At 41.4% G+C, this 127,201-nt stretch overlaps 1 protein-coding gene across 1 annotated transcript; it reads left to right on the top strand.

Annotated features, from left to right (window-relative positions):
• Positions 1 to 39,233: 39,233 nt before the first annotated feature.
• PPP3R1 (protein phosphatase 3 regulatory subunit B, alpha) lies at positions 39,234 to 122,719 on the top strand. The gene is made up of 6 exons (XM_062209561.1): positions 39,234 to 39,598; positions 85,688 to 85,727; positions 113,498 to 113,674; positions 115,278 to 115,337; positions 115,655 to 115,839; positions 122,182 to 122,719. Exons 1-6 carry the CDS (start codon positions 39,596 to 39,598, stop codon positions 122,227 to 122,229), a joined length of 513 nt encoding a protein of 170 aa, XP_062065545.1. The 5' UTR covers positions 39,234 to 39,595; the 3' UTR covers positions 122,230 to 122,719.
• The last annotated feature ends 4,482 nt before the right edge of the window (positions 122,720 to 127,201 follow it).

Raw genomic sequence — 127,201 nt, 5'->3', positions numbered from 1 at the left:
TGAAGTCAGATTAACTACTATGACAGCACTGGATAAAACGAATCACAGTTTTTCCTTAACAAACAGGCTATGCAATTCCTCACTTGCTAACAAATGAAAAATACAATGCTGTTTTTGGTCCTGGATGGACAGGCACGCTAGCCTCTGGCCACAGTGAATTTCTTATTCCCCTTCAGATGTTCCAGGCCTGCACAGCTTCCTTGCCACTGCACAGCCTGTTCCCTCTGCTGAGAATGCTCTGCTCTGTTTCCTACCTAGCAGTTGCCTCCCAGTGCCAGCTTAAATGTCACCTCCACCACGAAGTCCTTCCTAACTCCCCTCAAAAGTTGAGTCAAGTGACTTCGAAATATTGTTTATCAAACATTTTCTTTCATTAGCCCACTTCTTGTAAGGCTTCATCAGCCTTTCTCCATCTAACTTCTGCGTTTCTTAAGTTCTCTGGATGGCTTCCACATCTCACTGTCTCAGGGAAAATGAGCTGACTCAATAAAAAGGTGATGGGATTCTAGAAAGAGCTGGCTGGCTGGCTGGCTGGCTGCAACACCAGCCAGAAAGAAGTTTGGAATATATTAGCCCTTAGCAGGTTAGCTTGCCTTCTCCTTTAAAGGAGACGTAGGAAGAGAAAGAAAAAGTTTCTGTCATTGCTGCTGGTGCTGGCCTTCTCATGTTAGTGTCCTTAACGATGATGATGGTACGAAGGGCCAGCGTCCCTTGAAGAGGTTTATGAAGTCATTTGTTTACATCAGGCTGATCACTTGAGCTGCTCACCAAATGTTTCCAGTCCTCCCTCCTTAGGCACGTGATAGGACTGCACCTCCACGACCTGGGGTGGGGCCATGTGTGAGCATCTCTGGCCAATGGACTGAGAAGTGGCATCTGTCACCTCCAGGCTGAAATGGCTGACTGTGCAATACACTGCCAGGCTCGCTTTCTCATTGCCATGGCAACCAGCCACTTTCAGGAGGATCCGTGGCCCTGTGCCCTGGAGGGAAAATGTGGAGCAGAAGCCCAGCCAACTTTTGCTAGGCCTGTGGCATAAGTGCAAACTAAATTTTTCTCCCATCATAGAAAATGTTGAAATATACAGAAAAATTGAAGTACTCGTACCACATGTCTTCACATATCTATCACCTTAATTTCACAATCAGCATTTTGTTATATTTGCTTTATCACTATTTGTCCCTCTCAGCTGCATCAATCCATCTGTTGTTATTTGGACAAATGAGGCACTGCAGTATTGTACACTGTCACTAAGATTTGGGGTTTATTAATGACTGCAGCATAACCCTGCCTTTCCTGGTTGACTACACTGGGCAATCTGGACCGCTCCTCTCCTTTTCCCTGAAGTGAAACTACTCCATAAAGCAAAAAGTCATTGTTTTAACTTAGTTCTGAGAAACCATTTCCTGCCAGGGAAAGTTAAAAGCCACAGGCTTGATTAGAAGAAGGATTAAACCATCTTTTTATTCTCATGGTCTGAAAAAAGATAAACTCTGAGCTAGTTTTGGTGGGGTTCTATTTGGAAAGAGAGAGATGGATTACATGAAGGCAGGAAAGGTAACATTACCAATCTCTGAGCATCTGTTGGGTGGTGGACATTTTAAACATACCATCAAATCCTCCAAGCCACCCTATAAGTTATCTATGATTTTCATTGTTAAAATCAAACAAGTAAGCTCAGAGAGCAGAGGCTGCCTGTCCAGGTTCACATGGTTTGTATGAGTGGAAGAGGCAAAATGAAAACTCAAATCATTATGATTTCAACATGCATACCCTCCTCCTGCAGCCAATGGCAGCTCCAAGAGCTGACAGAGCCATCCTGAGAGATGCCATGGCCCAAGAGGTAAGAACAGTGACAGTGGCAACCTCCCTCCTTGCTTGAATCAGAAGTCAAAAACGTCAAAATTATTTGGAGAGAATATTTTTTAATGTCCTAAAAACCCACTATACACAGTAGCATCATGAATTTTCCAAAGTAAACTGCGAGCTTTTCCTTTATCAGAGTCACTCTGACAAAAACATATATTGTCAAATACTAAACCATTTTTCTGGTTCAAATCCCAGTTGAGGTCTTGATCTTTGCTGAGTTTATCCTTCAGATTGTGTTTTGGTGTGAAGTAGATAAATGTGTGTAGGGTACTTGGCTTCCTCCAATCTGGTGATTACACCTTGAAATGTGATTAATATGACCATACCAAGAGCTATTTTCAGAAGTTTCATAGCCACATTTTTATGATTCTGAATTCCTATTAGATATGCCCCCAAATAATAGGTTTGATGGATATAACTTTAAGGCATTAGGTTCCAGAGCATGTGTTTAGCTTGTTAGTTAAGATGCCAATCAGACAACTGTGCCCACATTAGAGTGCCTGGGTTTGATGCATGGCTCTGGCTCCTGTCTCAGTTCCCTGCCAAGACAGGCCCTGGAAGGCTGTAGTGATGGCTCAAGTAACAGGGTCCCTGCCACTCTAGTGGGAGCCCTGGATTGAGTACCTGCTCTTGGCTTATGCCCCGGCCCAGCCCTGGCCAGTGAATGGGAGCACGTGCACTCTCTCTCTTCCTCCCTGTCTCTCTGCCTCTTGAATAATTTTTTTTAAAAGATTTATTTATTTATTTACTTGAAAGTCAGAGTTACACACACACACACACACAGAGCGAGAGCGAGAGAGAGGTCTTCCATCCAATGGTTCACTTCAAAATTGGCCACAATGACTGGAGCTGCACCGATCTGAAGCCAGGAGCCAGGAGCTTCTTCCGGGTCTCCCACGCAGGTGTAGGGGCCCAAGGACTTGGGCCATCTTCTGCTGCTTTCACAGGCCATAGCAGAGAGCTGAATCTGAAATGGAGCAGCTGGGTCTTTTTTTTTTTTTTTTTTTTTTGGACAGGCAGAGTGGATAGTGAGAGAGAGAGACAGAGAGAAAGGTCTTCCTTTTGCCGTTGGTTCACCCTCCAATGGCCGCTGTGGCCGGCGCATCTCGCTGATCCGAAGCCAGGAGCCAGGCGCTTCTCCCGGTCTCCCATGCAGGTGCAGGGCCCAAGGACTTGGGCCATCCTCCACTGCCTTCCTGGGCCATAGCAGAGAGCTGGCCTGGAAGAGGGGCAACCGGGACAGAATCCGGCGCCCTGACCGGGACTAGAACCTGGTGTGCTGGCGCCACAAGGCGGAGGATTAACCTGTTAAGCCACGGCGCCGGCCATTGAACCAACGCCCATATGGGATGCCGGTGCTTCAGGCCAGGGCTTTAACCCACTGCGCCACAGCACCGCCCCCTTACATAAATATTTTAAAACATCGGACTGTCATTCAGGTCCCGGATCTTTCCTGAGCTAGCTCTTGCACAGCTGGGTAGGAGGGAGCAGCTTAGCCAAACCTGACAGAGAAGACAACCTAAGCACCAATTTAGGGCTGGTATTATGAGAATTTATCCTCACTCTATAGAAGTAATCCAACATTAAATGATAAATTCCTCCAGATAATTGCATACAGGCTATCTTTCTTACCTATGGAGTTTAACCTTTCCCTGGAGGTTTTTATGAAGTTAAGGCTTTCAAATAAAGCTTGCATTCACTCATGGGGGTAGCATGAGGAGTGATGGAACTCTTCTGTAACCTGGTAATGGCAAGGGTTGCGTAAATCTGAACAAGTAGTAAAGCTCATAGAGCTATACATGCACACGGAGCTACCTTTACTGTTGGTTTACTTAAAAACAAACAAACATGAAAACACCAGGCAAAGTGGCCCATGAGGCAAGGAATCAAGCTCCAAGGTTATCTTGGATAATCTACAAGATTATCTTGTAGGTACAACAAGCAAGTTAGATACAAGGCCAGTTAGGTACAAAGTGAGTGCAAACAGAAGAGCACCACTGCCAGCAGTGGAGAGCGGGCTCATGTGCTAGAGAACTCTCGACCCTGAAGCCCAAAGCAATAGGGTTTATAAAGGCAAAAACCACAAAATCGGGAGGAGAATACATGGTTGCTACGATCAGGGGGAACACATGGTTACTGGGGTCAAGCTAACCTAAAGCTTATGTGAAAGTAATAATATCAATTATTATCTTAACATTACCAGTTACTATCTTAATCTTTTTTTTTTCTTTTTTTGACAGGCAGAGTGGACAGTGAGAGAGATAGACAGAGAGAAAGGTCTTCCTTTTGCCATTGGTTCACCCTCCAATGGCCACCACGGCTGGCGTGCTGCGGCCGGCGCACCGCGCTGATCCGAAGCCAGGAGCCAGGTGCTTCTCCTGGTTTCCCATGGGGTGCAGGGCCCAAGGACCTGGGCCATCCTCCTCTGCACTCCCTGGCCACAGCAGAGAGCTGGCCTGGAAGAGGGGCAACCGGGACAGAATCCGGTGCCCTGACCGGGACTAGAACCCAGTGTGCCGGCGCCGCAAGGTGGAGGATTAGCCTATTGAACCGTGGTGCCGGCCTACTATCTTAGTCTTGGCATTAATCCAGGTATTGGCCTAAATCATATGCAGGACATGGACAAATTACAATCTTATCATTAACCCAGGTGTAGCCTGTTTTTAAGCTTGAGCAATTATGCTAGGGGGTTTCTATGCTTTGCCAAATGTGATGCAGGTTGCCAAGTGTGGTGCAGGGGACTGCTATTGTCTGAGTGCTTTAGATCACAGTTTCAGACCAGAATCTCATGGTGGGGGCGGGGTGGGGAGTGCTTTCTCAAGATGGAGTCTCAGGTGATCCAAAATGGAGTCCCTACTGTCAAAGTGTTACTTCAAGCTAACATAGTATCATGGAATATTCCCAGAGGGGCAGACTACTAAAGACACTCCCCAAAGGGGTAGCTGCCAGGTGGTCCCCTCCTCTTTCCTTCAGAGGGTCTGTTTTGAGTACTTGTGTATATTGCTTTGGCCGTGTAGGGTGCCTTTATCAACTCTGGAGTCAGGGAGCTGAAAACTTGGTATGCTGATGATTGAGAAGGCAGAACCTGGCAAATGTGGCGTGTGAGAAGTAGATACCCAAATCCAAAGCCGGGTTAACTCAATTGGGTTAACCTCACTGGATCTGAGGAATCAGAGTCTGCAGGAACATGCAAGATGAAGAGCCCATAGGGGCTCACCAGGAGGCAAGTTACAGGAATGAGGAGCCATGGTGAGGACAGGCATATACAGGTGGCTAAGGTTGGCACCCCTGAACCTCTGGGTGAGCCAGGTGGACATCTGCTGCCTAGAGGCTCAGCCTCCTGAACCACAGCCCAGTCTATGTTTACCACAGTGTCTGCAAAATCCCTTGGATTAATTACAGGGTGGCTTTGCTTTGGCTACTGTGGTCCTTGGCAGTTCTGCACTGTCTAGAACCTGTGAATCTTTTTGGAGTTTAACTATCTTGGGAGGAAAACTGTCTGAGCAGACTTGAAGGCAGGGGTGGAAGCCACCTGCTGAAGACAATAATGAGCATTTGGCAGGGTGGGTGGGGAAAATGAGACACAGCAGAGGGGAGAGGGCTGGGAAGAATCCCACTCTCTCCTGCCTGCATCTGGTGCCCCAGGAGCTGCTCTTGAGCAATGCCTCTCTAATGAGTTGGCGTGAACTTGTACTTGTTCTTCCCTCAGGGAAGGAGGGAAGACAGGCTTGAAGCTGCTAAAATGCTTGGAGAATCTCCAAAGAGAAGCTTGACACAAAAGCAACACACTAATGAAAACAGCTTGGGCCTGGCTAAATAGTGACTATTTTAACTAAACAAGCACATGGGAGTCGATGACAATTGTCCTGAAAAAGCAGCAGTACAGCCCTTGTACACAGAATTTGATGCTTTGGAGTCTTGTTGGTATTCACGTCACTGCGGTTTTCTCAGACCTAGGCTGGTATCTATTTATTCCCAGCAGTGCTGAGAACAACCACCTTCAGGGACTGCCTATGGATATAAACACCTTCTTCAGCCTATGCCACCTCCAAGAACAATGTTCTTTGCCTTGCAAAAATTATTTGCTGGTGTGTGTGTGGGGGAATTATTTGCTTAGCCTTATAGGGGAGGGCATCTCTCCAGCCATTGGAATGATCTGGAATGCCTGTGAAAAGGTAGATTCCTAAGCTCACCTAAATCAATGTCCCACAGAGAGTAAGTCCAGAGCATCTGCATGTTATGAAGCACTTTAGGTGATTTTTGTCCTAAAATTTAGAAAACACTGCCCTAGAGTTTATTCATTGCAGTCCTTTTTTATGTTCATGTATTCATCCAACAAACATTCTTGTGCCAAGTACTCTGGGTGCAGGAAATGGTAATGGGAGTGTAATGAAAAGTAATCAAAATGCCCATTGTCAAATAATGGTGACTAAATATAATAAACACTATACTAGAAGGGGACAGTGAAATATATGAAAGCATAGAGGAGGAACCTGTAGGAGTTGGAGGTAGCTTCATCTATGACATTTGAGCTGCCTCTTGGGGAATGAGTATAATCTAATCAGGATAAGACAGAAAGCATATTTCAGGGGTACACAAGGTACTGCAGGGCACTGGCCTACAAAGTCATGCCATCCACTCTGGAAGCCACGATTCTGTGTGGCTACAGCACTGGGAAGAGTGGAGAAGGAAACAGGCATGGGTTGGGGCCAGACTATGAAAAGCTTTGTACACACACACAGCGTAGGCTTAGCTCTACAGAAAGTGGGAACTAGAGGAATTTTTTAAGCACAGAAAGACAGAAGGATATTTGTGTTACAGAGAAATCTTCCTGGTGGTGGTTTGGAGGCAGGGAAATGGGTACAGAAGCTTCTGCGATGGTGAGAGGGAGGGGGCTGTATGCAGGTAAACGAGAAGTCTCTGTGGTGAAGTCCGTGACTGTGAGAAGACAAGAGAGAAGGGCAAGGCATGGATGCCGGCTATGGATTGCCAGCTTAGGCCACAGGAAGGGGAGGTAGGAGGACCATCGCTCAGGAGAGAGAACAATCAGGCAAAGTAAGTGATCATGGCTAGTCTGAGTCAAGAAGCTCACACAGAGGCAACATTTCCAACATTCACATAATCCTTCCAGCTCACAATTTGAAAGCAGATCTGATGCTTGAGCTTGCAAGCAAAGCCTAGTGCCCATCTACTGTGTTAGGAAACAGGTGTGAAGATATTTGTTGGGTGGAAAATATCATCCCATACCATGTAGTATTATTCCATTTATTTATTTATTTATTTATTTTTGGACAGGCAGAGTGGACAGTGAGAGAGACAGACAGAGCAGAGAGAAAGGTCTTTCTTTGCCGTTGGTTCACCCTCCAATGGTCGCCGCGGCCGGCATGTTGCGGCCAGCGCACCGCGCTGATCCTAAGGCTGGAGCCAGGTGCTTCTCCTGGTCTCCCATGGGGTGCAGGGCCCAAGCAGTTGGGCCATCCTCCACTGCACTCCCGGGCCACAGCAGAGAGCTGGCCTGGAAGAGGGGCAACCGGACAGAATCCGGCGCCCCGACTGGGACTAGAACCTGATGTGCCGGCGCCGCTAGGCGGAGGATTAACCTGTTGAGCCATGGCGCCGGCCCCATTTATCTTTTTAAAAACTAAGTGCAGAGAGAGAAGGAGAGAAAGACTGAGGTTTGAGGAAATTTGTAGGAAAGGCAGGGCCACTGCTAAGGAAGAAGAGTGGAATTGCGAGACTGAAACGGAGGGCTCTTGACAATTTTCTCCAAATTCTTATGTGTTTCTCAATTGTTAATGGTTGACATATTGCTTTTGTATTTTTTAAAGCAATTTTAAAAAGATGCTTACACATCTTCTTGGCTACCACTAGGTGGTACTAGCAGCAGGACAGATTGGATGGCCTGTAAGCCTCCTGCATTCATCCCTGACACCTGCACATGCATCTAACTTTAGACACCTGTGTGTGGGGCTAACTTCTTAACACGGAGAAAGCAAATGACTTTGCCAGTTATTCTTAGCATACATCGTCATGGTTTAGGAATCAAGGTCCCCAGGCATCTCTTTTCTTCCCCCATAGTTATGAGACACAGGATTTCCTATTGAATTAATAACAAAAAGTTTACAAGTAAAAAATGTTCTTCCTGCCTCAATCTGTCCTACACAGTTCAGTTCACATATATCCAGATTCATCTCAGACTTTCCCAAGCCAAATCTTCATCAGATGCATAATGATAACTGAACTCTTCTCTGGGTGGCCCTGTCACCTGAGCTTCCTCAATTCCAGTACCAGGCTTTCTTTTCCAATCATTTACCCTTAATTCTCTTTCATCACCTCTGTTACCATGAGCAGGAAGCAGATGTGTTACCCCTCATCCTTTTATACCTGTGCCCAAGTCTACCGCAAGGCATTATAATGTAGCATCTGTCATTTCACTTCTGGGGTATTCTTCCTTTCAAGCAGGAATTATCTCCTTCCAGATCATTGTGTGGTCTGAACTAGCTACTGTGTTGTCCCTTGCTCTAAAACAACACTTCATTCCAAAACCAAGTGCCTGGGGTTTCCAATCCTTAGTTAGCACAGCCTGGGAGGGATGAAGAGGAAACACTCACATGCTCTCTTCAGGACACTCACCAGGGCAGCCTCATAAGTTACTCAGTCCCCAAGGATGTGAAGACAGAAGGTATATAAAGGGACTGTGCTCTGGCTAAGGCATACTCCTGGTTGTAGTCCTCACTGAACATGCATGATTCATCACACTCTTCCCCACTACCCCTACACCCCCAGCAGGGGAAGTTTGCTGTGTAAATCTTTGGGTCAAATCGAAGAGCTTGACCAAGGTTAGAGAGTTGTACTTGACCCTCCCACCTGACCAATGGAGCTACCAATAAACACTAGGGAAGAGAGTCAAGAACACTCCATACAGAGGTTAGATATTAATGGATATTAGCCACTATCCATTAATAATCACAATAAAGACTACCGTTTATTTGAATTCTGGCTATATGTGTACATATATACACAACACATACACACACACTTTGTATATTTTATTTTACTTCTTCCATCACTCTGTAAAGTAACATCATTGTTCCCATTTTACAAATATGAAAACAGACTTGGAATTGGTCAAGTGACAGACACAGGTGCATCTATTTTTTAGTTTATATCTTCATTCCTGTCCTATTCTTAAGAAAGTTAAGGGCTCTGATGCTTCAGAGATTTCTTCACAGGCCATTTTACGCAATACCAAGGACCTGAATTTTTTCCTCCTCCCTGTCCCTTAATAAGACACAAGGTCAAGGCAAGAAAGTACAGGGAAACTACCCGTATGCTTTGTGCTGACGTTCAGACCCAGTTATGCATCTTTAAAAGCAACAGCTATGCTTTTTGATCTCGTTGCCTCCCGCAGCACCTCCCAGTCTTCCAGCCACAGCAGAGTCTCAATACTCTGCTACTGCAGTGACTGCTCACGTGTGGGGTGAAAAAGATTGATGATGGGATAAGTCAAAGATTGCATTTCTCTGGGAGTCAAAATTGTTTTTACCCTCTGTCTCTCCTTACCATGAACCCCTGAAAATTAAATGTCAATAGCTCTCCAAATTGACATATTACTTTATTAGGTGACTCTAACTTTATTAAATGAATCAAATTTTATTGTTTTAAGAAAAACTAATCAAGAGAGGCTGGCTGAAAGCAGTAAACAAGGAAAAATCTATCACAATCTTCTCTTTCCTCGGAATGCTGAGCTGGAACTCGTTTTTAAGATATCATTAGACAAGGACTTCTGTGACTTAAGAGCTTGATTTATAATCATCTTTTTGTTCCTTTTTTCCTTTTTTTTTTTCAAAGCAGTTTTATTTATTTTTCTTTGCTACCCCTGGATGAACCTGGCTCTGCTTCTCCAAATTCAATGATGTCAGGTCAGCAGGGAGCAAATTCGAGACTATACAATTCCCCAAAGTTATTAGTAAGGTAGATCTTTTTATCCCCATGGTCCAAGTTCAGCTCTAAAGGGTGTGTTTTCTTTCTGATATATGTGGTTATTGCCTATTAACAGTAATGGGTGTATGCATGAAGGTGCAGAAGATTCAATGCCCCTAATATCTGCCCAAGCATGAATGTTCGTTGGCACCATCCTCCCCTGTTAAGATAAATGTTGGTACCTGAATAAAATCCAAAACAGTGAAATGCCAACCCATTTTGCTTCTGCCTCTGTCATCTGAAGTATGTGGCTTTTTAAAATGGCTTCCTTTCTTCCAAGTTCGACGCCAGGCCTGGAAAGCCCTGGTAACAACTCTACGAGGCAGATGATGAGACATTTCTGAACAGTTTTTCTGTGCCTAAGCATCACACAACTTGTTTTGGGGGATGAGATATACCTGGTACTAATGTTCTAGTTTGAAATGCTAGCATCCTAGTCTCCAGTTGACTTGATCAGTATCAGAACTCTGATAGCATGAAATGAAAAACAGGTGTGAAAAAAGGAGGCCTGAAATATGAATAACAAAGTATTCAAGATGAGACAGCCAGTTCCGGAGGGCTGGCTGCACTCGCCTGTGAGGTGTGAACCAATGCCAAGTCAGCCAAAGAGAGAGGCAGCCTTGTTTGTGTAGCCCTTGATAGGCCCCAGAGGGACAAGAAACAGCTGAATTAAAAAGTCCTGCACATCTTCTCCTTAGGTCCTTTATTCCACGTAATGCATGACTTAGGAAATCTCCAAGATGTGATGATGGTCAGAACGCTAATCTGCCAAGTCTCTTAAGAGGTATTGTAACAGCTCTGATACTGTTAACAGAACTATCAGTAGCAGCAATGGCATTTAGCATATTTTTAAACTCACTAATTTTTCACAGGAAGTTCTGACATGTATAAACTTTCACTTTCTCTTGAAAAAGAAGTGGGGAATAATGTGATTAACAGTAAGATGAAGACTCCTTCATTTCTTTTGAAATTATTTCTAAGGACAAAACTCACCCCCACGAAACACAAAAAGTCAACTCATGGTTATCTTTCCAATACTATTGGCCTCAATTCCTGGCTCAGAAAAAAATATAAAGCAGTTCAACTGGTTTTGTCTTGTTTGCGAATCTAAAATTAAGATCTCAAGAGTTACTCAACTTTCACCCAGAAACAGGAAAGAATATGGTCTTTCAGAAATAGTCACAAGGACAATTTTCCAAATGTGTGGACTTTTTAAACTTGATAAATACCAATCTAAAAAAATGGATTTTTTTTAAAGTTCTTTAAAATGTCTTTCTCTAGTTGCAACTGGAAACTTTAGGACTTATTCTCATCTTTCAGTTACTGGCATGTCATAAGCTACTTTAGGGAATGACTACCTAAATTACTATATCCATAAATATTCTAGTGGAAAAACACTTACAAGGCTCATTTTCAGTACCTCAAAGTTGAAATCACCTCATGAAACCAGATTTGAATCTATTTTTCTCTGTTACAGTCAACCGTTTCAAGGTGTTATTTTAGACATCACAACTCCAAAAAAATATAGCTTATGTGGATGCTAAATAAGTCAATACTGCAGTTTATTATAGGGAAAAAAGCTGCCCAATGGTGATGAATTCCATTTTTCATACTCTCCAGTACAGACAGTCAAGTAGCCTCTAGCATTTATTATTGGCTAGAAAAAGTGACATTTTGGAAAATAAAACTTGGACAAATGTATGTTATGCTGGCTCTTGAGACATTTCATCTTTCTGTATTTGTTATATCATAAATCATATGCCAGCTGTCAACTCTAGTTTTTGAAGAAAAAAGCACTTGATGTTTACTTTCCAGACTTAACTGAGTTGAAGTCAACACAGCTAATTTGTGCTCATTTCTGGGGTTCTTCTAATTATAAATTACTTGATTCACTGAGTAAATGTGCTATGTAAGCTGAACGAAAGCTTGAGTAAGTAAAGTTGTCTGTACGCTATGCTTTCTAACACATGATGTTTTATACTGGTCAGTTGCTGAACTATGCTGTGGGGAGTACTGTGTTTCAGCCATTAAGTCTTTATTGAGCATCTAGGGTTGGCACCAGTGAAAAAATCACAAAATACCTTATAGGATATAAAAGTAAAGCCACAATAAACAAAAAATCACTTATCTTCTTTAGGGGAAATCCACTTTATTTTCTATGTTGCTTTCAGCATTCATTGTTCTTATTAAATTCCATTTTTAATCCCTCTATAAGAACAACTGGAAGTTTACCAAGTTTAGACTTAAAAGATTGAAATGTTGACATTACCAACAAATAATTTACATTTGCAGTCCTGGAAAAGAATAACTAACATGTTAGGGGCTCTCAGTGGTACACATAACCCACCTCTCCCTCCAAATATATGTTCTCTAAAGAGAAGTAAAAATGTTACACAGCTATTTAACTGCAAACAGACAGGGCTCAGATTCCAACCTCCTGAGTTCCATTTTCTGACTGAATAACTTCTGTCCCACCACCACCACCCCAGGGTGAGTTGTTGGGTCTCATGGATCTTAGACTCCATACCTATTAAAACAGGAGGAGAGGAAGGTGGCTTTTACCACAGGAGTGCTGGTAAATTAATTAGTATGTATTACTGTTCCATTAAAATCCTCAGGTGATATATAACTTACCATTTATAGGACATGGGATCTTTGCTTAAAATTTAAAAACAGTCCTTGGTTTTTCATCACAAACAAAAAATATAACAAATCTTTATACTTCAAACAGTAGGATTAATCCTAGGAACATTTTGGCTTTTCTAGGAACAATTATTTTCCTGGGGTGAAAATATTAGCATGTTTCAGAGCTTCTTTGCTCAGCTTTAGACCATGAATAGAGAAGCTTTTATTTGTAGTTGATATAAGCCAAAGGAAGAAAGTTTTACAAAAGTCATTTTAATAGCTTATTTTGTCATCTTTGGTGTTTCATTTATTTATTTTTGCTTATTTGAAAGGGAGAGAGCGAAATATTTCACCTTCTGGTTCACTTCCAAATGCCTGTAACATTCAGTACTGGGCTGGGCTATAGCCAGGAGGCTGGGACTCCATTTGAGTCTCCCAGGTGGGTATCAGAACCAAAGTATTTGAGGGGCCGGTGCCGTGGCTCACTTGGTTAATCCTCTGCCTGTGGCACCAGCATCCCATATGGGCGTGGGGTTATAGTCCCGGTTGCTCCTCTTCCAGTCCTGCTCTCTGCTGTGGCCCAGGAAGGCAGTGGAGGATGGCCCAAGTGCTTGGGCCCCTATACCCGCATGGGAGACCAGGAGGAAGCACCTGGCTCCTGGCTTCGGACTGGCACAGCACCGGCCGTAGTGGCCATTTGGGGAGTGAACCAACGGAAGGAAGACTTTTCTCTCTGTCTCTCTCTCTCCATCTATAACTCTACCTGTCAAAAAAAAAAAAAAAAAAAAAGAACCAAAGTATTTGAGAAATCATTTAGTGGTGCTTTAAACTACTCATGGTAAAGGGAAATCATTTCATCTTTTTATAACTGCTTAATTCTAGCATTTAGAAGCAACTGAAGAGGCCATGCGGTACATTTACCCCACCTACAGTAACAGTGCTGAGCACCTGCTCTGCAAAGCAGCATTCTCATTTCCTAGATGTGAAAACCAAGGCTCAGGGAACTTAAGAAACAGAGAATTAAACTCCACAGCCCATTCTCTTCCCAGCACGTCAGACACCTCCAAAGAGAAGTTACATTGAAACCTAACCTATATAGATAGGCATTTATTTTCTTCTTTCTGAATTTAAAAATCAAACCAATATATTCAATGGAACCTCCATGCTATCTCCAGAGGGCCCACAAGCACCCCAAAATCATCAGTAAAGTTATTCTGGGGGTGGGCATTGTAGTATTTGTTAAGACATCATGTAGGACAGTCATATCCCATACCAGAATGGCGAGTTTAAGTCCTAACTCCTCTGCTTCCAATACAATTTCCTGCTAACCTATCTGAGATTGCATCAGATGATGACAGACTAGGATGGAGTTCTGGGTTCCTGGCTTTGACCTGATCCAACTCTGGCTATTGTGAGCAGATGGGAAGTGAACCAGCAGATGGAAGATTTTCCTCACTCTGCCTTTTAAATAAACAAATCAATCTTGAAAGAAACAAGTTGGGGGGAAGGAAGGAAAAAGAGAAAGAGAGAGAGAGAGAGGAGAGAGAGAGATAGAGAGAGAGAGAGAGAAGGAAGGAAGGAAGGAAGGAAGGAAGGAAAGAAAGAAAGAAGGAGGGAAGGAAAGAAGAAAGTAAAAGGAAAGGAAAGGAAAGGAAAGGGAAAAGAAAAGAAAAGAAAAGAAAAGAAAAGAAAAGAAAAGAAAAGAAAAGAAAAGAAAAGAAAAGAAAAGAAAAGAAAAGAAAAGAAAAGAGGCCGGTGTGTGGTATAACAGGTTAAGCCACTGCCTGCAGTGCTGCCATCCCAAATGGGCACTGGTTTGAGTCTCGCTGCTCCTCTTCTGATCCAGCTCTCTGCTATGGCCTGGGAAATCAGTACAAGATGGCCTAAGTCCTTGGGCCCCTGCACTCATGTGGGAGACCCAGAAGAAGCTCCTGGCTTCAGACAGGCACAGCTCTGGCCATTGTGGCCAATTGGGGAGTGAACCAGCGAATGGAAGACCTCTCTCTCTCTCTGCTTCTGCCTCTTCTCCTCTCTCTGTGTAACTATGACTTTCAAATAAATAAATAAGAAAGGAAAGAAAGAAAAAAAGAAAGAAAGGAAGGAAGAAAAAAAGATTAATTCTAGGGCAAGCACTTGGTTTAGTGGCTAAGAGGCTGGTTGGGACACTGGCATCCCATATCAAAGTACCTGGGTTCTAGTTCTGGCTCCTCTCCTGATTCAGGCTTCCTGCCAGTGTGCAATGGGCAGCAGCAGGTGATGGCCCTAAGTATGTGCATCCCTTCCACTCAGTGTGGGAGTCCCAACTGAGTTCCTGGGTACATGGCTTCAGCCTGGCCTAGATCCAGCCATTGTGGCATTCAGACAGTGAACCAGCCATTGTGGACATTTGGACCCTTTTATAATTTTTATTAAAGACACAAAGGCTATATATATATATATATATATATATATATATATTTCTTAAAAACTGACTTATTCAGTTATAGTGATTTTTTATACCAAACTAAGATGGATGCTATATTGTCAGAGCCTTTTAAGCCTTGTATTGATGATTAAAATATTTACAGAAGTAAAGTACACTCATTTTTTGAAATTCATAAAATCCATACCATATTAATTTAATTAGGGGGCCAGCGCCATGGCGTAGCAGGTGAAGCTGCCACTTGCAGCATCCCATATGGGCACCAGTTTAAGTCCCAGTTGCTGTACTTCCAATCTGGCTCTCTGTTATGGCCTGGAAAATCAGTACAAGATGGCCCAAGTCCTTGGGCCCCTTCACCTGTGTGGGAGACCTGGACGAAGCTCCTGTCTTCAGATCAGCGCAGCTTTGGCAGTGGTGGCCATTTGGGGAGTGAACCAGTGGATGGAAGATTTCTCTCTCTCTGTCTCCGCCTCTGCCTCTTATAGCTCTTCCTTTCAAATAAATAAATAAATCTTTTAAAAAAATCTTGTAATAAGACAAGTACCTATTTCTGCCATTTCACATCTCAAAAAATTTGCTATATATAATACTATGTACTTGAGTGCTTTGAAAGGTTAAGCTCAATATTTAAATGATAATTTTAAATTGTATATGCCTTAGGGCAGTAGGCAAAAGAATACAAAAATAATATTAAAAATCTAAATGCAATTCTGTATATGCTTTTTTTAAAGATTTTTTTATTTATTTGAAAGGAAGAGTTACACAGAGAGAAAAGAAGAGGCAGAGAGAGAGAAAGAGAGAATCGATTTTTCATCGCTGGTTCACTCCTCAATTGGCCGCAATGGCTGGAGCTGTGCTGATCTGAAGCCAGGAGCCAGGAGCTTCTTTGGGGTCTCCCATGTGGGTGCAGGGGCCCAAGGACTTGGGCCATCTTCCACTGCTTTCCCAGGCCATAGCAGAGAGCTGGATCGGAAGTGGAGCAGCCAAACTCGAACTGGCACCCATACGAGATGCTGGCACTGCAGGCGGCAGCTTTACCCAGTACACCACAGTGCCAGCCCCTATGATTTTTTTAAGATTGTTTTACTTTATTTGAAAGGCAGAGTTACAGGGGCCAGCACCGTGGCTCACTTGGTTAATCTTCTGCCTGCAGCACTGGTATCCCCTATGTGCGTTGGTTTCTAGACCTGGTTGCTCCTCTTCCAGTCCAGCTCTCTGCTGTGGCCCAGGAACCAGTGCAGGATGGCCCAGGTGCTTGAGCCCCTGCATCCGCATAGGAGACCAGGAAGAAGCTCCTGGTTCCTGGCTTAGGATTGACAAAGCTCCGGCCGTAGCAGCCATTTGAGGGGTGAACCAACAGGAGGAAGACCTTTCTCTGTCTCTCTCTCTCACTGTCTAACTCTATCTGTCAAATAAAAATAATAATAATAATAGAAAGGCAGAGTTACATAGAAAGAAGAGTTAGACAGAGATCTTCCATCTGCTAGTTCACTCCCCAAATGGCTGCAATGACTGGGACAAGGCAAGGCTGAAGCCAGGAGCTTCATCCAGGTCTCCCACATGGTTGCAGGGGTCCAGGGACTTAGGCCACCTTCCGCTGCTTTTCCAGGCACAATTAGCAGGGAGCTGGATCAGAAGCAGAGCAGCTGGGACTCTAACCACGCCTACATGGGATGCTGGTGTCACAGGCGGCAGCCTTACCAACTCTACCACAGTGCTGGCCCCATGATCATTTTTTTCAGAGTGATTAGAACCCGTATATTGTATGGAGGTGTGTAAAATTTTGTTCATATGATTCACCTCCACATGAATTGTATATCTTCCTCTTTTTTTTTTTGGACAGGCAGAGTTAGACAGTGAGAGAGAGACACAGAGAGTTATACAGAGAGAGAGAGAGAGAGAGAGAGAGAGAGAGAGAGAGAAAGGTCTTCCTTCCGTTGGTTCACTCCCCTAATGGCTGCCACGGCCAGCGCTGCACCAATCCGAAGCCAGGAGCCAGGTGCTTCCTCCTGGTCTCCCAGGCAGGTGCAGGGACCGAAGCACTTGGGCCATCCTGCATTGCCTTCCCAGGCCACAGCAGAGAGAAGGACTGGAAAAGGAGCAACCGGGACAGAACCCGGCACCCCAACTGGGACTAGAACCCGAGGTGCCGGTGCTGCAGGCAGAGGATCAGCCAAGTGAGCCACAGCGCCGGCCTTGTATATCTTCTTTAGTGTGTATTATGGCCCTAGAACACGTAACTTACTGAAACATCCTCCCTGAGAATGGGTCTTTCATTAGGATTGACTGCACTACTCCAGTCTTGAGGCAGGCAGTCAGCTCAGCCCTACCTTTAATGGATAGAAGGACACAGGCCACTAAACATCCTGCTGTATGCTGACTCTAATTAAACCAGAAGAAACAAACAAACAAAAAACCAAAACAACAACAAAAAAACAACCCAGCATTCCCCACACACCTTTAAAGATTGACTGGCACTTTATCCCTGTCCTCAGTGTCTCCAGTGGCAGGTACAAGAGCCAAACAGCCCTCCAGGTACCACATCTCAGCCTCACAGCTCCTGCCATGGGGCTCTGGCGCCATTAGCGAAAAACACCCTGAGAAAGTTCCTCAAGGGACTGTGTTCAGTGCTTTTGTCTGCCTAGTGAAAAACATAACTCTTCTCCAACAATTCCCTTAGGATTTTCCCCTAGGGAGTAACATATACCACTAATGTGACCCAGCTGAAGAACGAGTAAGCTAGCAGAGAAAGAAAAACAATGTCCCACAAACTTATGAACCTTCCCACAATAGTTTAACTTGTAATTGTCAGAAGTTGATTAATGGTAAATTTTCAGAGTTGATTTCTATTCTTTTTTAAAATTTATTTTTATCTATTTGAAAGGCAGAGCAACAGAAAGAGAAAGAGAGATCTTTCAAAGGCCAATAACAGCTGGGACTGGGCCACGTCAAAGCCGGGAGCCAGGATGTCCAGCTGGGCCTCTCAGGTGGATGACAGAGACCAAGTACCTGAGCCATTTTTTGAACTTCCCAGGTGTGCATCAGCCAGAAGCTGGATCAGAAGCAGAGGAGGAACTCAAACCCAGGCACAGCTGTGTGGGTTGTGGGTGTGCCAGGTGGTGGCTTTAATGGCACCGCAACGCCTACCTCTGATTTCCATTCTTATTGTAGACTGAAATCTGTTTCCAAGTTTTCAGGAGAAAAAAAAATTTAAGAGCATTAAATATAAATGCAGGTATTAAAAAGATAATAAAAACTTTATTTAAGAAGCCCATTGGGTGGGGCCAGTGCTGTGGTGCATGGGTTAAAGCCCTGGCTTGCAGTGCCAGTATCCCATGTGCTCTACTTCCGATCCAGCTCTCTGCTGGGGCCTGGGAAAGCAGTGGAAGATGGCCCAAGTCCTTAGGCCCCTGCACTAGCATGGGAGACCTGGAGGAGGCTCCTGGCTCCTGGCTCACATAGGCTCAGATCCAGCCATTGTGGTCATGTGGGGAGTGAACCAGTGGATGGAAGAACTCTCTCTCTGTAACTCTTTCAAATAAATTAAAAAAAAAAAATTTTTTTTAAAGCCCATTGGGGGCCAGCACCACGGCTCAATAGGCTAATCCTCCACCTGCGGCGCCGGCACACCGGGTTCTATTTTCAGTCGGGGCGCCGGATTCTGTCCCGGTTGCTCCTCTTCCAGTCCAGCTCTCTGCTGTGGCCTGGGAGTGCAGTGGAGGATGGCCCAACTGCTTGGGCCCTGCACCCGCATGGGAGACCAGGAGGAAGCACCTGGCTCCTGGCTTCGGATCAGCGTGGTGTGCTGGCCGCAGCGCGCCAGCTGCAACAGCCATTGGGGAGTGAACCAATGGTAAAGGAAGACCTTTCTCTCTGTCTCTCTCACTGTCCACTCTGCCTGTCAAAAAATAAAAAAATTTAAAAAATTTAAAAAGCCCTTTGGGAATAACTTTTTATATATGAAATGTACTATTGTTCAACATAATGACTTTCAAAATCATTTTTTCAACTTTATTTTTTAAGATTTATTTGTTTATTTGAAAGGAAGAGACAGACAGAAACAGAGTGATCTTCCATCCTTTGGTTCATTCCCCAAATGGCCACAACTGTCAAGGCTGCACCAAGCTGAAGCTCCTGGCTGGGAACTCCATCTGGATCTCTGATGTGGGTGGCAGGAACTCAAGTACTTCAGCCATCATCTGCTGCTTTCCAGGCACGTCATCAGAAAGCTGGATGGGCCGGCGCCGTGCCTTAACAGGCTAATCCTCCACCTTGCGGTGCCGGCACACGGGGTTCTAGTCCTGGTTGGGGCACTGGACTCTATCCCGGTTGCCCCTCTTCCAGGCCAGCTCTCTGCTATGGCCCGGGAAGGCAGTGGAGGATGGCCCAAGTCCTTGGGCCCTGCACCCGCAAGGGAGACCAGGAGAAGCACCTGGCTCCTGGCTTCGGTTCAGCGAGATGTGCCGTCCGCAGCGGCCATTGGAGAGTGAACCAACGGCAAAAGGAAGACCTTTCTCTCTGTCTCTCTCTCTCACTATCCACTCTGCCTGTCAAAAAAAAAAAAAAAAAAAAAGCTGGATGGGAAGTGGAGTAGCCAGGACTGGAACCCACACCCCAATATGGAATGTGATGTCCCAAGCAGTGGCTTAACCCAGTGTGCCACACTACCACACCATAAATTCTGTTTTTAGAGCTAAACTAAAATTTTTATAGTTCCAGATCTAAAAAAAAATTTATATGGAAAAGTCTTTAAAGATCTTCATCTTATAAAAAATATATGGTCCCAGAACCAAGAATAAAAAAATAAAACCACCAATTAAAAAAGTTACAAGATTAGGGATGTAGAGGAATTAGAAATCATTCATAGATGTTTTTCCTACTAAATTAGATGAAGAAATTCTAGGTCAGCAGATAAAAAGCTATTTTAATTCCCTCCAGAAATGAATGTTGATACTTCCACAACTCCCAAGGTGAAAAAGTGTTTTGAGGTATCTGATATTAATAATTATGGCATATAATAATAAAGAACTGAGGATCATTATCTACATGGAAATACTATAATTTTAGCACAATAAAAATCAAAACTAAATTCACAAGGCAACTAAAAATAAGCAAGCATAAAGTCTGTGTGAACCTATTCAAGAGACAAAATCTTCTGACTAATTCAAAAATATCCATCTCCCCACTCCCTTACACACTCATTAGATTTCCTTAACTTATCTGGTTACATAACTGATGCTGTGACTTGTAAACAAACAGCTCCATTGCCTGACAGTTCTACATCTGTGGCTTTATACTGCTGCTTCCCTGTGAAGTTGAGCAGCATAATGATTTATTCTTTCCCCAAACCCTGCGTTCTTTCTCTCTCTCTCTCTCTTTCTCTCTCTCTCTCTCAGATCTCTCTCTCTCTCTCTAAGTAGGTTAAAAAAAAATCCAAGGGAACTAAATGTGAAAACAAACCCTGGTGCTAGAGAATTGAGGCCACCAATTTAAATACCCTAGGCACAAAAAATGTAAATCTGGGGCCTCAAAATCAGATGAACTCCCTGCAGGGATACTACTAATATATTTTTCAGCTTCCTTGGAACTCTTAACCATACGTTTTTGTGAAGGTAGCTTTGATTCTCCTGATTTCCCACGCATGGAACTCTCGCTGGTTTCAAAGAGAATTCTGCAAGCAAAGACACATGGGGGTGTAGTTTGGAAGGAAAGTGGGTACAGAAGGCAGAATGAGGTTAACATTTGAGTTTGTGCATAAATTCCAGTGCACCTTTTGCTGGCCTGTCCAAGTTACAACTGACTTCTAGCAAACTAGACACTTTCTGAATTGGTGGTTAAACCTAGTCAATTACCTAGAATTAAAATACATTTAATTCTACTATAGAGAAATGAGACTCCATATTGGCTGTTAGGCTGTGGATTTATTTCTGATAGCTGTACATTAAGTATAATTTATAACATGGGGTGTCATGCCATACATTTACTTGCATTTTGTGCAACTGATGGACTCTTCAAGAAGACTACTAGTACATATTAACTTAATGTAGGTAACTTCAACATAGAATAGATTAAGTATTTTGAGCTTCAAAAATATAGAAAACTATTTGGTCTTATATGAAGAAAGACAACAATGCCCTTAGATAACTTCAACAATAACATGGACCTTGAAGTAGCTCTATTTTGGGACTTGCTATTTTAGAGGGTCTTTGAAACTCTAAAAAATTAATTGTATTTATTTATTTGAGAGATAGAGAGACAGAATTTTCAGCTGCTGGGTGACCTCCCAAAGGCCTGCAACATCCAGAGCCAGGAACTCAATCCAGGTCTCATGTGGGTAGCAGAATCCAAGCACTTGAACCATAACCTCCTTCCTCCTGAGTGCACATAAGCAGAGAGATGAAACTGGAAGCTGAAGCCAGGACTCAAACCCAGGCACTCAGTGGAATGCAGGCAGGCTAATACCTAAGACAGTCTCCTATCTCGAGAAGACCACTATTTTAAAATATTTTCAAACCATTTTCTCTCCCATTTATCTCCCTCTTTCCCATTAATCCGGGCAAAATTGTAAATTCTTTCTATGCCAAAAAATCTTCTGGAACATTAGAGTCTAATCTATTAGGGTTGAAAAAGGATTGGGGACAGAGGGAAAACTTGGAAGTAGTCTATCAGTCACATCAGGACAGCAAAAAGGATTTTTTGAAATTTCTAAGGCTCCTTTGAACAATGCTGTCTTGGAAGGTTTTGTCTTAATCCAGGAATTTCAGTAATGTGTGATTAAGGGATATTTTATGATTCTTTTATAAAGAGTTTATGCTATCCCAACACACTTTAAAACTCATTTTATCTTGGTAATTTTTATATATACTATTGCATCTCTTGCCTTATTTTAGAAATTTATTTTCACACGTGTGTCTCCGGTGGATCCCAGTGATCGGGTTGGAATGAACGTGGCATGTTCCATTCTGTAGCCAGCAGACTAAAATGAAATGCTGAATACCAAAGAATCAGGAGGATTCTCTGTGTTCTCCCACAGGCTAATGCTGGGGCCTGCCTGGCTTTGCCCTGGCAGCTTCCTGAGGCCTGTCAGGGACAATAGAAACACAGACTTCTGAGGCTAAAGAAAGGATGCTGTGCCCTCACATGTTCTAAGTCCCACAATTTACACTTGAGAAAAATCTCAAAGGGATTGTGGTCTTAAGAAACTCATTTTCTATTTGCATTCCTTTCTGAAAAGTCATTTATAATTAAAGTTCACATTAACGATATGTATATCTCACCAATGGACTAAGATCCCCACCACCACCACTTTCATTGTGATTGCTCTGTCCACATGGAGGAGAAATTACGGGAAAGTTCTGGTTGCTCCCCTCAAAGGGCTGAGAATATGCAGAGGAAAACACAGAACAAAACTTAAAGACCTTCATCTGATAAACCAGCCTCCATGTGAGCAAAACATACTGATTTCAAGAATATATTTGCTAGGCTAGACATAGGAAGGCCTGGGTTTAACTGGCAGTTCTGGCTCTTGATTCCTTTCTTGCCAATACACACCTAGGAGGCAATGAGGATGTATTAAGTATCTGAGTTTCCACCTCCCATGTGGGTGGGAGACCTGGATTGTGTTCCTGGCCCCTGGCTCTGGCCCCAGCATGTGTCTCCAGCCTAGGCCTAGGTCCGGTCATTGCACGCATTTGGTGAGCGAACTAGCAGATGGGAACTGCCCCCCTCTCTGTATCTCTGGAACTTCTCAAATTTAAAAAAAAGCACTTTCTGCTTTGACAAGAAACCCTTCCATTGGGCCCCTCTTTTTTGTTTTATAGGTTTGCTCAATGATCAGCTAGTGATCTTAATTCAAACACATTTCAAAAAGCTGAAGAGGAGAACTCAGATTCAATGAATGAATGTTAAAATACCAAACCAAAATTTAAAAATGTTTAGGCCTGGTCTTCATCCAGCCTCTATGAGCATTTCTGAGAATGCTGGCCTTCACATAAACCTCAAATAGTGTTAACTCATGTTAATGCATTTTGAAATGACAGAATCAGCTAACCACATTGAGTTTGGTTTCATATATTCAGATTGATAGATCACTCCACCTTAATTACATAGCTGTCATCCTCCAACTATTGTGTTACTAAATCAAGTCACTAGGAGAAAGGAATCTATATGATGTTCTCTTCAATCCACATATAGGAACCATAGCACCACCAGCAAATATCTTTTGAAAAATTTAAGCCATTTAAAAATCTACATCTGGTAATTTAAAAAGATACAAATCTAAATAGAGATACATTTTTATGGTATCAGAACCTAGTGCTGCAATTCTGGATGTTCATTTTATGTTGTTTTCAAAATTATGTGATGGGAGCTGGCAATGTGCTGCAGTGGTTAAACTTCCGTCTGCAGTGCCAGCGTCCCATATGGGTACTGGTTTGAGTCCCTGTTGCTCCTCTTCCAATCCAGCTCCCTGTTAATGGCTCAAGAAAGCAGCAGAGGATGGCTCAAGTGCTTGGCTCCCTGCATCCACATGGGAGACCTGGATGAAGCACCTGGCTCCTGGCCTTTGCTTGGCTCAGCCCTAGCCATTGCAGCCATCTGGGGAGTGAACCAACAGATGTCTCTGCAGTTCTGACTTTCAAATAAATAAATCAATCTTCAAAAAAACAAGAAACGGTTCTTTGGGGGGAAAAAAACACAGCTAGTTGTTCAGCTTACAACACAAAACAACTACATAGTATGTTTCTTTTTCTCAAGACAATCAACCATACTCCAGCAACCAAAAGGACTATGCCTCCCCTTTCTTCACACAGATTTTGAAAAAGAATATCCAAAGGGGCCAGTGTTATGGTATAACAGATTAAGCTGCTGTATATAGTGCCAGCATTCCACATGGACACTGATTCGAGTCCTGGCTGCTCCACTTCCAGTCCAGCTCTCTGCTGATAGCCTGGGTAAAGCAGGGCCCCTGCACTCATATGGGAGACCCAGATGAAGCTCCTGGCTCCTGGCTTCAGCCTGGCCTAGTCCCGGCTGTTGTGGCCATTTGGGAAGTGAACCAGCAGATGGAAGATCTCTCTTTCTCTCTCTGTAACTCTGCCTTTCAAATAAATAAATAAATAAATATTTGAAAAATGTGGGGACCAGCACCGTAGCATAGCGGGTAAAGCTGCCACCTGCAGTGCTGGCATCCCACATGGGCACCGGTTCGAGTCCCAGGTGTTCCACATCCAATCTAGCTCTCTGCTATGGCCTAGGAAAGCCATGGAAGATGGCCCAACTCCTTGGGCCCCTGCACCCACATGGGAGACTCCAAAGAGGCTCCTGGCTCCTGGTTTCAGCCATTGCAGCCATCTAGGGAGTGAGCCAATGGATTGAAGACTCTCTCTCTCGCTCTCTCTCTCTCTTTGCCTCTGCCTCTCTGTAACTCTGCCTTTCAAATAAAAATAAATAAATCTTTTAAAAAAAAAAGTCATCAAGCCCTTAAAGAAGGACTTTCAAAAAAAGATTGAAAATAAACTTTTTGAATGACAACCAGTTAAAGAGCATGTCCTTTACAGGAAGGAGATATTCTCTTAGCTTCCTGTATCTGAAGGAGTGAAACAAAAATTACAGTATTAATAATAAAAAGTTTCACCTTTCAAAAATCACCTGGATCTTTTGCTGTATTCAATAATTATTTTTGTGAATAATGAATCATAATTAATACTTTTTTTTAAAAAAAAAGCCTCAATCTATAACAAGCCATCTTTCTACCCTACTCAGATGCTTTCATATAGCTTTTCTGGATTAAGAGAAGAATCTGTAAAAAAGTTATTAAAAAATTCTCTGCCTGGGGCTGGCATTGTGGCATAACAGGTCATGCAACCGCCTGCAACACCAGCATCCCAAATGGGCACTGGTTTGTGTCTCAGCTGTTCCACTTCTGCTCCAGCTCCCTGGTAATGCACCTGGGAAAGCAGTGGAGGATGGTCCAAGTCCTTGGGCCCCTGCACCCACATGGGAGGCCCAGAGGAAACTCCTGGCTCCTGGCTTTGGATCGGCACTGCTCCAGCTGTGGCAGCCATTTGAGGAGCGAACCAGTGATAGAAGACCTTTCTCTCTGTCTCTCCCTCTCTCAGTCTGCAACTGTATCTCTCAAATAAATCTTAAAGGAAAAAGGACTCAAAGATTGTATGATTCATGATTATAAAAAAATTGCCAAATTAGTGAAACTGGAGATTTGAGAAATACAAAGTAATTTTTAAAATACTTTTTTTTTTTTATTTACTTGAAAATTAGAATTCACAGAGAGAAGGGGAGGTTGAAAGAGAGGTCTTCCATCCGCTGGTTCACTCTTCAGTTGGCCACAATGGCCGGAGCTGCACCAATCCAAAGCCAGGAGCCAGAAGCTTCTTCTGGGTCTCCCACATGGGTTCAGGAGTCCAGGGACTTGGGCCGTCTTCTATTGCCTTCCCAGCCCATAGCAGAGAGCTGGACTGGAAGTGGAGCAGCCGAGACTCAAACCGGTGCCCATACAGGATGCTGGCACTGCAGGCAGCGGCTTTACCCACTATGCCACAGTGCCAGCCCCTAAAAATTAATTTGTAAAGGTAATTTCCTTTTTAGATTTTTGTTACTTTTAGATTTGTACTTCAATATCAAATTTCATTTAACCACAACCCCCAGCTATAAAATATAGTAACAAAACAGCATTATAGGGAATATTGTTCAAGCAATGAAACCATAAGCATGGTTCTGTTTTAATAAAAAGTAGATAGTTTAGGGGTGTGTGCAGCCCAGCAGTTAAGACACTTGCATTCCATATGGGAGTGCCTGGGTTTGACCCTTGCCTCAAGCTCCTAATACCAGCTTCTTGCTAACCAAGAATCCAGGAGACAGCAGTAATGGCTGAAGTAGTTGAGTTCTTGCCACACACACAGGAGACTTGGATGAAGTTCTTGGCTCTAGTTGTTTTGGCTTACTCTTGGCCATTGCAGGTATTTGGGGAGTGAATAAGCAGATGAAAGAACAAACTCTCTCTCTCCTAATATCTAAAATAATTTTTAAAAGACAGTTTAAAAATCCACTCTCTGTAAAGTGCAAAATATATTGGCTTCCTATGTATCCTGAAAATACAATTATTTACTGAATAAACAAATTGTAATTTTTAAAAAGCTTTATTGTTACATATTATAAATTGAGATGAGAAAAAATCCAGTGGTCCAATTTCCCTATTTAAACATGCAAAATATAGAGGCATTCATAACCATAAACTCATCTGCATTTTCTCATTTGAAATGTTTTGGGCTGTTATATAGAAATAGCAGAAATAAAATATATTTTTGAGATTTATTTATTTATTTAAAGGTAGAAACAGAGGCAGAGGCAGTGAGAAAGAGAGGTCTTCCATCCACTGGTTCACTCCTCAAATGGCCGCAATGGCCAGAGCTGGGCCGATCCGAAGCCAGGAGCCAGAAGCTTCTTCCAGGTCTCCCACATGGGTGCAGGGGCCCAAAGACTTGGGCCATCTTCTGCTTCTTTTCCAGGCCATAGCAGAGAACTGGATCGGAAGTCGAGCAGCAGGGACTTGAACCAGTGACCAAATGGATGCCAGCATTAAAGGGGGTGTCTACCCACTATGCCACAGTGCCAGCCCCCAAAATAAAATATTTTCTACTGTTTCCTAAATATCTACTCATTAGGTAACAAAATTTAACAATAAAGCTGGAACCAAGTCTCACTTCCTCTTCCGATGTACACTACTAATGTGCACTCTAGGAGTCAGCAGATGTTGGCTCAAGTACTTGGGTACCTGCCACCCACCTAGCAGACAGAGTTGGACTTCCAGGCTTTTAGCTTCAGCCTGGCCCAGCACTGGCTGTTGTAGGTATTTGGAAAGTGAACCAGCAGACAGAAAATCTCTCTCTTCCTATCTTTCTGATTTTCAAATAAAATGAAGACAAATAAATATATTTTAAGAATCCTCTTGCCTTGCCTAGGTTCTAAATGCTAATTTGAGGGCTTTTTATGATCCTATTAAAAGAAGCAAGGCAAGAAGAGAATAAGTGTGGTTTGGAAGGGGATGTGGGTGAAGAATTTTTTTTTTCTTTTAAGATTTATTTATTTATTGGAAAGTCAGAGTTGCAGAGAGAGAGAGAGAGAGAGAGAGAGGTCTTCCATCTACTGGTTCACTCCCCAGTTGGCTGCAATGCCCAGAGGAGTTGTGCCAATCCACAGCTAGGAGCCAGGAGCTTCTTCCAGGTCTCCCACATGGGTGCAGGATCCTTCTTCTGCTTTTCCAGGCCATAGCAGAGAGCTGGATCAGAAGAGGAGCAGCTGGGACTCAAACCTATGCCCATATGGGATACTTTACCTGCTATGCCACAGCACCAGCCCCGGGGGTGAAGAATTTCAAAGCTCAGAGCTTGAGATTAGTGGGGCAAAAAAGGAGAGGTAATTATCACAAAGAGTATAGCTGGAGCCTGAGTTTTTTTCTTTTTAAATTATTTTTCTTTTTTAAATTTGTACTTATTTACTTGCAAGAGAAAAACAGACAGACTGAAGAAGTCCCTATCCACTGGTTCACTCCCTAAATGCACACAATGGCACCTCTGAAGGTGTCAAAAACCCAGAACTCAGTTCAGGTCTCCCTCTCCCATGGGGGTGGCAAGAACCCAATTACTTGGGCCATCACCACTGCCTCCAAGAGTCTGTATCAGGAGGAAAGGTGGATTCAGGAGCTGGAAACAGAGTTCGGTGTTGAACCCAGAAACTCCAGTATGGGATATGGGTATCTTGACCAGCATGTTAATCATTAGGATAAGTGCCTGCACCTGGAGCCCGAGTTGCTGAGCGGACTTGGATGCAATTACCATGCTGGAGCTTCTACTGTTTCCTCATTCTTCTATTTTTCACAAAGCCTTTTTCCTGGAAAATTGTGCTTATAAAGATACTTATGCTGACACTGGGAAACGATGCAGGACCTGGCCGGCGCCGTGGCTCAATAGGCTAATCCTCCGCCTGTGGTGCTGGCACTCCAAGTTCTAGTCCCAGTCGGGGTGCCAGATCCTGTCCTGGTTGCCCCTCTTCCAGGCCAGCTCTCTGCTGTGGCCCGGGAGTGCAGTGGAGGATGGCCCAAGGACTTGAGCCCTGCACCCGCATGGGAGACCAGGAGAAGCACCTGGCTCCTGCCTTCGAATCAGCATGGTGTGATGGCTGCAGTGCGCTGGCCGCGGCGGCCATTGGAGGGTGAACCAATGGCAAAAGGAAGACCTTTCTCTGTCTCTCACTGTCCACTCTGCCTGTCAAAAAAAAAAAAAAAAAGATGCAGGATCTGGTAAGTAAATAACTGGATAGCAAAAGGAGGGATTCTTGTCACTTAGGTGGAGTGAGACACAATAATAGTGGTGTACTGGAACTGAAAATGGGCAGCAAGTTCACATGTAATGGGAAAAGACAATGGAGACTAAGCAGAATCACTATTCAGACATGTCAGCTTTTGTTACTACAGTGAAAGGTGTAGGAGAAGCTACTTTTGAAGGAATGTGGTTTATATTGGCTCAGGGTTTTGGAGGTTCACAGCCAAAGATAAGGCAGCCCCACTAGGTTTGGCATCTGGCAGAGTCCCAAGACAGCATGGAGTATTATTTGGCAAGAGGGCATGTGGAGCACAGGTGGAGAAAAGAGCATAGGTGAGCCAGGAAGCAGAGAGAATGGCTGGGCCTGAATCAGCCCTCTAGAGACAAGTACCTTCCAAGGCATTTGGGAGTAAAACTGTATGGCAGAGCACTCTCTCTCTGCTTTTCAGATAAAATGAAATAAATAAAAGAGTACATACATAAATAAAATTGCTAAGACATACATCTTTAAAAATAACAATTAAATTCTTAAATTTTAAAAAAGGATGTTTATTTTGGTGCAAAATTTATCTTGAAAGCCATGCACACTTTTTTCATAACATACATTCTCCATGAACTTTTTGAAGACCATGTACATGCATGGATTTCAAAATAGTTTGCACAGTAGACTTGTCTTTTAAGTCCATTTTCCACAGATATTTTTCAAGTACACCTGTATCTGTCTTCCCTCAGATTTGTCACTTGAGTGGTTAAGAGAACCCCATCTTGCCCCGCGCCACGGCTCACTTGGCTAATCCTCCACCTGTGGCTCCGGCACCCCGGGTTCTAGTCCCGGTTGGAGTGCCGGAATCTGTCCCAGTTGCTCCTCTTCCAGTCCAGCTCTCTGCTGTGGCTGGGGAGTTCAGTGGAGGATGGCCCAGGTCCTTGGGCCCTGCACCCACATGGAAGACCAGGAGGAGGCACCTGGCTCCTGGCTTCGGATCAGCGCAGCACGCCGGCCATAGCGGCCATTTGTGGGGTGAACCAACGGAAAAGGAAGACCTTTCTCTCTGTTTCTCTCTCACAGTCTAACTCTGCCTGTTTAAAAAAAAAAAAAAAAAAAAACAAACTCCATCTGGTTTTATGATAACTTGAAGATGTAAAATCACAGAACATATAGAATTTACTGAAGGAAACTTATTTTCCAAATGCTTTATTTTAAAAATATACACAAAAATATTTTCATAGAAATACAATCAACTTCTTAATTCTGATAACATTTACCCACATTGCAATTTCAAGCTGTGACCTTGAGAATTACAGCACTAGTATAATTTGCTACTTATTAATAACAAATTTTATTTACAGAATAAACTTTATCTTATGTAAGTTAATAAGTTATTTTCAAAAGAGCAGATTATTTTTAAAAACCTGCTGATTAACTTTTTTTTATTTTATTTTTTTTTTTTTTTGACAGGCAGAGTAGACAGTGAGAGAGAGAGGAGAGAAAGGTCTTCCTTTGCCGTTGGTTCACCCTCCAACGGCCGCCGCGCTGCGGCCGGCGTACTGCGCTGATCCGAAGGCAGGAGCCAGGTGCTTCTCCTGGTCTCCCATGGGGTGCAGGGCCCAAGCACTTGGGCCATCCTCCACTGCACTCCCGGGCCATAGCAGAGAGCTGGCCTGGAAGAGGGGCAACCGGGACAGAATCCGGTGCCCCGACCGGGACTAGAACCCGGTGTGCCGGCGCCGCAAGGCAGAGGATTAGCCTGTTGAGCCATGGCGCCGGCAGCTGATTAACTTTTGTGATGCAATAATGAGCAAGCAGGTAAGGCTCATTTATTTATCTATTTATTTATTAATTTTTTGACAGGCAGTGAGAGAGAGAGATACAGAGAGAAATGTCTTCCTTCCGTTGGTTCACCCCTCAAGTGGCCGCTGCGGCCGGACCACTCCGCCAATCCGAAGCCAGGAGCCAGGTGCTTCCTCCTGGTCTTCCATGTGGGTGCAGGGCCCAAGGACCCGGGCCATCCTCCACTGCACTCCCAGGCCACAGCAGAGAGCTGGACTGGAAGAGGAGCAACCGGGACAGAACTGGCACCCCAACTGGTACTAGAACCCGGTGTGCCGGCGCCGCAGGGGGAGGATTAGCCTAGTGAGCCATGGCGCTGGCCTACAAGGCTCATTTATTAAATCTCACAATTTACAAGATTTATTGTATATATTTCTATATTTCTTCAAAGTATGCCTTTTTGGTGACTCATATTTCCTGGAAGAAAAGCAATATAACAAATATGTTAGTGAATATTTTAAATTTGGTTCTAAAATGTTTGCCTTAAAAAACAAATTTCTTTGACAATTTAAAACTCACTTTTATTTATTTATTTGATAGATAAACAGCATGAGCCCTATAAACAGAGGGGGTACCTATCTGCTAGTTCACTCCCCAAATGCTCACAACAATCCTAGTTGCTGTAGGGCTGAAGAGGGAAGATGGAAACTCAATCCAGGCCTCCCAAATGGGTAGCAGAAACCCAGTTACTTGAGTCCTCACTGCTCTCTCCCAGGGTCTGCACTAGCAGGATGTTGGAAGTCAGGAGCCAGAACTGAGCATCATACCCAGGCACTCTGATGTGGGATGCAGGAGTCTATGTGCAAGCCTGCCCCTATATGACAAGTTTCATTCCTGCAAAAAGAATTGGTATAATCAGTGAATCCTTGTTTTGTAAAAGTTATTTCTGGCTTGGGATATTGAGCAAGGAAGTACCTATTAACACCAGGAAAACAATGAAAATTGACTACCTAGAATGGAAATGACTTATAAGTACACCTAATTATGATGTTACTTTCATTTCAGCAAATTGTTTCAAGGTATTCACAGAACAAAGACACAGAGAAACTATGTTTTAGTTACCCTGAGGTACAAATAATAGGCTTTCATCAGTTACTTTACTTAGGCTCTCATGGAAACAAAAAACAATATGATATAAAGATTTATGTAATTTTGAGAGTGGTAAATGTGCTTAGATATAGATAAAATGCAATGTTTGACACACATAGAATATTTCATTTTTAAAATTTTTATTTATTTGAAAACCAGAGAGGGCTGGTGCCACGGCTCACTAGGCTAATCCTCCCCCTGCGGCGCCGGCACACCGGGTTCTAGTCCTAGTTGGGGCACCAGATTCTGTCCTGGTTGCTCCTCTTCCAGTTCAGCTCTCTGCTGTGGCCTGGGAATGCAGTGGAGGATGGCCCGGGTCCTTGGGCCCTGCACCCGCATGGGAGACCAGGAGGAAGCACCTGGCTCCTGACTTCGGATTGGCGGAGTGGTCTGGCCGTAGCGGCCACTTGGGGGGTGAACCAATAGAAAAAGGAAGACCTCTCTCTGTTTCTCTCTCTCTCACTGCCTAACTCTGCCTGTAAAAAAACAAACAAACAAAAAAACACAAGAGAGACAGATCTTCCTCTCTCCCTCTCTGCTGGTTTACTCCTCAACTGCCTGCAACAGCTGTGGCTGAGCCAGGGCAAAGCCAGGAAACAGCAACACAATTCAGTTCTCCAACATGGGTGGCAGTGTCCCAAGTACTTGAGCCATCACTGGCTGCTTCCCAGGATGTACTTTACCAGGAAGCTAAAATCAAGAGGGGGTCTAGGGCTCAAACCCAGGCACTCTAATATGGGATACAGGTGCCCCAAGTGAAATCTTAACCATTGTGCCAAACACTCACCCTTAATATGTTTTATAACCATATGCACATGTAAACTATGTGTTCAATAGGTACAAATCATACCAAATTGATATACACAGTTGACCCTACATCATATGACATTACCAAAGAATATTATGTTGTTTTTCCCATGTCTGAAAATTTCATGTTTTAATTGTATAGGTAGTTCATTATGCCATTTTAATATTGTATTTGTATACATTAGTTGCCTCCTTGTTGAATAGTATACTTATTAATTATAACTTTTTATTTATAGAGAATAGGTTAATTAAAGCTGATTTAACACTGGCTACTTATACCATCTTCTATTGATTAGCTTATCCAATTAATCCAAAATTTCATTTTGACCTTAAAATAGGCAAAACTGTTTTGGCAATAATTTCTATGATGTCCAATATGGTAGCTAGTAGTTTTGCAGTTACTAAACACTTGAAATGTGGCAAACAAGATGGAAGACTGAATTTTGAATGAGTCTGATTTTAATTAATGTGAATTTAAATAGTTACAAGTGGCTAGAGGCTACCATACTGGGCAGCTTAGACTTAGATCGAATGACTCTCCAAAATACACACAAAAATGGATGAGAGCCAGAGGTGAGATTAAAACAAGTGTCTCTCTAGTCTTGAATAATTTCATGCATGATGCTAGGTAGATAGATATTTTTGAGTATTTAAATGTACTAGTGAGTCAACAATTACAGATTGGTCTTCTCTAGTGCCATAATTTTTTTTTCTTATATTAAAACCACACTTTTGTTATGTTTAGGTAAATATACTAAAGTACTCTTAGTAAACTTATAAGACTGAAACATAATTAAAGTCCATATAGCTAGGCTTTTTAACTTTTTTATTTATTCTTATTATTTGAGAGGCAGAGAGAGAGAGGGAGAGGGAGAAAAAGAAGGAGAGAGAGAGAGAGAGAGAGAGAGAGAGAGAGAGAGATTCATCTCCCATTCGCTGGGTCACTCCTTAATGCCTGAAATAGCCGGGACTGGGCCAGGCTGAAGCTGGGTATAGAAACTTAATCTGGGTCTCCCATCTGGGTAGCAGGAACCCAACTACGTGAGCCATCTCCACTGCCTCCTGCTCATTAGCAAAAAGCTAAAATTGGGAGCAGAGCCAGAACTTCAACCTGGTACTTGAACTCAGACACTATAATTATTGTACACAAACTACAATTATTGTACACAAGTGTCCCACACAGACTTAACAGCTAGTCCAAACTACCACCCCCAGGTTTTTCTTAATATTCATATATATGTATATATTCATATATATATATATATATATATATATATACATATATAGAGAGAGAGAGACACACACACACACAATAGAGCAAGATCGAGAATGAGATTTTTCTATCCACTGGTATCATGACCTAAATTACCACAATAGCCAGGGCTGAACCAAGCTGAAGCCAGGAGCCAGAAACTCCATCTGGGTTTCTGCATGTGGTTGGCAAGGACCCAACTACTTAAGCTATCATCTGCTGTCTCCTAGAGTGTGCATTAGCACAGAACTAGATTGGAAGTGGAGGTGAGACTTGACTCCAAGCCCTCTGACATGGGATATGGGGATCTCAAGACACGACTTAACTCTCTAGACCACAAATCTCACCCCTAAATATTCACTTTTATGGAAGAGAGGCCAAAGGAAAAATGAGATTCCTCATTTAGAGAACCAACTTCAAAATACAAGCTAGGAGACCTGAATGGATGTGCACAAATGTAAGCCAATTTCCTTTAGTCTTGGTCCTCTTTGACCACACTGATGGATCACCCTTTGATCTTGAATTCCTCTCTGCCAGTCACCAGGGCATCTTTGGTGGGTCTCCTCCCTTTCTGATAGTCTGTTAACTTTCCTATCACTTCTTTCTCCTCCCACCAATGATGTGCAGAGTGCATCTTTAGTCCTATTTTTGGTCTGGTTCTAGTTTCCCTGTGCTCTGACCTCTACATTCTGTTTCTTGGTTTCATCAGTTATCTTTATGCAGATAACTGTAGTGTACTTATATATGCGAAGATCATCAGCACACACAGAATTAAATTCACTATGTACAGCGTGTTAACAAATTGCCTTTAAAAATATTGTTTTTTTCTTCCCAACACAAAGTTTTAGGAATAAATCTCAGGAAGACTTTTTTTCCTTCTATTTTTGGTCCAGTACAAAATACAGTATCAACTTATGTAACCAATTCATCATAATTTTTTAAACTTTCTTAATTTAAAAATTGTCTTAATTTGTGCGTCATTTAAAAAGCACATATAAATGGTACCAGGTTTTGTTTTGAACAAATTCAATGTTATGATTCTCTTGTGGGATTTGGAAAAGTTGCATAAAGTCTATAATTTTAAAAGTAGTCATGTTTAAATAAATAAAATCCATCCGGTACTTGAGGTCTATTTTCTCTAAACTCCTTACTTTATAGATTTTTGAGTACTGTTTTCCACAACAGTGTTTTTGATAGGAAATACACAAAATTTCATCCATACTATAATTTAAGTAAGCTTTGGTAGAATGGTTATTTTATAGAGCCCTTTGTGAGATGGTTTCTACGGAGAAATGAGTCGCCAAGATAGAATTTAGAATCTTCAGCAGAAATTTTTGCTGCTTAGCAGGAGGAAAGGAATGGCCCCGCTCCCCTGCCACACCAGACGTTAGGGACAGCTTCCTCACCTGCACCCTGGGACAGGGAGCTAGCTTGCATATCTTCTTTCTCTTCACTTCGAAGAAGAGTTTCAGGAGGAAGGAGATCTAGTCCCCATTAACCCCAGGGCACAGTGAGAAGGGGATTTGTGGTGTGACACTAGGTGTCAAAAAGGTACAATGTATTTTTTTTTTTTTTTGACAGGCAGAGTAGACAGTGAGAGAGAGAGACAGAGAGAAAGGTCTTTCTTTTCCGTTGGTTCACTCCCCAATGGCGTTGTTTTACTCCCCAACGGCGCACCGTGCTGACCCGAAGCCAGGAGCCAGGTGCTTCTCCTGGTCTCTCTCCCATGTGGGTGCAGGGCCCAAGCACTTGGGCCATCCTCCACTGCACTCCCGGGCCACAGCAGAGAGCTCGACTGGAAGAGGAGCAACGGGGACAGAATCTGGCGCTCCGACCCGGACTAGGACCCGGTCTGCCGGCGCCGCAGGTGGAGGATTAGCCTAGTGAGCCGCAGCGCCAGCCAGTACAATGTATTCTTAAGCCTGGGATTCCTAAACTGGGACATATGTTTTATCTAGGATGAGACATTTTCTCTAAATCTGTGTTAACAATAAATGTGTACTAAGAAGGAACAGACATTACTTTCAAGTACATTTACTCTTTTTTTAGTTGACATTTTCTTATTTGGTATGTAAAGAGTTTAAAATCAAACATGGCTTCTAGTTGCCTAGTAAATATAATCATGAATTAAAGTGGATATTTGGGGAAATGGTGTACTGAAATACTTTAGTACCACTACTTTTGTAGCCCCAAAACATTACATATAAAAAAATGACAGTGAGTAGTCCTTAAAGAACAAGGAAGTTTTCTGGACATCACTGTGATCTTGAAGGTCTATGTCCTGGGACATTTCTAACATCTTAATGACAAGTGGAGGGACACAAAAGCCTGAGACTGCCTGCGGTCAAACACAGTTGTAAACATCACTCTCTCCAAACCTTCCCTTTCTCTCTCTGTCTCTGAGCCCTTCCTTTCCTCTACCATCAAGGGAAAATTTAAAGGTATCATTTTCAATCTGTCGTAAAGTTGATTCCCACTTCTCTATTCCTTTTTAAAAAACATTTTTAAACTTATTTAAAAGACAGAGATAGAGACAGAGCTCTCAGCTGCTGGTTCACTCCTCAAATGCTTGCAATGGCTGGGTTGGGCTGGGCCAGGCAGAAGCCAGAAGCCAGATATCAAACAGGTACTCCAATGTGAGACACAGGGGTCTTAACTGCTTGGCTAAATGCCCACTCCATCTATTCCTTTCTAACCTGCATTTCTAGCTTCTATTTGGGTGCTTCCATTGGGACAGCTAATGAGACATCAATTCAGACTTCGCATTTTTAAATCCAAACTCCTCTGTTTTCACTCAATAACCAAACTTCTGACTTCTCAATGGTATCACAGTATTTTCTGCTATCCAAACTAAAACTGGTCACCTTTTATTTCTGTTTCCCATATCCACTAAGTTGTATACTCAACTTTTTTGCTTTGTATTGTTCACATTCAGTATTTCTTTCATCTGTCATTGGTACCCCTCTATCACTTTAGGCCTTCCTTTTACTTCTGTTCTATCTTAATGGTCTCTGACATAATACTCTTTGTTACATTTTCTTTTTCTTTTCTTTTCTTTTCTTTTTTTTTTTTTGACAGGCAGAGTGGATAGTGTGAGAGAGAGACAGAGAGAAAGGTCTTCCTTTTTGCCGTTGATGCACCCTCCAAAGGCCGCTGCGGACGGCACATCTCGCTGATCCGAAGCCAGGAGCCAGGTGCTTCTTCTGGTCTGCCATGCGGGTGCAGGGCCCAAGGACTTGGGCCATCCTCCACTGCCTTCCCGGGCCATAGCAGAGAGCTGGCCTGGAAGAGGAGCAACTGGGACAGAATCCGGCGCCCTGACCGGGACTAGAACCCGGTGTGCCGGCACCGCTAGGCGGAGGATTAGCCTGTTGAGCCATGGCGCCGGCCTTCTTTGTTACATTTTCTAGAAAAAATAACCCACGGATATGTCTGCTGTATATTCATTTAGTTATTTAAAAATAGGTATGATTTCAGCAGGACTATTTGATACCTGTTCCCTCTTATACTAAGCTTTATACCAAAACTTAATGGAAAGTGACAAAAAGAAGGAAGATGAACTTAAACTTAAAAAGCAAAAATTGTGAAGTAGTAATACAGAATTCCCATTTAAAAAAAAAAAAAAAGAAAATGAAAGCTTTAAATTTTCCCTTGATGGTAGAGGAAAGGACGGGCTCAGAGACAGAGAGAGAAAGGAAAGGAAAGTTTGGAGAGAGTGATGTTTACTTTCTTGCCCTTTGGAGGCAAAATCTGGGTATTGAACGTGCATTCTGGATTACCTTTCTCATTGCATTCAGAACAGACCAGTTAGTTTTAGTGTCACAGAGGCAGCCTAAGACATATCTACATTTTATGCAGGATACCTAAGGTCAAAGAATGTTATGTGGTGAATTTTTGGGAGAGTTGCAAGATGGGGAAGATGGCCTTGTATGTCTTGCTTTGGCTATTAACAGAGAGTAAATCAACCTGGCACAGTTCCTGGCTTTCTGATTTCTTGATTTAGGCTCACAACAGATACCTGTTGAATGTTTATAGATATCTGTTAAAGGTTCTAGCCTAAATCATAACACAACTCATGTGTGACCCTCAGTCAAAATAATGCGATTTTCATTTAAACATCCAAAGGACACACGTAAATGCATTTCTCAGACTGCGAAGTGGATAGGAAAAAATGCCTTATATATGCTTTTTAAAAAAATGAGCATTTTGGCCAGCGCCGTGGCTTAACAGGCTAATCCTCCGCCTTGCGGCGCTGGCACCCCGGGTTCTAGTCCCGGTTGGGGCACCGGATTCTATCCCGGTTGCCCCTCTTCCAGGCCAGCTCTCTGCTATGGCCCAGGAAGGCAGTGGAGGATGGCCCAAGTGCTTGGGCCCTGCACCCGCATGGGAGACCAGGAGAAGCACCTGGCTCCTGGCTTCGGATCAGCGAGATGTGCCGTCCGCAGCGGCCATTGGAGGGTGAAACAACGGCAAAAGGAAGACCTTTCTCTCTGTCTCTCTCTCTCTCACTATCCACTCTGCCTATCCAAAAAAAAAAAAAAAAAAGAGCATTTTAATTTTATTATTAAAAAACTCATTAAAAATAATATACCTGGGAAAAATGTTACACACATTTAGCTCAGAAACCTTCCCCTAAATATTCCATAATATATTAATATCAAATAGTAACGTGGTGAAGGAACTCAGCTTAAACAGTGGAATAAACAATGTCACTTCTTGGTCTTTCTTGACACATTCACTGGGTAGCAGTTTATGCTTAAAATACTTTCCCTCATTAGTCGACTCAGAAACAAGGTAGCTCAGGGTGAGGGGAGGGAGGAGATGGGGCCACAGGATCTCACTAGGGTACAGCACTGAGCCTTAATAGAAAAGACACATGCTCAGCATGTGGAAAAACAATTAGTACAAAACAGAATAAAGTTCTCCTGTAAGGAGCATGAACAGACTGCCTTTAAAAACACCATGGCTTCTTACAATACGACGCTAAGGACTTATCAAAAGGAGTGAGCGCGGAGAAAAAGTTCTCTCCCTCTCTCTCTCTCTCTCACACACACACAGTCAACATCTCAAAAGGAACAACTGGTTAAAATAGTCGCAGGCTGTTTTTTCATCACACCTCTCCTGCCAGCTTGCTTTCTCTCTCGAACATAACTTTTCCGGACCGCACGTCTATTGCAGTCTGAGTTTGCTGGGGAGGTAATTGCCATCAGGGTGGCTACACTCCTAAAGGGGATGCGTGGGCAACGTCTCTTGCCTTATTTTTCCAAAATGAAACGCTGCAGCAGCCCGGCCAGGGGCAGCTCGCAGACTACGAGGAAAAGTACCGAGTTGGCCGGGACGGTCTTCGCGAGAGCGGGCTGCGGCCGGCTGCCCCGCCAGTCGGGCTCGGGACCGGTCTGGGGTCGCGGCACCGGTGACCACAGTCCGGGGGCGCCGTGCGGCTCTGAAGGGGGGTCCACGCCCGCACGCACACGCAAGGATGCCTTGCACTCCCTCTAGCCCCAGGGATTTCGGAGGCGGCGACTGGGCGGTCCCGACACCGCGAGGCCACTCCTCTGCTCCTCCTCCCCCACCAGGCCCCCGCTGCCAGCCCAAGTCCCCTCAGGGGGCTGCTCGCGCTCCCCGGGCGCTTCCGCCCTCCTGGGGGCACCCGCGCACTTCCTCCTTCCCCTCCATGCCAGGCCTTCCTCCCCGGCCGCCTACCAGCCACATGACAGGAAGGGCTCCGCCACGCGACGTCACCGCCGTCCGCGCCCCCGCCCCCGGCTTCTCTCCGCCCCGCACGCACGCAAGGGGGCGGCAGGCGGAGGCGCTCGGCGCTCCCCAACCAGCAGTCGCCAGAGCGCCCCGGCGGCCGCCGCTGAGGCGGCGCGCGGGTTCCCGGATGTACGGCGCTCGCGGAAGCCCCGCCCCGCCGCCGGCCCCGCGCGCGCGCGCCCCCGCCCTCCGCCCCGCGCGCGCCGCTGCGCTCGGCTCTCCCCTCCCTCTCCCGCCCTCCCCTTTTTTTCGTGCCTTGAGGTTGCGGGTCAGCGCGAGCCACTGCAGTGAGTCCGTCACGGCTCCGGAGCGAGCGCGAGGCAGCAGCCCCCGAGCCGCCTGGCCCTCTGGGTCCCGCTCGCCGTCCCTTCCTTCCTCCCCGCCTCTCGCCGCCTCTCCCGCGCTCTCTAAATCTCGATCTTAATTTCTTTCCCCCCCCTCAGCCCTGCCCGCTTCCTCGCGTGCCCAGTCACCCGGCCGGCGCGGGCCCCGCGGCGCCGCCTCCCCTCCCCCACCCGCACCCCCTCCCCGCGGGCGTCCCGAGGGCCGCCGCCGCTTCCTGCAAGGAGCTGGTCCGACCGCCGACACTCTTCCTCCAAGAGCGAGCCGCCGACCCGCCGAGCAAAATGGTGAGACCTTGGCCCCCCGTGCACGTCCCTCCCCCGCCCGCCGCCGCGGACGGGATCGCGATCGCGATCGGGATCGGGGGCGGGGGGCGAGCTCCGACGCCCCTCGTCGGCTGTCCCCGCTGGAACATTCCAGAGACCCGGGCCCGTGCGGCCGGCGGAGGCGGCGGGCCTGCCCGAGGCTGCAGCGGGGACCCCCGCGCCCGCCCCCGGCTCTCCGCCGGCGCCCCCCGCCGCCCCACCCCCGCGGCCGCCGGGAGTCGCCCGGGTCCCGACCCCCCGCCGCCCCCGCCCCGGCGCGGGTCCCCCGCAGCCCACGGTTCCCTCTCTGCGTGGAGCTCCCCCTTGCGCCCCCGGACTTACTCTGTTTCGCAAGTTGGAGGGTATTCCGCGAGCGGGTGGAAATCATAATAGGTGGCAAATGGCGCTTTATGTAAGACCCACTTTCTCTGCGGAGCTGCTCCTGCTCCCACTCACGCCCGGTTTGGGAGCCGAGAGCCTTGGCAGGAATCCTGCGCCTCTCCCGGCGCCGGTGGCTTCGCGGCTTGTTTGCAGCCACAGGGGGCTTTCTGTCGCCGCCGCTGCCCTCGGTGCACGGGCGAGCCCGAAAGGGCCAAGGTGGAGCCGCGAAAACACGGGCCAGCCCGGCCTCGGCGCGGCGGCGATGCTGGCTTTGGCATGCTTCCCTACCCGCGAGCGTTTCTCGGCCGCTTCGTGGCCTTCGTGCGGGTCTCTCCCGGGGTGGTTGTTTTTGAATCATGGCGATTTAAATTTGTCTTTCCTTACCCTCACATTAATCCCTAGGTAGAATTCGCTGCTGTAGTGTTTCAGGCCGACGCTAGGGGTGTGTCTCCCGCCTCTCTGGCTCTCGCCAAGAAATCTACGACGCCCTTTTAGCCGGCTACCTCGCCGGTGCGCTCGCTCCGGGCAGCCCGTGGCGTTTCTTCCTCTTTGTAACCGAGAATTGCATACGGGGGAGAGAAAACTCGCGGTGCTGTCCCCTGAATATCAGATATCCGAACGTGTGATTCGGTTGGTGCACTCTCAAAGTCTTGGAACAGCTGTCTGAAGATTTTTAGACAGTTTGACGCAGTTTCTTGCACCTTTTAATTGTATGGTGTTCCACCCTCTAGATGGGACTTAACTATTTCAGAATTTACCGGTGGCTTAGTGAAGAGAGGAATTCTATTGATTGCAATTGAAAATCAATCCGGTGGTGGTTATGAAAGAAGAGTTTGATACTAGAATATTTAAACCAACTTTTATTTAAAATATAGGACAAATGATTAAGTTTGTGGGCATAATGAGAATGCAGATTAAGAACATACTGAATCAGAGATTCGTGATTTTGGTGAGTACAGGATGTTTTTCCCTGCCAGCTCTGGTCTGGATACAGCTCAGACACAACTTAAGTCCTCAAATCCACGAAATTTAGGCTTCCCTGGACTGTGACAGAAAACAATTTATTAAGACCAGAGCCAGTCTTTTTGTTGGCATACTCTGGAAGTTAGGGACTTTTTTTTTTTTTTTTTTTCACTTTAGTTCTTTAACAGAACTTACTGCACACATTTTACTTGAACGTCAAGATCTAGGTGGTCTTTGTTGGTTGCAGTGAATGCTTTTACTTGGGATGCATTTTGAGTAACAGTGATCCAGCCTTTTTTTATATCTTATATGGCAAAATGAGCTGACTTCCAAACAGTTTTTTCTCTATTTGTGTACTCCCTTTCATATTTCTGAACAACAGACTATATTTGGGAAATCTTCCTTTGCTCTCAAATTTCTTACTTTTCTCATCATACTCATTGTTTCCGTATTTTAAAAAAAGATTTAAGATGTACCATATGATACTGTTTTCTTCCAGGTTATTATATTCCTCTTTCCAGTTCTCTGATTTATTCTTGGCATGTTTCTCTTCCATCCTTGCAATACTATTTCAGAACCTACATAATTCATGGTGACAGCAGCTTCTCAACTTCAAGATTATTTTGGTTTGAAAATATCAAGACCATACCCATAATTGAACTTTGCCATTTAGGATACTGATTAATTCAAATAAGTTAGATTTTGGAATGATGTGGTTAGTTTTTCCAGTTAATTAAATGTACAGTCCTAAAAATTTTCATTCCATTTGGGAAACCTTCATATTAACTTAGTATCATGAACATATTTACATTTTTGTCTGTAGACTTTGTAATATCAATTTATTAATATCACTGATTAATTCAAGTAAGGAGAAAGCAGGAGGGTTTGTAAGACATAATTGAGTTCCACAAGGAATTTATTTATTTATTTATTTATTTATTTATTTTTTTTTTGACAGGCAGAGTGGATAGAGAGAGAGAGACAGAGAGAAAGGTCTTCCTTTTGCCGTTGGTTCACCCTCCAATGGCCGCCGCGGTAGCGCGCTGCGGCCGGCGCACCGCGCTGTTCCGATGGCAGGAGCCAGGTGCTTCTCCTGGTCTCCCATGGGGTGCAGGACCCAAGTACTTGGGCCATCCTCCACTGCACTCCCTGGCCACAGCAGAGAGCTGGCCTGGAAGAGGGGCAACCGGGACAGGATCGGTGCCCCGACCGGGACTAGAACCCGGTGTGCCGGCGCCGCAAGGCGGAGGATTAGCCTGTTGAGCCACGGCGCCGGCCAGAATTTATTTATTTTTTTTTGGACAAGTACTTCAATAGTTGCTACCTTAAAAGTAGTTCTCATTTTCCTGTGTATTAAAATCTTTCCATCCCTTCACTCCAGTTTGAGTTTTAAACTGTGGAGCAACCAAGAGGAGGAAGATTATGTGTACATATATAAAAATCTGGCAGTTGTGAGCTTCTGGGAATCTCCCCTGAACCAGGATTTTGTTGGAGTAGATAATATGGCTTTTGTTCTGGATACTTATGCGAATATGAGGTAAAGGTAATTGCTCTTTAAGGCTACCTTAAAATTTATAAAGAGCCTTTTCATGTCTTTGCGCTTTTACCATTTTATTAAAGTTGACACCATCTGTATGATTTGTAACTAGTTAATGTAAAACAAATTTACTGTTATCTGTAATTCCACTCAGAATTGTAAACAGTACAGTTGTAATCTAGCACACTCGGTGACAAGACTACTTTTTTTTTTTTTTAAAGAAAAAATAAAAATCTTATGGCCAGCAGAATTAAAATTCATGTCAGTCATGTGAAGAAAATTTTTTCTACTCATTGTGAGGCATAAGGGATGAGAAAATTAGGATGGCTCAGGGTACAGGAAAGATGCAGGGTACTAGGTCAGTCAGTAGAGAGAGAGAAACAGACAGGTATGGAAGGATCAGGAGTTTATTATAGATAATAAGGCAGTGTAACGAAGTCAGTTTAGGCCAGATTAAGCAAGTGAAGCAGACCCTGGCCCTGGAGTTTGGGGCAAACAACAGGGATTCATTCACATCAACAAATTAACTTACAGATTTTGTCTGTTATTCACAGGGTACCCTGCTTTCTTTTCTTTTCTTTTCTTTTTTTTTTTTTTTTTAATTTATTTTATTTACTTGAAAGAGTTACAGAGAGAAGCAGAGAGAGAGAGAGAAAGGTCTTCAATCTGCCAGTTCACTCCCTGGTTGTCCACAACGACCAGAGCTGAGCTGATCTGAAGCCAGGAGCAAAGAGCTTCTTTTGGGTCTCCCCACACGGCTGCGGTGGCCCAAGGACTTAGGTCATCTTATGCTTTCCCAGGCCAGAGCAGAGAGCTGGATTGGAAGTGGAGCAGCTGGTATACCCATATGGGATGCAGGTGCTGCAGTCCAGGGCTTTAACCTGCGGCGCCATAGCGCTGCCCAAGTACCATGCTTTCTGTTGTGGAAGATCTTAAAATAATTAAGGTGGGTTTTCTGCCTTCACTTTATCAAAGAATGTAAGACAAATGCCAGTAGCTATGAAATAAGTTGGTACTGATGTGTTTCATGGATTGCATATACAAAGCCTGATGGAAATTAGGGAGGGAGGAAGGTAAGTGTCATGGGATTGGGAAAAGTTTTTTTTTTTTTTTTTTTTTGACAGGCAGAGTGGATAGTGAGAGAGAGAGACAGAGAGAAAGGTCTTCCTTTTTGCCATTGGTTCACCCTCCAATGGCCGCCGCGGCCGGCGCATCGTGCTGATCTGAAGCCAGGAGCCAGGTGCTTCTCCTGGTCTCCCATGCGGGTGCAGGGCCCAAGCACTTGGGCCATCCTCCACTGCCTTCCCGGGCCATAGCAGAGAGCTGGCCTGGAAGAGGGGCAACCGGGATAGAATCCGGCGCCCCGACCAGGACTAGAACCCAGTGTGCCGGCGCCACAAGGCGGAGGATTAGCCTGTTAAGCTACAGCGCCAGCCGGGAAAAGTTTTTTTTTTAAAGATTTATTTTTTTATTTATGTGAAAGTGAGGGAGACAGAGATCTTTCATCCACTGACTCACTCCCCAGATGGCTGGGCCTGGGCCAGACCGAGCATGGGTACAGAGTTCCAAGGACTTGGGCCATTTTCCACTGCTTTACTGGGACATAGCAGAGAGCTGGATTGGAAATGGAGCAACCAGTACTCCAATCTGCATCCATTTTGGGATGCTGGCACTGCAGGCTGAGGTTTAATCTATGCTACAGCGCCATCCTCTCTGGGAAAGGTTTTTATGAAAGAGGTAACAATTGAGCTGGGTCTAAACCAATTATTAGAATTGCAGTAGATGGAGTTGGAGCTATCCAGAGGAAGGCTTTAAATCTTTAAAGAAGAAAGAAACGATGTGGGGCCGGTGCTGTGGTACAGCGGGTTAACACCCTGGCCTGAATCGCCTGCATCCAATATGGGTGCCGGTTCTAGTCCTGGCTGCTCCTCTTCTGATCCAGCACTCTGCTGTGGCCTGGGAAGGCAGTGGAGGATGGCCCAAGTCCTTGGGCCCCTGCTTCTGTGAGGGAGACCCGGAGGAAGTTCCTGGCTCCTGGCTTCGGGTTGGCATAGCTCCAGCCGTTGCAGCCAACTGGGGAGTGAACCATCGGATGGAGGACCTCTCTCTCTCTCTCTCTCTCTGTAACTCTAACTTTCAAATAAATAAATAAATCTTTAAAAAAAAGCGAGAGAGACAATGTATAGTTGGACCACAGCATCTCAAAACTTGTTTCCTGGACCAGCAGTTTGAGTTCATCTGTAACCTAGCTGGGCACCATCCTGGAACAACTAAATCTAAAACTGGATATGAACCAAACAGGCTACAGTTTATAGGTCTTCTAGGGGATTATGATGTATGCTAAATTTTGAGAGCCATTGTTTCAAAAATAGCAAGGAATATATTTATTTAAATTTTAGTCAAGCGCCTGTTAATATACCTAGCACTAACTGTACAAAGAACTTAATATTGCCAAGGAACTTAATCAAGTGGGGTAAACAGCACAGTGATTATGCAGTTTGGTATGTACTATTAAACTAAACATGGGGTGTGTGGGAGCACATGGTAGGAAGAGGCTCAGTCCAGACTTAAGTGGGAATAGGGGGTGAATGTCACTCAGAGAAAGCTTCCTCGAAGAGATGGTGTCTGAGCTGAGTCTTAAAAGGAGAAGTGTTTAGCTTCAGGAGCTTATGCTCAAGTCATAGAGGCATGAGCTGTACAAGCCAGTCAAAGAACTAAAGTACGCTTTTTGTCTTACATGGTTTGATTTAGGATTTTTTGATTTTACAATGGTACAAAAATGATAAGCAATCAGTAGAAACCATACCGATGTACATTTGCCATTTGTTAATAGTGGTGGTGAGTACCTACACAACCATTCTGTTTTTCACTTTCAGTACAGTATTCAATAAGTTAAATGCATTTATTATAAAATAAACTTTATGTTAGATAATTTTACTTGACGATAGGCTAATGTAGGTGTCTGACCACGTTTAAGGTAGCTAGACTAAAAAGCTGTGATGAGTGGTAGGTTAGCTGTATTAAATACAATTACAATATTTTAAGCTGATGTGGCAATGTAGCTGCAAAGCTGGCATCCCATATTTGGAATGCTGGGTTGAGTCCCAGCCGCTCTGCTTCCCATCCAGCTTCCTGCTAATGTGCCAGAGAAGGCAGCAGCAGATGGCTCCTGCCGCCATGTAGAAAACCTGGATGGAGTTCCTGGCTTCAGCCAGGGCCAGTTCTGGATGTTGTGGCCATTTGGGGAGTAACCAGTGGGTGGAAGATCTCTCTCTCTCTTTCTGTCACTCTGCCTTTCAAATACATAAATCTTATTAAAAAGGTATTTTCTGGGCTGACGTTGTAGTATAGCAGGTTGAGCCTCTGCCTATGACACCTGGATCTCTTGTGGGTGCTGGTTCGAGTCCCACTGCTCCACTTCCAATGTGCTCCCTGCTGATGCACATGGGAAAGCAGCAGAGAATGCCCTGCCACCTGTGTGGGAGACCTGGTAAAAGCTCCAAGTTAGGGGCGCAGCCAGTTAACGCCCTGGCCTGAAGCACCTGCATCCCATATGAGCGCTGGTTCTAGTCCCAGCTGCTCCTCTTCTGATCCAGCTCTCTGCTGTGGCCTGGGATAGCAGTAGAAGATGGCCCAAGTCCTTGGGCCCCTGCACTCACTTGACAGACCCAGAAGAAGCTCCTGGCTCCTGGCTTAGGATCAGCGCAGCTCCGGCCATTGCGGCCATCTGGGGAATGACCCATCGGATGGAAGACCTCTCTCTCTCTCTGTCTCTACCTCTCTCTGTAACTCTTTCACATAAATAAAATAAATCTTTAAAAAAAAAAAAAAAAAGCTCCAAGCTCCTGGCTTCAACATGACCCAACCTGGCCCAGCACCAGCTGTTGTGGCCATTTTGGGGGTGAAAAGCAGATGCAATATATGTCCCTTTTTCTTTCTCTGCCTCTCCTCTGTAAATCTGCCTTTCAAATTCAAAAAAAGGGTAATTTCAACTTATAGTGGCGTTTTTGAGAATTCATCAAGGCTAAAGAGTTGTAGGGGTAGGGAAAGAGCATCAGATACATTTGAGGCTGTCATAGAGGGGCTTATATAAAATATGAAGGAGTTAAAATTGTTTCCCTAAGGCCGGCGCCGTGGCTCACTAGGCTAATCATCCGCCTGTGGCGCCGGCACTCCGGGTTCTAGTCCTGGTTGGGGTGCTGGATTCTGTCCCAGTTGCTCCTCTTCCAGTCCGGCGCTCTGCTGTGGCCCAGGAAGGCAGTGGAGGATGGCCCAGGTGCTTGGGCGCCTGCACCCGCCTGAGAGACCAGGAGGAAGTGCCTGGCTCCTGGCTTCTCTCTGTCTCTCTCTCTCACTAACTCTGCCTGTCAAAAAAAAAAAAAAAAAATTGTTTCCCTAAAAGCAGTGGGAAGCTATTGTTTTTTTAAAAAAATATTTATTTATTTGAGAGGCAGAGAAAGAACGTCTGCTCCTTCAGCTGCTGACTCATTTCCAAATGCCCTCAATGGCCTGGACTGGGTCAGCCAAATCCAAGAGCTGGGAACTCAGTTCAGGTCTCACACATGAGTGGCAGGAACTCAATTACTTGAGCCTTCACTACTGCCACCCAGGGTCTGCATTAGCAGGAAGCTGGAGTCAGGAGTCAGAGCCAGGTATTGGACGTAGAGTCACCAATATGGTGTGTGGGCATCTTAACTGACAGGCTGTGTGCTCATCTCAGAAAACTGTTTTTAAGCAGAATAATATTAAGAGTATTATCTCATTAACTTTTTAAAGATCAGTCTGATGACCTAGTGAATGTAGACATGAGGTTGCTTAAGAAATAAAGTAAGTCATGAGAAATAAGGACTGGAGGGGCTAGCATTGTAGCACAGCAGGTTAAGCTGCCACTTGTGGTGCTGACATCCAATATCAGAGTGCCAGTTCGAGTCCCAGCTGCTCCGCTTCAGTTCCAGCTCCTTGCTAATGTGTGTGCCTGGGCAGGCAGTGGAAGATGGCTTACATACTTGGGCCCCTGCCACCCACATGGGAGGCCAAGATGGAGCTCCTGTCTTTGGCCTGGCCCAGCCCTTGCCATTGCAGCTATTTGGAAAGTGAGCAAGCAGATGGAAGATCCCCCCCCCCCCCCCCGCCCCGTCACTATGCCTTTCAAAAACTAAGAGAAAAGAAATAAGGACTGGAAAAGAGTACCATATCAGTGTAGATGAAAAGGAAGGATCAGATATGAGAAAAAGTAGAAGAGAGGGCTTGGTGACTATTGTGGGCAAGAAAAGGTGTGAATCCTGCTTTGGTTTCTGGTTTTGGTGACTAGGTGGAAGATAATGCTAGCCACTCAGCAAACATTTACACACTTGGGTAAGCTTTGGACAATACTCCCTTTGTTTTATATATATATATTTATATATTTATATTTTTATATTTATATATGTTTGTATGTATATATGTATGTGTGTGTGTATATAAAACCCTGTTTGTTAGGGTGCCCACTTTGTTTCATCTCTGTAGTCTTCCTTTATCATTTGGAAATTAATTCTTGGAATGCTGTATTGCAAGATTTTAAGTTTAGTACGCTAGCATGATGTGAAATATTAACAGTGACTGTTGCATAGATATTGTGACCTAGGATATTTAGTAAAAAGGAATTTAAAAGCCTGGAGGTCGGAAGAGGCACCTATTTTTGAGCAGTGATTCTCAAAATTCAAATCCCGCACTAAGCAACGTCATCATCTGGGACCTTGTTAGAAGTGTATATTGTCCTAGGAAATACAGGAAAAAGGAAAAGGAAGTTTGGGGAAGTGATGAGTTTCTACTTTTGATATGTTAAATTTGAAGTAGCCGTGTGTTTGGGGGGGCATTTGGACATTGTGGTGCAGCAGATTAGGGCACTGCTTAGGATACCCACATCCTGCTTTGGAGTTCCTGACTGAGTCCCAGCTTTGCTTCTGGTCCAGCTTCCTATTAATGTATGCACTGGGAGGCAGCAGGTGATTCTGCTCTTCATGTGGGAGACCTAGGTGGAGTTCCAAGCTCCTGGGTTTGGTCTGGCTCAGCCCTGGCTGTTGCAGCCATTTGGGAAATGCACCAGCATATGGAAGAGTTTCCCCCATCACTCCCTCTCCCCCTTATTGCTCTGCCTTTCTAATATATAAATATAAATGAAGTGAAAAAAAGTCATAGGTTGTTATGACCAACAGGTAATTGGTTATCTAGAGCTCAGAAGAGATCTATAGGTAGGCCTTTGATCTAGCAGTTAAGGTACTGGTTAGGGTAACTTTTTTCCACATGGGGGTGCCTGGGCTCAAAATCCAGCTTCCGATTTCAGTTTCCTGCTAACTGGAACTGAGAGGATAGTAGTGATGGCTGAAGTGATTGGGTTCCTGCCACCCATGTGGGAGATCTAGATTGAATTCTAGGCTCCCAGCCTTAGCCCAGTCCAGCTCAGGCTGTTCAGGCATTTGGGAAGTGAATCAGAAGATGGGGTCCTACCTTTCTCCTTTTATGGCTCTGTTTCTCTGCCTCTCAAAACAGACAAAAAGAATAGAGGTCTGGCTTTTGCATTAAAGATTTAGGCATTGTCTGTATATCTGAATAAGCATGAAATTCCACAGAGAATATGAAATAAGAAACCAGGAGGGTGAACTCTTAACACTGTGTGTTAAGAGGCAGGTAGAGGGTGAGCTTGTGATGGTTGCCTGAGAATGAGTAGTCAGAGAGATAGTTGAGAAATGAGCTGAGTGAGGAGAGATTAAAATGAGTTACAAGGAGGAAGTTGGCAGTGAATAGATGCTGCAGAGATTAGGAAAGAACTTGAAAGTGTCCTTTGGAGGCATCATGAGAGTTCTGGTGACTTTGGCAGTAGTAATTCGCTGTAATGGTGGCCAGGGAAGTCATGATGTATTGAGTAGAGTAATACATGGGTAGCCAGACATTGAGCATACACTGTCCATTAAAGCTTTGAATAGAAGAAGAGAAGGGGGTCAGCACTGTAGTGTAGTGGGTAAAGCCGCCGCCTGCTGTGCCGGCATCCCATATGGGTGCTGGTTTGATCCCAGCAGTTCCACTTCCAATCCAGCTCTCTGCTATGGCCTGAGAAAGCAGTAGAGGATGGCCCAAGTCTTTGGGCCCCTGCACCAGCGTGGGAGACCCAGAGGAGCTCTTGGCTCCTGGCTCCTGGTTTCTGATCGGCACAGTTCTGACCATTGCAGCCAGTTGGGAAGTGAACCAGTAGTTGGATGGAAGACCTCCCCCTCCCCATAGCTCTTTCAAATAAATAAATCTTAAAAAGAGAGAAGATGAAAGCTAGAAAATTAAGGTTTTAGGAAGGATTTATTTTTGAGTCAAAGGAATAAGCTGGGACGAAGGAAAGCTGTGTTTTGAATCTTTTCAAAGGGAAAGAGTGAGATTATTGACAGTTTGATGTATCCAAGGAGGCAGAAGGGAATTAGACGGGAGGAAGGATTTTTGTCATTCTTTAAAAATGAAAGGGGAGGAAATAAAGATGAAAACACTTATAGGTCATATGGGAATTTGGGCTGGAAAGGAAGTCATGTGTTAAATTGCAAATGGCCTTAGCTTACTTCAGTTTGGTTTCATTGGGGACCATTGATTAATCTGGAAATAAGATGCTGGGTGACTTGGAAGAAGTTGAAATGTAGGTAGGAATGTTGCTTTGTGGCATTACAGGTATGAAGTCAAGCACAGAGTTGAAAAGAGTTGGAAACTGACTTCTTATGAGAAACAGAATCTTAAAAGAATTTCACAACCTGGTGATTGGCTAAAAAGATAGTTCTACGTTGTTTGTTTATTAAGAAGAATTTTTTTAAAAGATTTATTTATATGGAAGGCAGAGTTAGAAGGCAGGCAGAGAGAGAGAGAGAGAGCTTCCATCCACTTGTTCACTCTCCAAATGTCTGCAACAGCTGGGACTGGGCCAGGCCGAACTTGGGAGCTTTTTCCGGGTCTCCCATAAGACTTGGGCCATCTTCTGCTTTTTTTTCCTGAGGGCATTAGCAGAGAACTGGATTGGAAGTGGAGCAGCCAGGACTTGAATTGGCTTCTATATTGGGAATGCTGGCACTGCAGACAACAGTTTAACTTACTGTGCCACAAGCTTCCCTGGAGAAGAATTTTTTTTTTTTAAGTTATTTTTGTTTATTTGAAAGACAGATATTCCATCTGCAGGTTCAATCCCCAAATGGTTGCAACACAGCCAGGGTTCTCAGGCCAAAGCCAGAATCCTAGAACTCTATCCAGGTCTCACACATTCATGGCAAGGACTCAAGTATTTGAATCATGATCTGCTGCCTCCTACTGTGTGCATTAGCAGGAAGGTGGATCAGAAACTGAAAGAAAAAAAAAAGAAAAGAAGGAAAGAAGGGTGGGAGGGGGAAAAGGGAACGGAGGAAGTGAGAATCATTATATTCTTAGAATTATATCTACAAATCACATTTAATCTGTTAAAAAATAATCAAAATTTAAAACTATGGAAAAATAAAAGGGCCAGTGCTGTGGCTCAGTGGGTTAAGGCCCTGGCCTGCAGTGCCGTCATCCCATATGATTGCTGGTTCTAGTTCTGGCTGCTACACTTCCAGTCCAGCTCGCTGCTAATGCATCTGGGAAAGCAGTGAAGGATGGTCCAAGTGCTTGTGCTGCTGCATCTGTGTGTGGGAGACTTGGAAGAAACTCCAAGCTCCTAGCTTTGGCCTGGCCCAGCCCTGGTCATTTTGGCCATTAGGGGAGTGAACCAGTGGATAGAAGACCTCTCTGTGTCTCTACCTCACTCTGTAACTCTGCCTTTCAAATAAATAAAAACAAATCTTTAAAAAGAAGCAGCAGCATACCTAGGACTCAAAGCTGGGCACTTTGATAAGGGATACAGGTGTTCCAAGTAGTGACTTAACTGCTGTGCCACTTATTCCACCTCCCTGCTGTTATCACGTAAAGTTGGAAAGTAGGACTGAGTTGTTGGTTGAAAGAGGTGTTAGAAGAAGGTGAGTTTGATTGTTTTGTTTTGTTTTTAAGATTTATTTATTTATTTGAAAGGCAGAGTTACAGAGAGAGTTCTTCTACCCACTGGTTCACTTCCCAGATGGCCGCAACGGCCAGAGCTGCACAGATCTGAAGTGAGGAGTCAGGAGCCTCTTCCGGGTCTCCCACGTGGCTGCGGGGGCCCAAAGATTTGGGCCATTTTCTGCTGCTTTCCCAGGCCATAGCAGAGAGCTGGATGAGAAGTGGAGCAGCTGGGACTTGAACTGGTGCCTCTGGGATGCCAGCACTGCTGGTGGTGGCTTTACCTGCTACACCACAGCACCAAACCCACAGTTTGGTTTTAAGACCACTGTAGTTATTTAACAAAAAATTTTGATAATATATTTGGGAAAGAAGTAGAGTTATGATATTTGAGTCAAGTTGCTAGCTATGGGAGGGTTGTAAGGATGAGGATTGAGAAGAAACTGATTGGACACAGATATTTAGCTTAGTGTTTTAGACATCTGGTTCCCAATTGGAATACCTGGGTTTGATTTCTGACTCTGGCTTCTGACTAGCAGTGATGGCTCAAATATTTGTATTCCTGCTACCCTTGTCGGAGATTTCTATTGGGTTCCCTGTTCCTAAGTCTGGCTCTGGCTTGGATCAGCCCCAGGCATTGTAGGCATTTGGACAGTGAAATCAGCAAATGGGAGCCTCTCTTTGGTCCTTGTTTCTCTCTGCCTCTCAAATAAATAAAATTATACAAATAGGGGGACTGGGATTGTGGCACAGCTGGTAAAGCCACTGCTGACAGTGCCAGCATCCCATAAGGGCATTGGTTCCTGTCCTAGCTACTCTACTTCCTATCTAGCTTACCTGCTTATTGGCCTGAAAAAGCAGCAGAAGATGGCCCAAGTGTTTGGGCCCTGCCACCTACATGGGAGACCTGGATGAAGCTCCTGGCTTCAGCCTTGGCCATTATGGCCATCTTAGGAGTGACATGATGGAAGGAAGATCCTTCTGTCTTCAATTCTTACTTGCAAATAAGTAAATAAATCTTTAAAAAAAAGATAATAGTGGAATTGTTCATTTGAAAACTATTGGTAATCTTTTTTAAAAAAATTTATTTATTTATTTGAAAGAATTACACAGAGAGAGATGGAGAGGCAGAGAGAGAGGTCTTCTGTCCGCTGGGTCACTTCCCAATTGGCCGCAATGGCTGCAGCTGTGCTGATCCAAAGCCAGGAGCCAGGCTCCTCTTCTGGGTCTCCTACATGGGTGCAGGGGCCCAAGAACTTGGGCCATCTTCTACTGCTTTCCCAGGCCATAGCAGAGAGCTGGATCGGAAGAGGAGCAGCTGGGACTAGAACCGGCGCTCATATGGGATGCCAGCACTGCAGGCAGCGGCTTTACCCGCTATGCCACAGCACAGTCCCCTATTGATGATCTTTATGACAGTAACTCAGTTAACTTTTATGTGATAAAAATAAGATTGCAAGTAATGTTACTCTCAATGTCTTTGGCTTTTTATGGATATTTTCCAAATATTTGATATATAATAGATATTAAGCAGTGTTAAAGAAGGAATAGGTGAATGAATAAAGGAATAGGTTCCTGAGATATTGGAGGCAGTGTCCCTTTTTTTGAGACATTTATGAAAGAAGGTCAAAGGATAGTTAACTGTCAGTGATTTACTGTTCGAGTAAGTTCTTTTTGAGATGAGGTATGATATGGATACTGTTTAGAATTAGAAAAGAGAAACGTGAGAGGGAGCCGTAAGAAAGAATAATGAATGGAACGAACCTTATAAGAAATAGAAAAAGAGGATAAAAGGAAAGGAAGGGGAGAAAAAAGGAAAGGATGGGGAGATTAGATCATGGCCACAGATTTTTTTTCTTTCATGTTATTTATTTGATCAACTCAAAATGTAGAGAGAGAGAAGAGACAGACAGACAGACAGACACACCTTCCATTCACTGGTTCACTCTCCCATGTGGCTGCAACAGCCAGGGCTGGGCCATGCCAAAGCTAGGAGCCTGGAGCTCCATCCAAATCTCCCACTTGGTTGGCAGAGGCCCAAATACTTGAACCATCATTTGATGCCTCCCAGAATGCATTAGGAAGGAAATGGATGGGAAATGGAGTTGCTGTAACTTGAACAAGCACATTGATATGGGATACAGGCCTCCCAATTTCCCACATCCCCACAGGCATGTCTTAACTAATGTGGAGCTCATGCCAGGTGGCCTGAGTCATCTCAGAATGTTGGGATGGTTTAAGATGGGATTGAGGAGGCCGGCACCGCAGCTCAATAGGCTAATCCTCTGCCTTGCGGCGCCAGCACCCCGGGTTCTAGTCCCGGTTGGGGCTCTGGATTCTGTCCCGGTTGCCCCTCTTCCAGGCCAGCTCTCTGCTATGGCCCGGGAGTGCAGTGGAGGATGGCCCAAGTGCTTGGACCCTGCACCCCATGGGAGACCAGGAGAAACACCTGGCTCCTGCCTTCGGATCAGCGTAGTGCGCCGGCCGCAGCGCGCCGGCCTCTGTGGCCATTGGAGGGTGAACCAACGGCAAAAAGGAAGACCTTTCTCTCTGTCTCTCTCACTATCCACTCTGCCTGTCCAAAAAAAGAAAAAGAAAAAGAAAAAATGGGATTGAGGGTGAGGAGTCGCAATACATTTTTATGTAATCAACTTTGGGGAATCTGATAGTTAACTAGGTACTAAGCAAATATTACTAAATAGTAGATAGGACTAGACCTAGGAGAGGGCAACAGTAGACTAGTGACCTAGGAAGCAGAAGTTCTAACAGGAACAGAGCTTAATACGTTGCCAGTCTTTGCTCTAATAACTCAGAATTATTTGTGCTTCTGATCAAGTTACATAAGTCTAAAAAAAACCCTTTTCTGAGTTCATACTTTATGGAGGGGGAACATATAGTTAGAAGAATAATATTCTTTTAAAGATTTATTTATTTACTTGAAAGGGAGAGAAATAGAAGAGAGACAGAAAGATACTCCATTCACTGGTTCATTCCCCAAATGGCCTCAATGGCCAGGACTTGGTCCCAGCCAAAGCCAGGAGACAGAAACTCCATCCAGGTCTCCAATGTGTGTGGCAGGGGCCCAAGCATGTAGGCCATCTACTGATGCTTTCCAGGCACGTTAGCAGGGAGCTGGATCCATAGTGGAACAGCTGGGACTTGCTGTGCCACAATGCCGGCCCCTCCACTTTACGTTTTATTTTATTAAGTATTAACTGCAAAGATAATATAAAAGGAGAAAAATGACTACTGAAGTGTGGTCTATATTTTATTTCAAGCTTGCCAGATTAAAATTTCTTCTTTGGTAAAAAACTAGGCCTTTTCTCCAGTAGCTGTCATTCCCCCTTTCTTTCTTTCTTTCTTTCTTTCTTTCTTTCTTTTTTTTTTTTAAATTTTTTATTTATTTGAAAGGCAGAGTTGGGGGGGGGGGAGCGGAGGATCTTAAATCCGCTGATTCACTCCCCATTTGGCTGCAAATGGCTGGAGCTGCAACGATCCAAAACCAGGAGCCAGGAGCTTCTTCCGGGTCTCCTACACAGGTGTAGGGGCCCAAGGACCTGGGCCATCTTCTACTGCTTTCCCAGGCCATAGCAGAGAGCTGGATTGGAAGTGGAGCAGCCGGGACTCAACCGGCGCCCATATGGGATGCCAGCACTGCAGGCGGCAGCCTTACCTGCTAGAGAACAGTGTCGGCCCCCTCCCCCCTCTTACTTTCTGAATACTGTCTCCTTAGACTCCCATATTCTGAGTTGATAATATAATTATAGCTAACGTATAGGTCTGGCACAGGACCAAAATTTTGATAAATGTAGTGTGACTAATACATGTTTTTGAGCATATCTTTGGTTTTTGTAGTCTTGTACCATAAGTGTATTTAAAACATTTGAGGATTTCTATAGGAAATTCTTTAAAATGTAGCACTGATAATTCAGCAAGTCATAGATATTGAAGTTTCCTTCTTCAGAGAATTTAGCTTAGTTTTGCTGTTTTGTTTTTAAAGATTTTTGAGGGCCAACACTATGATGTAGTGGGTAAAGCTGATGTCTGCAGTGTGAGCATCCTATATGAGCGCCAGTTGGAGTCCTGGCTGCTTCACTTCTGATCTAGCTCCCTCATCATGAACCTAGGAAAGCAGCAGAGGATGATCCAAGTCCTTGGGCCCCTGCACCCATGTGAGAGACCCTGAAGAAGATCCTGGCTTCTGGCTTCTGATTGGCCCAGCTCTGGCCATTGCGGCCATTTGGGGAGTGAACCAGCAGATGGAAGATTTTTCTCTCTTTCTGCCTCTGCCTCTCTGTAACTCTGCCTTCCAAATAAAATAAACAGATCTTAAAGGGAAAAAAAAAAAAAAAAAAGATTTTGGGGCCGGTGCCATGGCTCACTTGGCTAGTCCTCTGCCTGCAGTGCCGGCATTCCATATGGGCACGAGGTTCTAGTCCTGGCTGCTCCTCTTCCAGTCCAGCTCTCTGCTGTAGCCTGGGAGGGCAGTGGAGGATGACCCAAGTGCTTGGGCTCCTGAACCCGCATGGGAGGCCAGGAGGAAGCGCCTGGCTCCTGGCTTTGGATCGGCGCAGTGCTGGCCATAGCAGCCATTTGAGGGGTGAGCCAACAGAAGGAAGATCTTTCTCTCTGTCTCTCTCTCTAACTCGGCCTGTCAAATTAAAAAAAAAAAAAAAAAAAAGATTTTGAAACCCATTTATAGTATTTTTATAACGAGCATTTTTACCGACCTTTTGAGTATCCTAATTGGTAGTCCAGTTGATATCCCAAGAAACATTTCTGCAAATAAGATTGAGATGCCACAGTGACTTGTTTTTCTGTAATGTCATTAAATTGACCTATGATTTGGCTATATCTCTTGTAAGCAATGCAGAATACTCATTTGTATGTTAGATATACATGGTGGTGCCCTTGTACCCACCGCACTTCTCCTCTCAGGACGAATCCACAGCAATAGATATACTTATTTGTATATTGGAATGCAGTTGTACTTTAAAACCTGGGTGCAACAGAATGAAGCATAGCAGTCTATAAAAAGGATCAAACATTTACACTTTGCCCTTATTAGAGCTATCTAATAAATAGTTAAATTTGCCCTTAATCTGTCTCATTTCAGGGATGGTTGTCTTCCCATTCTCCCAAGTATGTTGTCATCAAGTTCCTGATAAAGGCATGCAATAAGCTGGTACCCTCTAATGTTATTTGCTTGTAAGGCAATGTTTAATAAAAATTAGAATAAGTAAAGACTAGCTATATGAACACAAATATGTTTAAGCTCTAGCCTTCTGTCTGGCTGTCACTCTATCTTTACTGTCTTCTAGACTCTTCTAGATCTCTGCTCATTTTATTCTTGCTGTTTTTTTAATTCACTATGTTCTGTGGTGTCTAGCAGACACTGGCTATATGTGGTTGTTTAAATTTTAGTTAAAATTAAAGTGCAAATTCAGTTCCTCAGTCACTTTAGCTATGTTACAAGTGCTCGATACCTACATGTGGCGAGTGGTTATTAAGTCTTAGCTCGTTTTCTGCTGTTGAAACAGAATAAGTGAGACCAAATAATTTATAAAGGAAGATTTATTTCTTTGAATTCTGGAGCTGGGAAGTCGTTTCAAGGAGCTACATCTGGTAAGGGCCTCCTTGTGGCATCATAACCTAGCAGAAGGCACCATAAGGCTAGAGAGAAAAACCTCATCATGGAGACTCCCACCCAGCTTCAGATAAACATCAGCATGTGAATTTGAGGATTACGTTTCAATACATGAACCTTTCAGTGGATCAAATTCAACCCCATAGCATTCTGCCCTTTGCTCCCCAGAAGTTGCTCACATACAAAATACATTCATCCCACCCTAATACCAAAGTCATAACTAGTTCCAACATCAACTCAAGAGCCTTTTCTGAAGTCTTTTCTGAATGAGGTAGATACTGGCAAGATTCAAAACACAATTTATCTCAAAGCAAATTACTCTCCACCTATGAGCCTGTGAAATGAACAAGTTATGTGCTTTTGGAATACAATGGTGGAACAGACATAGAGCACACATCAAAAAGGAGAAATAGAAGAGTAAATGGTCCTAAGTAAGTCTAAAACAATATTACGGGTTTTTTTTTTTTTAAATGGTTTTATTATGTATTTGATAGACAGACTTATACAGAGAGAGAGATCATCCATCTGCTGGTTCACTCCCCAAAATGGCTGTAATGGCTAGGGTTGGGCGAGGCTGAAGTCAGGAGCCTGGAAGTCCATCCAGGTCTCCTACTTGGGTGACAGGGGCTGGAGCACTCAAGCCATCTTCTGTTGCTTTTCCAGGAGAATTAGCAGAGAGGTGGATAGGAGGAGGGAAGCTGGGATTCCAGCCGGCACCCGTATGGGATGCCAGCATTGCAGGCAGTGATTTAACCCACTGTGCCACAACATTAGCCTCCACAGTACGTTTTAAAGCTGGATAATAATCTTTTTTGTCCCTCAGATTGGGCACACTGGAGAGGCAGTTGGGGCCCCAAGGCCCTGTGGCTCAGCTCAGGCAACATTTCTCCCATGCTAGCATTGCATACCAACTCTATACTTCTGGGGTCTCTGAGGTGGCCTCACTGCTACAGCTCACTGTGCATTGCCTTAATGAGGACTCTGTAGTGGCTCCAACCCACATTTCCCCTTGACGTTGCCTTTGTAGGGACTTTTAGTGGTAGCTCTGCCCTTGTGACAAGTCTCTACCTGTTCCCCAGGGACCCTGCAGCATCCTTTGAAATCTAGGTAGAAATTAGGCCACTGCTTGGGATGCTGGCTTCTCTTTTCAGAACCATCCTGGCTGCGCAACTGTGATACAGCTTCTTGCTAATGTGTCTGGGAAGGCAGCAGAGGGTGCTCCTGTATTTCCTTGCATACAGTTAAAAGTAGTCACACAGCAGCATGAATGCTTTGCTGCTTAGATTTTTTTTTTTTCTAACCAGATTTTTTTTTTTTTTTTGACAAGCAGAGTGGATAGTGAGAGAGAGACAGAGAGAAAGGTCTTCCTTTTTGCCGTTGGTTCACCTTCCAATGGCCGCTGCATCTCGCTGATCCGAAGGCAGGAGCCAGGTGCTTCTCCTGGTCTCCCATGGGGTGCAGGGCCCAAGCACTTGGGCCATCCTCCACTGCCTTCCTGGGCCATAGCAGAGAGCTGGCCTGGAAGAGGGGCCACCGGGATAGAATCCGGCGCTCCAACCGGAACTAGAACCCTGTGTGCCGGTGCCGAAAGGCGGAGGATTAGCCTGTTAAGCCACAGCGCTGGCCTCTAACCAGATCTTAATTCATTGTTCTTAAGTTCTGCATTTCATGAAGTCCTAGGGCATGGGCACAGTTCCAACAACTACTGTATAGCAAGGAGGACTTTTCCTCAAGTTTGTTTGTTTGTTTGTTTCTTTCTTTCTTTCTTGAAAGATTTATTTATTTATTTATTTGAAAGAGTTACACAGAGAGGAGAGGCAGAGAGAGAGGTCTTCCCATCTGATGGGTCACTCTCCAATTGGCCGCAATGGCCAGAGCTGCGCCAACTGGAGCCAGGAGCTTCTTCTGGGTCTCCCATGTGGGTGTAGGGGCCCAGGAATTTGGGCCATCTTCTACTGCTTTCCCAGGCCATAGCAGAGAGCTGGATGGGAAGTAGAGCAGCCAAGTCTCAAACCAGCGCCTATATGGGATGCAGGCACTTCAGGCCAGGGCGTTAACCCACTGTGCCACAGCGCTGGCCCCTCTCAAGTTTCTAATACCTTGTTCCTTATTTCTGGCTGACTCCTCACCAAAGAGTTTTTACTGTCTATTTCTGCCAGCATTCTGGTCACTACCATTTAAGTAATCCCTCAGAAGTTCTAGACTTTCTCTGCAGCGCCTCAGAATCACCTTAAGTGCTCAGTTCACAGAAACAGGCTTTTTTCTAGTCCTTTCCATATTTTTCCAGCTTCTCTCCACCATTACCCAATTCCAAAGCTACTTCTACATTTTCAAGTATTTGTTAAGGAAACAACACTACTTCTTATACTAATTTCTGTTTTAGTATATTTGCTGCTGCTATAACAGAATATCACAGACTGGGTAATTTATAAGGAAGAGAGATTTATTTCTCATAATTCTGCAGGCTGGGTAGTTAAAAGCATGGCCCCAGCATCTGGTGACAGCCTTTGTGCTATGTCATTTAAAAAAAAAAAAAGTATTTGCTTCTTTGGTCCTCTTTTTTTATTTGAAGGAAGGGAGAGATAGAGGAGAGATACTCCATCCACTGGTTCACTCCCCACCTGAACCAAGCCTGGGCTGGTCCAGGCTGAAGCCAGGAACTGTATCCTAATCTCCCACATGGATGGCAGGGGCCCAAGTACCTGATGTATACTCCGCTGCCTTCCCGGGCATATCAGCAGGGAGCTGGATAGGAACTGGAGCAGCTGGGGACTTCGTATTAAAACCAGTATTCATGTAGGATGCTGGTGTTGCAGGTGGTGGCCTTGCGATGCTTCCCACAAGGCTCCCCATCCTCCAACTTTTTTTTTCTTTGTTTAAAGATTTATTTATTTGAAAGACACAGAGGGAGAGAGAGAAAAAACATTCTCATTCTTCTTGACTTTGTAATGTTGGATCTTGTTGGGGACTTGGAATTCTCTCCTTTTTTGTTTTCTGTGACCTTTTCTACTAGTTGCCATTCTGTCTCTCTGACTCAGTTTTAGACTTTTTGTTAGTCTCTCATCTGGGTTTGGTTCAAGGTCTTCTTAAATAAGATTATGTCACTATCCCATTTAAAAATCCCCTGTGTTACAAGAACTAAAATTCTTAACATCACCCCATATTCTTCATAGGTTTTACCTCAACTTGCTTCTTCTATCTCTTTCATATTTCCAGATGCTTTTTATACTCTAGCCACTCAAAACTTATATCATCTCTACAGTATTGTTTGCTATGTTTATTCTTCTGTTTGTTCCATCTTCGGAGACTATTACATATGCTATGTTTGGAATGTGTCAAAAGCCTCACTCTCAGTTAAGTGGCTGAACCTCCCAGACCCAATAGCAGGCCCAGTCATGTACCTTCTATGTCTGCATTATAGCACATAATCGATTAGTTTTATAGATATTTGATTGCTTTCTGTCTCCCTATAATTTAACATGAACTCTGCGAGTGACAGGGACTCAAGTACTTAAGCCATCATCTTTTGCCTCCCAGGGAGAGCATTAGTAGTAATGCTGGATTGGATGTGGGACTCCATCTCAGCTACTCCCAAATGGGCTGTGGGTGTCACAAGCAGTGCCCTATCCCTTGTGCCAAATGCCTGCCCCTCACATTGGACTATTTCTGTGGTCATACTAATGCTTTTCTCATTTTGCTTCTAGTTCCTAGTTCTTTATTCTGCCTTCCATATTGTCACCAACGTTTTTCTTCTGAAAAGGAAGTCAGTTGTCACTGCTTTCATTTAAAAGTCAATGCTACATCTTCTAGACTTAGAAATTTAAACTCCTTTGTATGGTATTCATGTCCCAACCCTTATTTCTAACCATCCTCATGCTTTAACCAAGTTTGTCTGCTTAGGTTCCATGAATGCCTCATCCCTTTTTCACTTGTTAATGCCTGTGTTTGTAATCCAACTTCTATCTGCAATATCCTTTCTCTTTAGCAAACTTTAAGATTCTGTGCTAGTGGTATCTTATGAAAACTTTGAATTCCCCTTAATGCCATGTGTAAGTTGCTTGACCCCATAGTGTATCCCACATCTTGTGTCTGTTTCTTTCATTTTTGTAAATCTAGTTCCCATTTGTATATCTCATGTAACGCAGAGATGCAGTGGAGCTAGCTAAGTTGTAGCTATCCTCTGTATCTGGCGAGAGCATTGCTGTTCCTGTGGATAAAAACTGCAAGTGTGTTAGGCACAATGGGGTGGCTACCAGAAAAGAAACTGCTATTGATTCTGCAAGTTTCAGGATTTCTTTTATATATCTGAGTAGAGAGATGTTATTTGTCAGGGTGTTACTCTTAACTTATAAATGGTAAGTAAACTTTCATAGTTAAGAATAACTCAAGATTAATGTGTATTTTTGTTTATTTAAGCTGATTATCCTAACTTTATGGTTTTGCTGTTTTGCAGATTCTAGAAAAGCTGATGAAGTGAGATTGCAGTCTAAATATTTGGTTTCATGTTTTAGCAAACATTTAATGTTCACCTACTGTACTATATATACAGTGTGAGGTACAAAGATGAAAGATATCTGGAAAGACTTGATGGCATAGATTGAGTCAGTAATGTGGAGGAGAATATTCAATATGATAGAAATAGTGCTTCAGTAGTGCCATTATGAGGTGCTAGATTTGCTCTGGCTACTTTGCTTGCCCAGTTTGAACTTAATGTGTAGCAGCTATTTGGGCATTTTATTATTATTATTATTTATTTTTTTTCTCAGGCAGAGTGGACAGTGAGAGAGAGAGGAAGGTCTTTCTTTTCCGTTGGTTCACCCTCCAAAGGTCACTACGGCCGGCGCACTGCGCTGATCCGAAGCCAGGAGCCAGGTGCTTCCTCCTGGTCTCCTAAGCGGGTGCAGGGCCCAAGCACTTGGGCCATCCTCCACTGCACTCCCGGGCCACAGCAGAGAGCTGGACTGGAAGAGGAGCAACCGGGACAGAATCCGGCGCCCCGACCGGGACTAGAACCCGGTGTGCCGGCGCCGCAGGCAGAGGATTAGCCTATTGAGCCATGGCGCCAGTTTATTATTCATTCTAGTCACATTATTCATTGTGTAATGTCAAGCAATTACTAACATACCAAAAGATACCATAATTGTTGACTGTTGATTATGTTGCTGTTTTCAGTGGATTTTATTTGATAAGACGTAGATATACATGATATAGTAGGACAGGCATGGAAGATAGATCTAGGAGCCTTTTGTAAGAGTACCCCAAATTTTTTTTCTGTGTATAAGATGGTTGATAAATTGCAAAATATTTAAAATTTTTTCTAGACTCAAACTACTGAAAACTAGTATGCGGTATTCCTGGCAGATCAGGGTTTTGTACTAAGTTCTAATTTCTTTGCTGCCCTTTGTCCAGTAATAAATTGGTTACCCAAGTGGGAAATGTATCAGAGTAATTTTGGCTTTAGATAACAGAATTCTCAGTTGAAGGTGGCTTAAACAATAAGGAGTTTATTATTTCACAGAATGAGAAATCTAGACCTAAGATTTAGAGCATTGGTTAAAAGATCATCAGTTGCATTAAGAACAAAAGTGTTTACTTTTAAGTCTCTGTAGGTGGGAAGAGGACTGCCACAGTTTCAGATACAAACATCTGACTGAAATAAGTGTCTCTTTATTAGGGAGGAAATTTTTTTCTTGTAAATCTCAGAGAAGGTTTTTTTGGTATTCTTTATGGAAGCTGCATACCAGAAAAAGACCAAATTCCTTACTGTGACAGTTAAGTTCTTGTAACTTGTCATTAGCTTACCTTACATCATCAAAGCTTAGTCCTTATCGTAGTAAAAACAATTTGATCAATATTTTATTTGATACTCTGAACACAGGTCACAGATTACTGATGGGATTATAGATAGTTAACAAACTATCTGGCTTCTGATCTTACACTGAACCTATTCTCTCACCAGTGTTTATAATTGCCTCATGTTAATAGCCTCACCAAAGTATTTTCTCTGCCTAGTTTACTGTAACCAAGAGTCTATTTCTTTTTTGAAGGATATCATCTTCCTTAGAGCCCTTTCTAGTAAATGAGGATTGTTCATTTTAGATTACAGGTGGGTGGAAGTTGTTGGCATTGTTTTGGATGGTGGGTTGGGAATTTTTTCTGCAAAGGGCCAGGAAGTATTTAAGGGTTTGTAGGCCCTTCAGTCTGTTGCAGTAATTCAGCTCCTGTTACTGTAGTGTGAAGCAGCTATAGATAATATATAGGCAAGTGAGCATGGTTATGTTCCAGTAAAACTGAATTTACAAACATAGGTGGTGGGTCATTTCTTATATATGACACCAAAAGCACAAGCAACAACAGAAAAAAGATAAATCAAACGTCATCAAAATCTGTGCTTCAGAGGACACCAAGATGAAAAGGCAAGCCACTAGAGAAATTTTTGGAGAATCATATGTCTGATAAGATTTCTACCGAGAATATATGAAGAATGCTTACAGCTCATTAATAAAAAGACAAATAATTTAAAAACAGACAAAAGATAAAGTGGCCATTTTAAAGAAGAAATGTTAAATGCAGAGTTAACCATATTGTGATCTAGTAATTCCATTCCAGGTGTGTGTGTATATATATATATATATCCCCAAAAAGTGAAATGTGAAATAAAACAAAAAACTTGCACATGAATGTACATAATAGCATTACCTGTAGTAGCCTAAAAATGGAAATAGTCAAAATAGTCCAGATGCCTGTGGACAGAGATTAATAAATAAAATGAGGTATGTCTGTATAATTATTATTTGGCAGTAAAAAGAAATGTGCTAATTCTTGCAAGAACATGGATTAACTTTAAATATATTCTGCTAAGTGCAAGGAGCTACTTAAAATACATAATCTACAATATTCAGAGTAGGCAAATATGTAGAACCAGAAAGTTAGATTCACTGTTTCCTAGGTAAGGAAGGGAGAGTTGACTGCCAGTGGATATAGCTTACTTCTTGAGGGTGATAAAAGTGCTCTAAATATAATTCTGGTAATGGTTGCAGAATTCTGTGGGTATACTAAAATAATTTATTTGTGTACCTTAGGTGGATGGATTGTATGTTATAGATTGTGTCTCAAACTTAGGGTAGTAATCTTGGTTTGGCCTGGGGCCAGTTTTACTGGAACATGACCATGTTCACTTGCGTATATATTATCTATAGCTGCTTCACACTACAGTAACAGGAGCTGAATTACTGCAACAGACTGAAGGGTTTACTGACCCTTAGGGTAGGTTAGTCTTTATTTTCCCTACAAGGGCATTTCCTTTTATTTGACTCTATCTTTCATTCATCTCATCTGATTTCTGTTCTTTAACCTCTTTTCAGATTTCCATTCAAAATTTCAGTATACCTGTCCCACATTTTCCCTCTAGATCTTTATGGACATCCTAATTTTGGTGTTCCTTGAACTCCATTTTACTGATCTGTGCTTTCTGTCTACCTTAACTTTTTCTTGTAATCAAGGTCAGTTTAGTTTATACCATCATCCAAATTGTCCAGCTGCTAAGAATCCCTCAGTTTTGAGAACTGCTTTCTCAATTATAGTTATTGAAAGGCAGTACCTGTAGATTTTTCTGTTTTGGGGGATGGATTATATGTGTTTTTCAGTTAAAAGTACAGTATCAAATTAGTACTGTAACACACAAGGAATTGTTGGGCAGTTTCTATGTGAAAAGAATCTGTTTTCCATCTTTTTACTTTTCCTCTTCTTAGCTGTCTCCACCTGTCTGACACCCTCTTATTGTCATGTTTCTGTGATTGTGTATACTGTGTTAGATATATGAATGACATTTAAAATTGCCATGCCAGAGTGGGTCACCAATAATAAGCCACTTGAAAATAAGTGTTCTGGGATGAGAAGAAAATGACTTTAGTAACTTACTGCTCTCTTGTATAATATAGAAAGGCTATGACTTTATAGTACACTGGTGAAAATACTACAGGAATTATATTAGCTTGAATTCAAATTTGGTCTTAACCACTACTACCTGTGTGACCCTTAATTAACCTCCCTGATAACTTTTTTTTTTTCCTGACATCTTCTTTTTACCCAGAGTTGTTTGGAGGACAAATGAGATAATGAATGTAAAGTCTAGCAGAATGTCCAATACATAAATGTCATTTCACTTTTTTTGCATCAAGTAAATGTTAACGTTCCTATTTTCCATCCATATGTATATACTTTAAAGGTTATGAATTAAGTTTTAAAGATTGCTTTCCAGATCCATTAGTTTTCTACCTTTGAAAGAGTCTTAAAATTTGACAAAGTGACATTTACTTTATGTTTAATTTGAACCAAAAGTAGTCATTGAAATTTAAATTAATACATCCGGAGGAGTCTGCAGGATTTTAGGAGTCTTAATTTGGAGAAAGGTAACTCCATTGTTAGAATAAAATCGATGAAAACACCCAACAGTTTTTGTTCATTTTTGTGAACTTAGGTTTTTGTTATCTTTTTTTTTTTTTTTTTTTTTAATTATTTGAAATTCAGAGTTACAGAGACATGAAGAAAGAGCCTCAGAGCGAGTGAGCTTCTATTCACTGGTTCACTCCTCAAATGGCCAGAATGGCTAGGCCTAGGCCAGACTGAAGCCAGGAGCTTAGAACTCTTATCTCAGTCTTCCATACAAGTCCCAAGGACTTGGACCATCTTTTTTCCTAGGCACATCAGCAGGGAGTTGAATTGGAAAGGGAGCAGCCAGGACTCAAATGACGATGGTATTACAGGTAATGGTTTAACTTGCGTCACAACACTGGCCCCATGAATTTATTCTTTTATCTCTGCTTTTGGCGTGAAGCTTCAAGAGCCGGGTTAGAGTCTCAAGTCTTGGCTGCTCCCCTTCCAATCTGGTTCCCTATAATGGCCTGGGAAGGGCAGTGGAGAATGGCTGGGGTGCTTGAGCCCCTGCCACCCATGTGGGAGACCATATAAAGCTCCTGGCTCTTGGCTTCGCCCTGGCCATTGGGACTGACTGGGGAGTGGGCCAGTGGGTGGGAGATTTCTCTGTGTGTGTCTCTCCCTCTAACTCTGACTTTCAAATAAATAAATAAGTAAATCTTTTTAAAAATTCTTAATTTTTACCAAAAACCCCTCTTCTTTAACAAAGCTTTAGCCATGTGTCTGTTGCTATTTGAAAGATATGTTATACCATTGGGAGTGAAATCTTATTCTTAAATTCATGGATTTACTTACCGGTTGTTTACAGTGTACTGAGTAATTTATAAAATACCATTTTTACCTTATTGAATATAATGTTAGTCCTTTTTAGAGTGTGCTTCAGTGGTGGGAGTCTCATTCCTGGCAAGATTGGAAGTTGGCATACAGAGGAAGGATTCATTTGCAAATGTACTGTGTTTGAAGTTCATCCATTAGTTGTTTAAAAGTGAATATGTTTTCCCAAAGAAACAACAAAAACATTGTATTTGTCAGTTTTTCATTACAACTAAAATACCTGGGGGAACTTCTAAGGAAGGGAAGGGAGGTTTATTTTGGCTCATAGTTTTGGAAGTTAATAGTCTAAGATTGGGTGGCCTCATTAGTTTGGTATCTGAGGAGGGTGATGGATGACTGAATGCATGCAGAGCTGGAAAACAGAAGGATAAAGAGCACAGTCATCATCTACCCACTGTGTTCTCTGTTCTCTGCCTATAATGACATCATGATTCCATCATAGGGCTCCATCCTAGCAACCTAATCCAGTCCAGTCACTTCAGATACCACAGTTGCACCAAGCCTGTCAGCTCCATCAGCCTGTGACTTTGGGGCGTAAGTGTCTGCATGGGTTGGGGAGCCAAATTCTTTTCAAACCATAGCAATGGGGTTTACTTAATAAAGATTTACAAAAGCATATATCAGTGATAATTCAAAAATATTGTGTCATGCTGAAGAATAACTAATGAACACATAAGAACTTTGCTATCATGGAGCTTGTAGTGTGGTAAGGTAGTCATAATGAGACACTGATGCTGTGTGTGGAAACATCTCTTTGCATTTAATATAGCTCTTAGTTCAGATAGAATCTTTTTTTGATCCATAGTCATAGTAATTGTGTAATTTTTCTCTGAGATGGAGACCCAGAATAAAATAGTCTCTCTTCATGTGGTTAGTGAAGAATGTACTTGTGATTTGCTTCTAATAGTAAATCAGTTCATTTTTAAAATTCCACCTCTGAAGGTTGTTTTAAAGATAGTTTTTTAGAGGTAGAGGTTTTTATGAGCAACCTGCATAGCCTAAACTTAATGATCAGATGAAAGTTATACCTTTATTTTAATATGACTTGTAGGAAATCTGAATCAACCCCCTAAAATTGGGCATCATTTTTTAAAAATCCCTTTTACTACTCTTAACCCTTTCATTTTTAAACTTTTCTCTGCTTGATTTATAGAACACCATTCTAATATAACAATAATAGAATTTAAGAATATGTATTCCATGATGATATGAGAAAACAAAATAATACAGATTATGATAGAGCCCTAATAGAATGTTAAAACCCGGGGCCGGTGCCATGGCTCACTTGGTTAATCCTCCACCTGCGGTGCCAGCATCCCATATGGGCGCCGGGTTCTAGTCCCAGTTGCTCATCTTCCAGTCCAGCCCTCTGCTGTAGCCCAGGAAGGCAGTGGAGGATGGCCTGAGTACTTGGGCGCCTGCACCCACGTGGGAGACCAGGAAGAAGCACCTGGCTCCTGGCTTCGGATAGGCATAGCTCTGGCTGTGGTGGCCATTTGGGGAGTGAACCAAAGGAAGGAAGACCTTTCTCTGTCTCTCTCTCACTGTCTATATCTGTCAAATAAAAATAAATAAATAATAATAAAAAAAGAATGTTAAAACCCTTACAATAGAACCATGTTCTGCTGATTCTCTTCCTGTAGTCATAAAAATAAATAATAGGATTTTTTTTAAGAATTCATTATATTATTTGAAAGGCACAAAGGTGGAGGGTTACCTATCTGATTCACTCCCCAGATATCTACAATAGCTGGGCCCAAGTTGGGAGCTGGGAACTCAAACAAGGTCTTCCATTGAGTGGCAGGAACCCAACTACCTGAGTCATCACTGCTGCTCTCAGGATCTAGATGCATGAGTAGAAAGCTGATTATCAGGAGCCAGAGCAGGGGTCGAACCTAAGCACTCTGATGTGAATGAAGGCTCTTAACCATTAGACTGAACATTTATCCCTTATTCTAATTCTTTCATTGTTGGTAGTCTAAATTTTGAGTCATTTCCATTTTATGAACTCTCCTTTGGGTGGAGAAAGCCATCATCTATACACTATCAATATTCTTTTTTTTTTTTTTAAGATTTATTTATTTATTTGAAAATCAGAGTAACATAGAGAGAGGAGAAGCAGAGAGAGAGCGAGAGAGAGATCTTTCATCCACTGGTTCACTCCCCAGCTGGCTGTGACGGCCGGAGCTGCGCCTATCCAAAGCCAGGAGCCAGGAGCTTCTTCCAGGTCTCTCATGTGGTTGCAGGGGCCCAAGGACTTGGGCCATCTTCTGTTTTCCCAGGCCATATGGATTGTAAGTGAAGCAGCCAGGACTAGAACTGGCACCCATATGGGATGCCGGCACTTCAGGCCAGGGCGTTAACCTGCTGGGCCACATGCTGGCCCCTACACTGATAATTTTCAAAGTTGTATCTCTAGCAATGATCTTCCTTGAGTCAGATTCTTTCAGTGCTTGCTGGATGTGTTTACCTGGATATGTCAACCCCTACAATTTCAACACTGAGAGGCCTAAGAATATGCAGTGATTATACTTGGTGCATTGTATTTGCGTATTTTTTTTTATTTGACAGAGTTAGTGAGAGAGAGAGAGAAAGACCTTCCTTCCATTGGTTCACCCCCCAAATGGCCGCTACGGCGGAACTACGCCGATCCGAAGCCAGGAGCCAGGTGCTTCCTCCTGGTCTCCCATGCGGGTTCAGGGCCATCCTCCACGGCCCTCCCGGGCCACAGCAGAGGGCTGGACTGTAAGAGAAGCAACCAGGACTAGAACTCAGCCCCTATATGGTAGGCTGGTGCTGCGGGCAGAGGATTAACCAAGTGAGCCATGGCGCTGGCCCTGTATATGCATATTTTTCCCTTTCCTCACTAAGTGGTTCTGTAAAAGGGTGTAACAGCCTCTTTACAGAAAAAATTAGTATTTCCAGAATATTAATAAAGGAACATAAACAGATGCAGATTTATATAGTAAAAGTTACACCCAAACTTAAGTGGCTTAGGGATTTATCATAGTACAAAATAAGAGATGAATAAATTAAACTACACTAAAATTAAGGTGTTTTCTCATCAAAAGATACCATTAACCATTCTCCACTAAAAGGAGCTAGGGTTCCTTGGAGTAGTGGATTCCAGGACTGGCGCAGGGGAAGTACACTGTATGCCTGGAATATCTTGTACCAGGAGGAATGGTGAGAAGGATACAGGAACCAGGAAGGGGAGGGATAACCACTAACCAGATGTAGGACAATTTAAGTATAAAATTAGATAATTACATTATTTGATTAAAATAATTGACAACAATAAGAATATATGAAAATGGAGAAATGGAAACTTTTCTTGATAGAGGAAGCCAAGTAATATTGAAATAATGCTGGAACTATAAAATAATCATGTAACAATTGTATCAGTTATCTCTTGCTCTGATAACAAGTTATTCCAAAGTGTAGTGGCAGAAAATAATGCACATTTATATCACAGTGTATGTGGGCTTAGGTTCCCTCCATGGTCTCTGAGAAACCTGAAATTAAGGAGTTGTACCACTGTCCAGGTCTTATCTGAGGTTTGCCTGGGTGAAGGATGCCCATGTACACCCATTCCCTGGTTTTAGGCAGCATGCAGTTCTTCAGAGGCTGTTGGATAGAAGCAACCTTCAATTTATCTTTTTCCAGAATATTACTTGAATAGTTATAAAACACCTCTTTTTACAGAATTGGTATAAAATAGCAGTTGATTTCTCTGTAATATCAGAATTATTTATACTTGAAGTCTTGGCTAAGTGGGGCTGAAATCAACAAAAGTTCTTGGACTGTTGGCTCAGAAATCATCCTAGGAAGCCTGCCCTGTTGATGCCTATCATGTTTAGCTTTTGTAAGTGTCCAAGTTCTTAAAATAAAAAATTCGCCTCCCTCCCTCTCTCCCTTTTTCTTTCTTTTTCTTTCTTTTTTTTTTTTAATTTATTTATTTATTTGAAGGGCAGAGTTATAGAGAGGCAGAGAGCGAGAGAGAACTCTTCCATCTGCTGGGTCACTCTCCAGACTGCCGCAAAGGCCAGAGGTGGGCCAATCTGAAGCCAGGAACCAGGAGCTTCCCTCAGGTTTCCTAAGTGGATGCAGGGGCCCAAGGGCTTGGGCCATCTGCTACTGCTTTCCTAGGCCGTAGCAGAGAGCTGGATCATTAGTGGAGCAGCTGAGACTGGAACCAGCACTCATGGGAATGCCAGCACTGCAGGCGGTTGCTTTACCAGATGTGCCACAGCACCGGCCCCACCTTTCTTTCTCTATTCATTCTTTTGAGACTTGAAGTGAACTTGGCAGTGCTCATTAAACACCTTCTAGCTCCTGTCATTTACGACTTCTTCAGCATTATTTAGTTCTGACTGCATTCATTCCAACTGGAACTGGCGAACTCCCCATGGTTCAGACCGCCACTGGCACCACCATATTGCCAGTGTCTTACAATAGGAATGCCTTCAAAATGAGCAAGCTGAGGAAACAATAGAATAGGACTCAAAGACATTGAATATATTGGACCATCTTTTTTCCTTCTCTTACTACATACCATTTGAATGACTACAGTGTTAAGTCTTAGTTCTTATGTCTTTAGGCAGAAGATTGTATCAGTTATTTTAAATGTTTTTCCCAGCCGACGCCGCGGCTCACTAGGATAATCCTCCGCCTTGCAGCCAGCACACCGGGTTCTAGTCCTGGTCGGGGCGCCGGTTCTGTCCCGGTTGCCCCTCTTCCAGGCCAGCTCTCTGCTGTGGCCAGGGAGTGCAGTGGAGGATGGCTCAAGTGCTTGGGCCCTGCACCCCATGGGAGACCAGGATAGGCACCTGGCTCCTGCCATCGGATCAGCGCGGTGCGCCAGCCGCGGCGGCCATTGGAGGGTGAACCAACGGCAAAGGAAGACCTTTCTCTCTGTCTCTCTCTCTCACTGTCCACTCTGCCAGTCAAAAAAAAAAAAAAGTTTTTCCCTGTCTTTGAAGCTCAGTCTTTAAGTGTGCTGTTGCCGCAAAAGGAAACACTTGGGTTGCATTAGTTGAATACTTGAAAACTGAAATTGATGAGATAACATTATGTAATGAATATTAGATTTTATTTCTGGATAAAGTTAGAAATGAAATAAAGATTTGCACTACTTGAAGGATGAAAATAATGATAGTGCTTATGAGCACTGTGAGCCCTTTTGTGCTTGAGGTATCCAAAATTCAAGTGTTTACTATTCTCCTGAAATCCTGCTCTTCTTTTTGTGCTTCATGCATTTACTCTCACTATTGATGTTATAGAACAGCAGGGTTAAAGTGTCATTCTATCTGTGCTCATCATGAATCCCATAGCTTTAGTTGAGAAAAAATTAGTCTCAAAAATACTCTTAGTGTCATTTTTTTGGGTTAATATTTTACCCATTAATGGTATTTTAGATACCTTTTTTAATAAGGTATCTATAAAAATTTAAAACATTACAGTTTGTATTTGAAACTAGTTAGTGAAAAGGAAAAAGAAACACCTAGCTTACTGAGACTGTAGATGTTCCATTAGTTAAATTTAAAAAATTTTAATAAAGGAACTTTCAGAGGTAGGTTGAGAACCGATGGTTTCCATTAAACTAGTTCCTGTGACGTGGAAGGGAACCCTGGGAACTGGTAGAGGGCATGTGAGGGCATTGACTTGCCATGGCTGTGGTTGTGGTGTGCTTGTACTTAAATACAGGTAGTGACACACTGACATTTTTCTTGACAATAATCTGGAATAGTGTCCTTCATTTATCTGTACTAACTATAAATTAATGGAATCTACAAAAAGAAACTTTGTACTGTCTTTGGGAGCTTTTTTACAGCTAGGTGAAGTTTCAATGATACAAAGTATTTGGATTTTAAAATTTGCTATTATAAGGAAGAAGACTTGGCATTATTCCATGCGCTTAAATGATAACTTGCTTATTGAATTTCAGAAGAAAAATATGAAATGAGTAATTGTCACTGTGTTAGCTATAATGTTAAATTGGCAAGTTGTAGTATAAAGCTTAAATCTGTGTTTCTCAAATGTGAACCGTGGTAGTCTAATGCTACATAGTAGTCTAATTTGCTGTAAGTGCTACAAATCGTCTCAACATTGAACATGTATTGACACCTCTTAAATGAATGCAACCTTTGATGTAGGTGTTTTGATACGCCTCAGAAAGTATCTGAGTGTCTGCAAATTTGTTAATCTGTTTGATAATGAAGATACTTCCTGTTCGTTTGTTGTTCCATATTTTCATGTTTAAATTTGAATTTTTACATTTTTGCTACTGTTAATTTTAGTACAACTTGTTCAGTGGTTAAAATGGGGTTGTTAGTGAAGAAACTTAAAAACAGCCTCACTCATGTAACTGCTTAAATAGAACTACATTTTGTATTCCATGTTCATACACTTTTAATGATCTGTATTTCTGTTTAAATAGAAGTGATGATGTTTAGGCTTTGTTTCTGTTTAATAAGGCTTTTTACTATTGACTAAATGAAGGAATGTATCTTTTTGAAGAGATTTACATTCTGTAAATAAAAATTGGTTGAAACAAAAAATAGATGCAAAAAAAAAAAGAATAAAACTTTCAGCAAAATAGAAATCAGCTTTTCATAACCTAATCATAAGTGATGCCCTTCAATGTTGTCATATTCTTTTGGTTTAAAATACATTACCAGGTGAGTGAGTGGCCCAGCTGTTAAAATGCCCATGTCCATGTTAGGATGCCTGGGTTTGATGCCTGCCTCCTGCTCCTGTTAATTCAGACTCTGGGAGGTGGTGGTGATGGTTCAAGTAATTGGCTCCTACCACACCACAGGGGAGACCTGGATTGAGTTCCTGGCTCCCAGCTTTGCCCTGCCTGGTCTATTGCAGATATTTGGGGGAATGAACTGCCAGATGGAAGCACTTTCTCTCTCTGCAAATGATAATATATTTTTTCATTTTCATTTTCTCCCTCCCTCCCCTCCATCGCCCTGTCTCTAATAAATAAAAAAATTTTAAGGTAATTATACAAGTGGGGGTGACTACACAGGCCATGATCATTATAGAGACCGGCTACCACAGCAGTCAACGTACTACAGTTGACGTAGGCAAGAATCATTAATGGATGCTAAAATATTGAGTAAGGTTTAAGGAGTAATGTGAATACTTACAAAGTCTGAAGATGTCTTCCCACAAAATATTTAGTAAATATCAAAGGTAAAATATACATATACAATGGAGAAAAATAACATTACACATTTTACTAACGGTACTAGAATGAAAGAAAGAATATATTTGCCTCCTGGTATCTAGGGAAAGCATATTCTGCCTAAGTATGAATCAAAACAGCGACACTGTACTGGGCTGTACTGGCAGTCATTGTATTCTTTATTACTGTGTAATTGCATGTTTTTGTTTTTGTTGTTGTGGTGGTTGTTTGTTTTTTAATCAGATGGGGCAGGCATCTAGTGCATCAGTTAAGATGCTTCTTGAGATGCCTACATCCTGGATTGGAGTACTTAGGTTTAAGTCTCAGCTCCAATCCTGACTCCAGCTTCCTGCTAATGCACACCTTGGCAAGCAGCAGGAGTTGGATTCCTTCCACCTCCTTGGGAGACTTAGATAGATTGAGTTCCGGGCTTCTGGCTTTTGCCTGGCCAACCCTGGTCTTTGCAGACATTTGGGGAGTAAACCAGTGGGAGATCTCTGGCTGTCTTTCCATGAGTCTCTACCTTTAAAAAACTATGTCAATATCACTTAAGAATAGTCTTGATAAAATAGTATTTTGTTAAATGCCAGCCATCAAATAATTATTTTTAATAGTTTATGTGATGATGTGTGTAAAGCACCATTTCTGCGTTTGCAGTTATGATAGTTATTTTAAGGAAAAACAAGCACTTAATGTGATTTGTGAGCTGAAGTAACTGCATTTTTCATTAAATACCAAAATTCAGTAACATTGAATTCAAAATTGAATGAATGACAGAATCTGGGTAATCAGACTTGAGTATTTGGCACACGTTTTCTCAAAATTTAACAGTGAGCTTGTGTCACTCAAGAAAAGCAACTGACATGTGGAACAAAGTAAAACCTTGCAAAGAAATAGATGATATAAAGGAAAACCAAAAGTAGTTTTAGAGTTGATACAATTGCCTGGTGAGTGGATTCAAGAGCGGAATAGAGCAGATGAAAGAATTAGTGAAGTAGCAAGTGGAAGATAAATTATCCAGTCTGAATAACAGCAAGAAATTATTCTGAAAAAAATGTAGAGCCTTAGAGAACTATGGGTTTTATTGAAAAAAAGTTGAACATTTGTGTCTTTGAATTTACAGAAGGAAAGCAAGAAAGGCAAGGTTGGAAAAGTACTCAAGGAAATAATGACTGAAAAATTTTCCAAATTTGGCAAAAAGCTGAGCAAAAATTTAACAGGATAAACTCAGAGAAATACAGACCAAGACACCTGAGAGTCAGATTTTAAAAATGAAAGACAAATTTTTAAATTAGCAACAGAGAAATGACACTATATAGGTGAGGAAAATGTTACAAATGATAGCAGATATGTCATCAGAAACCATAGAAGCTAGAAGGAAATGACACATTTTTCTCAAGTATTAAAAAAATTATCAAGCTAGAACCGTGTATCCAGAGAAAACATTCTGGAATGAAAGGGAAATCAAAACACTGCCAGATAAAGGAAATTTAAGGCTAAATGTCACCAGATTTCCAAAGAATGACTGACTACAGGAAGTTCTGAAACAAAGAGAGAGTGATAAAGTAAAAGCAGAACATCAGGAAGCAGGGAAGACCAATTCAAAGTGTAAAGCTGTGAGGAAATACAGTAGGTTTTCCTTCTCCTTTTGAATTTTCTAAATTAAGTTTGACAATTGAAGCAATTTCAACAGTGATGTGACTCAAACGATGGGGGGAGGCGGCAGTGTGGTACAGCAAGTTTAGCTGCCATCTGCAGCACCAGCATTCCATTTGGGTGCTGGTTTGAATCCCGGGTGCTCCACATCCTATCCAGCTCCCTGCTAATGTGCTGGGAAAACAGTGGAGGATGGCCCAAGTGCTTGGCTGCACCCACATGGGAGACCTGAGTGAAGCTCCTGGCTTCAGCCTGGTCCAGCCCTGGCTGTTGTAGGCATTTGGGGAGTGAACCAGCGGATAGAAGATCTCTCTCCATCTTTCCCTCTCTCGCTGTAACTCTTTCAAATAAGTAAGTTTTTTGTTTTGTTTTTTTAATAAGAGGAATTATTTAAGGCAGCCAAAAGCAAGGAAGGGTAAAATGATGATCCCGGTAGACTGAGAAGTTTGTGTATATAATGTAATGTTGTAGAGCAGCCTCTAAGAAATCTGTTCAACGAGATGCATGTAAAATAAATGTCAACAGGTCAAAATAGAGTTCTAAAAATGAGCAAGTAACCCACAGGGAGACAGGATAAAGAAAACAGAAATAAGAAAGAAAGCAAACAAAGCATAAAATGGCAAATTAATCCCTAACATAACAGTAATAACATTAAATGTAAATGGCTTTAAATATGCCAATTACAGTACAATCATGGGTATGATTGATTAAAAACATTGTGCAACCTATATCTGCAAGAAATTCAAGTATAACGATATAGGCAGGATGGGTCAAAGTAAAAAGAAGGAGAAAGATATATCATGCAGACATTAATCCAAAGCAGTAAATATGGCTGTATCAGATATAAGTGACCTCAAAAAGTATCAGTGACAGAGAATGGGCATAAAATAATAATAATAGAAGGGTCTCCACCAAGAAGATAACAATCTTAAACATGAATGCATCGGGGCCTGTGCTGTGGTGTAGCGGGTAAAACCGCCACCTGCAGTGCCGGCATCCCATATGGGCGCTGGTTTGAGTCACAGATGCTCCATTTCTGATCCAGCTCTCTGCAATAGCCTGGGAAAGCAGTAGAAGATGGCCGAAGTCCTTGGGCCCCTGCAACCACGTGGGAGATGCGGAAGAAGCTGCTGGCTCTTGGCTTTGGATAGCACAGCTCCGGCCATTGTGGCCAGTTGGGGAGTGAACCAGTGAATGGAAGACCTCTCTCTCTCTTTTCTGTGCGTCTCTTTCTCTCTCTTTGTAACTTTTTCAAGTAAATAAGTCTTTTTTTAAAAAAGTGAATGCATCAAAAAATAGAACTACAAAATATATAAAGCAAAAGCAATAGAACTGAATGAAGAAATAGACAAGTCCAAAATTATAATTGAGGACTTTAATACCTTCTCAACAAATGATAAACAACTAAGCAGGAAAATCAGCAAGGATCTAGAAGCACCAAACAGTGTAATCAACCATTAATATTTAATCCACATTTAGAGAACACTTCACTCAGTAGTAGGACATACCACCTTTTCAAGTGACCACACAGCATATTCCAAGATAAGCTATACCTTGGGCCATAAATATAAAACCTCCACAAATTTCAAAGAATTGAAATCATAAAATGTGTTTTCTTATCACAATGGGATCAAACTAGAAATTGGCATAATAAAAACATAACTTAAAATCTCTGTAAATATTTTGAAATTCTGAATAATCCATGGAACAAAGAGGAAGTTGAGGGCGATTTAAAAAAAAATAAACCTGATGAAAATAATACAGTGTCAACATTTGTGGGACATAGCTAAAGCAGTGTAGAGAGGAAAACTTAAGACGCTAAATGTGCACCTTGAGAAAGAAAAAAAGCCATCAAATCAGTAATTAATCTCCCATCTTAAGAATTTACCAAAAAGATAAGCAAAGTCTACCCAGATTATCAAGCAAAAGGAAGGAAAGAATAAAGAACAGAAATCAGTAAAATATAAAACAAAAACAATACAAAAAATCAGTGAAACATAGATCTGATTCTTCAAAAAGATCAATAAGACTGACAAGAAAGAATTATAATCTAACATATAAACAGGCTAACGAAGAAAAATCCCACAATTGCATTGATTGATAGAACAATTGATGTAATGCCCATTCATTATAAAACAAACAAAAATACCCAAACCAAATCAATAATAACAATCTTCAGAAAAATGGATATGGAACGGAATTTGTTTGGCTAAGGGTCATCTATAAAAATCTGACTGATGTCATAGTTGACGAAGCCTGAATCCTTTCCCCAGAAGACATCTTTCAGCATAGTGCTTGAAGTCTAGTCAGTGCAATAAGGTAAGGGAAGAATATAAAAGACATATGGAGACAATTGGGGCAGAAAAAAAGAAAAGCTGTCTGTGTTGCAGATGACATGATTATCTGCATAGAAACATCCAAAAACATCTTCCCAAAAAAAACCAAAAAACTAGAACAAATAAATGAGTTCAGGATCCAAGATAATATGAAAAAGTTCTGGTAGAGATGGTAGAAGACTGAGTAGTTCAGGTGTCCTTTCATAGGAGCTATATTTTAATTGTAAAACTGAATAATAGATATGATTGTCTCAGGCCCCATTATACAATATAATCCTTAAAATTGTTTACTGTGTGCTTTTAGATAGATGCAAACAAGTTACAGACTATAATTTCGAGAGTATTAATCTGGAAGTTTTTAGTTTTTTTTCTGCTAAAATTATTTTAATGGTACAGCTATGTCATTGACTTCTGTCAGACAGCTAGTCATTATTTAACAGTGATATACGAGAGTTCTTCAAAACAGTTCATGGGTAATGCATATTATGAAACAATCATGTATATCCTTAAATATTTTTGTACCAAAATAAACTTATCTTTCAATTCCATTTTTCCACAAGTTTTTTGTAGTACCCATGTATTATTTTAGTGAACATTCCTGCCATGTGATAGCATCACAGTTTTATGGAGGGTCACAAAGTTTTGGTGCTGATTTGTTGCTATAGATTTAGGTCATATTGTTAGATTGATATTATTAACAACTTGTACTTGTGAGATCTATTGCTTTTTCCCTTCTTACATGGAGTATTGTACAAGCCCATAAAAGAAAGTGGTAAAACACTAAAGTTACTCTATTTGGGAAACTTCCTGTCTTTGGATCAACAGGAGGCTTTAAAGATTTTCTTTGATTTTTCACTGTTTTCTCCAATACTTCATTTCTCTCATCCTTTTCCCCCTTTCTTGTTAGATCCTGTACTTAAATGTCTGTGATCACTATTAGTAGTCAAAGATTTTGGCTAGAAGGACCTTTTGAAGTCAGCTATTCTAACTTGTTTCCTCCATGAAGAAGTCATTATTAGAGGGGTACTTTTGGATGCACAGCTTTTTAGAGACAGACTGGAAGTTTCTGACATTGGTTTGCTTTTTATTTCTTGTTTCTGTCTTTGGATCTTATCACTGCCCTTCCCTCAAATGTACACATCCATTTTCTCACCTTGCTTTCTAAGAATAAGGAATATCTGTCCTAAAACAAATACTAAGATGGTTATTGATTTTACCTTAGGGAAAACTGATTTCATATAATCATTATATTAATTCTGGAAAGATGGCAGGCTTTCAATAGATGCTTAAGATTGTTGCCTTAAATAACTTTTACTTCAAGCCATGTTATTTAGCATTTATTTTAAACATTTACTTTATTATGATGAAAAATTTTATGAAAGAATCAGTAGGAATTAGGAAAATAATATCAAAGTTTTCTAGCAAAGAATTGAAGAAAATATTTTTTAAATTTCTTTATTTCATTTTGTTTGGAGTTACTTTGATCTTAAAGTGTTAACATTTGTGAGAATAAAAATAAATTTTGTAGATGCAGTCTGTAAAGTTTAGGATATTCTCAAAGGATATGCTGTCAGAATATTTAGACATTTATCTTTATCTAGTGAACTTAAGGGGTGACAACATGGCCTTATTTGGTTATAGGCTCTTCTTGTGAACTATAAATATTACTTCTGTATTCACGTACTGCTTGCTTATTTAAAATTTATCTAGATCTACATACTTAATAGCTACTCATTACCAGAAGGAAGAATCAAGGACGGTGAAAATCTGAAGTGCTTTAATAACTGGACTTTTAAGAATTTATTGAGTCTTCTAATGCTTCATCTAACCAAATTCTTTAACTCACTGATGCTTAAAATGCAGCATTAAATTCCAGATTTTTACGAAGTACCTATAAAATTCTTCCTTAAAATTAAGACAATCTTAAACCTAATAAGGGATATCAAAAGATAATGATAGGTGTGGCCTTCATGGAATTTAAAATTTGAGGAGACTAAGGAATGAAAGAATTATAAACATCAAGATAACTATAAAACATAATTGTGGTTTCTTGTGATACTGAAAAGTTAATATGGAAAGCATGTTATTTTACTATCCCTGCTAATGTTTTTTTTTATTTTATTTATTATTTTTTTTGACAGGCAGAGTAGACAGTGAGAGACAGTGAGAGAAAGATCTTCCTTTGCTGTTGGTTCACCCTCCAATGGCCGCTGTGGCCAGCGCGCTGCAGCTAGCGCATCGCGCTGATCTGAAGCCAGGAGCCAGGTGCTTCTGGTCTCCCATGCGGGTGCAGGGCCCAAGAACTTGGGCCATCCTCCACTGCACTCCCAGGGCACAGCAGAGAGCTGGACTGGAAGAGGAGCAACCAGGACAGAATCCGGTGCCCCGACTGGGACTAGAACCCGGTGTGCCGGCGCCGCAGGTGGAGGATTAGCCTATTGAGTCACGGCGCCGGCCCCTGCTTATGTATCTTATAAAACAATCCATATAGTTATTGAATTTTGAATAATCACGGAACTGCATTGACACTGTTTTAACAAAAGTGTTGATTCTTTCTTAACTAGCTACTTTATGTGTTACAAAGCAATTCCATTATACTTAAAACTGAGGTCTTTGTTACTGAGTTTTAAAAATCTGCTTTATTGGGTTAATTTACATTTAAAGTGTTCAGTTAATACAATATAGCTTGACAAAAGTGTATAGTTTTGTAAGCACCGCCACAGTCCAAGTACAGGACGTGTATGCATTCATCTCCCCTCTGCAACCTCCGAAATTTCAATCCCCTACAGTTTGCCTTCCTAGCATTTATAAATTAAAACATACAGCATATCGTCTTTTGTGTCTGTCATCTTTCACTTAGCATATTGCTTTTGAGATTTGTTCATGTTGTGTATATCAGTAGTTTTTTCCTATTTATTGCTGAATGGTACTTCACTGTCTGGTTACCACACAGTTTGTTTATCCAGTCACTGATTGAGGATATTTAGGATATTTCCAGATTTGGCTATTATTAAAAAGCTGATACGAACACATGTGGACAAAATCTTTGTATGTACATGTTTTCATTTCTGAATGCTACATTTAACTTTATTAAGAATCTGCCAAACTGTTAACTCAAATGGCTGTTCAGTTTTGAGTTTCTGCTGGCAATGTGTGAAAATTTCAGTTGCTCCAATTCCTCACCATCACGTGTTGTGTCATTAATTGTTACTTTTAGCCACCTATTCTACATGCCAGAGTATTAGCTTTTCGATTGCTATGTAACAAATTACTATAAACTTAATTTTCATAGCACCCATTTATTTTTAATTTTGTGCCTCAGATTTCACCGCAGCATGATTGAGTTTTCAGTGTTATCACAAGGCTGGAATCAAGATGCCACTTAGATTTACTTGCACTCAGGAGGTTCTGGGGAAGAGTCTGCATCTATTTCAGATCATTGGCAGAATTCAGCTGCTTGCTGTTGTAGGATTGAGGTCTCTGTTTCCTACTCCTACTTTTGTTTAATACCTGGTGATCCCACCATCTATCTTGTATTGAATTCCTCATGCTTTGAATCTCTGGTTTTCCTCTACCTACGCCAAGGAAAAGGTTCTTCCAACTGGATCAAGTCCATCTCTGTCAAGTTCCACAATATTTTCATGACTCCAGGAGGAAAGCCTATAGCCATTATTCAGCTGTTTCTCATTGTGTCCTTACTGCAGCGCCTGGCAACCACCAGCCTTCTTCTATCTTTATGGATTTATCTTATCAGGATATTTTATATAAATAGAATCACATGTCACATGTGGGGGAGCGTCTTAGCACAGAGTTTTTGAGTTTCATCTATATTGTAGCACCCTGTTGTTTTTTATTGGGTTTCATACATTATTTTATGCTATTAGGTTAGATTTTAATTCCTTAAAAGAGCATTAGGGTTTACTTTGAACACACTTGTTAACTTGGAGTTGATTTGATTTTTTTGAGGCTTGCTTCCAGTCTTTATAAGCAAGGTCCAGAGCAGCCTTTAATACATGGCTCTTATGAGGACTCTGCCCCAGTGTACAGTGTATTATTTAAAGATTCCTTCACTCTGGCTATGGGATCATGAATTATTCCAAGCTCTGTGCAAGCCCCAGAAGTTGTCCACCTGCTACTAGTTCTTTGCCTAACTGTGGGAAGTTTTCTTTCAAACTTAGAACTAGAGGACACTTTCCTTCAGGTATCTGTGTGTGCACTCTCTGGAGTACTCTTTCCCACAGATCTAACTTCCTTGGCCTCCGGAACTACACGCATTTCTGACTTTTCAATTTGTCAGCTCCCTGGGAGTTCTGTATGTGTTCTCTCTTCCTATGCTGCTTGGACGCTTTCTTCACACAGTAAGCTGGAACAATCCTAAGGTTCATCTCTTGTTTCCCTATCAAGTGATCACAGGTAATTTCTGAAAACTATTGTTTCATGCAGTTTTTCTGAGTTTTTAGTTTTTTAATACTGATAGTGCGGTTCACATGGCCTTATTCTTTGATAAGCAGAAAGTACAGATTTTGAAAAATCAGTACAATATAAGGACAGTCTGTTTTGAACTTAAAGCAAGTGGATTTATTTAAGGACCTAGTGATTGTCAAGTAATCTAGCCAATGATTTGGTTATATGGTGCATTTTTTGAATTCTGCAGACTTTCTTATATGAGTTGAAAACATGTTAGCTTTAGAATTTTAAAAAATTTTGGGCTGGCGCCGTGGCTCACTAGGCTAATCCTCCGCCTGCAGCGCTGGCACCCCGGGTTCTAGTCCCGGTTGGGGTGCCAGATTCTGTCTGGTTGCTCCTCTTCCAGTCCAGCTCTCTGCTGTGGCCTGGGAGTGCAGTGGAGGATGGCCCAAGTGCTTGGGCCCTGCACCCACATGGGAGACCAGGAGGAAGCATCTGGCTCCTGGCTTCAGATCAGATCAGCGCAGCGCACCGGCTGTAGCAGCCACTTGGGGGTTGAACCAACGGAAGGAAGACCTTTCTCTCTCTTTCTCTATCTCTCTCACTAACTCTGCCTGTCCAAAAAAAAAAAAAAAAAAAAGAATTTAAAAAATGTTTAAATACAATTTTATGGCTTTATAGAGATTCTCTTAGTAAATCCCAGTGTATTATTATGGATGTTTCCCACAGTGTCATTATTTCACCATTTTTTCAATTTTGGGAGCTATCAGCTAGAACTGTAGCACTAAGTTGCTTTCAGAAATTCTAGTTTTTCTGGTTAAGTCTGATACAGTAATTTTCAAAGTAACTTTTTTTGTTTAAATGTAATTTTGCTTTAGTTTCAGAGATTAACCAACCATACCTCAGAGGCCAAATGTGAATGAAACAGTCATGATAAATTTAATACTCCCTGGTAGAAGCTCAAGATTTTGGGGACAGGATTGGTTATGAAGCCCCAAAATGTCACCTTTTACTGATGACTCAGCATGAAGGCAATGTGGGGCAAAATTATTTTAACCGTATTGACAAATTCTTTATACTGCCATGTTTTGCTTTGTGGTTGTTAATTTTTTTTTAATGAAGGATAAACTAAAGGCATTCTTAATGTAAAAGTTCAAATGATACAATACACTGAGTATAAAAGCAGGGATGTTAGGATAGAGGCTGTGGCACTACTTGTGAGGGTGGCTCCAGATACAGATGGTTATTTTAAAAATTTATTTATTTAATGTTATTTATCTGAAATGCAGAGACAGCAAGAGAGAAATATCTTTCCATCTGGTAGCTCAGTCCCCAGATGCCTACAACAGCCAGGACTTGGCTAGGCTGAAGCCAAGAGACAGGAATTCCATCTCTGTCTCCTATTTGAATGACAGGAACCCAGGGCATTCATCTGCTGCTTTCCTAGGCTCCTTAGCAGGAAGCTGGATTGACAGCAATCAGCTGGGATTTGAACTGGCACTCTGATGTGGGATACCTGTGTCCCAAGCCACACCTGCCCTTAAGAGTTCTTTCAGTTAGAAGGTTTTACATGACTTTCTGAAGATTGTTAGTTTTTTATTCTGAGGGCAGTAGGAGTTATTGAACTTTTAGCAGGGGCATGATGTTAGTTTTAGAGCAGTTGAGGTTGGGATAACCATTTGAAAATACAGATTCTAAGTTTAGGAGAGAGATGAGCTATTTAGTGTTGATGGAGAAGCCCTTTGGAGCCTTGGCCTGGCTCATCTTGGGGTCTTACATGGATGCTGGCCAGCTGGGAGTGGTGCAGATTAACAGAGGAGATGGATGATATAATTTCTAAAGAATTGATAACACTGTAAAGATCAATGGGCTGTAGAAAAAAGGATCTAGTTTCAAAATCCTGCCTGAAACTGTCATGTAACCCTTTTACCTACATTTTTAAAACTGGTACTCATTAGCAAAATAAAACAAAAACTTGACAATGTAAAATGTAGTAAATAAAATATCAGTGTACTTTTGAGAGTCTTGCAAGAAACATACTTAATCATAAAGTAGATAAGAATAAGAACAAGAAAGGAATAATTAAAAATTGAGGCAACTTAACAATATATGAAATGGTAAAGAATAGGAATCATACTAAAAATGTTAAGATCAGTTAAGTGACATATAAAATAAGAGAAATCTATATTCACTCAAAAGTGTCAAAATTTACTATTTCTTTTATCCTCACCTTAATATATATCTGATATTTAAAGTTACCTAAAGTTAAATTAACCATTTCTGAAAAATTGCCATTGTCTTCTATAATTTGCAAGAAGACTGGTTATTGGCAACAGATCAAAAACTGAAGATGCTAATTTACTGATAAAACTTTTCTTAGACCTTATTTTTACATAGGATTAAAGTTACTTTTGGGAGTTTAAATGCCAGCCATACTAGAAAATTTTATTTTTAGTAGCTTTTAAGGATAGATAAGTCTAGTCAAATATTTCAGTCTTAATCTTTCTGTGTACCTATTACTATTTAGTTGCTAGGCAGGGTCAGGATTACATAAATGGATATAGGATGCTTGGTACTCAGTTTACCATTGAAATTTAAAGACTCACTTGAATTTGTGACTTTAAATTCTGTAGACCTGGGGCCAGCATTGTGCTACAGTGGGTTAAACTGCTGCCTGTGATACCAGCATTCCAGTTGGAGCACCAGTTCAAGTCCTGGATGCTCTGCTTCTGATCCAGCTTCCTGCTAATGTACCAAGAAAGGCATCAGAGAGTGACCCAAGGACTTGGGCCCCTGCCACCAACATGGGAGACCTGAATAGAGTTCCTGGCTCTTTGCTTCAGCCTGGCACAGTCCTGGCCATTGTGGCCGTTTGAGGAGTGAACCAGTGGATGCAAGATCTGTTTCTCTCTCTGTCTCTCCCTTTGTGTTATTCTGCCTATCAAATAAGTAAAACTTAAAAAATATTCTATAAACCTTTTTAAAAGCTTCATGATTCTACCTCTGTCAATCTGTTACACTGGGAATCTTCGTGTTAGATCTAGAGCTGCTGGTTGCACTGCTGATCAGAGGGTGTGCTCTTCCACCAGACATCTGACCTCCCTGGGCTCAGTCTTCAAGAGTTGTTCAATGCAGGCATTGGCTGAGGTCTACAGTGTTTCTGGAACACTTTTTCCTTAATTGTATTTCACACAGAATTTTAGTGTAGAAGATTGTAGATTTTATATTCTTTAAAAATTGGGAGCTTAGGTAAATTAGTCTACCATGTGATAAAGACTTCTCATGAAACAGAAAATTAGAAGTAAGTTTTAAGTGGCTGTCTTATTGGACTCCCCATTTCATTCATATTTTTCTTATTTTAGTTATAGAGCATATAGAAAGATTCTGTTTCAAAGCAGGCAATTTGTTATATATGGTAATATGCATTGGTTTTAAACTGCTCACTTCACAGTCTCAGGAAGCTCTTCGTTTAAATAGAGATGTCCCGAGAGGTTTTATTTTGAGCTCTACCACAAAATGAGTTCACCCAGCAAGACAAGTTACAGTTATAGGTATAGACACATTAGTTTATGACGTATTTTCTTGTGTTTTGTGACTTAAAATATTTGTTTATTTTTTTTCTTTAAATTTGTGTCAATTTAGTGACTGTTTGTTTCTTTTTTTCTCCCAGGGAAATGAAGCAAGTTACCCTTTGGAAATGTGCTCACACTGTAAGTCAAATATTTTTGTTATTAAGCGTTTCTTTTATTCACGTATCTTTGTATATATATCACATCTATATGAAATATGTTTATGTATCTATATAGCAAATTAGGCCTTTTTTTTTTAAAATGGGTAATTCGTTGGACATATAGTCTTTCTAAATTACTAGAGTAAGGAAATTTTAAAATGGGCATTTACCTGCACTGTGCTGTAGTAACAAATAAACCCATTTATCTTGAGTGTTTGACATAACAGTTTTTCAGGTTAACAAAGCTTCAAGGTGTATTTGAGGAGCTCATTTCTACTTGCTGACTCATTGATTCAGACCCCTTTGTCATGTAATGACAGCATCTCTATGCATAATTTCCAAGATCACTGGAGAAGAGACAAGTGATGGACCTACATAGTGTGCTTTTATCTGCCTTGGCACACAGGTGACTTAGGTTAATTGTGTTCATATCTTATGGACCAAAAGTAGTTTCACAGATCTACCAAACTGTCCTGGCTTCCCATATATTCAGGAAGCAGAAACAGATAATGCACACAACATACATTAAATCTGTAGTTTTGTTTTTTGAATAAATGGAATTACAAACTTTGGTTTTTTTTTTTTTTTTAATTCTTGAGAATAGGAATTCTCTGTCTTTATCAGACCTGTCAACAAATTTTCAGGATAAAAGCCTTGCCTAAAACCTTTTTCTAAAATTGAAATGTTTTTTAAGATTGAAAAAGATTTTATATTTTCATATAAGCCTTAATATTTGAAATCCATGTGTAAATTTATAATTAATTAAACTTAATTTACTTGTAATATTAATACTGCACTAAGAATTAAAAAAAGACTTACCTCACCCATAGTATATGATAGTAGTCTCTGTAAGTGTTTTATCAAGGTCCTGTTCATTTTGACACTCCCCCCCTTTCTTTAAAGAAAAATATTTATTTATTTTCAAAGGCAGAATTATAGAAAGGGAAAGTGAGAGAGATTATCCATTTGCTGGGTCACTTCCCAAATGGTTGCAATGGCTAGAAGCTGGGCCAGGCCAAAGCCAGGGGCCAGGAGCTGCATCTGTTTTCTCCCACATGAGTAGCAGGGGCCCTGGTACTTGAGCCATCTTGCACAACTTTTCCTGGACATATTAGCAGGGAGCTGGATTACAAATGGAGCATACAGGAAATGAACTGGCACCCATTTGGGATGTTGGCGTTGCAGGTGGTAACTTTACCTACTACACCACAACACCAGCCCTTTGATATCCCCTTTAACACTACAGGATGGTACCACCAGTTTTCTATTCCAATGTATTTTAGTTTTATTTCACTATTAATTCTTGAGGGTAGGAATTAAGTCTTAGAAATCACTATTTAATATGTAGAACAGTATATTTATTCTTCCTTGTGGCCTATTTTTTTCGTAACTTAGTATTTTAAAACAAGTCTTTGTGACTCTTAAGTCCTTGGTCATACTATTCTTAGGTATTTTAGTTCATTAATCGAGCCCTGTCTGCTCTAGCCTTTCCTTAACCCCTTCCCTCTGCATCTTCAAATTCTGATTTCTTATTTCCTCTAAGCAACTTCATTCCTTTAATTAATTTTTAGTTGCTTTCTCCTTTATTATTGTGTCTGTTGGCATGGAAATCAGTGTTTCATGTTCTGTTACCAAAGGTGGTCAACATCATTTAAACCTTCTGGAATAAACTTTAAAACTGACAAGTAGGTATCTCACATTCTTTTGTAGGCAGAGTTCTTAGAGTTACTGCTGCAGTTATATTCATGTGGGGTTTAGAAGATAGAAGGGAGTCAAACTTTGTTCTTGTTTTTATTGTTTCTGCTGGTGGGATTCTGGTTGTGATTTGAATATTTGTGTGCAATGCTGAGCCAGAAATTTCCTTTTTTTTTTTTTTTTTTTTTTTTAAAGATTTAGTTATTTATTTGAAAGTCAGAGTTACACAGAGAGAGGAGAGGCAGAAAGAGAAAGAGAGGTCTTCCATCTGATGGTTCACTCCCCACTTGGCTGCAACGGCCGGAGCTGTGCCGATCCAAAGCCAGGAGCTTCTTCCGGATCTCCCACATGGGTGCAGGGGCCCAAGGACTTGGGCCGTTTTCTGCTTTCCCAGGCCATAGCAGAGAGCTGTATTGGAAGTGGAGCAGCTGGGACTTGAACCGGCGCCCAGCGCTTCAGGCCAGGGTGTTAATCTACTATGCCACAGTGCCGGCCCCTCCTTTTTTTTTTCTTTTTTATGATTTTTATTTATTTATTTATATGAGAGGCAAATTTCAGAGAGTTGGAAAGACAGAGAAAGGTCTCTGGTTCATTCCCCAAATGGCCACAACAGTCAGAGCTGAGCCAATCCAGAGCCAGGAGCTTCTTCCAGTTCTCCCACACAGGTACAGGAGCCCAAGCACTTGGGCTATCTCCCACTGCTTTTCCAGGCCACTAGCAGAGAGCTGGATTGGAAGAGGAGCAGCTAGGATACGAACCGGCGTCCATATGGAATGCTGGCACCACAGGTGGAGACTCAGTCCACTATGCCACAGCACCTGCCCTGAGCCAGAAACTTTTCAAATCACTATATAGCTTTCTACATTTAAGGCAGGAAATATTTCTTTTGACAACCCATTTGTAGTCTGGTTACGTAAATTGTTCTTAAAATTCAACCCCAGAGACTTTTTTGCTGTGTTCTAATGATTTCTGATGTTAAGAAAACCTCTACTTTGGCTAGAGTTTGATTTTATTATCTATAGTTGGACCCTGAATAGTGCAGTAATTTCAGAAATAGTATAGTCAGTCCATGCTTACGGTGATGGAAATACGGATTGCATGACCTTAGTAATGACCTCACCATCATGGGAAAGTGGACATCGGTAGTCTGACATATAGTGGTAAAGAAATCTTATGGTTGCATAAAACAAAAGGCTTATTCTTTTTTTAAAGGTTTATTTATTTGGTTGAAAGGCAGAGTTAGAGAGAGAGATCTTCCATCTGCTGGTTCACTCCCCAAATGGCTGCAGTGGCTGGAGCTGGGCTGTCCCGAATCCAGGAGGCAGGAACTTCTTCTGGGTCTCCCCTGTTGGTGACAGGGACCCAAGCCCTTGGGCCATCTTCTGTTGCTTTCATAGGCATATGAGCAGAGAGCTGGATCAGAAGTGGAGCAGCTGGAACTAGAACCAGTGCCTATATGGGATGCCATGTCACAGGCAGTAGCTTTACCCACTATGCACCACAATACCAGCCCCAAAATAAAATGCATATTGAATTTTCTAAGGGTAATAAGGAATATGGATAGGATGATGACTGTTGACTATACTGAAGAACTTAAAGAAAGAAGCTCATAAATTCTTGTCTCAAGGACCGGATGACCAGGGAGCTTATGCAAATTTTTGAAAACAGATCTCTAATGTGAAAGTGCAATGACTGAAAAAAAGATATCCTAAGAACTGGAATGGAGGCCAGTAGTAGATTAAGATATGACATCATTCTGAGCCTCTCTTGTTAGAAACCACACTTTCAGCCATCTGTTTGATGAGTCCCTGACTTGGATGGAGACCTGTTGCTTGCAATGAGGTATAACTTCCGTTTTGTGTTGTTGTTCCACTTTCTCCATTGCTTATTATTTTTCACCAGTCTCCTTTCTTTTCCCAAAACTCTTGTCTGTTTCTTTCATTCCCATCATCATCACATTTGCTTGCTTGTGAGTTTGGGCAGAGTGTGCTTTCCTACTAGCTCTTTACTTGACTAGTGTCATTGTCCTTCAGCTCTCAGTGTAAGTGCTGTTCTCTATCACTTCCTCCCTTCTTTTCTTTTAGCAGTTACCATGAACACACTTATTTATTAATGGATTATAGCTTCCATTTTGTAATTCCTACAGTTTTTTAAGTTTAAAAATAAATGATGGGATATATGACCAGTCACCCTTAATCCTTCCATCCCAACTCCTGTTTACACTCTATTTTACTATTTCTTCCAAGGCTTTACTTTATGAATTTCTTAGATAATTAGAACCATATGTAAGCATGTATGTTTGTTTTAAACATAAAAATATTACTTCCAGAATATTTTATAATTGGCTAAAACCAGACCTGATTATGATTCTGTACACTGGGGATTGGTAAACCACTGCCTGCTGGCAGTTTTCATTAATAAAGTTTTATTGGAAAATAGCCAAGCCTGTTTATGTTCATGAGAGTATTACCTATGGCTTTTTTTTTTTTTTTTTTTTTTTTTGCGCCAGTGTCAGAGTTCTGTTGTTGCAGTAGAGACCACCATAAGCTAAAATGTTTGCTCTGCAGTCTTTTACAGGAGAGTTTGCTGAACCCTGTTGTAAACAGTAGTAACCTTCTGGACTTGAGAAGTATCATTTCTGTCACTACTCCACAACTAACTTTTCTTTGGAATATGGTCAAGAAAGGGAAATTACAGATTGGTACTCTGGGTGTTATTTGTATCTACAATTCTTGTCTGTGGCGAAGTTAGTGTGTCTGTTTTATAGTTTCTCTAGAATTAGAAGTGTTTCACTCAGAAAATCTGCTACTTCCTCCTATTACATAATTATTCTGCCAGTTGCTAGAGACAAGAAGGAGGTAGGGGAGTCTGTAATTAGCTAGGTTTCAAGCTGAATAGGCATTGGTGTTGGTTGTTCCTAGCACAACTCTAACGAAGGTAAAAACTAGGAAGTTCAGGTAGTGAGATCCTAGGGGACATCCTTCCCAGATTCCTCTCTTTCGCTTGTCTTTTTAAAACAGACTGGGAGCCATTTACCTGGGTGCAATGAAAAAAGGCAACCTATCTTCACCTTTGTGCGTCTGGGGTGGTGAAAGCCAAGTTTTTTTTATATGTATGGTAAGCATTTGGAATAGATTTAATGCTCTGTTAAAGCTGTCCTTTTTAGTTTTATCCTCAGTACTTAATACATCTTTTTTCTTATTTGTCCATTCTTTGAGCCTTGTCACTGAAGATCTACACTTGTCAGTTGTTGCTTAATCAGCTATGAATCTGTAAATTCTTCTGTTGCCCACGATGTAGTTTTTTTTTTATTCTCTGTTTGGTTCACTAGAATGTAATGTATTTTTATCATATGTATTTTATACATAGCATGAAAGAAGTTCCCCAAAATGAGCTTGCCCACATTAAAATCACCACTTTTTTGTCCACCTGTACATTGTAGTGAATTTTTTTGCTTTTTTACAAATTGCTTCATTATCGGAAGAACATAGTGTTATCTGTAAACAGCTACTGTCATTTATAGGGTTGTTAATACCAGTCCTTGAGCCAGTTCACATTCTAAACTATCAGGTTAATTCTTGTCATGCCTTCTCATCTCCTCAAGACTCACCTCAATTCATTCTTCTCTGTGAAACCTTCCATAATTTCCCTCACCTTCAGTGTTCTCTCAGCTCTTCACATAGTTTTCCTCTTTCCTTGTATAAATAGGCTACTTTTGAAAAAGATTATAAACCCCTGTATGCTGTAAGTTGTGTTTTCCAGGCCTGTGACACAGATAAGTAAATATCTGTGAAGTACTTGCAGTCAGCCTACCTACTGGGAAAAAGAGAGATTCATAAATTATGCCAATGTGAATAAACTGTTATAAGAAATAAAAAGAAAGTAAGCTCCCAAGGAGGGGAAAAAGCACCTTGGTTGAGGACATTAACAAAGCTTCATGGAAGGGGTGATATTTGAGATTGCTCTTGAAAGCTGTGTAGAGTTTGAATGCTGATTAATTTTTGCCCTTTGTGGTTGTTTCTCCCAGTCTACTCATATTCTAGCCAGATCATCAAAATTTGTCCAATACCCTGCATAATCCTTTGCAATTCCCTACCTTTAATAAATGATTTTGCCTCCTATTGCTTGAGAAAACCAGACATTTTAAGCATTAACCTCATTCCCTTCTCATCTCCGTCTATCGCACATGTCTGATCTCATACTTAATCTTAACCTCCTTGCCTTCAGCTATCGCAGTTTGATATACTCCCCCATTATTCAAGGTTGGTTTTTCTATTATACTTTTGCTCTTATCTGATTGCTAAGAATTTACTTTGTTTTCCTAATTTCATTTACGCCCTCAACTTCTTCCTCTCTTCTCTTTACAGACTTAGCCTTTGGTTCTGACCCTGTGTATACCTTCTAGTTTTTCTTCATTCTTAAATTTGAGCTCAGAAGAACATATATAATTACTTTCATTTCCTTATTTCCACTAATTTGTTGGCCTGATGCAATCTGCTTGGAAAAGTGGGTACAAAATATTCACTTAGATGGTTTAAGCAAAGGACTAGCATGGGGCACAATTGAAAGTATGAGTGGAAAATCAGATTCAACTGATTTTTACTGTTGATAAAACCAATATCATGTGAATGGTTTTAATAAAATTAGCAACTGTGGGGCCTTTTTTTTTTTTTTTTGGACAGGTAGAGTTATAGACAGAGAGACAGAGAGAAAGGTCTTCCTTCCGTTGGTTCACTCTCCAAATGACCGCTACGGCTGGTGCTGTGCCGATCCGAAGCCAGGAACCAGGTGCTTCTCCTGGTCTCCCATGCGGGTGCAGGGCCCAAGGACTTGGGCCATCCTCCACTGCACTCCCAGGCCACAGCAGAGAGCTGGCCTGGAAGAGGGGCAACCGGGATAGAATCCGGCGCCCCGACTGGGACTAGAACCCGGTGTGCTGGCGCCGCAAGGCGGAGGATTAGCCTATTGAGCCGCAGCGCCTTTTTTTTTTTTTGAAAAAAATTGAAGTCTGTGCTTAAATTTTTTCATAATACAGATTTTCTTTTTTTAAGTAATTTTTTTATTTGAGAGGCAGAGGCTGGGGGTGTGCTCCCCTCTGCTGATTTTCTCCGAAGACATGTTCACAATGGCCAGGGTTGACCTGAGGCTGAAGATGAGAGCCTGAAACACAATCCATGTTTCCCATGTGGGTGACAGGAACCCAATCACTTGAATTGTTGCTGCTACTTCTCAGACTGTTAGCAGGAAGCTGGAATCAGGAACTAAAACTGAAAATTGAACTCAGGCACTCTGAGACAGGACACAGGTGTTTTAATTGCGAGGCTAAAAGCCCTGCCCCCATAATGTCTCCTTTTTGCAGACCCTTCATATGCATAAATGTCAAATTATTTTTCACCAGAAATCCCATTGAATTGACTTTATTTTGTGCTGTTAATTTCTGTTAATTAATTTTTTTCAGGGAGATTTACAAGTTAATTTCTTTACCTAATTTAAAGGTTTTCTTCATTTTGAAAACTGTTCTTTCAGAGAAGAAGTTAATCTAAAGTTAATTTGGTTTTCTTCCTTCGTTTAAGCATTTCTTTGTTTTCTTGTATGAACTGACTTGACTCATTTCAAATAATGTGTGTTCTAAATGCTAATGTCTACTTCATACTGAAACCTTTTTCCATCATCTCAGAAATCTTCAGAAGAAATCTTAATATCAATACCAATTCAGTTTCTTAACAGTTAAAAATCTTTTTGAAACCTTTCTGTGATGTCTTTAATTTCACCTAGGCACTGAAAGTTGCTTGTTCTCTGCCTACTTTGAGTAAAGCATCACGGTTGAGTAACAAAGAAAAGCATGGAAGGTTTTCTTTTAGTGCATTAAATACTTGGGATTGTTACTTCGCTTTGCTTTTATAGTTCCTTTTTTTTTTTTTTTTTAAAGAATGCTTGAGTTGTCCACTCTGTTTTAAATATTTTGTAGAAAAGTAGCCCTAAGAAAGTAAAGTGTTAGCTCTATTTTCATTATCTACATTGTCAAATTTTGGTATCATGACAGTGCTGACAAAAAATATAGGTTCAGTAATGAGTTCTATGATATGTAGTAACTTGGTTATTTACCATAATTTTGTAGCCAGAATATGGGAATACTTATTTAGCTGATGAAAAAGCATAAGTAGCCTAGAGGAAGTATAAATATTTGGATCTTTCTCATAATGTTAAAACAAAAGGTAAAAGATATGGGGAAATATGCAAGAAAAAAAATTTGAGGAAAAAATACAGAATAATAGCTTACAAATGGAAACTTTAGGAAATTTATTAATAGAAAATAGAAAGGCGAATAATCAGTGAAATAAAAAATTTACCTGGGCTGAAAAATTCAATCTTCTGATTAAAAGTACTTTCCAGTGGCCAAGAAATGTAAATGAAAACAGATGTTAATTTAGTCTCAACTTCTTTCTATTTTAAAATTCCAAGAGTAAACAGAAAACTCTAAAAACTTATAGACAAAGAAAAGGTGATCTAAAAGGAATAGGAATCTATTGGCATCAACTTCTTAGCAGCAGCTGTAGATGCTAGAAAGTAGTAGAGTCATTCAAAATTCTTAGTTCCAAAATCCAGAGTTTGATACCACCCAAATGATCACTCAAATGTGAGAGCATATTAAAGACTTTTTCCGAACTGTAAGGACTTGGGAAATCTAGCTTCCATAAATTCTTGAACATGTACCCGCCAAAAGTAAAGCAGAAGTTCAAGAAGGTGAAATGAAATCCAAGAACCAAAATCCATAAGACATCAAGGAAAATCCCAGGATAATATTAACTATGCTATAGGCCTAGAAAGAAAATTAGAACAAATTAGAGTAAGAAGCCAAAGTTCAGTGAAGAATGTCTTCAAGAAGAAAGTAAAAGCCATTAAATATGTTATGTGCTGGAATTTCCTAACATTAACATAAAGACAAACCAAAAAGAAAAAAAAACAGAAATGTGGGGATGCACTGTGATATTTTTGGAGATAAACCAGATTGTACTCTGGAGGATCCATAGCTAAGTCTTTTTTTTTTTTTTTTTTTTGGATAGGTAGAGTTAGTGAGAGAGAGACAGAGAGAAAGGTCTGTCTTCCATTGGTCCACCCCCCAAATGGCTGCTACGGCCGGCGCGCTGCACCAATCGGGAGCCAGATGCTCCCTCCTGGTCTTCCATGTGGGTACAGGGCCCAAGCACTTGGGCCATCCTCCACTGCCCTCCCGGGCCGCAACAGAGAGCTGAACTAGAAGAGGGGCAACTGGGACTAGAACCTGGCACCCAAATGGGATGCCGGCACTGAAGGTGGAGGATTAACCAAGTGAGCCATGGCACTGGCCCCCATAACTAAGTCTTGAATAATTGACGCTAAACCTAAAAGAAAACTCGAGAATATGTGAGGATACCATGTTTTCACTTCCTGAAAATGGTAGTAGAAAGTGGTACAAAATGAAAGAAAGTGCAGCCAGCATTCAGATGACACATATGCCATAGGAACAGCAGATAAAGTAAGAGGAAAGCCTAGACAATGTGATGTGATGGAATGGGATTGGGTTTGACTTAAAGAGACAAAGCCAGAAGCCAGAAACTCCATCTTGGTCTGCCACTTGAGTGGCAGGAGTCCAACTGCTTGTGCCATCATCTGCTGCCTCTCAGGTACATTTGTAGGAAGCTGTATCTGAAGCAGAGGAGAAACTCAATTCCCTGTGCTGTGATATGGGCTGCAGGCTTCCCAAGAGGCAGCTTATCCTGCTGTGCCACAGTGTTTGCCTTAGAATAAAGACTTATTGGAGCCAGCGCTGTGGCGCAGTGGGTTAAAGCCCTGGCCTGAAGTGCCGGCATCCCATACGGGCGCTGGTTCTAGTCCCTGCTACTCCTCTCCCGATCCAGCTCTCTGCTATGGCCTGGGAAAGCAGGAGAAAATGGCCCAAATGCTTGGGCCCCTGTATCCACGTGTGAGACCCGGAAGAAGCTCCTGGCTCCTAGCTTCAGATTGGCTCAGCTCCAGCCGTTGGCAGCCATATGGGGAGTAAACCAGCAGATGGAAGAGTCTGTCTCTACCTCTTTCTGTAACTCCTTAGTTATTTATTTACTTGAGCAGCAAAGTTACAGACAGAGAGAGTGAGGGACAGTTGGACTCAGACCTGAGGAAGCGTCCATCTATATCACACAGTCTTAGAGCCATAGCAATTGGTACCACAAGCCCCAGCATCACTTGGGCTTGCCAGTAGGACAAAGGGTCAGCAATCCCCGTTTCCCTCAGCATCAAGAATAAGGCTCTGGCTATCAGTTTCACCAGGGAGACTTGACACCAAATTGTGTGGGCCAAAGATAGCCACCCAAGAAAACCTCAAAGTCACACTTCTAAAGAATCATAGCAAACTAGATTGCCGTCTATTATAGACACAGCTGACATTGATTAAGAAAAATAAATCGTTGAGACTACACTTCTGGGTTCACTTAAAACCAAAGCCAAAGCAACAAATCAAGTGATAACCTGCAGTACAGCTAAACTATAAACTCTTTTCCAATAAAACTTACTCCATAAAGAAGAAGGGACGAGCATCATATGGGCAGATGTCAACAGGAACACAGGAGACACGAAGAAGCAAGGTAGCAAGCATGGTGCCTTCGAAAGAGCACAGTAATCCTCCAGAAGTAGATCCTGAATTGAAAGAAATCTATGATATGACAGATTTAGAATTCAAAATAATGAGGCCAGCACCGTGGCTTAACAGGCTAATCCTCCACCTTGCAGCGCCGGCACACCGGGTTCTAGTCCCGGTTGGGGCACTGGATTCTGTCCCAGTTGCCCCTCTTCCAGGCCAGCTCTCTGCTATGGCCCGGGAAGGCAGTGGAGGATGGCCCAAGTTCTTGGGCCCTGCACCCACATGGGAGACCAGGAGAAGCACCTGGCTCCTGGCTTCGGATCAGCACGATGCACCAGCTGCAGCAGCCATTGGAGGGTGAACCAACGGCAAAAAGGAAGACCTTTCTCTTCTCTCTCTCTCTCACTATCCACTCTGCCTGTCAAAAAAAAAAAAAAAAAGATTGTAAGGAAACCCAATGAGATCTGAGATAGAACTCATTAAGAACCAAATAAAAATTTGATGGATGAAATCTTCAGTCAATGAAATAGAAAATATAAGTAAGAGCTTTAACAGCAGAATAGACCAAGTGGAAGAAAGTATTGCTGACCTCGAGACAAGAATTTGAAATAACCCAATTATATTCATGTAAAAAATAAAAAGAATGACGAAAGTCTGCCCAAAATATGGGATACCATTAAACAGCCAAATATTCTTATAAATATTCCTAAATGAGAAGAAAAGGAAAAAGGCATTGAAAACCTGCTAAATGAAATAGTAATTGAAATAGGTCTTGAAAGAGAAGTGAACATCAGTATATAAGAAACTCCAGGCAGACTTGATCAAAAAATGTCTTCTCCAAGACATAGTCATCAGATTGTCAAAAGTTAAAAGACAAATACAGAATCCTAAAGACAGAGAAGAGAAGCATCATGCTACATATAAAGGAAAACCAATTAGATTAACATCAGACTTTTCAACAGAAACCCTACAGGCCAGAAGAGAGTGAGATGATATATTAAAAGTTTTAAAAGAAAAAAAATACTTCCAACCAAGAATATTATAACCAGCTAAGCTATCCTTTAAAATTAAAGGATAATTAAAGTATCTTCTAGATAAGCAGAAACAGAATTCACCACAACCAGATCAGCCTTATAAGAAATTCCGAAGTGTCCCACATTAGAAGTAAACATGAAAAACATGGCACCACCAAGTTCACTAGTTCACTGACAGAGCAGGTATAATGATATCCAGTCAAAAACAGTGACAGGCCTAGTCGTTATCTATCAATACAAACTTCGAATATAAGTGGATTAAATTCACCAATCAAAAGACTTAGGTTGACTGAATGAATAAAAAAAAACCCATGACACCGCTATTTGCTGACTACCAGAAACTTACTTAACAAAGATACACAGAGACTGAAGGTGAAGGGTTGGAAAAAGATATACCAGGCATGTAGAAACCAAAAGGGAGCAGGCATAGCTATCTGGTTATCAGATAAAATAGCCTTTAAATCCAAAACTGTAATAAGAGATACAGAAGGACATCATATTTGGATAAAAGTTTCAATTTAGCAAGAAGACATAAGAATCATAAATACATATGTACCCAACACACAAGACCACCCAGATATATACAGCAATTACTATTGTACCTAAATGGAGAGAGAGACTCAGTACAGTAATAGTGGGTGACTTCAACATCCTACTTTCATCCAGACTGAAAATCATAACAATGTATCAAAGTTGAAACATACTATAGTGCAAATGAACCTGACAGACATTTACAGGACATTACACCCAATAGCTACAGAATACATATTCTTCTCATTAGCACATGGAACATTTTCTGGGTTAGGCCACATATTGAGCCACAAATCAAGTCTCAGTAAATTAAAAAATATTTAAATCACACCATGTATCTTCTTAGACCATAAAAGAATAAAACTAGAAGTAAACAAGAACAATAGAATACTCATAAATACTTGGAAATTAAACAACATGCTACTGAATGATCAATGGGTCATTAAAGAAATTAAAAAGGGAAAAAAAAACTTACTTGGGGCCAGCATTGTGGTGTAGTGGATAAAGCTGCCACCTGCAGTGCCGGCATCCCATATGGGCACTATTTGAGTCCCAGCTGCTCCTCTTCTGATCCAGCTCTCTCCCATGGCCTGGGAAAGCAGTAGAAGATGGCCCAAGTCCTTGGGCCCTGCACCCGCATAGGAGACCCGGAAAGAGTTCCTTGCTCCTGGCCTCGCATCAGCCCAGCTCCAGCCATTGTGGCCAACTGGGCAGTGAACCAACAGATGGAAGATGCCCCCCCCCCCATAACCCCGCCTCTCTCTCCTTCTCTCGCTCTGTAACTCAGACTTCCAAGTAAATAAATAAATCTTTTAAAAAAAACCTTTCTTGAAACAGATGAAAATACAACTTATGAAAACTTGAGAGATATAGCAAAAGCAGTATTAAGAGGGAAGTGTATAGCATTAAGTGCTTACGTTTAAAAAAAGTCTCGAAGAGCTAATCATGTGTCTTGAATACTTAGAAAAACAAGAACAAACAAAACCCCCAATCAGCAGGAGGCAAGAAATAATAAAGATCAGGACAGAAATAAATGGAAGTGAAACAAACAAACAAACAAAAAGATCATCAAAGAAAAAAAAAAGCTAGATTTTTGAGAAGATAAAGCAGGTAAACCTCTAGCTAGACTAACAAAATAAGAAAAAAAAAATTCCTTGCTCATGGATTGGGATAATCAATATCATTAGAATTTCAATGCTACCTAAAACAATCTGCAGATTGAGTGGAATCCCTATCAAAATACCAATGAGATTGTTTACAGAACTAGATAAAGCAATCCCAAAATTCATATGAAGTCAACAAAAGATCCAAAATAGCTGAAGGGATCTTGAACTAGAAAATTGAAGCTGGAAACATCACAATACCTGACTGCAAAGCGTACCACAAAACTATAGTAATTAAAACACCATGGTACTGGTATAAAAAATGACATATAGATCAGTGGAGCACAACAGGGTGCCAGAAATTAATCCACATAGATACAGCCAACTGTTTTTGACCAAAGTGCTCAGACCATACAGTGGAGTAAGGATAGTCTCCTCAACAAATGGTGCTGGCAAAACTGGATGAGTATATGTAGAAGAAATTAGATCTATACCTCTCACCATATACAAAAATCAACTCAAGGTGGATTAAAGACTTAAATTGATGACCTGTGACTATGAAGTTACTGGAAGAAGATGCAGGGGAAACACTCTAAGACATTGGTGTAGAGATGACTTCTTGGACACAACCCCTAAAGCATTGGCAGAAAAAGCAAAACTAGGCCGGCGCCGTGGCTCAACAGGCTAATCCTCCGCCTTGCGGCGCTGGCACACCGGGTTCTAGTCCCGGTCGGGGCACCGATCCTGTCCCGGTTGCCCCTCTTCCAGGCCAGCTCTCTGCTGTGGCCAGGGAGTGCAGTGGAGGATAGCCCAAGTGTTTGGGCTCTGCACCCCATGGGAGACCAGGATAAGCACCTGGCTCCTGCCATCGGAACAGCGCGGTGCGCCGGCCGCAGCGCGCTACCGCGGCGGCCATTGGAGGGTGAACCAACAGCAAAAGGAAGACCTTTCTCTCTGTCTCTCTCTCACTGTCCACTCTGCCTGTCAAAAATAAAAAAAAAATAAAAAATAAAAAAAAGCAAAACTAAGCAAATGAATCTGTATCAAACTCAGAAACTTGTGCACAGCAAAGGAAACAATCAATAGAGTGAAGAGACATCCAACAAAATGGGAAAAAAATGTGCAGACCTCCCATCTGACAAGGGATTAATATCTTGAATATGTCAGCGGTTTAAAAAAACTCAACAACAAACCTATCCAGTTGAAAAATGGGCAAAGGACTTTAATAGTTCTTAAAAGAAATACAGAAGCTCAAGGAATATTTGAAAAAATTCTCAACATTATTAGCTATCAGGGAAAAGTAAATCAAAACCCTAATGAGATATATCATTTTACACCACCAGAACAGCTAAAATCCAAAACCCAGAGAGTAACATATGGACGAGGATGTGGAGAAAGGGAAAAGTTTATCCACCATTGGTGGCAATGTAAATTACTGCAGCCACTACGGAAAGCAGTGTGGAGATTTCTTAAAAAGTAGTCTTGCCTTGTGATCAGGCAGCCCCACTCTGGGTATATACCAAAAAGTCTTGAACACAGTATATCAAAGAAATACCGGAACCACCATGTTCATGGCAGCCCTGTTCACCGTAGCCAAAATTTGGAATCAACCAAAGTGTCCATCATCAAGTGAAAGGATAAAGAAAATGTATATGCACAGTGGAATATTATTCAGCTATAGAAAAGAAAGAAATTCTATCATTTGCATCAAAATGGATGCATCTGGAGGACATAAAGTTGAGTGAAATAAGCTGGATCCAGAAAGAAAAATACCGCATGCTCTCCCTTATGTGGCAGCTATAATTTAAAAGTAAAAAGAAATGTCTGTGTGTATTAGTATTGCTGCAAATATACTTTTGTAAAATTTTGTTTTATACCTCTGTGAAACCAGTGGTTAAGAATGTTATCTTATGGCGCCAGCGCCGTGGCGTACTTGGTTAATCCTCCACCTGCAGTGCTGGCATCCCATATAGGTGCCGGGTTCTAGTCCCAGTTGCTCCTCTTCCAGTCCAGCTCTCTGCTGTGGCCCGGGAAAGCAGTGGAGGATGGCCCAAGTGCTTGGGCCACTGCACCCGCATGGGAGACTAGGAAGAAGCACCTGGCTCCTGGCTTTGGATCAGCATAGCTCCAGCCATAGCAGCCATTTTGGGGGGTGAACCAACAGAAGGAAGACCTTTCTCTCTGTCTCTCTCTCTGATTGTCTAACTCTGTCAAATAAAAAAAATATTATACTACTATAGTTTTGATCTGTGGTTACTTTAAAATTTACTGTATATGGGTGGAATGATCATTTTCCCATTCAATTATTGTTTATAGCCATTGTATTCCCACTAAACTAGGGGGTTTTTGCTTCTTGTTGAACTTCTCATTTGGTGAAGTATTGAACCTTTTTACTATAACGTAAATTTAAAATATGTTATCTCTAAAACAAAAAAGGAAGAGAAGGAAGGAGGGTGGGATGGAGTGGAGGAGGAAGGGAATATCATTATGTTCTTAGAATTGTATCTACAAAGCACATTGAGTCTTAAAAACTAATTAAAAATTGAAATATGATCTCAAAACATACAGCAGTGTATTGTTAAGACAAAGTTTGATGCCAGTTCATAATAAATATTTGTTACACATTAGGAATGGAAGGAAACTTCCTCAAGTTGATAGTGGGCACTTGCAAAAGATCTGTAGTTAACATGTGTCTTTATGACAAGCTGAATGTTTTCCACTGAAGGCTGGGGGGAAAGACAAAGATTTTTATTCAGACCGTGTCTAGGCAACATTTTATTAGAAGTCCTGGCCAGTGCATTAAGTCAAGAAAAAGACGAGACATCAAGATTGGAAAAGAAGTAGTAAAACTCTATTTGCAGATGATATAGTAATATATACCAAATCTTAAATTACTAGAATAAGTGAATTCAGCAAGACTGTAGGTAGGATACAAGGACAATATGCAAAAATCAATAGAATTTTTATGTAAGAGCAAAGAACAATCAAAAAGTGAAATTGGCAAATAAAATAAAAACATGAAATGCTCAGATTATAACCAATTATGTATAAGATCTATACATTCGGTTATAGACCATCACTCAGGATCATAGACCTAAGTAAATGGAGAGCTGTATCATGTTTATAAATGGGAGGGCTTGATGGGATCAGTTCTGTTTATACTGACCTGTAGCTTCACGACAATGCCAAGCAAATTCCCAAGCATATTTTCATAAAAATTACCAAATTCATAGTTAATTCAACGTGGAATTACAAGGGATTTTGAGAAAGAACAACAAAATAATAAAACACTGATTCGTGGTTTAAAGATTTACCATAAAACATAAGATTATAATATTGTTGAAAGATACGTAAATCAAAAAGAGGGTTTCAGACTCATGAATAAACAATTGATTTTTGGTAAAAATGCCTAAGGTACCATTCAAGGGGAACCTTTTCAGCAAAACAGCTGTACTTAAGTAGAGAATAAAAATTTTCTTCTATTTATATATCACATATGAAAAAAATTACATGGGTCATAGATTCAAACATGAAAGCTGAAATTGTGAAACTTTTAAAGGACAAAGATTTTTAGAACACAAAAAATGTGAATCAAAGAGCTTAAAAACATTAGTTCATAAAAATTAAAAAATTTTTGCTTTTAAGAAGACACCCATAAAAAGGTTGCACTCTGATGGAGAGAAAATACTTGAAAAACCACAACTGACAAAATACTCACTACATAGAGAGAGTGTCACAGGCCTTTGAGGTAAAGCAAATTTTTAAAAGCACAATTTTCACTTCACAAATAAGAGATCCATAAAAAGACTAACAATGCCATGTGTTCCTAAGGATGTGGAACTACCATAATTCTCATATGTTGCGGAGTACATCACTTGGGAGAACTAATAGTTTCTGAAAGTTAATATGTTTATACTGTAACCCAGAAAAACACTTGTTTACAGAGATATTTATATTTATAGTTGCTTTATTCATAATCTTTCCAAAATGGCAACAACAGGAATGTCTAGCAGCAGATGAATTCATCAACAAATACTAGTTTCCTAGGGTTGTGAGGGGAGGATTGTGAAGTTGATCAAGGGAATGTTCCAAGGTGGTGGAAATAGTTTATCAACTTGAGTGTAGTGATGCTTACATAGGTCTATGTATACATTTGTCAAAACTTACAGAAGTGTCTACTTAATAGTGCCTATTTTGAATGTCAGTCACTTCTCAAAGTTTAAATGTTTTTTATTAAGCACTTTGATTATAGTGTTAGTGATGTCTAGCTTTGGCATATTTGACAGTTGTTCAGCAATTTTTAAAGTATATGAGAATTATAATCTAAAAGCACCCGAAAGTAAGTTTTACATCTTGCATTCTAAAATTATGATATATTTCTAAAATCTAGACCTTTAATTGGATGAGTTTTTCACATGTAAGACACAAATATTGTGAATGTGTATAGTGTTTATTTTATAATTTATTAGGTCTCAATATCAGAATGCTTTCTTTGCTTTGTTCTTTCAATAAGCTCTTCTGTGTAGAAAATAAATATTAGTCTGTTAATCTATATACAAAGTCAAAATTTGAATGTGTTGGATTTCTTTTGAAGGTTTTAATCTACTGCGCCCCCTGGTGGTTTTTACTCCTCATTTAGAGCAACATGAAACACTACAGCTATTATCTATGTAGGAGGTAAATTTTACAAAAGATTGTAAAATTTTTAAATTAATCTATATTAAATAAACTTCTCATTAACTTCTGTTGATGGTATGGTAAGGTTTGTTTCTTGTAGTGGTCTCTACAAGAGTGATTCACATGTTTTCCCATACATAGTTTCATTATATTTTAGGGATCTTTTCAAGAAACTTCTGAGAGATTCTGATATCCTGTCTTAGAGTAATATTTCCTAATAGTTCTCATTCCATTGTGTAGTTCTGAATTTCTTATAAAACCAGAGTGAGCCTGACACATCTTACGGTGCTCGAAATTAAAAAGTGCAGGGATTGTTGAAAAGCCATGCAAGAGCCAGATTGACGTAGTATGTAAAATCCAAAGCTGGATCGATTTGACTAATAAATAAATAATTGCAGTAATAATCTTAACTCATAAAATAAATACTCATGAGTCCTTGCTGACACAGACAATTGAATAAATAGAAGAAGAAGAAGGTAGGACTGGATTTTGTTTTTATTCTTGTTTTTACAGAAGCATCCTAATTAGAAGGAAAAAAGGGAACAGAAAAATCATTATTATGCAGACTCCACAGTAATAAATTGCAGACAGGACCCACTGATGGATGCTGAAATTAGGTCACAATTTGAGGGAAAGCAGAAAATTTGTGTTGTTTCAATATTATCTCTCTCCAGGATATTTATAAAATCTTTTTTTTTTTTTTTAAGATTTTTTTACTTTTTTTTTTTTTTTTTTTTTGGCAGGCAGAGTGGACAGTGAGAGAGAGAGACAGAGAGAAGGTCTTCCTTTTTGCCGTTGGTTCACCCTCCAATGGCCGCCGTGGTAGGCGCGCTGTGGCTGGCGCACCGCGCTGATCCGATGGCAGGAGCCAGGTGCTTCTCCTGGTTTCCCATGGGGTACAGGGCCCAAGCACTTGGGCCATCCTCCACTGCCCTCCCTGGCCACAGCAGAGAGCTGGCCTGGAAGAGGGGCAACCGGGACAGGATCGGTGCCCCGACCGGGACTAGAACCCGGTGTGCCGGCGCCACAAGGCGGAGGATTAGCCTAGTGAGCCGCGGCACCGGCCTTAAAGATTTTTTTAGATTTATTTATTTGACAAGTAGAGTTACAGTGAGAGAGAGAAACAGAGAGAAAGGTCTTCCTTCTGTTGGTTCACTCTCCAGATGACTGCAACGGCTGGTGCTGTGCCGATCCGAAGCCGGGAGCCAGGTGCTTCTTCCTGGTCTCCCATATGGGTGCAGGGACCCAAGCACTTGGACCATCCTCTACTGTACTCCCAGGCCACAGCAGAGAGCTGGACTGGAGTACAAGCAACCAGGGCTAGAACGGGTGCCTATATGGGATGCCGGCACCGCAGGCGGAGGATTAACCTAGTGTGCCACGGCGCCAGCCCCTAAATCTTGTGTTGAATAATGTAATTCTTCATATTTAACAGCTTATTTAAGAAATTTTTTTCTGTATTTATTTGAGAGGCAGAGACTTTTCCATCTTCAGGTTCATTCCCCAAATGCCCATAACAGCTCCAGCTGGACCAGGCCAATCCAGGATCCTAGAGCTCAATTGCAATGTCTCATGGGTAGCAAAGATCCAAGTACTTAAGCCATCACCTTCTATCCCAGGACACAAAGCTGGAATTGGAAGCAGAGCTGGAACTGAAACCTAGGCATTCCTATATGTAATGCAAGCGTCCTAAGCAGTGTTTTAACCACTGAACCAACCACTCACCCTATCCCAGGATATTTTTTTAACTATAAAGGAAAAAACAGATTTAGCCAAGTGATCAAAGTTGACATCACATATTAATATCAACTTCCTTGATGGAAGTATCATTTCTGAGGTATTCTTACCCCAAATGACTGAGGAACAGTTCACAAGATACTGGATCAAAAGTTTCAAGATCATGAAAGACAAAGAATTAAGAGCTGTCACAAAATAGGAAGAAAAATTACAAAAAAATTACAAAAAAGCCACAAGACTAGAATTCTCGAACTAGACTAGAATATCTCTTAGCCATTTTCTCCTAATGTTAACATTTGTATTGTAGTGCTTTTTTTTTTTTTTTTTTTTTTTTTTTTTTTTTTTTTTTGACAGACAGAGTGGACAGTGAGAGAGAGAGATAGAGAGAAAGGTCTTCCTTTGCCGTTGGTTCACCCTCCAATGGCTACTGTGGCCGGCGCACCGCGCTGATCCGATGGCAGGAGCCAGGTGCCTATCCTGGTCTCCCATGGGGTGCAGGGCCCAAAGACTTGGGCCATTCTCCACTGCACTCCCTGGCCATAGCAGAGAGCTGGCCTGGAAGAGGGGCGATCAGGACAAAATCTGGCGCCCCGACCGGGACTAGAACCCGGTGTGCTGGCGCCGCAAGGCGGAGGATTAGCCTATTGAGCCGCGGCGCCGGCCATTGTAGTGCATTATTAAAATCAAGGAATTGAAATTGGTAAAAATAATATTAAACCACATTCTTTGGTGAAAATGCTAGTGAAATTTGTAGTGTTCTTTTCTTTTGCAGTACTCTTATCTAGGACCCCACATTGCATTTGGTTGTTTATTTCAAAATATTCCTAGGAGAATTTAAAAAGGCTTCACTTTTTTTGTTAAATCATTAATTGGTCTATTAATGAGTAATCAATTATTTATAAAATGGCTAGTAAAACAATTCCCTGGGGGCCGAGTCATGGCGCAGCAGGTTAATCCTCTGCCGGCGACACTGGCATCCCATATGGGCGCCAGTTCTAGTCCTGGTTGCTCCTCTTCCAGTCCAGCTCTCTGCTATGGCCTGGGGTACCAGTGGAGGATGACCCAAGTGATTGGGCTCTGCACCCATGTGGGAGACCAGGAAGAAGTACCTGGCTCCTGGCTTCAGATTGGCATAGCTCCAGCCTTGTGGCCATTTGGAGGGTGAACCAGCGGAAGGAAGACTTTTTTTCCCCTCTCTCTCACTCTCTGTAACTCTACGTGTCAAATAAATAAGTCATTCAAAAAAAAAAGGATTCCCTGAAGGATCAGTATTACTATTGCTCTTTTCTGCTGTAGGGGTATTAAGAATTGGCTGAAATTTGAGGAAGTTTATTTTTCTGCCATTCTGTTTATGTCTTCTTTCTGAGAAACCCCAAAATCAGCTAATAAAAGTCTTTTTAGATTTTTTCTGTTATGCCCAGTTTGTCCCCAAAGACCACCAAGGAGGTGATACCACTGTAAAACACATGAGAGTCCGGGCCTGGGCTCTCAACTTTCACCGGCGCAGTGGATTTGAATTGGGAGCCCCAACTCTTCAGTTGACAGGTTTTTTATAGGGTTTCCAGAGACATTCTATACATTATAGTACCATTTAGCAAATCATCTCATTTCACGGGAAATTGCAAGAACATCTCTAAAAACTGATTAATGCATCCAGCGGTGGGAATGGACCTAGTAAAGGTGGTTGAATGGCTTTGGGGTTGATGCCTTTTAAATTGATTGGCTAGAGTATAGGGTCCAAGCTGCTGGGGTGTACGAGTCAAACTGCAGGGTCTTGGGATGTTATTAATCACCTTAATTGCCCTGAAAAGACACCTGGAACTTTAGGTATTTCCCTGCCATCTTCTAAAGTAGTTGCACCTTGATCCAGGGTCAGGTCTCATTTTCGAGTTTTTCTTTTTGTTTGTTTGTTTGAGAGGTAGAGTTACAGACACAGAGAGAGGGAGACAGTACGGTCTTCCATCTGCGGTTCACTCTCCAAGTGGTTGCAAAGAAGCCAGAGCCAGGAGCTTCTGGGTCTCCCACGTGGATGCAGGGCCCCAAACATGTACGCCATCTTCTGCTTTCCCAGGCCATGGCAGAGAGCTGGATTGGAAGAGGAGCAGCTGAGATACGAACAAGGGCCGCAGGCAGAGCATTAGCCCACTAAGCCACAGCGCCATCCCTCAAGTTCTTTTTACTTTTATCTCCAACAATTGAATAGCAGTTTGGTGTGTATGTATTGACAGCAGTGCTTGAAGACCCAGAGCTTAGGTCTCTTCTTTGCTATTCGTATAAACAGCCCTAATTTTCATATGTCCCACAGAAAATATTAAAAACATGAGCTGTCTGAAAGCAAGTTTGTAGTCATTTTCTCTTGTTAAAATGAGTAACCTAAATTTCCTCTTTAAGAATACTCAGAGTGCATTGATCAACACTGTCTCAACAATTTACCTTGGTTAAATTTTAATTAATTTTCTATGGAAGCAATCCATCAGTTCCTTATTAATAATTACTTTCATATTTTGTAAACTTGGACTAGAAGGTCTAAGATTTTACTGTCTTGCTTAAATTTTAGGTAACAGTATATATGACTTTATAAGATTTCTTATTTTAATACTACAATATAATTTAAATTGAAAATGTAGGCATTTTCAGTTATTTAAAAAGGTAGTTCTCCAAAGCTATCCTTCGAAAAAATGGAAAAGTAACATGAGTTTTAACTTGGCAAACATGAGGAAGAGTATCTGAGTCACAAGATGAGTCAGAGGGTGAGGTTTGTTTTTCCTTGTCCATCTCTTTTAAGGGAGTACAATCCTAAGTGTACAGAAAATGATCCCTTTTGTTTGTTTTTCGATGATGAGAGCTGAAGGCTCATTGCAGCCATGACCCCCATCCCTCCCAACCCTCTTTGAGAGGTAAAGAGGAAGAGGGAGGGAGGGAGAGAGATTCAATCTTCTGATTTACTACCAGACACCTGAATCAGCCCTGGCTGGATCTGAGCCAGGAGTCTCCCACATGGGTGGCAGGAATCCAGTCATTTGAGCCATCACTGCTGCCTCCCGGGATTCACATTAGCAGGAAGGTGGAGTCAGGACCTAGAGCTGGGTGTGGAACCCAGGATCTCTTACATGGGATGTGCACATCTTAACCACTAGGCCAAATGCTTGCCCCTTACATGTAGAATCAGAAGTAGGAATTTATACTAAATTCAGATCGTTTGTGAACTTCTGAAAATATTTAATGGTGCTAGGTAGATGGGTTTGATTGTTTCCAAGATCTATGCCTGATTTGTAGGAGATTGATAAGGGTTGAATTTCAAGAATTGAAATACTGTTTAGTATTTTAATATCCTACAACACATCTAGTGTACAGTGCTGGGAAGTGTAAGTACTTGAATAACTACTTCTCAAGTTGTTTGGTGACAACTCATTAAGTCACTTTGTTCAATGCCTAGAAGTACTGTTTGTTTTTTTTATTTATTTATTTATTTATTTTATGACAGGCAGAGTTAGACAGTGAGAGAGACAGAGAGAAAGGTCTTCCTTCCATTGGCTCACCCCCCAAATGGCCTCAAGGGATGGAACTTTGCCAATCCGAAGCCAGGAGCCAGGTGCCTCCTCCTGGTCTCCCACGCCGGTGCAGGGCCCAAGCACCTGGGCCATCCTCCACTGCACTCCCGGGCCACAGCAGAGAGCTGGACTGAAAGAGGAGCAACTGGGACAGAATCTGGCGCTCCAAACAGGACTAGAACTGGGTGTGCTGGCGCCGCAGGTGGAGGATTACCCTATTGAGCCGCAGCGCTGGCCTATCATTTGTTTTTGAAAGCTAGCTTTTTTGTGGCTTTATTTGTTTTTTAAGATTAATTTATTTGAAAGGCAGAGTTAGAGGGAAACGCAGAGATATAGTCATCTGCTGCGTCACTTTGCACGTGGCCCAATGGCCAGCTGCCAGGTCTCCCATGTTGGTGCAGGGGCCCAAGCACTTGCACCATCCTCTGCTGCTTTCCCAGGCACATAGGCAGGGAGCTAGATGGGAAGTGAAGTAGCCAGGACTCGAACCAGCACCCAGATGGGATGCTATCACTGTTTTACCTGCTGCTCCATAATGTTGGCCCTACATCTTGGCTTTACAAAATATTTATGACTTGGCTTCCAATCTGGCCATTTTTAAATACACTGGATATTTATGTATAGACTCTTTAAACTGTGCAGCCAGCCCCTCAGTTAGCCAGTAAGTACTGAGTATTTAGTGTCTGACTTATTTTATTGTATTAATTAATGTATTTATTTATTTGAAAGTCAGAGATACACAGAGAGAGAAGGAGAGGCAGAGAGAGAGAGGGGTCTTCTATCTGCTGGTTCATTCCCTAATTGGCCACAACAGCCAGAGCTGCGCCAATCCAAAGCCAGGAGCCAGGAGCTTGTTTTGGGTCTCTCACGCAGGTGCAGAGGCCCAAGGACTTGAGCCATCTTGTACTGCTTTTCTCGGCCATAGCAGAAAGCTGGATTGGAAATGGAGCAGTAGGGTCTCGAACCAACGTCCATATGGGATGCCGGCACTGCAGGCGGCGGCTTCACCCGCTGTGCCACAGCGCAGGCCCTGTATGTGATTTATTTTATTCCTTACTGGAAAGAAAGAAGGGAGAAGATGGAGAAGTGGTTGGAGAAGAGATATTATATCCCTAACATTTTACTGGCATAAAGAATCTCAAGATGGGTTTTAGCTTCATTGGGTTTGTAGGAATAGTGATGAATGGAAAGATTAGATAGCTCTTTGCCTTCAAATTGTACCTTAGGGGCTTTTTAAGAAGCTGTTTATTTTCAAGGTAAATGTGTTCACAGGCATGTTGCCTTGCCCTGAGAAAAATCATAACTACTCATCCAGAACAGCTATCAATAATGTTGCAGTATTTTCTAAGATATTTAAAGCAAAAGGAAGTAAATAGATTTGAAATATTATTTTAATGGCTTTTGCCACAGAATGAATTAATATTACAACTATAAAATACATGGTTATTAATAAGACCCCTCCGTTTGATCTGAGAAAAATCATTAGGAGTCTTAAAAGTGGCAAGTGCAAGCAAGGACATTCCAGCAAAGGGGTTATAGGGAAATTGAGCTATAGAATTTATTCTGTATTAAAATGGGGAAAAGATAAGGTGGAAAGTTAAATGAAGGCTAAATAATATCTAGGGCTTTAGACTTTATCCTATTTACATAAGGAATCCACTAGACAATTAAGCACAGGAACTAGCAGTTTGGCTGAATTTACCGTGTAGAGAGATTATCTTTGGCAGTGTGAAGAAGGATGGGTTCACCTAAGTATTTTTATTTGGTGACTTATAATCCCTCTATAGTATTCCCCAATATTGCTACTACTATTCATTCATGAAGACTGTGGAATGATGTCTTCCTGAACTTAAATGTAATCCTTCAGGTGCCTCAATTTCAGCTTCTTTGATAGACAACTTTTTAAGCTACTGCTCATGTCTCAGCCTCAGTAAGTAGAATCTGATATTTTCCATAAATATTATGGTGCTACATTTCTTATTTCTCTCCATTAATGATATACTCTAGAGGAAATGATCTTGATTCATCCACTTACTGTTTGGAGAGGCATTGTCTTTCCTTTTCTACTTATAATATACTTTAGTGATTTTATGTTCAATTTCCCCCCCACCTTTTCTGCAAACTGAGGCAAACTATGATGGCAAAAAGAAAATAGTTCACCAATATATACATGTGAAATTAATTATGGACTGGGTCCCCGTTTGGCTAATACTATTAACTTTGAGAAACTCCTCTGAATGCTTGACTGACTGGTGTCAGGTTAGATAAGCAGAGTTTTATATTCAATATTGATACATTTGATTAGTAATTTTGGAATGTAAAACACTTATTAATATTCGCTTAACGTGTATTGAGCATCTATTAAATGTATTGTGCAGAACACCAATGAAAAAGGTTGTAGCTTCTGCTTTGAGGTAGAGGATACACGTAAATGAATAAGCAACGGCAAAAAATTTTGTAGTATTTTTATTGCATTAGCCCTCCTATACCCCATCCCAAGAGTAAGGCCATCTAATTTCATTATAGAAAATGGGAGAAATTACGTTTATTATAACACTTTATTTTTATCTATTTCATTAAAGAAGAAATGATCTGTAATATAAGGATGAAAAATTTTCAGTGTCATTGTGTTCATGAAATGTATATTTGAATTTTTGAATAGATTATTTTAAGTATATGTGTGTGTGTTGCTTTCATTAAAGCAATGTAATGATGTTTATGATACAGTTCAATATATGTGTTCCTGAAAAATCTCAAAGGCTGGGGTAGGTGTTTGGCTTACCTGTTAAGTTGTCCTCTCTGGAGAAACCTGGGTTTGGGTCTTGGCTCTAACTCCCAAATCCAGATTCCTGTTTTTTGTTTTGTTTTGGTTTTTGACAGAGAGAGAGAGAGAGACAGAGAGAAAGGTCTTTCTTCCTTCCCAACTGATACATCAGAAGTGGATTTTTATGTAAAAGGAAGGGAGAGGACTTGGGATTTCTTTTTTTTTTTTTTCTTTTTTTTGACAGGCAGAGTTAGACCTTGAGAGAGAGAGACGGACAGAAAGAAGAGGAGCAGCTGGGACAGAACCAGCGCCCAGCCAGGACTAGAACCTGGAGTGCCGGCGCCACAGGCAAAGGATTAGCCTAGTGAGCCACAGTGCAGGCTAGCTTCCTGTTAATGTTCTGACTCTGGGAGGCAGCAAGGGGATAGCTCAAGTGGTTGGGTCCCTGCTATCCATGTAGGAGACCTAGATGACAGTACTGACTCCCAGCCTAGCCTGAGCCTCGTCATGCTGGCATTTGGGGAGTAAACCAATCAATAATAATCTCTCTGACTGCTTCTGTCTCTTTGCCTCTTAAAAAAAATAAAATAACCAAACTCACAGGTACAAAATCATAGGTCTGGGGAAAACATGGATAAGGTAGACTGTTCAACAGAGTACTAAAATAAAGCATCATGAAAATACTAAGTGCAAAATTAATTCTGACACATATTAAGCACCATAGCCTGTCACTTAACGAGCTTTAAACTGGAGCTTGTGCTTCATATTTTGAGGTAGTTTCTTGAATATATTTGTGTCTGTAGAAACCAATTTTATGGGGAAGAAAAAATAAAGGAGACATCAGTAAAAAAACAAAAAAGGGAAAGAAGAAATCAATTTTGTAAAAATTGATGAGCCGGTATGGAAAAACTGAATACAAAAAGTGCCTTTAAAAAAAAAAAAAGATTTTATTTATTTGAAAGACAGAGAGGCAGAGACAGAGAGAGAGGTCTTCCATCCACTGGTTCATTCCTCAGATGGCTACAACAGACGGAGCTGCGCCAATCCGAAGCCAGGAGCCAGGAGCTTCTTCCCGGTCTCCCATGTGGGTGTAGGGGCCCAAGGACTTGGGCCATCTTCTGTTGCTTTCTCAGGCCATAGCAGAGAGATGAATTGGAAGAGGAGCAGCCGGGACTAGAACCGGCGCCCATATGGGATGCCAGCACCTCAGGCCAGAACATTAACCTGCACCACAGCACTGACCCCTGGATTAAATTATTTCTAAGTGTTATTTCTGTTAAGCCATGATCAGTTATTTATGTGAATTAGTCTGATTTTGAAAGCCTGAAAATGGTCTGTTTTAGAATAAAATGACTTAAATTTTTTTCAAGAATATATAAGAGGCCTGATTCTGAATTTGTATTGTGTACTTACTAATGCACACCATTTTTTAAATTGTTTATTCCCCCTGCCCCTTTTAAAGTGTTGAAAATGCTGTTTACTTTTTGATGTCTTTGGTTGAGTCTGAAACTCATGTTTTACTTGCTTATGCTTGCAGAAGGTATCTTTGGAAAAACATTCAAGTAACTGGCAATATTGTATTCAAGGAACACAACTGGAATGGGAAGGAAACTTGAATGTTCCATGTGCTCTGAACAATGAACTATTGGAGATAAAGTGAATTACATTTCAAAAAGAAAAATGAAATACAAGTGCTTAGGAACAGAAGAGAGGTTGATTCATCCTGTCTATTAGGACCTCTGTGATCAGCTTAGCATCCGCAGTACTAGAATATCTTGTGTGACCTCCATGATCAGCTTAGTGTTGTCCCAGATTATCTTGGCACTTAGCATACAGTTTGGTGTGTATTATGGCAGGTACATACAAACAGAAAGGTAACTGATAGATTTATCGTGCATTTTCTTTATTAGAAGAAGAGATTTATCAACAGTGTTTGACTCTTTTGATTAAATTGGAAATTATAATATCAGCACTGGATTTTTTTCCCCATGAACATCATAAAATCATTCTTCCTAATCTTGCTATTTTTGTTTTCTTTTAGTTGATGCTGATGAAATTAAAAGGCTAGGAAAGAGATTTAAGAAACTTGATTTGGACAATTCTGGTTCATTGAGTGTGGAAGAGTTCATGTCTCTGCCTGAATTACAACAGAATCCTTTGGTACAGCGAGTAATAGATATATTTGACACAGATGGGAATGGAGAAGTAGACTTTAAAGGTAAGAAAGTAAGATTTTTTTAAATGACAATTTAGACAACCTCTGTGCTGGCTCTATGTATAAAAATAATTGGAAAATGTTTTTCTTAAATATATCCTTGGTAATCTTATAAATTATGTTAAAATCTGAAAATTTTGGATATTGTACCTTAATGAACTAAGATCCTTACTTTTTGGTTCATAAATGATCAAGTTGTCTTTTAGGGTAGTCTACAAAATGGAGGGAATTAGTATTTCCTTTGTTTTTAGAAGATTAATCTTAGTTTAGGACAATTTACAATATTAGAAACTGAATTTAAAGAAGAAACTTAAACAATGAGACCAACACTAAAAAATATAAGAAGTAGTAATTAGGATGTGAACATTATATTAGAACAAGATTTATTTATTTTAGTTAATTTAGGTTTTACAAACAATGGTGCTTTTAAAATTAAAATGATGCATAATTTTTTATTTAATTCTGGATTTACAAATAAGTAAACATTACTTTTCTATAGGGATAATGGATTTTGTTATGTTTATTTGGGGAATTAAATTATAAGTTGAAGGGACCAAAAACTGATTATGATTTAGTGCTTAGCAGGCAATGAAGAAGAATGACCTTTTGTCATGAACTTCCCACAGCGTACATATATTTTTTTTAAGATTTATTTATTTATTTGAAGGCAGAGCTAAAGAGAGGGAGAAACAAAGTTTCCATCTGCTGGCACACTTCCTGAATGGCCACATCGGCCAGGATGGGGCCAGGCTGAAGCCAGAAGCCAGAAATTTCATCCGAGTCTCCCATGTGGGTGCAGAGGCCCAGGGATTTGAGATCTTCCACTGCTTTCTCAGGCACATTAGCAGAGGGCTGGATTGGAAGTGGAGGAGCTGGGACTCAAACTGGTGCCCATACAGGATGCTGGTGCCACAGGCAGCAACTTAACCCACTGCATCACAGCATCAGTTCCTCCTCTCTCCCCCCCAGCACATTTAACCAATTCTGAATTTTGGAACGGAAGTCCACAATTATTTTTTATTATGAAACAAGTATTAAACATTTTTTTAAAAGATTTATTTATTTATTTATTTGACATGCAAAGTGAGAGAGAGGTATCTTCTATCCTGTGGTTCACACCCCAAATGGCCTCAGTGGCCTTGGTTGGGCGAAGCTGAAGCCAGGAGCTTCATCCATGTCTTCCACAGGGTTGGTAGGAACTAAGTACTTGAGTGATCATCTGCTACTTCCCAAGGGCTTGAGCAGGGAGCAAAGTGGAATAGTCAGGACTCTATAATCAGTACTCTGAAATGCCCACCCCATAGTCTTTTTTTTTTTTTAAAGCCCTTTTTGCAGTCATATTCTAAAAGGAAAGAGTTTAAATAAAGAATATGTTTTTGAGTGTTATGCTTTGTGGTACTAAACAAATATTTGTTCATATTGATTAATCTTAGCATCCCAGGTTCAAATAAGAAAAAACATATGTCAGAAGAACTTTGGCATTTTCAGTTTTAAGTACTGCTAATGATAATAATTTATTTTGTGGCAAGGAAATACCCTCTGTGAGTTTTTAAGGTAAATTTTTTAATGCAAAAAACTGAAAATTTTTATTTTCACTCTTATTCAGAATTCATTGAAGGAGTCTCTCAGTTCAGTGTCAAAGGAGATAAGGAACAGAAATTGAGGTGTAAGTATTTGTCTTTACTGACTTCTTTTTCCATCTCTTCCATTACCATTCCATGCTGTATTATAAACTACTTTTAAAATCTTCTGAAAGATCTCTTTTATTCCAGATTTTTAGAGATAACAGAAATTTCACCTTCCGGTGAGAATCCTTACAGGATATTTGAATTGTATGTTATTGCTGCTTGTTGCTTCTGTATTTAGGAAGGTGCCATCTCCATAGTCATAATTCTAGATGTTTGGCAGTTTACTCTCCTTTCTCAAAAGTGTTCACTTAGTGATTGTCTTATAATTGCCATGAATGTTCCCTCCTCTTTTCAGTTGCTTTCCGTATCTATGACATGGATAAAGATGGCTATATTTCCAACGGGGAACTCTTCCAGGTGTTAAAGATGATGGTGGGGAACAATCTGAAAGACACACAGTTACAGCAAATTGTAGACAAAACCATAATAAACGCAGATAAAGATGGAGATGGAAGAATATCCTTTGAGGAATTCTGTGCAGTAAGTAAAAAGGAGCTGGTTCTTCTATTTGTTATGTTTCAAAAACATGCTTTCAAAGCCTATGTACATAAGGGAATTTCTTAAAGATATTTTGCCCTAAAAATTTATATATGTGATTTTTATTTCAAAGTTCCATATTCAGTTTAAAATGTGTGCATTTGATAATTGTTAGTTATAAAATTGTTATTCTCAGGATATAGTGCACTCAGATAAGATGCCAAAAGAAGTACTAGTAACTTATTTATTGTTGATAGCTTCCAGGTTACAAGTAGGTTGTAATCTTAAGGTTTATTTAAAAATAAACATGTTTCAAAATACCTTTTTAGGAAGACAGATTATGAATTTTTTGCTGAGAATACTAGAAACTTGGCTTCATGGGAACAAAATGACTTACCTGCTAAGCTCTGTGTGAAGGTGGTGATGACACTAACAGGAAGTCCTACAAAATGAACTCTGTGGAAGCTGGGACAACAGCCCGACTTCCCAGCTTATTGCCTTTCTTCAGTGAATCCAGGGATTTACTATGAATCATTGCATCCAAACTGGAACTTGACCACTCAGCTTCTCTTCTCTAATTATTCCCATACAACAAAGATAGGAGCTTTTGGATGTGTTAGAAAGATTTTTGCCTGCATGCTAACGCTACCACAGAATACAAGAGTAGCCACAGTAGAACCAAAGATAACAGAAGGTTTTGAAATTTCTCCATTCATTTATGACTGAATACTTTTTTTCAGCAAAATTTATATATTTATTTGAAAGGCAGAGTTAGAGAGAGAGGTCTTCCATCCACTGGTTCACTCCCCAAGTAGTCACAGCTGTTGGAGCTGGGCTAGTCTGAAGCCAGGAGCCAGGAGCTTCATCCAGATTTCCCAGTGGGTACAAGGGCCCAAGGACTGGTCCATCTTCTGCTGCTTTCTCAGGTGTATTAGTAGGGAGCTGGATCAGAAGTGGAGCAGATGGAACTTGGACTGGCACACATATGAGATGCCAGCATTGCAGGCGTCAGCTTTACCTGCTACACCACAGCATACTGGCCCCAACTGGGTACTTCTATAGGAAGATTTCCTGTCTCTTTTTATTTTTCAATTTAACACGGGGGAAAAACAGGTGACTTAGATAGTTGTGTATTAAGAGTTGAAGTGATTTCAGTAGAAGTTAATATTCTTTTTTTTTTTTTTTTTTTAATTTTTGACAGGCAGAGTGGATAGTGAGAGAGAGAGACAGAGAGAAAGGTCTTCCTTTGCCATTGGTTCACCCTCCAATGGCCACCGCGGCCAGTGCGCTGTGGCTGGCGCACCACGCTGATCCGATGGCAGGAGCCAGGTGCTTATCCTGGTCTTCCATGTGGGTGCAGGGCCCAAGCACTTGGGCCATCCTCCACTGCACTCCCTGGCCACAGCAGAGAGCTGGCCTGGAAGAAGGGCAACCGGGACAGAATCCGGTGCCCCGACCGGGACTAGAACCTGGTGTGCCGGCGCCGCTAGGCGGAGGATTAGCCTATTGAGCCGCGGCGCCGGCCTGAAGTTAATATTCTTTTAGCATCTTCTTTCATCATAAGGGAGTTCTTATTTTTGTGTTTTGTTTCACCAAATGAGGTGGTACTGTAGTATAAAGCACAGATCACATCTTTTTGGAAGAGTTTGATAGATTTGAGACTATAGATTCTGACCTTTGCCAGGAAGTACTGCTACGTATCTGCTATCCCTTCCATTTCTCCTCCTTGCCAAAGATCACTGACAGACTCCTGTGATAGGGTTGACATGAGACTAGGCGGTAGTGGCATCATAGATGTAGCCATTTTCAAAAGAAGGAAAGAAGAAATCCCAAGCCTTGGGGGAACAAAATAAATGGGAAACTCTGGGACGAAGTGCTATGGAAAGGATGCATATAAATGAAGACTGCTTTTGGTCAGTAAACAAAATGTAGCAGATACAAGATCACTTGTCAATGGAAGGAAATTAAAATACAACTTTTCATAGGAATATGGCTATTATTTACACTGAAGAAATAAGCTAAGTTTTTGAATTTGTTTTCTAATATTTGTGATAAATAGCTTTGTATTTTTGAGGGGTATAGTTTATGAATGAGGAAAAATGTCTGTTTTATATTTGAAACTAACTTTCCTAAAATTCATCAGGCCCCTAAGTTTGGCTTCATTGAGTTCTTTTTTTTACTTCTCAAGCTATGACAGTGAAAAAGATGGGAAAAGTTAGCCTAAAAGATTACATACTGTATATCTACTCTAAAAATTTTCAGAAGCAGGTGGACAATGTGGTACGACAGATTAAGCCACTTCTTGGGAATCCCGCATCTCACATCAGAATGCTTGTTTTTTTCCCAGCTACTACTTTTCCAACTCAGCTTCCTGCTAATGCCATTGTAGGAGGCATCAGATAATGGCTAACGTGCTTGTACCCCTACCAGGAGACCCAAATGAAGTTCCAGGCTCCTGGCTTTAGCCTGGCCCAGCCCTGTTTGTTGTGGGCATTTGAGGAATAAACCAGTAAATGGAACATTGATTCATTCTCTCTGTCTCTATCTACCTGTCTCTCTCATTGACAATCTGCCTTCAAGTACGTGAAAAGAAACACTAAACATTTTTTTCAGAGAATTTCTAGATGTTAGTGACAGGATGAAAGTTGATGTGTTGAACACTTGTTTATTTTTGCTTTCTTTTAAAACTCCAATAAAATGAGATGGATTGATTCATCCTAGCTGGAAATGGAGGAGAGTCTGTAGGCTGGGAAATATGAGGCAGTGTGTGTGTGTGTGTGTGTGTGTGTGTGAGAGAGAGAGAGAGAGAGAGAGAGAGAGAGAGAGAGTTGATGAATGAAGTGAGAATAAACATATGTGCATGTTGACACCTCTGTCTAGCCTGCTCTGGACCTGACTCTGTGGCAGCTAAACTTAACACTTTCCAGGCCAGAGAGAGGAAAGCTTTCTTGAGAAATCTTAGCTCCTTAAAGAAATGATCCCAATATATCATGCCAGTGTAGCTTACAGTCAGCAGCCCCATCATGTACACGGAGGTCCAAGTGTTCTTTCCACAGAAGTAGCACCAAGGATCACCAGAGAGTGGAGGAAAACCTCTACTGAGGAACACAGAAAGAAAAAGGAGGGAAGAAGCAGGTTAGGCAAAGCCAGTAAAATCTTTAAAAGCAAAATGAAATCCTGTCGTCATTATTCTCAGGGATATAATATACTGACTCTTGAAGGAAAATTGGATGATATATAGAAGAGCTCTTTATATTTAGAGATCCACTTTAAGAGTTGTGACATCTGGATTTGTGGGGTTTCAGAAGGAAAAATAAAATCGTCAAAAAGAAATCAAGAAAATACCTCAAAACCAGGAATAGTATATTTCCTGACTGAAAGGACCTGCTGAGTTCCTAGCATAGTTAGTATAAACAAATAATATGGACCTAGGCACCTTGTCATGAAATTTCAAAACAGAAGTGGTTCTGTGCATTTACCAAGCTGAGGTGGTAGTGTGGAGGATGAAGAGGAGCTTCATAAAACAATCAAGAATCATGATGGTGAAGTTTCTCAGCAGAATGGGAAAGCAGAAGATGGTGGAGCATTGCCTTTGCAATTCTGAGGGACACTTACTTCCAACCTAAACTTCCCTACAAACTCAATGGCATTAGAGGTAAAATGAAGTCATCTGTAGGTTTGTAAGGCGGCCCTTTTTTGGAGACCATTTGGAGGATGTGCTTCCATGGATTAAGGGTGCAAAAAGAAGCTAGTTGAGGGGATCCAGGAAGCAGAGGATCTAACATAAGCAAGGTGGAGCAGGGGACTCCAGGTGATGGTGAAGGAAGATCCAAAAAGGATGGACCTAGAGTGCAGGTGAGGTTGGAACAGGTCCAAAGACTTAGGAAGTGCTTCTCAGACAGGATAGAATTACATGATTTATTTGTATTTTTTAAAAAGATTTATTTATTTGAATGCAAAGTTAGAGAGGGAGAGATCTTCCATACACTGGTTTACTCCCCATATGGCTGTAACAGCCAGGACTGGGCTAGGCTAGGCTGAAGTCAGAAACACAATCCAGGGGCCCAAGTATTTGGACCATCTTCGACTGCTTAGCAGGGAGCTGGATAAGAAATGGAGCAGTTGGGACTCAAACAAGTGCTCCTGTGGGATGCGGATGTTAAAAGTGTAGCTTAACCTGTTGTACCACAGTGCTAACCCCATATTTGAATACATCTAACAAGTTTAGGGTTGAATTAATCATAAATTCATAGAACATTTATCAAAGGAAAACATCTGAAAATTGTCAACTGTACCAAAATTAATATGCAGAAAAGAATAAGTAATCATACTCTGTGTGCCTTCCTGGCCGGCTCTTAACAATATTTGATATAGTCATAACAATGTAAGACTGAGTTTCTGTCTAATCAAGGTAAAGATAACTGTTGGAATGGTGCAACAAGTGAGGAGTTATGGGGTTAGAAAATCAGAGGTAGAGGAGCACGGGAGTTAAATCTTCGCCTTCCATTATGGGAAGTCAGTAGAAAATAGGAAAAGCTTTAAAATTAAGGAAAAGTGACATGGGGGTGTCATTTGGAGATCTGGAGGTAAACAATGAAAGTCAGCTGAAAGTTTTAAGTGGTTGCCTCTGCTTAAAATGAAAGAGTAGCGAACTGCTGTTTTCATCACAGTGCTTGTAGAATTAATTGGCTCTTTGTGCTTGATTTTTCAAATAAAAGTTTTAAAAAATAACATAGATGTAACTGTACTCAACAACACGGATTAAACTCACGAAGTTGAGTTAAAGCAGCTGAGCATTAAAGAGATTCTCTTTATAAGATGTACGAAAAGAGGGGCTGGCACTGTGGCATAGCAGGTAAAGCTTCCGCCTGCAGTGCCAGCATCCCATATGGGCGCCAGTTCATTTCCTGGCTGCTCCATTTCTGATCCTGCTCTGTTTGGCCTGGGAAAGCAGTAGAAGATGGCCTAAATCTTTGGGCCCCTGGCATCTGCATGGGAGACCCAGAAGAAGCTCCTAGCTTCTGGCGTTGGATTTGCCCAGCTCCAGCAGTTGTAGCCATTTGGGGAATGAACCATCAGATGGAAGAACTCTCTCTCTAACTCTACCTCTCATATAAACAAATAAATCTGATAAACTGAACTGTGTGTTAAAGGTCAAAATGATGGTTATAGCACTTGTGTGTGTTGGGGGTGTTGCTGGGGTTTGAGGTAAGAAGAGGGGAGAAGGCCTGTGCCTGGAAGGGAGCCAGAGAGAAATTCTGGTAAGAGTGTAAATGTTGATTACTTGTGTGTTCATTTTGTGAAATTTCATCAGAATGTGGACATTTTTAACTTAATGTTCTCACTTTACATAGGTTATACTTAATAAAACATCCCCCTAAAATAAAACAGATGATTACACTTCTAGATTACCATGTCAGTATTCTCTGAGATATATGAATATATAAATCTACATATATTTATCTCCATGCAAAAGTAATGTGCAGGACATTTTATTCATCTTCAACTCTAATATCCTCTAGGAGACTGACAGTGAAGGTCATGTTTTATTTTGGGGGGTAATTTTTATGGTAACATCTGGTTATCTTGTGATACTAGATTTGTAGAGTAGGGCCCAACAAACTACAGAGCAGGCTGAATTCTGTCCGTGACTTGTTTTTCTTTGTGTTTGAGATAAGAATGGTTTTTACATTTGTATTTATTTTTCATTTATTTGGAAAGCAGAGTTAGAGAGAGGGAAAGAGAGATCTTCTGTCTGCTGGTTTATTCCCCAAATGGCCACAAGGGCTGGGGCTGGGCCAGGCAGAAGCCAGGAGCCTGAAATTCTATCTAGGTCTCCTCTAGACTCAAGCATACGGGCCATTTCCACTAGCTTCCCAAGCACATTGGCAGGGAGATGGTTCAGAATAGATAGGTCTCGACCCAGTGCTTGTATGGGATGCAGGCATCATAAGCAGTAATTAACCCACTGTGCCACAATGCCATTTCCCAATTTTTACAGTGTTGTCTTTTTAAACAAAAAAGAAAATGTAGAAGAAACTATGTGGCCTACAAAGCCTAAAATATTTACTGTCTGGCTCTTTACAGAACAAGTGTCCTCACCCTTACCCTAGACTACAGAAAAATAGTCTAGATCCTAGGAGAAAGGAGCTATGAAAATTCTACTGGTGACCATTCAAAAAATTGTTTTTAAATATGCTTCTTGAGCAGTTTCAGAAGCATATTTAAAGTTTTTTTGAACTGCTCAAATAATGTTTTTTTAGAATTATAGTTTCGATAAGATGGTTAGCAACTAAAAAGTAGTTTCTCAAATATTGTTAAGCTGGATTTGTTCTATCTTTGCAGGTTGTAGGTGGCCTAGATATCCACAAAAAGATGGTGGTAGACGTGTGACTCTTCAAAGAGCACCACCCAACACTTTTGCTTTCTTCTCCATCTCTGAAGATCTGCTCAAGACGTCCAGCAATGCTCTCTGTGTATTTAAATGGAAGTATTTTTCTCTGTGAAGCCACATTTTCCAACATGAGCCTCATGAAGCCAACTAAGTGTTATTGAACTCTTACTCTCTCAATAACTCAGTGTAGCACTTTAAAGTCTGAAGGACAGCAGCATGAAAAGAGCATATCATTGTGGTGGAGAAAGGGAAGGGTTGGCTTTTTAATTTATTTTTCTTCATCTTTTATAACAAGAAAGTATCTATATATACATATGTAAATATTTATATATAGATATATGTAGCTTTCTATATATGTAGTAGGTTGGCTTTTAATTTAATATACTTGATTCAGAAACAAAATGATAGAGTACAAAAGTGCCAAGCAGAACATACAGCATCCTTACTTTTATTTCACACAGTTTTATATATAGATAGAAGATTGTACAATTTGAACCAGGTGTTAGGCCAGCTATTTTCCTTTTTCTGTGCTTTCTCCTTTGAGAGATTGACAAAGCATTTGTTAACGTCCTATTATTTTACCTTAATTACATTTTTGTAACAAAAGTGTCTAACTTTATTTATACCTACGAATATATTTCTAGGGACTGTGTCTCATTTCTAAGCAGCTTTAAATCCATCTCTGCTTGAGGAGAAAGTATAGTTCAGTGCTACTGCCAAGAGCTAGTTCTTGTGTTCATATAGTAACTGCATAATGCTATGGCTGCTTCATTCTGTTACTTAGTAACTAGGAGCCGTTGCATTTATCAGATGTCCCCGAATAAATGTTACCAGTTGTGATTCTCTATATAAAGGCCAGAAGCTATCTGAGGCAATCATGATTTATCTGATGGGTTATTTTATGAAGGATACCTGAAGTAATCATGTAACTGCTTAGGACATCCATTTGTTTCATTACATGGGTAAAATAATTTGTCATTAAACTTGTGTTTGAACCATGAATTTCCCTTCTGTGTTGCACAAGACTTTGCAGCTAATCTTTAAAAATGGTGATATTTAACGTGCATGTATGTATCTAGACACCCACATATATTTGTGATTCAAATGGGAGAAATCTTGCTAATCTATATGCCACAGAAGAGCAAAATTTATCTAAATTTATACCTCTTAAATGTCTTTTCCACAAGGCATAGAGAGTGCATGATGGTTTTTTTCTTGGTTTGCCCGTGTATTTGGTAATGGATGCTAACTTAATAAATGTGTGTGATAAAAGTAGTGTTATCATTTCCACCACTGATATTATCCCTTCCCTTTTCTGCAAAGGTACTATTGGCTGGAAGAAAACGTTTCAGTTAGCTTTATACGATAGTAGTCTTCCCCTAGATAGTTTTTCTATAAAAACTGGTTTTATAATCAAGAGTGGAAAAGGGCGGGTTGAATCAAGGTGAATGAATCTTATTACAGTGAGCACACCTGCCTGCCATCGCTGTTCCTTCAACTGAGTGCTGCACATCATGGGCTCTGTCTGTGAGAGAAAAATCCCGGTGCTTGGTGTCCTTGCATGACATGGAGTTTTGCATGTAGATCGATTTAAAATGTACCTCTTGTTTACATAATTTGCATAATTTTAAAAGATAATGTTGCCAAACTTTGGAAATGTTAATGTTCAAACTGAAAATCTCCACTACATGTAACTTTCTTCCTCTGGATCAGTACGTGGCTTATAGTCCCAGCCAGTGGTTTGATCTGTTCCAGTGTCAACTGCCATGTGCTCTGCTTCAAGGGGGAACTAGTCTTTTGTGAATTTTTTGTACATAAGTATTTGTTACAAATATTTTAGCAAATGCTTTCTATTTCTCTTGCTTGTGCATATCTTGGCTGGCGTTACAGAAAAATAGTGCAAACATTATTTCCTTACTGGGGAATGAGGGTTTCTCTCTGGGGTTTTTTTTGTTTTTGTTTTTTTGTTTTGTTTTTTTTTTCTTTCTTTTTTTTTTTTTTTTTTTTTTTTTTTTTTTTTTTTTTTTTAGTTTGTGTGGGGGGTGGGGAAGGGATGGGGTGGTTTATGTTGAATGTTTAGTTTTTCTTCTGCATGATATGTCATGTTGTGGGATCTTTAGAAAACTTCATACTGTATGAATAAGAAAATAAAATATTTGAAACTTGTTTGAACGTATTCAGTGGTCTTTGGTGGACTTTCACAGCCATAGTTTTGATTCTTTATTTAAAAAAAAAAAAAAAAAAAAAACAATGAAGCAGTATTGGATCTCTCACTGCAAGGCATGGATAAAGATGCTTTATCACTGAGTAAGAGACAGGAAATCACTACAAAGCCCTGGAGAACAACTCTGCCTCTGCCCCTCCCTGCCCTCATCTCTCCCTTTACTACTATCATTTGTTCTGCCCTGCCCCGGCCATCTGAGCTCCTTGTGGCACGTGCAGCCTTTGGCTTCAGACTTCCCAATCTTAGCTCATGCCTTCAAGGCTTTGTTCAGGTATGTCCTGCCTGCTCTACTTTAAAATACAAATGAATCCGGGCTTTCTCCCACTTTGTTTTTTACCCTTCCCATAGCATTCATCCTTTTCTGTGAGTCTGTGTATTTGTCTTAATTGGCTATTGGATAAAAAGCATTCCACTCCACAAAGGTAGAGATCTGTCTCTTGTTCACTGATAGCCCCAGTTGTCCAGAAGAATAGCTAGCTCTTAGTGACTGCCCAGTAAATAATGAATTAAACCTATGCCCTGTTTACAGACTGAATTCATAATACTTTTCAGTACTTTTGTCACTGCACATAAAAGGTAAGGATTGTATTTTTTGAGGACATCCATATTGTCAAGTGCACACTAGTGATACTATGCAAATGATTTGCGGCTCCTTAGGGTATCCTAGGAGTTAAACTTGTAAATCCTGAGGAGGTAGATGCACAAAGTCATATCTCCCTTTTTATTTTTTTTAAGATTATTTATTTGAAAGGCAGTTAGAGAAGGAGAAAGTGAGCTTCAATCCACTGGTTGGTTCACTCCCCAAAATGGCTGCAATGGCCGGGGCTGGACCAGGCTGAAACCAAGAGCCAGGAGCTTCTTCCACATCTCCCATTTGGGTGACAGGAGCCCAAGGATTCAGGCCATCTTCTGCTTTTCCCAGACCATTAGCAGGGAGCTGGACAGGAAGTGGAGCAGCAGGGACATGAACTGATGCCCATATAGGGAATGCCAGCCCAACTCTCTACCTAATTTGTAAGTCTTTAAAGTAGATGACGCTTCACAAAGTGAAACGCCAGCACACAGAGTGGTAAGAAATACTTGCAAACCATATATCAACACCTGATTAAAATATGAGCAACAAACTTGAACAGTATAACAGCTATACAGAAGGCCAAGAGGCACATGGAAAGATAATCAATATGTGATTTGAGAAATGCAACTGAAGACAATTAGATACCACTTTATCCCCATTAAGGTGCACTATTATGCTCCCCCAAAAAAATTTTTTCAGAAAACCTTGGAGAAGATGTACAGAAACAGGAAGCCTTGTGCATTGCTAGTGGGAATGGAAAATGGTATAGCCACTATGGAAGCTACAGCATTTCCCAAAAAATACTAGTCACCCTAAGACCCAGCAGTTCAACCTCTGAGTATACACCTATATTAGTTTCCCATTACTATAAAGAGGCAGCTAATTTATAAAGAGTACTAAGTTGGAGAGGCCTGGCGAAGGCTTTGGCTTTGGCAGAGAGGCCTATGGGAGCACATGAAGGAAGGATCACATAGTAAGATAGGAAGCAAAGAGTGGTTGAGCCCAAACTCAGGCGTCCTCCCCCCACACCAGAGATTTACGTCTTTGATAGATCTCCCATCCCATCAGCTGATTCACTCCTCAAGTGGGCACAATAGCCAGGTGGGGGCCGGGTTAAAGCCAGGAGCCAGGAACACCTATCTGAGTCTCTCATGTGTAGCAGCGGCTCAAATGCTTAGGCCATCATCTGCTACTTTCCCAGGCCCGTTAGCAGAAAGCAGAGCAGTCAGGACTAGAAGACTTTCCTGTGTGCAATGCCGGTGTCACAGGTGGTAGCTCAACCTGCCGCACCTCAGCAGTTCTCAAGCTCAGGCTTTTATAACCCCCCTCTTGCAATAATGACCACCTGACATCCTCAGTAACCATAAGACTTCCCACTAGACCCACCTCCTAAAAAGTGCCCCAACTCCATGGGGACTAATCCTGTCCGGCAACTGTATTTGTTCTCTTTATTACTGAGAGTTACCTACATAAGAAATTTTCAAATAAAGTCAATTTTAAAAATACCAAAACATCTTACTTTAACAATAGAGAACACAGATTGTACCAAGTTGATGTTCTTAATTTGGGGCCTCAGTTCCTTAAAAATGATGCCAAACATTAATAGTTACCTAGTGATGGTTCCTTTCAGTACTAGTGCCTTGAAAGCCAGATTAAAGCTGTGGAAACATTTCCCAGAAAAGTACCTACTACGTGCTAGTCAAAACTTTGAATATGGAGTGTCAGTTTTAGTCCTGGCTGTTCTGCTTCTGATCCAGCTCCTTGCTAACGTCCCTGGGAAGGTAATAGATGGCTCAAGTACCTGGACTCCTGCCAGCCACATGGGAGACCACAATGGAGTTCTGGTCTAGCCTTGGCCTGGACCAGATGTGGCTGTTCAGTCATTTGGGCAGTGAACCAGCAGATGGAAATCTTTCACTCCTTCACTCTGTTACTCTGCCTTTCAAATATTAACAACAACAACAAAAACCTATTGTAACTGCAGAAGTTTTTTTGGGGGAAAACATTCTTTTGCCATTTCATGATTACTATAAAGAAGAAATTACCCAACATCTTTTGAAGGAGGTCTTTACTAACTACAAAATCCATATAAAGGGGCCAGTGCTGTGGCATAACAGATAAAGCCACTGCCTGCAGTGCCAGCATACCATATGGGCACTGGTTCGAGACCCGG

This window comes from Lepus europaeus, chromosome 13 (genome assembly GCF_033115175.1).
Source record: "Lepus europaeus isolate LE1 chromosome 13, mLepTim1.pri, whole genome shotgun sequence".
NCBI lineage: Eukaryota > Metazoa > Chordata > Mammalia > Lagomorpha > Leporidae > Lepus > Lepus europaeus.
This window is presented reverse-complemented; position numbering and strand designations above follow the sequence as displayed.

What these genes read in the sequence shown, in the direction of transcription:
- PPP3R1 (XM_062209561.1), top strand. An exon ending in TGGAGAAGTAGACTTTAAAG is followed by an intron (nt 113,675 to 115,277) that starts GTAAGAAAGTAA and finishes ACTCTTATTCAG; the next exon opens with AATTCATTGAAGGAGTCTCT. An exon ending in CCTTTGAGGAATTCTGTGCA is followed by an intron (nt 115,840 to 122,181) that starts GTAAGTAAAAAG and finishes CTATCTTTGCAG; the next exon opens with GTTGTAGGTGGCCTAGATAT.